The sequence below is a fragment of the Ceratotherium simum genome, chromosome 20 (genome assembly GCF_057802395.1).
Source record: "Ceratotherium simum simum isolate JZ-2026a chromosome 20, ASM5780239v1, whole genome shotgun sequence".
NCBI lineage: Eukaryota > Metazoa > Chordata > Mammalia > Perissodactyla > Rhinocerotidae > Ceratotherium > Ceratotherium simum.
This window is the reverse complement of record NC_141919.1, coordinates 17,825,554-17,969,732: the sequence shown is the minus strand read 5'-3', so window position 1 is coordinate 17,969,732 and position 144,179 is coordinate 17,825,554. Positions and strand designations below refer to the sequence as shown.

Below are 144,179 nucleotides of genomic sequence, written 5' to 3'. Positions count from 1 at the left end.
TTAGCTCCACAATGGGAAACGCAAACTACTTTTATTTTGTTTAATGCTTAATTCATTAAACTTAAAACCTTTTTGTTACTAACACTCACTTGAACATTGAACAATTACAATCTCTCTAATATTTTTATACTACTTGCAAGGCTAATCCATCAAAACTTATAGAGTAAAGTTAAACTATCTCAAATATTTAAACAATTATGTACTTATTTAATTTTACTCTTCTAAATATTGAATTAAAACCAAAACATAAAATATGAAATTCTCTTAAATGCTTTAAACAACTTAAGGAGCAGATAAAACACACACAAAATATCACACTCATTACAAATATTATAATCAACTTCAAATAATTGTAAAGCTAATGCTGAAAACATTTAACTACATTAATTCATGATTTCATTTTGTATTTATATTCTTATTTTTGCTCTTATGCTTTTACCGTCCCAGCATTGCAGTAATTTTATTAGATGCTGATTTTTATACCTTTTTCAAGGTAGAAATAATCTTTCCAAACCCCAAAGTAAAAGAATATCCTTTCAGACTTTCCAAGGTCCAGGGTTTGTGTGTTTGATCAGTTGATTCTCAGTTGAGTTGCAGGGCACAAGCAGTGTGAAGTGATGCAAAACTGTGCCACTTACTGAGGATGAGTCCTTTCTTATAATGAATCTTCTTCATTAGGTCATGAGACCTTAAGTCCATGTATTTTAAGACTTTGAAACTTGATACTTTTCCAGGAATAATATACATTTTAAAATGGACAATAGTACTAATTCATTGTCCTGTCATTTTGAGATATTTTTTAGCATCATTGGAAATTTGTTTTTATAAGTGTTTCATTATTACTGGTAGAGTCGTCAGGAGTGTCAAGTTCTAGAATGAAATGAATGAAGCAGTGTGAAAGGAACAAAGCTTTAAGTTTAGAAATTGTGAGAAGCAATTTTAAAAATTCAAATTCATTGTAAGGAGTAGGTTTTGGGCAAAAACAATATAATCCAGATCCACGTAGACTTTTGTCTTTCTTCTCTATGGCTTGGAATGAGCTACCCTCCAAAGCACCCTGTGCCCCTTCAGTTCACAATAGTGTTACAGACCAAAAATACATGCTGGATACATCTGAGTGGTGGGGGTAAGAAAACAGATTAACTTAATCTTCTTGGTTAAGTCAATTCCTAAGTATTTATTCTTTTTGATGCTTGTAAATGGAATTCTTAAAATTTTCTTTTTGGATTGCTCATTGTTAGTGTATAGAAATTCAACTCATTTCTGCATGTTGATTTTGTATCCTGCAACTTTGCTGAATTCACTTATTAGTTCTACCAATTATTTTTGTGTGGAATGTTTAGAGGTTTCTACACATAAGGTCAAATTGTCTGTGAACAGAGATAATTTCACTCCTTCCTTTCCAATTTGGATGCTTTTTTTCCCTTTGTTTGCCTAATTGCTTTGGCTAGATCTTCTAGTACTATTTTGAAGAGAAATGGTGAAAGTGGGCATCTTTGCCTTTTGCTTTATCTTAGAAGAAATTTTTCAGTCTTTCAGCATTCAGTGTGATGTTAGTTGTGGATTTTCATATATGACCTTTATTATGTTGAGGTAGTTTTCTTCTATCTCCAGTTTGTTGAGTGTTTTTTATCATGAAAGAGTGTTGAATTTTGTCAAATACTTTTTCTGAATCAATTGAGACCATGTAGTTTTTGTCTTTATTCTGTTAATGTGGTGTATTACATTGATTTATTTTAGTATATAGAACCATCCTTGCATTCCAGGAATAAATCCCTCTTGATTGTGGTATATAATACATCTAACATGCTGTTGAATTTGGTCTGCTAGTATTTCCTTGAGGATTTTTCTATCAGTATTCATCAAGGATACTGGTGCATAGTTTTCTTTTCTTGTAATGTCTTTATCTGGTCTTGGTAATAGGGTAATGCTGGCATCATAGCAGGAGTTTGAAAGTGTTCCCTCCTCTTCAATTTTTTGGAAGAGTTTTAGAAAGATTGGTATTAGTTTTTCTTTATGTGTTTGGTAGAGCTCATCAGTGAAGCCACCTGGTCCTGGGCTTTTATTTGTTGGGAAGTTTTTGGTTACCAATTCGATCTCCTTACTAGCTATAGGTCTATTTTAATTTTCTATTTCTTTATGATTCAGTGTTGGTAGGTAGTGTGTTACTAGAAATTTGTCCATTTCATCTAGGCTATCGAATTTGTTGCATACAATTGTTCATAGTACTCTTATAATCCTTTTTATTTCTATAAATTAGTAGTAATGTCCCCTCTTTCATTTCTGATTTCAGTTGAGTCTTGTCTCAGTTTTCTTCATCAATCTAGCTCAAGGTTTGTCATTTTTCTTAATCTTTTCAGAGAAATTAACCCTTGGTTTCATTGATTTTCTCTATTCTTTTTCTATTCTCTATTTTGTTTGTCTAGCGTGTTGTTTTTAAAAGTGCTATAATTGGGTAACCACAAGATTGTCAGGAAAGGCTCCCTTGAATACTATTTTAAGCTGCATCCAGGAGAGGAAGAGTTAGCAGATACCTACTACTGTTTTAATATGCGTTACTTTGATTAATTCTGAAGTTAACTGCTTTTTAAATCTCTTTGTTGACCAGTAGTTTAAAGAGGGGAGTGATAACATTTAATTTGTTTTTTAGAAATATAACCCTGACCTCAACGTGCAGAATAGTTTGGAAAGAAAAGAGACTCGAGGTAGAGAGAAGAGTTTGGAGGATCTTGCCATAGTGCAGTTGATGAATGTTTGAACTAAGGCAATGACTACAAGTATTTTTCCAGTCTGAGATTTCCTTTCTCATTTGTGTGGGGTTTTTTTAGTTGAAAATTTTAAAAGATTTACATGTCTATGTAGGCAAACACATCAGTCTTTTCCTGTAATTTATTATGTCGCTTTTAAACCTAGAAAAAAATATATATCACATAGTTTCTTCTGTTTCCTTCTATGCTTTTCTAAAAAATATTTAATTCTTTAAGTTACCAGGTCATTTTCCTTCATTTTCTGAAATTGATCTGAATCAGAATATTTAGGCCTTGAGACAGAATTGGGTCAGAAACCCTGCTGGGTTTTCCAAACAGATGAATCTAATACAGGAAATTAGCTGTACTCAAGCCACCCTATGTTAGGTAGCTGCTGGGAACAGAAACAATTCCTCTGGCTGGAGGAATAAATGGAGGCAACGGAATCACGAGTCCAGGATCATGGAGGAAGGGCAGCCTGGGCCAGTCTTGAAACCACAAATGAAGCACCATCTAACAGGTGCTAGGACCCTGAGGGAGCTCTATTCAGCAGATGATGGAACCTTTTGCTGTGGGTGCGGAAGTGCTAAAAGATAATGATGGAGTGCCTGTTATCCCTTGCTGCTGGCAAATGCCAACAGAATCTGGAACAAGAAGCAAATCTCTTCTCCCCACTCCTGCCTTCCAAACTCCTGCCCATACTTCCCATTGGTAGAAACTAACCAGAAGCCTGCTGGCAAGTAATAGTGAAAATAGAATATGCAGGTCCCTGGACTCTTAAAACGCATGACAGAATGAGAGCCAAGAGTCATAGGCAAATGACCCTTCCAACCTATTTCTTTTCAGGGCCTCTAAGTGGGTAAAACACATCCCAGAAGGTCATCTATTTGACTTTTTGGGTATGTGTCTTTTCCTTTTGAGAAGTGAAATAGGTCTGGCGCCTTTTTATCCTCATTGGATTGGTTTATTTCCACAGGTTTTTATATCTCCACCAGGTGGAGTCAGAGGCCAGTTTACTAAAGGGTTAAACTTAGGAAGTTAAATTTGTTTGAGGGTTTCACTTTCAGACTGGATGAAGCAAAGATAAACAACACCGATGGGACTGCTTCTTTCCTCTGTTTCCTGCTAGAATGTTGCCTTGTTATTATCATATTTGCTTTGACTGTTATGTCAATGTGCCCCATTCTCTGACTATGACTTAGGACACTTTTGCTGCAAGGAACAGAGACTCATTCCAGCTGGCTCAAGAAAAAAGAATTTTATTATAAATATACAAGAAGAAATATCACAGACAATTTTGGAAGAGAAACAAAATACAGCCAGGGCTTACCAGGAACAGGGGCTGCTCTTCGCCCCCCTTAGGGAACACATAATCACTCCTTTCTGCTTCTCACTTATTCATTATTCGTCCGTGAAATATGCACCGAGTCTCTACTATGGTGCTGGGGCCTTGAGATGCTGGGTAAATAAGCCATTAAATGGGAAGACAGGCATTAAACAAATAAATACACACATAAAATTATAAATTGCCATAAATGCTATGTATTCACATCTTACATATAAATAAAATGTACAGCTTTTAAGAGAGAATGTAACGTGGGATCTTAATCACAATTAGGTGGGTAGGGAAAAATTTTTTAAGTGGCATTTAAGTATCAGTCTAAAAAGACAACCAGGAGACAGCCAGACTAGAGTGGAGCAGGAAGTTTGCTAAGTTATAAAGGGTTTGAAGGAGGAAGAATTCAACCATTTCCTATGTATACACGAGCACTAGGCTGATTATTTAAATAGCTGATTCTTTTAATATGGGCTAAACATTTGTGGTGAATGGGGTAATCCTATCCGAATTAGTGAAAATCCTTAATTGTGGAAATCTGTGCAATATATATAGTTCTCTTCCATTTAGATTGGTTCTTTATTTTATATTTATGTAATATTTATGTAGTAATTGAACGTAGAAACTGTAAATTTGGTATCAGCACAATGTTTCCCAACACTTGTTCTTAATGTAATTTAAAAGTGCGTGAAAATAACTTGCCTTGCGGTTTAAGTTGGCCAATCTCCCTGCTTCTTGGGGGATGTTTATTACATTAAGGAGCAGATCGAGTTCTCTTTCTCTCCACTGAAATGGCACAAAGGCAAACTTAAGCCAGGCATATAAACAATATCCCACCTACAGATGATTTCTCTTTTAAATCAAATCTTTGAAAGTCCCAACACACCATAGGATGTGTATCTGGTGTTGCCGTGTCCACGGTACAGACTGGACTATCAGAGGTCTGACATACAGTCCCTGTTCTCCCTGCCCCACCGTGTGCAGTAGGCTCATTATGAGTCAGTGAGTCGGCCACCCGGATCCAGAATGTTGCTGGTGGCTTTCTTCCCCCAGTTCCTGATTTCACAGACAACAATCCATAATTAAATCCATTGATTTAATAAAGCTTCAGTGACAATTCTGATTCCTATGTTGATGTTCCTGTACTTACTGGATTTGGGGTAATGTACTCATAAGACCATAGATATTAAAAAAAATTAAATAACAAGGAGCAGATCTTCATAGTGTACTGGAGTAAAAGATGATTGTAAAATTACCACTATTCTCTCCTGGCTACATAAACCTAGCAAATGGACTATTTAAAACCCCTGTCTATAAAGGGAATATTCCACTTAGAATTTTCTTAAAAATAACTAGAAAATGTAACTAATGTAAATTTACTTGCATTGCTTGAATGATAGAACTGGCAATTTAAATGAAAACTTTCTAGTAACGCTGAGGATCCCTTGCAGACATTTATTTAAGGAGGAGGAGGCTTCCAGGCCTGCTTTTTTGCCTGTTGTTGAATCACTCCAATAGAAATAACAGGATGCACTTAGTCCCAGCCAACAGCATGTTATTATCTTTAGGGATTTTTTTGGCCTCCACATTTAGCAGTTGGAATGCCAAAAGATAAACCAAGATATAAAACTTATTCTATTCTTCAGAATTAAAAATTATAGTCTCTGGATATATGGGCAAGACTCCCATAACTGAATCATCCAACATAAGCTAGATTAATTAGGTCCAGGATGGATGAGTTAGAATACCCACAAAGGGATTACACTGCATATAAAGTTATAAATATTCCTTCTCTTATGTTGATAGTTTTATATTTAGTCTGAGGACGTGTAAAGAAAATGAGTGGGCCTAGCAAGACTTTAAAAATGCTTTTGGTACCTCAGTGCCTTGAGTAAGATGACAGACCAGGACTCAAATCTCAGCTCTCCCAGTCACTACTGTACAGCTTTGGGTCAATTATTAAGCTCTTGGGGCCTGAGTCCTAGCCTATAAAATGGGCATCATCACTATTTGTACACATCATAAAGCTGTTATGAGAATGGAGTAAGACCAGGTTTCTAAAGCACTTGGCACACAATAAACCCTTATTTAAAAATCAGACAGCATTATTAACAGCCTGCAATTTTTTAGTTTCGTTGCTTATCTCCGCCATGGTGCACCTCGAGGGCAATGAATCTCAGTGGAGGGCTACCTTGCCTCCCACCGCCGGGGGATATTTGACAATGTCTGGAGACATTTTTGGTTGTCACAGTTGGGGAAGGAGAGGGCTACTGGCATGTAGTGAGTGGAATTCAGAGATGCTGCTAAAGATCCCAGTAACACGTGTGTAAGTGTGTGACTTTGTGTTTTGTTCTCTGATTTACTTTCTGCCCTTCCCCCACCTCCCCAACTCTTCTAGACTGGGAGCCCCTTAGGGGCAAGTTCTGGGTCATCTCTATCACGGCCATGCCTGCAGTGTCCAGCCCTGACCCAGAGGAGGCCTCAGTAAATGTTTGTTGAAGGATGTTTTAAAAATGCTTTTCAGAAACTCTGTAGCAAAAAGATAAATCTCTCATTGTGGCCTGTGCATAAGCTTGGGACACTGGTTGTAACAAGGGATGAGAATGTTTACGGTGCAGTAGTCAGAGCATGCGTTTTGGAGTTAGAAAGACCTGGATTTGAATTCTGCCCTGAATTTACCACTTAGCCTGTGACTTTGACAAGTTACAAAAAATTACAAAAATGTTGGTAGTCATGCCTTCATTCTAGGGATGTGCAGATTTCTCAAGATAGTCAGTGTGAAGCTCCTGGTTCAGGACAGTGGTTCCTAACAACTAGGACACTGCTATGGATTTGGGCAGATTCCCGTCCCTACCTCCCCAGCCACAGTCTTCATCCGTAAAGCAAACATAATAACTTCCTTGCACGATGTTGCAAGAAATAAATGAAATAATGATGTGCTTAGCAGAATTTAATAAATAGTAACTATTATTGTTATAATATTTTTATTTCAGGGGCAAAAAACTCAAGAAAAGAAATGGTTCTCTGTCTTGTCTTTTTCACATATGCCATCTCCTTCATTCATACTTCCTGAAAGCAGCAGGAAGAAAACAAAACAAAACAAAACAAGGAAACCAAAGAGAGGCATTTAAAAATATTTGTTACATATTCCAAAATAGGGAGATGCATTTTAAGCTTTCTTCAAAGGAAGAATTGGACACCCTTGTTCTTGTAGCTACATCGACTGGAAAAGCACTGAGGCCTTTTACTTGTGCTTCTGGGCCATTCTTCAAAGTATTGAATTATCCCAAAATGATTTGTTTCTTTTCTTGGACATGTGACAAGAAAAAATATATTGTGATGGTTATCGTCACCTCCTGCCCCTGTCCCTTTTTTCATGTGTAGATGAAGCTGCCTAAACATTGAAAAGTGGCATATATCACACATGTGGCTGTGTAGGGCAGAGGAAATAGTATGGGAGCTTTGGAGCCTATATTTCCATTTTTTAATATGGGACTATTTCCTATTTGGTTGTGAGTGTGTGGGGTGGGGGGTGTTGAGAGGTGGGGAGGACAGAGAAAGGGAGAGGGAGAATAAGAATTAGTTAGATTTTTTTGATTGCAAGGGTCAGAGATACAACTTAGAGGAAACTTTATTGGCTCACTGAACCGTGCCTTGGGATGGATGCTATTTGGGCTGCATTGAGTTTTATGTCCAACCCTGCAGAAATCTGGGGAAGAAGGATGGAATATTGTGTTTTTCCCAGCAGTAGCCTGGATGGAGTTCACCACGGTGCCCGGAGGGTCAGATACTGTGATGACAGGCCCCGCTGGAAGAGTTTCCCCAAATCATTTTCCTTAACCTTTCTTTTCTGCCCCCCCCTTTTTTTTTCCTAATTTTGGTGGTGGTATGAGACCCAGTTTTTTATCTCTCTCCTGGGACCTATCCTTCTTTGTGAGAAAAGGGAAATTTAAAAACATCATAATCTGTTGGTGGATGTGAGAAACACCTGCTTAGTGTTCTGCTTCCTAAATGATGCCACCGAGTTGCTTGTAGTGACCCCGAAGGTTTTTCAGAGTCTAATATGGGGAGCACGCCTCAGGAACCCTGGGATGCCCAGGCCGGCATGAAAGCCATAACGCCTCCTGGAAGATAATTTTTAAGAGACCGTGGGGCTTAGAGTCCCTGGAAACCAGCATTAAGACATTCCCATAAAAGAGGGCAGATCTATATCACTCAGTTTTGTTTGGAGAGGATGTCCTGTCATGCTCAGATTCACCTGCACAGAATGTCTTCTTAATAATAATCTGTTGAATGAAGGAAGATGGAGGGAAGCCAAAGTCACGGCTCCCCTCTGAGACATGGGCTTGCTATGCAAAGGATCCTGTGGAGCCCTGCGTCACACCACCCTGAGACTTTCAGGCCTGTTTAAGGTGGGGTGGGGGCGGCCAGGCCAGAAGGATTCAACCTTTTCTGTAACCCTTTTTCAACTACAAACCTGTCATTGATGCACACTGTGTAAACAGAAGCAGAAGGGAGATATTCTGGTTGGAGCTGGAGGGAGCGGGAGAGGCTCTCCTCACTGGTCCATTCATAGCTTGCCTTGTCTCACAAACAACCCCTGCCCTGCTCCATCAGACACGAACCAGAACGGATGCACTTAAAACGGAGATTGTCACTTTAAAACAGGCCTCTCTCCTGTTAAACCAAAGAACGATAATCTCTTAGAAGCCAGCTCATCAAAGTAGAGCTACAGGGGCCGGCCCCGTGGCTTAGTGGTTAAGCACGCGCACTCCGCTGCTGGCGGCCCGGGTTCGGATCCCGGGCGCGCACTGACGCACCGCTCCTCAGGCCATGCTGAGGCCGTGTCCCACATACAGCAACTAGAAGGATGTGCAGCTATGACATACAACTATCTACTGGGGCTTTGGGGGGGAAAAATAAATAAAAAAAAAAAAAGTAGAGCTACAAGAGCCATTATACTGAAAGAGCAAGGCTGGTTCCTCATGGAGTAAGCCGTCATCTTCAACGGAATCCAAATTATCAGGTTATTGGTGCGGGGACCACAGTAACAGGGAAGGGGGTGGGGAGCCAGGCACATGCAGTAAGCAATTGTATGGGCACAGGGCTCCCTCATTAAGGTCATGGAGAAATAACAGCAAGGCACACAGTGTGGGGAGGTGTTAGTGGCTCCTGGGACCTTAGGACTTGCTAAAGGGACCTTGAAGCCTGAACAGAAGGGTGCCGCAGATAGAAGTAGAAAGTGAGAGAGAAGATCCGGAGGTGTTTTCTTTGTATGGGAAACCTCACAAGGAGAAACCACTCAGGGTGGAATGGGCATAAGGAACCAGTGGAGACTGCTGCCAAATACCCTTTGATCCTGGACACTGATGTTTTAAGGGCTTCTTGCCTTACCAGCAAGAGTAGGTCACTTTAGGGCAGCAATCCAAATTGGCTTTTGTGACCCAGTGATGACAAACCTGGAAATGATAGAAGTTGTTACCTTCTCCATTGGCCTACCAGGCTGGTTCTGCAAACATCCTAGCTCAGGTCTATTACCACATGTAAGACTTCTGACTTCTCGGAATGGGAATAAGGCACATGACCATGAAGTCCTCAAGGCTTCAAGCCACTTCCCTCTTGAAAGTGTTCTGGGTTCTGCAGGCTGACAAGTTTGTGTGAAAGAGCAAGTTTGGTTAGCAATTCGTTAAACAAAACTTCCTGGTCAGGTATATTCAGGGAGTTTGGTAGATTTTCTTCATACAGGAAAAAAGAGAGCAAAGAAGAGTTGATACGAACTTTGACTTTGTTTTATGATAGAGATCGTGAATTTCTCTCCTCTTTTCCACAACGGGACCATCAGTTTGGGGGTCTACCTGGGGAGACCTGTTTCGAGCAACACTCGCAGGGAGCAGGTGTATCAGCAATCACTCTGTGTCCCTCACCCCACGTCCCCTCAAGGGTGACCCAGTCATTCTACAGCCGCCCTCAGACATTTATCCTGCTTTATGTTTCTTCTAAGCACTTATAACCAGCCAAAATAATGTAGATTTATTTGTCTATTTCTTTATTATCTTGCCTCTCTCATTAGAGCATATGCTGAGTAAGACCATGGAATTTCTCAGTGTTCTTTGCTGTGTCCCCACCACCTAGAACGGTGACTGGAATGTGCCTTGCCATGTGTCCTAAGTGTTTTACGTGATCCTGTTTAACCTTCTCAACCTGTGGCTTGGGTACCATCTTCATCCCCACATTACAAGTGACAACTTGAAACTTAACCTGACCAAGGTCACGCGATGAGAACGGGTAGAACCAGGATTTGAACTCAAGGCTGCCTGGCTTTCAGGCTTCGGGCTTTCAATCCTACTTTCTCATCTGCAAAGTTTCGATTGAATTAAAACCACTCTTTTGATGAGGAGATTCTTTTCAAGTGTTGTATTGCCAGTTTATTTTGTGCCTCTGTCTTGTCATGAAACTAGTAGTGATCACAGTAGCTGGGGAGCTGGGTGTGGGTCTGGAGTCTTTACTCAGAGGGCAGGGCAGGAAGATTCTCTTGAGCTCAGGAGTCTCTGGGTGTGGAGGTTTGACTAAGGAGGAATTAAACAGAAGAACATTCAGAAATAGGGCAAACTATGAGAGAGAAAAAATAGTTAACAAATGAGCAAGTAAACAAGCCCGTGAATGAAGAAATGAACGGATTAGTTGGGTAGATAAAGCATGCAGGGTCAAATGGAGACATCATTTCATCCTTATTAACCTGGTCAGGTTCTTATTCAGGACTCTGATGAGGGGAGAGAAAAGCCTCAAGCCTCCTGTCCCCTAATTCTTTTTCTTCCAGCTTTATTGAGGTATAGTTGACAAATAAAAATTGTATATCTCTGAGGTGTACAATGCGATAGTTTGATATCTGCATACACTGTGCAATGATTACCACAGTCAAGTTATTTACCCTTTCTTTTTTTTCTTTTTTTTGGTGTGGTGAAAACACTAATGATCTACTCTCTTATCAACTTTCAAGTATACAATGCAGTATTAATAACTATAATCACCATGCAGTGCATTAGATCTCCAGAACTTATTGATCTTATAACTGAAAGTTTGTACTTTTTAACCCACATCCCCCCATTTTCCTCTTCCCCCAGCCCCTGGCAACCACTATTCTCCTCTCTGCTTCTATGAGTTCTCTCCATTCTCTTTCTCATTTCTACCACACGTTGGCTGGTCCAGATGGAGCAGAGTCAGACATGTCTATTTGTATTACTTTAAGAAGGTTTGGAGAAAGCCTTGTGCCCCCTTTTTTAGTCTGGTGAGGGGGACTCCCTTTGAAGTCATCCCAGTCAGGATCTGAATGACAGTTTTACAACTTACTAAGCTTGTGACCTTCAAGAAACAACTTACCCTCTTTGTCCTTCAATATCTTTCACTATATAATGAAAATTCTTCATTCCCTAGTGATATTACCAGGATGAGGATAAGTTGTATAGCATACACACACACACAAACACACACACACACACACACCGCCCGGTGCCATGCCTACTGCTCAATAAATATGGCTGTCATTTATTTAGGTTGAGAAGGCAAAACAAAAACAACAAAGGAGGAAGGTGACATATATTGTGGTAGAATTGTCGTGATTGATATGTGCAGACAGTTTTCAGAGTAGCAACTTCTCTTCCTCTTGCACTTATATTCTAGTAAGGCAATTCCCCAGCATCCTGTGTTTTCTTACTGAAGGATAGAGCCTTTTGACAGCTTCTATATTTCTTTTATCTTTGGGCTTCTTACAGTGTCTTGCTTTGATTAATGTCCAGTTAGATAGTTATAGATTCTTCCCTTTTTCCTAAATCGCTTTGGAGGATTTACAGAATCTTGTTATTCTGATGTATAGATGCTGGACATTGCAGTGGAGTTCAGAGGTTTAGATGTTATATTTGGCAGCGAGGTGGCAGAAAGAAGCACACAAATGTCTCTGGGTTAATTGCAGATTGCATTCATCACAGGAAACCGCACACCCACAAAAAGAAGAAACGGACACCTGATGGACTCGAAATTAGATTCACTAAAACATTTCCTCTTCTAGCCCTTTTGATAATAATCCTATCTGTATGTTGTGGGGTGTGCATTGCTATGGGTGATGGGAGGATTGGGAAATATTATACAGAAAAAATGTCTGAGCATATTTAATATTTAGGAAAATGTAGTCCTTCAAACTGGCTTTGAAATATAATGCATTTTCCTGCAATGGTGGCAAGAATTATAAAGCTAATAAAATTTCTTGAGGTTCTGTAAGCCAGATTATATCTGTAATGTATCACTTCTGGACTGAGACAGTTAAAAGCTAGTGTGCCTCTTCCATCTCTCTCTTCCCTTAAATTGACTACCTTGAAGGTTGTGTGTTCCAGACAGCATAGCTAAAAGATGTGGGAAGGCCACAGTACCCATAGAAGACTTTGTGTGAGAGTAATAAGCCTTCCCTGTGCAAAGCCACTGAGATTTGGAGGTTTATCAGTTATTGCAGCACAGTAAGGCCTATCCTGACTAATGCAGGGGGATTAGGGAACTGCTCTTGAGACAAAGCCAGAGGAGAAGAATAGCAGGTGTAAAAAGAAAGTCAGAGTAAGGTCATCATTCAGAGATCAACCTGAGTTTGAGTCCAGGCTCAGCCACAGCCCGTGACTTTACAGAACACCACTAAACCTATTTTCTCATCTGTAAAGTGGGAAAATAAATATAGTATGTACTTCAGAAAGTTGGGGTACGAACAAATGCAAAATCAAAATGTTTTACATAGTTCCTGGCACATGATAAGCACATAATAAAATGTTTGATGATATCTTAGATTTAAAAATATAAAATAATACAAAAACTCATCTTATGCAGGATGTCAGTTAATATTAAGAACGTCAGTTCAGGCCAAACCACAAAAGAGAGGGTTTTTAGTTATAAGACTCACAGAAGGATTTCAGAGGGTGAGTAAACCTCAAGAAATTGTATGGAAAATTATGTGTACAGTCGTCCCCCTTGTCTGTGGGGGAATACGTTCCAAGACCCCCCACGGAGGCCTGAAACTGCAGATAGTACCAAACTGTATATGCTATACTTTTTCCTGTGCATACATACCTATGATAAAGTTTAATTTATAAATTAGGCACAGTAAGAGATTAACAACAATAACAAATAATAAAATAGAACAGTTGTAACAATATACTGTAATTAAAGTTACTGTACATCTTAGCAACCTCATCATATAATTATTTTTCTTTCCTTATTATGTTGAGAAATTTCGCCTTTTCACTTAAAGGAAGCACTTTGTGGCTTCTCTTTGGCATATCCAAATTGCCAGCATCACTACTCTTGTGCTTTGGAGCCACTATAAAATAAAATAAGTGTTCCTTGAACACAAGCACTGTGATACCAAGACAGCCCATCTGATAACCGAGATGGCTACAAGTGACTAATGGGCGGCGAGCGTACACAGTGTGGATACTCTGGACAAAGAGATGATTCACATCCCAGGTGGGATGGAGCAGGATGGTGGGAGATTTCATCATGCTACTCAGAACAGCACATAATTTAAATCTTATGAATTGCTTATTTCTGGAATTCTTCATTTAATATTTTCGGCCTGTCATTGACCGCGGGTAACTGAAACCTTGGAAAGCGAAACTGTGGATAATGGGGAACTACTGTATAATAAATGTACTTTATCTAAATACAGTGAATCCTAAGAGAAAGTTTTACTGAGAGCCTCACTTGTCATAATAGACCGTAGGAATGGAGAGTGAAGTTTAGATATACAAGATATTGTAGTGAGAGTATTAACAGGAAATGACAGCTGATTAGATTATGCTGAAGTGCAAGGATTCAAAAACCTTAATCATCTGGGAGTCTGCAATCATCAAAGCTCAAAGCCTCTTGGCTCTGGTCGTTTGCTCTCCTTCAGTCTGCTCCAGTCTCCTTTCCTCACTCCTTAGTCACACTTCCACACCCAGAGACTACTGAGCTCTAAGGAACACTCTGCCCAGCCCTCTGAGTAATGAGGACTCGGCTCACACCACCACACCCAGCTCCCCAACTCTGTGGCCACTACTGCCAGTTTTATGACAGGATAATGGGACTGAACCAACCAACAATACAGCACTTGAAAATAAGCTCCTTACCAAGAGATTTGTTTTATTTCAATTGAAACTTTAGAAATGAGGAAGCAAGAAATGAGAATGCTGACTCAAGTTAGCTCATTTAACTGAAATGTCCCAAGGTAAAACCTGTTCAGGTATGGCTGAATTCAAGAGTGCAAATGATAATATCAGGACTCTATCTTTTCCTATCTACTAGTTTTACTTTTCTTTGTGAGTTGATTTTATTGTTACCTGGGCTTTTGCCATGGAGGACATAATTTTATATCTAGGTAAATAAAAGTTTCAGCTGAATCATCAAAGTTCAATATCTATTGCATTACAAAGGAGATGCTAAACCATAGGTGGAATTTGCAAAGAGTTAACAAAAATACATTACACAATGATGGAAATCTCTCACCTTTATCTAAAGGGTTGGCTTGTGTGATATTAAGGAGGAGTTAGGAGAAAACTGTGAGAAGGTATGTGTGGGGGAGCTTTAAAGGAATCACCCTAAGAGCTTGAGATGTGTCCCCTACAATCAGTTTCTGCTGCGAGTGACCACTCTCTGACTCTCTCCTGAGAAATCTAGATGATGAGAAAAAAGTTGGCTAGCTTTTCTACAAGTAGAATGAAAGAGAATTGCTGCTATGTTAGGCTTGCACTTCCAAAGTTTGACAGCAAGGTTGATTCATAGCTGTTTCCCCCAGATCATGCTAGGGCTACCATAACAAAATACCATAGACTGGATTGCTTTAACAACAGAAATTCATTTTCTCCTGGTTCTGGAGGCTGGAAATCCATGATCAAGGTGTCAACAGGTTTGATTTCTTTTGAGGCCTCTCTTGTTGGCTTGCAGATGGTGGCCTTCTCGCTGTGTCCTCAGAAGGTCTTTCCTCTGTGTGTATCTGTGTCCTAATTGCCTCTTTTTATAAGGACACCAGTCATATTGGCCCACCCTGATGACCTCATTTTAGCTTAATTACCTCCTTAAAGGCCCTTTCTCCAAAGACAGTCACATTCTGAAGTACTGGGGGTTAGGACTTTGATATGAATTTGAGGGGGACACAGTTCAGCCCGCAACAGGCCATTTGTGGGCAACACATATGAGACAGCTGTCAGGGTAGCTCTCTTAGATCCTGTCAAAAAGAAATATTGAATTGCAGACATTTTATGGCTATGGTAAGAATAAGTTTTCAGGAACAATGAAGAAATAGTCAGCTGGTTGAGGGATGGATGATGTGAGAACCCACCTGAAGGTCTCCAAGGAACCCATGAAAATACCCACAGGAGAGAGTCAGAAGCAGAGCGCACAAAGCGGGAAGACAACAGTGCCAGGCAAGCAAGAACATTCCTGCCACCAAACTTCCTCCTCTCCTTTCACCCTAACCTACCTCCATCTCAGATTTGACCCTAAAGGCTAAGAAATCTGCTTAGCAAGTTGGGGAAGGAGGAGCTAACGATGTATGTTGGGAAAAGAGAGAAATAAGAAAAAAAGCCTGCTCTCGCTCTTTTCCAGTCTGTAAGTTTTTATCTGCCACAAGCTCGAGTTATGGGAGGACAAGCAGTTGGACCTTTGAGGAAAGGTGGGTCTTTGACTAACAAACGGGCTTTGACATTCTAAATGCTGAATTACATCTTAAAAATATAGAGAACTTTTTATTCCTTGAGAGTGAAAGAAATTCATTAGTGTATTAGAGTTCTCATGCAGGCTCAGAAGAACTTCTCCCACTAAAGGGAAGAGTGGGAGATAAAAATAAAACTGTATGCCAATGAGATTCCTTGAGTCTCGTTTATTCTATATGCCAGATGTATTAGTAATTATTTTCTGTAGTTCTAGCAGTAGTCCTGGATAGTGTTCTGATTGGCTTAGCTGGGATCATGTGCCTAACTCAACACCAATCCCCAAGCGCAGGAAGATAAAAACTCTGATTGACCAGGCTCAGATTGATGCCCATCCCTGAAGTTAGAGGAAGTCCATGGGTTCCAACTTTCCCAAACTGTATGGAGTGAGAATGGAGAAAAGCTCTTTCCCCAAATACATGCTAAGCCGGCAAAATGAAACAACGACCAGCAACATGTGGACCAGAAACTCTGAAGTCATTTCCAACCTGAAGATGCAAAATACTTTATGTTTAGAAAAGTGGCAGGTAGGATGATGCTGGGAAATGTCCCAATCTACAAATCAGCAATCCTGGATGCTAGTCGTGAGGCTGTCACTAACTAGCTGTGTGATAGCTGCCATCTCACTTAACCTCTTGGAACCTCAATCTCTTCATCTATGTGACAATAGGCCTGGACTAAAATGTACCCTAGATCCTTTCTCACTTATAACCCCCTGGCAGGTTTAAGAAGACTTTGTCTGTTTCTAGAAGGAGTTTGGCTTTGCAGTCATTTTATTCTGACTTCCTCCTCAAATCTACAGCAAATTATCTGTCACAACCAAAAAAGTCCCAGAAAGTTCATTGATGTGTGGATAACTTACAGAAATGTAATTTCAGGGCTTCTCTTGTACGTGCTGGGTATAATCATGTCATAGCTGCCTACATTTCTTTGCTTCTAAAAACGCTTATAAACCAGAAGATCAGATGGGACTTTCATAAGCCCAGTAAAACTACTCTCTTTCTTTAAATTGCACCATCTGCCTTCTGGGAAAATCCTACCTAGCTTTTCCCCTCCAGAATGTGACTCTAAATGATTGGAGGAAAAAAATGATAATGCAACAATGGAGAGAATATCCTGCAATCGTTTAATATCCTCTGCACAGTCATTTTTCTACCTATTCTTGCACTTTGAGATCACAGGATTCTTGACAACGTAATAGCACTTCATGCCAATAAAGTTGAGATGTTTGATGCCTTTTTGTTTGATGTTGCTCAGAGCATGCAGTTATCCCAAGAGCAGGTTGTAGCCAAACATTTTCATCTACCCTAGCCCTTTCTGCCCAGAGAGAGGATGTGACAGACCTCTCAGTTTCAGTTATCTGCAAAGGTCCAGATTTGCGAGGTTTGGGGCTCTTACCTTTCAGAATGCTTGATGCTGTAAATCCTGTTTGGGGGAGATTTTTGGCTCTTTAATAATGACCATTTTGCTTCCAATATTTGTTTGGGTGAAAGATCTAGAAATTTCTGTAGAGCCCCACCTCCACTATTCAGACCTTCTTTTGAAGGTCTGAATTTTAACGATATGAAGGGAATTGCGATCAGATTCTCAGGCTCCAAATAGAGAGCACTCTGTGGGGGAGGTAGAGATGACATTCTCCAATCTGCTCCTGACATTCTAACTCTGTCCCCACCCACCCTGCTCTAAGCTCTGCTTACTATTAGAAATATATGTGAGTGATGCTATGGGGTCATCCTTCCAGTGGCATTGAGCCCTGCATCCCTTCCCAACAGAGCTTTCCTTGGAAATCTATGGGCAGTGTGACAGAGAAATGTCACCTGCCTCGGTGCATAAGCACCACCTTCCTTCCTCTTTGCCTGCAGCCTCCCTGCCCCCAACAGTGACTTCTTTCTTTGCCATAGCTCCTCCTCTGGGAAGCTCTGACTTTAAAAGTACAGTGAGAGAAAGAATGATTACTGATGTGAGAGTACTGTCTAGGAGCCTGGAGTAATAAAATCAGAACATTTTAGCATAAGCTTTGTACCATCGTGTCCTTCCTATGTAAACTTGAACAAGTCAGTAAATCTCCTAGAAGTTAAGATTTTTTATGTATCCAGTTGGATAACATTACCTTCCCAGCTCACCTCCTGAGATGTTACAGGAATCAAATGCAATAACATGTGTGAAAGTGCCCTATAAAGGCAGCAAAAATGTTAGCTGTCATGAATGATTGAGCAGCTAACGATTTCATGCCTAACTTGTATGAATCATGAACTGTGGGCTGAAGACCATGCTAATTTACATGGGTTAATTCTCACAATCCTCTGAAGTTTTCACTGCTATATCCCCATTTCACTGACTAGATGAAGAAAATAAAACCTAGAATGGTTATTCCACCCAAAATAGCACAATTATTCACATAAGAGGTAGGAGCTGGCTCTTTGAAGCAAGTCTGTGTGATGCTAAAGTCGGCTCCCTCTTGTGCAAAATCTCTATAGTATCTCTTGTAAGGAGCAACATGCCTCCCTATGTTAAGAAGGGTGCGTTTCTGATCCTTGCTTTGGTTATTGCTCTCCATCCGCAGTCTGTGAAATGGAGTGGCTCTGGCTCTCTCTTAGCCTCCATTTTCTGATTACTGGTATCCATGCCCTTTCCACCATCCCCAGATTTAGAGGACTGGGAAGAGCAAATGGGAAAAACGAGAGTCACGGCAAATCCAACATTTTTGTTTTACGTATAAAACATATTTTTTGGAAGTGTAACCAGAGCTTGCAAAAGACCAGTGTGTCAGAGTGCAAATTCATTCTATAAGTTTTATTTGAACTCCTAATACGTGCTGGGCACTGTACTGGATCTAGGAATGTAAAACAAAAGCATAGAATCAAATCTCAGGTTGGCATTTCTCAGTCTAACGTGTGGAGCAAGCAGAGAGCTACAGTTGAGAACAATAACTTCTAGGTGAGAGATTAACTGGGTGTGCTATGGGGCGTATGGGAGGGCCAACTCACTGGAAGAGTGGTAGAGAGGAGGGTGCGGGAGGGAGGCTCCTGGATTAAGGGACCGCTGATTTAGGTCTTAAAGAAGCATCACCAAAGTTAACACTACGGTAAAATACAGCTCTTCCTCCCCCTTCAGAATCTGTGCCCACAATCTCCCTGTGTTCTCATTCTTTATTTCTCCAAATCTGACCTTGGTTTTTCCCTTAGCCATCATGTAACTATTAAAACATTCTTAAATCCAAATACTTCCTCCTCCACCTTTTTCCTTAAGACTTCATTTGCCTAAAAACTGGCACTCCCTTTGCTGGAGGAGATGAGCCCTAATAAAATTCTTTATCTTTGAAAATCAGCTGAGAGTAGCTTAAAAGTCTTGAAACGTTCTAAAAGGACAAAGATCACTTCACTTGGCTTAATAAGACATTTCAACTCCATTCAGAAGTTATAAAGATAAAAAAGAAACTTCTCTCTAAAGATATCTGACTTAGGACTTGTCAAGATAATTCTCATTACAATCATTTTACATGTATTGTGATTCGATGCATGTAACAACTTGTTGGATGAATCTCCAGAGAGATTCATTTATGCTAAGTGAAAAAAAAGCCAATCCCGAAAGATTGCATACTGTAATATTCTTGAAATGACAAAATTATAGAAATGGAGGACAGATTGTCAGGGGTTAAGGAAGAGGTGAAGGTGGGAGGGACATGGTGTGACAATTGAAGAGCAACACGAGGAGTCCATGTGATGATGGAATATTCTGTATCTTAGCTGTAGGACATCATTATTCCAATTGTGATATTGTACTAGAGTTTTGCAAGTTGTTACCATTGGGGGAAACTGGGTAAAGGGTACATGGGGTCTATTTCTTTTGTTTTTTACAACTACATATGAATTTAGAATCATTTAAAAATTAAAGTTAATTGAAAAAATTCAATCTCAATGAATTTACTGTTCATTTTAAGGTTCCTCTGCCTGTTTTTAAGGCTTAACTTGAGATTCCATGATCTCACCCCCAACTGCCTGTCCACCTTTGTCACCCAACCAAGCAGGACCTTCACTGTTTACTATATAAACCTGGGGCTGTTCCACTTTTACTCCTGATTTCCAGGCCAGGACATCATTCCTGCTTCATTTACACATGTTCAGCTCCTACTCTATGTCAGGCTGGGCCACGTGCTGCCTGCTCCATGGAAGCCACTCCAGGGAGAAACCATTTTCCTCCCTGCAAACAACTGCAGATTTTGTTGCTATCAATCTTACCATATTTTGTACGTTCTATCTTTTACTCCATGATTTTGTGTATATTTCTCATCTCCTCTATTAGATTTAAGCATTGAGAAAGCAGGATCCTTCATTTTTATATAAAGCAAATAACCTCTGTAAGGCACCAAGAACTGTGTGTACACAGAACAAGGACTTAATACTCATGATTTCTTTTGCAGTCCACAGTATTTTGTACATAGTAGACTTCTGATAAATATTAAGTAAATAAATATAATGGATTTTTGTTTTTGTAACTAAATCAAGGCACTTTGCAAGTGATTGAAATTAATTTACATTTGAAGGCTTATAAAAAATTATTATTGAGAGTTTTTCATTTTTTAGACAAAAGGCATAAATTCCAATAAATAAAATACAGACAAACAAAATGTAACAATAGGTATTACATAACTACTTCTTTTTTAGACAAATAAATAAAATAACACAATGGATGTTAATATATTTAATCAAGTATCAATTAAACATCTATGATGCCACATGGGACACAGGCAGAGCACAGAACCAGAAGTTAGAATAGAGAGGTATTAGCCACCTCTGCCAGTGGTAATTTGGTGACCTTTCATGTGTCGCTTGATTTCTCCATGCCTCTGTGAAATGAAGTTACTGGGCTAGAAGAACACTAGGTTCTTTTCTAGCTCTGACATTTTGTGGTTACATGAATGTGGGATGACTGAACATCGAACACAAATGCTAAGCCATGTGCTTTTAAGTCTCCTAATCCTTCTCATTGAATTCATGTGGGCTGAGTCTCTGACTCAATCACCGGCTGACCAACTTCATTGTGGGCTCCTGTGCTGCCTTGGAAGCCAGTCTCTTCTGTTTGTCATTCACTTAGTCCCACTGTCGCTGATTATTAGCTTAAAGATTAATCACTATGACTGGCAACTCAGGGGGGAAAGGCAGTTGAGTTCATTTAATTAGAACTAACCTAACTTTGGAATTAAATGTATTTAAATTTCCAACCTCAACTCTAAGCCAAGATTTTGCTCACATTCTTCTCCACCCTGTTCCTTCTTTGATGGTAAATTTTAATCTTTATCTGAAGGGAATGATTTTTTGTTTTTTTAATGAGAGAAGGAGTGAGCAAATCACAATTACAGGGTCCTAACTGAGATTAGCCTAACAGCTAGGACACCAGCTGCAGGACTGAGAAATAGAACATGTGGAAGTTACCAAGTCAAGGTCAAGAGAAAGATACTTTCTTTGGTGTCTAAAGAAACTTTATTATTTTTGTTGATATTGTTATTATTAATGCTAAGACATTCATCAGTAGATCAGTAATGTATTGGGCACTTGATATAGCCCAGGAACCCCATTAAACATTTTACAAACATTATTTCATTTAATGGAATAATACAATTAGATAAGTACCATTATTAATTCCTTCTTACAGATAAAGCAACTAGAACTTAGAGAAGTTAGGTATCTGATCCCAAATCCCAAGGCCAGTGAGTGCACAACAGGGATTTGAAACCAGATTCCTGGGCTCCAAGGACCCATGTGATTACATGGAACATTATATTGCTTCTCAAACGTCAATAGCCAACGTTATCTGCTGAATGATCGCTAAATGAGAAAGGTTTAATAATTGACTAAGATAGTACCACCAGTGAGGGGTAGAACCAGAATTTTCCATCTCTTTGACTCCGAAGGTCAAGATCTTTCTACAAGTGTACTTTGAAAGGAACATCATTTAAAATGTTACTATGTGGCTAAGAAATTTGTAACTAATTAAAAGTAAAGTGCCTCCCCAGATGTCACCAGAATGTAGGCAACCTGTTAGTGAGGAAAAATATTCAAATGAATAAGCTAAGAAGTGAAATGAAAAAGGGCAATATTGCAGTAATACACACAACAGGCACTAATACCCTCAACGGAACATATAGCTTTGTCCAGAATTGTCCAAGGGAGAAGGCATATTTTTCAGCCTATATAAATATTCTTATCAATTTATCATGAAGGATGGTAATTAATAATCCAATCTTGAAATGAAGTATTTATTCTTTAAAACCATTCAACCTCCTTTTCCCTGATTCTTGTTAACTCAGTAACTCTGTGAGTTTTGTGTGTCCTCTAGGTTTCTCTCCAGGCCAAGACAGTACTAACCAACCTGGCTGAATATTAGGTGTGCTCACAAGTTATATTGCCATTATGAAGGAGTAGTAAGACAAAAGGAAACCATGGTAAGTAAATGTAGTGCATGATCCTGGATTAAGTTTTTGATCAGGGGGAAAATGCCATAAAGAACATTAGTGGGACAACTAGAGAAAATTGTATGTGGATTGTGTATTAGATGCTAGGATTTTGTCAATGATAAATTTTCTGAATTAGGTAATGTGGAAATTAATAAAAGAAACCTTAACGAAATAGGAGTCTGAAAGGCTTGTAGGGGGAGCTGTCATGCCCTATCACGCATCATCAATTACCCCAAACAGGAAGAGACTGATGCTTGCAACTTAGATAGGAAGTAAAACTACTTTACTACTGAAGGGAGACTTCTTTCCCCACCAAGCGACAGCCCAGCCAATGAGAAACACCATAGCTCAGCGATGAGAAGCCATTGCCACCCTAAACTGCTACTTTCTCCCAATGGACTTCTGTTTAGCACAGTCCCTCCCTTCTCCCCCTTTTTCTCTATAAAGGCAGCTCCCTTTCTTTCTTTTCCAGATTTGTCTGTGGTTTACCATAGCATGCACATACCGAATTGTAATTCTTTTGACTATTCCTGGATAAACTCATTTTGAAATAAAATAACAGGCAAATTTGCTTTTTAAGTTGACAGTAATTACACTGTGGTTTTGTGAAAGAATTATGTTGTTCCTAGAAAAAGATACTGAAGTATTTGGGGGTAAAGAGACATGATGTCCAAGAGTGATTCTTAAAAGTTTGTCTCAAGAAAAAAATGAATCTATATTGAGAATGGGATTGAAAAAAATCAATGTGGGAAAATATCAAAAATTAGTGAATAAAAGATACATGACAGTTTTTGTGCTGCTAGAACAGGTCATCCAAAAGTTTGAAATTATTTTAAAATAAAAAGTAAAAAAGAAGGAAATCAGTTGGCAAAGTAAAAAAGAAGGAAATCAGTTGGCAACCTAATCAGTTTTGCATTTTCATATTTAGTATATTTTTCTAGGCCTGATGAATCTTTAAATAAGGTAATTGACAAAAAGTAAAAACTCTAAAATCCTAAAACTCTGGTGAAAAGATATCAGGATTGTACCACGTCAGCCTCCAGTGAACATTTTTATAAAACTCAGAGATGTCCATTTGAAAAAAAAAACAAACAAACTGAATGCATGTGAAACTAAACAGCACATGATACAATAGTAAATGTGTGAAAAGCGTTGATATACCTTTGGCATAGATACTTCATTAGGCAACGAAGTTGTCTTTCTAGGAATTTTTGAATTGTCCTAAATATTTATGAATGTTTATGGATGTGACTATTTTTCTTTGGGCTGAAACCACCTCCCAGAATCTAGGGACCAATTTAGAGACATGATAATCTCAAGCTTCTACCAAGAATTCTGTGGCCTTCCTTTCAGAGAAAGAGATACCATCTCTACTCTTCCACAGAATGTCAAAGTGATAATTGAGCTATTTCTCTCTCATTTGTGTCTTGACTCAGGATGATATCTTCTAGAATACCACAGTCTCAGCACGTTTCGAGAGTAAGCTTTTACTGGCGGTCACTGAATTTTGGTAGCCAGGGAATTTAGCTGTCATTGCCAGTTCTCCTTCCTATATATTCTTTCACCATTGAAATGGGATGGATCAAACGCATCTCCAGAGAACATAAAAAAAATCCCAAGATAAATCAGTGTGGACAACAATAACAAAATGGAGTAATATATGTCCAGGCTTCTAAAATGGAGCTGGGAGGCCATTAAGGAAATAGGGCTTATGCACACACACCATGTCTCTACCCAGATAGAATGTAACTTTTGAACTTCACTATTGTCATCCTGACCTTCTTTCAAAAAATGTGCTTACTCCCATAGATAGGAACTTTTTGCCTTAGAGATGGCTTTAGCAACCAATCACGTATAGCCAATAAGTTACGGTTGTTGCCAGCACCGACCACAAATTTTGCAAAACAACCTGTGTAATTTCTCTCATTTTGCCTTTATAAACCCTTGCCTTCTTTGTCTTCCTTGGATGTACTTTTGGTTTGCTGCCAAGGTCTATGTTTCCCTGGTTTGCAAACTGTATAAGCAATCAAGCTTTCCTAACTGAATTCTTGTATTCCAGAGATTTTTGTTGACATCAGCAAATGAAATTCTAATTGTGAACTTGTGTTTCATGTGAAAATGTAACCTGGTTATTTGATATATTCTGAAAAAGTTACCAAAAGATAAGAGTTTAGTTGATGGTACATGTGCACTTCTAAAGGTCCAAGTGAAATTAGATGCCAAAAAATTACATGCATTGCCTGAGGAAAAGGGTCTTTTGGGTTCATCACTCCCTCCCAAATTATGTGAAGATATGGCTAAAATTCCCTACTTTTGAGTTACCTCTATTTTCAGTTGGCCACAAGAATTAGAAAAAAAAAATCCCCATTTCTTCTTGGCTATTTCAAAACAAATCCGGAAGCATGTGTCCTGAAAAATAAATAATAATAATAAAAAAGGACACTAGACATTTGAGAATCCATATCTGACCCCTGACGTTACCTCTGCCTCAAAAGTTACTTCCAGTCTCTGTGACTTAGTTTGATTTTCCTGGAGATGAAAATACTTTCTACCATGTGGATATTGAGGACAATGAGATGATATTGATGATTGTAGAACTGAATTCTTCATGATAAGATTTCATATTGTATTTCATATAGCACATGGGTTAATAAGATACCCTTTAACTTTTCAAGGTTTTAAGAATTATTGCCAGTATGGTTTTATAAATCCGAGGAAAAGGAATACAAATACTGTCTAGAGAGTCAAGATGAGCCAATATTAAACAGATATTTTCTGTTTAATCCTGTAATGTCTTATTTATGCAATGAAGATTTAATTTTCAAATATTTAAACTTGCTTCTGGCTTTTGTCTTGTTCTGTGTTCACCCCTCTTTGTTATACATTTAAAAATGTTCTGGTGAGATGCCATTACAATATTAACTTGTCTACCTATTAATTTATCTACGCATGGTTTTAAACAGATCTTTTTATAGTGTAGACACTGTCTGGTTTTTGGAAAACACAACCCTCCTCTGTATTTGGATATTTTCCCTTCTCAATGTCCAAACATCTTTCAGTTCTCCCTAAGACTTCAATTACTCCAGTTTTCAAAATGGTAGAATTATGTCCCAGATCTCATAAGATAGTCCAGATTGCAAATGTTACATAGGCCCATACAAGTTTGGGAAACTCTTGCAATTGGAGTTGAAATTATTTCAGGTTAAGAAGCTAGAATTTCATTCATGCACACATTGTTGCACTCAACTGTGGCAGCTATTATAATGTCCTAATAACAGTGTCGCTGAGGTATCCGTTAATGTAAAATGATAAACTTATTTATATAAAATCTGAATCTGAAAAAAATGTTATCCTAAAGATTATTAGGCTTAAATTTTAAGCTGCTGAACTAATATTTTAGAATAGGTACAGTAATACACACAAAAATATTCACTTATTTTACTTGAGCTTAATCACTTCCCACATGGGAGCACAAGAAGTGGAAGGTCTTTGTAGAAGGGCATAAATATGTAAGTATGGTCCAGTTAGTTTTACAGAGGACATTTTCCCAGCTGCTTCCCCTTGATCCCAAGATCTCTCCTCAGAACCTTCAGTGCTATCTTGTTGCATAGAATGGTATCTTCCAATGTGGGTTTCTTAATGTCGATTTGTATTAAATGAGAGTGAAAGGAAGGCAAGGTCTCCAGTCAAATAAATTTAGAAAAAAAAAAAACTGTACTAAACAAAACTAAGCAGGTTGTAGGGCTTCTCAGAATCTAGAATATGTCAATGTGCAATTTGAAACTTAGAGAGGGGAAAATATTATATAAAATTTTTTCAAAATTTTTTTCAATAGAACATGTCCTGAGAGACTATGTTGTGGAACTTCTTTTCTCTTTATTCACTGCAAATCTGCCCATCATTAAGGTTCATATCCAGTCAAATTGCCGTCATGAGGCCATTCCCAATTCCCTCAGTTATAGGTCACCACTACCCCTTTGGCACTTAGTGCACTCTTCCGGGTCTTAGAATTTTCATTTCTGTTATATGCTCCATCCTTTTTTGTTTTTTAGATAGCGTCTTTTTTCTCCACTAAATTAAAGCACCTTGAGATAACGAACCATCCACTATCCACCTGTTTTCTACAACACCTAACATGGTGCCCAGAACTTTGTAGGAACTCAATAAAGGCTTGCCGAAGGCCTGAAGCCATCTATCTCAAGTGTTTGCTATTGATTTCAAGAATTCCTCTGGAAAATAAAATACGTTTCTTTATCCATTTGAGAATGAGTAGATTTGACTTTTAGTTTTAAATGCATCTTTATGCTCGATTTAACCCTGTTTTTGAGTGACAGGGAGAGTAAATCACCATAACCAAAACTTCTACTTAAAAAATTCAAAGATAACAAGAATCATGCAAGGTTGTTTTTATCAAGCTTTATGTTTAGATTACAGCTAAATATTTCAGGCATTACTTCATTTGACAAGCAGACATGGCATTCTAGGCAACATTTCAACAAACTCCAAGGACTTCACAACTACTGGGAACAGAGCACATCTACTCTGCAGTTAACTCTGCAGGTATGGTAAGTATTTCAAGGGGTTGTTAAGAGAAAGAAGCTAAATGATAACTGGTCCTCTTCTATAAAATGATCATCCTGGACAAGTAGCTACAAAGAAAAGCACATGACTATTACACAGCTAGAGAGCTTGCATCCAAATCTGTTCATTTTATTAGACAAGACTTGGGGGTCATATATCAGAATGTAAATGATTCTTTCAGAATAAGCTACATGTCAAGTTTTCTATGTGTAGTATTAATGCTAATATGATCTGCTTATGTTGAAAGAAATCAAGAAAAGAACAATTCTATATTTAAAATCCACTCTAGTATATTAGCGACTGGAGGAGATGCTCAGCCATTGAGAATTCTTCTCTCCACTCTTGTAGTTTCCTTATGAGATCTTCTGAGAAATTTTCACCGTGACTGTCTTGACCTCTGTGTATTCATGGAAACCATATTCTCCCCTAGAGAGAGGGGGGAAAAACCCACAGAATTTAGCACAGCAGTACAAGTGTGCTATCTTCCATGATTTGGTGCAAGTTTGTTCTTGCTTATCTGGCTGGGGACAATGGAAAATATTTTCTGTGTACAGAAGCATTTCAAATAGTAGCCAGCCAACCATAACATATCTGGTCTTACACAAATCCCCTTGTGGGGAAAATTTTTAAACATTTTTTTTGCATTTTAAATGATCATGTACACACAGTTGATTTTCACAGAAACTGTCCACTTTGGACGCTGTTCTATTTGACTATACAAAAGCTCATCACACACACACACACATACAAAATCAAAAACCAAAAACAACAATTCATCCCATCAAGAATTTTATCATTTCTAGTTTAAGTTCAAATAAATAAGACGGATATAGTACAAAAGGAGTAGTAATATATAATCACTCAAGTAGCATAGAAAAACTGTGAATTCAAGTATAGTTTAGCTTAGCATATTTACCACGTGTGATTGGCTCAGAAGTGATGAGGGGGCTAAAAACGACCATGCTTCCATTTTCCTTCTAACATGCCCCTAATCTGGCTTGAAACAAAATATTTTCTAGCTGTAGTTTTAACAATATCTTTTGCTACTTGATTCTTAGCAAAAAAAACCCAAAAAACAAAAAAATACAATTAAACAAAACCTGATCTTTTATTGTTAGAGTTTTTTTCCTTTCTTTTTTATTTGTTCGTTTGTTTTGTTTTTAAGACTGGGAGAGCATTCACTGGCCTGAATTCAGGCATTTGGGCTTTTTGTGGTTGTTGGGTTTTTCTATTAACACAACTTCTGTCATTTGCTTATATAACTGTTAAATCCAACTCAAATGACCAGGAATTAACCTGAGTCAATCAATAGGACACTAGAATCTTGTTATTAGGTTTATGGAGACCTCCTACCAGTTTTGGAAACTGACTATGATTTCCCTTTTGTTAAAGAGACAACTAAAAAGATTAGGCTAAGTTATACTCTGTATTGTTTTGATGAGAGGATTAAATTGCATGTATATAAGAGTACTCTTAAAATCATCACACTCATGCACATGCAGGCTTACAGAGGAAAAAGATCTTGATCCTTTTCTACTCCTCCCTTGTGGTGATGTAGACAGATATGTAGAAGACATCTTTTTCTCCTGGGTAACCTAATCCTCTTACACTGATTATTTTCTTTGGCCATTAAGCTTCTGAAAATACCTTCTAAAAGCTTCAATGAGCATTTTCTTCAAAGTAATTAAAGGGTTTAGCCTCAGTTGTCTGAAACCCATTAAAGGATAATATTTTAGTAAGTATTTTATCTCACAAAGTCAGATAAATTAACCCATGATTTTTGCCAATAGGCTTTCCATTGTATTTTGGGTTACATGGACACTTGAAACTCTCAGGAGAGTACTTAGTGTGATTATTGTTATACTCAGGCTGAAATAAGTCCTGCTCCTCAGTATTCTGATGCATAGACATCCCTATGTCTATGATACAACACAAAAACATCTGTGTACATTTCTCTTCATCTTACTGGTCTGTGAGTTACCAGCTCTGTGCTTCTAATATCTTCAGGCACAAGTGGACCAATCACCTGGGACCTGATTCAAATGCTAATTCTGTTTCAGTAGGTCCAGGGAGAGACCTGAGACTCTGCATTTCCAACAAACTTCCGGGTGACACCCATGCTTCTCAGCCACAGTCCACACTGTAGTAACAAGGTACTAGTAACAAGTTACATCTGTTTTTCACTCTGTATCCAGAAATGAGCCTGGCACTAATTAAGTAGGCACAGAGGAATGTTTACTGCGCTGACTTGGCAAATAAAATCGAGCAAAAAATATTGACATCAGTTCTTTCTCTAAGCCCAGTAGTTTACAACACTTTAACTCTCCCGTTTTCTGAAAGGGACAGGAGGAAAGAACTATCTTGTGTGGTGCTGAGAGCCAATTAAGTTTGAAATGGCATACTAGTAAGGTCTCAAGGGACCTATGTTAACCTAAGTAAAAACTAGTGCAATTACACCAAGGGAGGGATTTCTGCCATGTAACTTATGCCAGGGTCAGCATCATGATCTGAGTTGCAAATTCAGGTCTGGGCACTCAGCATCACCACCATGCTGGAGTCTGCATACCACTATTTTTGGCTCTTTGAGGCCTCTGTTCCCAACTGATCAATTCTGCCTTTCTATCTTTGAGGATAAATTGTAATTGAACTCTTGGGAGTCATTTGAGGTTATCGCTTCAATAATTCTCTTTAAATTCTCTTGCAGCAAATGACTTGATTAAATTTGCCAAATTTGGTTTCAGATAGACATGAACACTAGCACCTTCAGTTGGAATTTTTGAAGTAAAAAATTACAGTGTAACGTTTTCCTTTGTATTTTAGAGAAGGGAATTATCTATACCAACATTCCAGATTTTTAGGAAATTATTGATGATTGATTCCTGTTTTCCATCCTTCTCTTATTTGATTTCCTTTGCCTCAAACTTAAAGTTTGACCAAATCATCTTCAACAAAACTGACATATTTGGTCTACTTTAGTTATTCCGTTCTCTTTTCATTATTTCATCTTCAGCATTCCTAGGGAAATGTGTTAGATAGCTGGGCCAGCAATGAACTAACTGTCCTTCAGAATAATCTAACCTTTGCTATAGCTTTTTATACAAAGTAATTAGTTCTGCCAAGGGACTCTCCAATACTGGATATTATAAAGAAACGGAATTTCTGAAAGGCAGAAACCATTTGTTGAGTCCTTACTTTGTGACCGTTACAATGCTAAGGAATGAACATGCAGTATGTCATTTCTCTCTCATACCCATTTTAAATAGGAGGCTATATAGGCTCAAAACTTATACAACTCGAGTGAGTCTGCATGGCTAGCAAGCAGTGGAGTCAGGATTCAAATGCAGGCTGGTTAGTCTCCAATTACGTTTTCTCTACAATGCCTTGCAGTTTTTATGGGTTTATCTTTTGCCATTCTCCACCTTCCCAACAACATTCTAAAGATATCCAGGGCTTTTCACTGCTTCACTAATAAAATGTAAGCCAATTTTCTTAAATTCAAGACTTCTTAATCTGTGTCCTATTTAACTCTGAAATCATACTTCCCATCCCCATAAATCTCCAGCAACCAACCAAATTCACTGGGCTCTCAATGTGCCACATGTAACATTCTGTTCAAGAATGCCCTCTTCTCTACTTACTGCCATCCTACACCGGTTTCATGCCCTAGATCAAGTCTTATCTTTTCTGTGAGGTCTTTTTGCATTCTATCAAGTGCCAGTAAGTTTTTATCCACTGAATTCCCACTGTGGTTACAATCATAGAATCTAAACCATGGAAAGGAGCTCATAGACCTTCTACTTCCTTCTCCACTCCTATCCCCACCCACAAATATCTGACAGATGAGAGTTAGAGAGACGCCATAAATGTTATACTCTGGTGGTACCCAGATTTTCTGTCCTCCAATACTGTGCTCCATCCTTTAACTGCTTCTCTACCTCTGTGAGGTATGGACGCCCAGTCTATTACTATTTATTTCATGGTATGTGTAGGTTATTTTGCACTATATATCTTTTTACATATTCCTTCTGCCACCACAATTATACAAAAGATGGGACATGTTATTAAGTTTCTGGAGCTCCTAGGATCTGATATACATTGCAAGTATTTAATGAATGTATATTGAGAAGGAGGATGGATCATTTATCATTCCACGTTTTCATTGGCTCTCCAAAGATAGCTGTTTTCGTTGTAATTTTGCTTATTCATTTAAATGACAAAGTACGTGGCTATTTAATGTATTCATGACCTTTAGAAACAGACTTGTTTTAACTTGCTATTTACAAAGTGGGCAGTTTTACTATGTTTGATTCCATAAGATTTGAATATGATGTGTCTTTTTTCTTCATGACTTTTTAAATTTATTGATAAATATAAGAAAATTTTAAGAAATAAAATGCTTAAAATTGCTTGAACAAAATTAAGCAAAGATATTGCCACTACTTTCTGTGTGTATATATGTATGTGCACATTAAAAAAAGAGTCTAGATAGCTTGGTTTCAAAAGCAACTGAAGGCTCATAAATGCATTTTTATATATATTCTCAATTTAGTCATGACTATTAAACATGTTTTCCTCCTTCAAATTTCCCTTTCAGTTTAGATTTTAGTGCCAAAAATAACTCATTCAGGTAGTTTAAAATTTTGGAACCTACATCAATAATATTTCAACAAATTAGAATCATTCCTCTTACACTGAAAAATTTTTTGAGATAAAGTCACCTAATTTACTTATTTGAGAGGTAGATTCAAATAACTAGAGTGTTCTTATATTTGCACACCTCTTAAAGTCACCAATTTGTAGTTTCTACTTCCTTTCTGGAAATGTTTCTCAAATAGATTACCATCATATATACAGCAAGCAAGGCTAAAAGTAGGCAACATTTCAATAACCAATGTAAAGTGCTTAGTATGGTTCCTTATGAATAGTTGGAGCTGAATAAGTTATATTTCCCTTCTGCCATCACCTCTTCGGACTTATGGGGTAAATCCAGCATTTAAAAAGCTATTTGGCAGTATGAATCTCCAGGAAAGGACAGAAGCAAGTTTTAATTCAGATAGTGACTATGAATTAATTCCTTGAGAGTGACAACCACTTTAATCAAGATGAGAATTAATCTTAATAGAAAGTGATTCTTACAGTTCTCGCCCATTTCCAGACATCTTGAATCCACCAAAGGGGCACTGGGGAGACACCATGCTATAGCAATTCACCCTGAAAAGAAAAGAAGTACATTATAGATCATACTTAACTTATAAAATAACTCCTAAATTTGGAATTTTAGAAAGTCAGAGAGCTCTTTAAGAACTCCATTAATTTCAATATAACATACTCATTATGATAAAAAAGTAACACTGTAAATTAGATTGCAGAAGTATAAGTGTATGTATATATACTGCCTAGAAACAAATAGAATGGTACAGCTCTGTGTGTGAATAGCCATTTTGGAAGTACATCACGTCCCTCAGAAATTGTAGTTTGAATTATGAAAGATAGAATAGCTAATTGCCATAGGAGGAAGGATATGGTTTGCTAGAGACTGGAGTGTGTTAGCTGGGTGTTCTTTACTGCCTATATTCAACAAGCTTTGTAATTTTCTTGAGGGTTGTGCACTTAACAGGCTAGAATCCCTTTTCTTTCACAATTGTAATATGTGTCATATTACTCAGTTCACTTTTTTTCATTAATTTTTCAATAAATTGCTTAAACTGAAGCTTTGGCAGGAGTTGGATTTCATGATTAATTTGTTCATTCCTTGCCATATTTCTGAACAAATATAATTACAAAAACATGAATAATTAGAGTTAAAGAAAAAATTATGATAAAAGATCAAGACGAGGGAAAAGTTAGAATGCAGTTACGCAGGACATGAACAATTTGCGTAGTTTTAAATTTCCTGGTGGACAAAGTGAACAGCAAGCGCTAACTACATACATGATTCTCATTATACATAAGAGGAAGAAAAATTATTTAAAGGAGAAACAACGTCCTTTAAAAATATTTTTCCCTTCCTTTTCATGCTATTATAATAGGTGAACAATATTATGACTTACAAATAAATTGTATTATGCTTGGAAGAGTTTGGTTATTAATTTGATACTGAGATAATATTCAGACATCTTCTCAGTTGCAGTATTTACTACCCCAGTTCCCAGAGTTCTGTATTCTCGTTGGACCACAGAGTTCTTATCTAGTCTCTCCCCCAGAGGATAGTTTCTTAGATAGATTTACACCTTCAGAAGACAACTTGTCTCCACTTTGTTTAACTGCCGTTTAAACTACGGAATCAGATCCCTACTCTGAAATTATGGGTAAAATCCCAGCAACTCTGGAATTGAAAAGTTATCCTGAAAACACCAAGTGGCGACCGTGTCTGCGACAACGATAGAACATTATTATGTTCTAGAACATATAGCAATAAGAATATGGTCGCCTCTGTTTTAATAGCATAGAAATTCCTGACTGGGGATTCCCACACCACTGGGTGGAATGATGTCATAACAAGCGTCTTAATCACGCAGGCATAGAACATTCTGTTCCTTCAAAGTTAAAACGCTGAAACTTGTATTTGTTAAAAAGTGCAGAAAATGAGTTTGCTCTTTTGACTTTACACTGGAAATGAAACTATTTTAGGATAAGTAAACAGAGAACTGAGAAATATTCAGTTAGAGAAAATCATAAGTTCAAAATGATCAGCCTTGCCAATTAATTCTCCTTCCATGATCCTTTCTAGATGTAAAGAAGGGAGATTGCTATGCCCACAAATCCTGGCTCTGCCGCTTAGTACCTGGTGATATCGGGAAAGTTATCTAGTCTCTCTAAGCATGTTTCCTCCTCTGTAAAATGGGAGTGTTAATATTTAACGGGGTTGTTTCAAGGCATAAGTAAGATAATGTATAGAATGTGCTTCTTATAGTGCATGGTACATAATAAGTCTTTAGTAAATGGAGAAAATATACATACATGCAATAGTAATGCAGAATTTTATTAATTTTACCATTGGAAAATTGTACAGTAATAACTAGCCATACTGATTATTTAAGAACTCACTCACTTTTATTTAAGAATCTCTGAAAGAAAACGTCCCGTTATAGAAAGAACCAGGTTTTTGAGCAGTGGTCTTCAGTCTTGGTTGCACACTAGAATCACGTGGGAGGTTTGAAAAATACTCTTTAAATAAAAGACCCACGCCCAGACTCAGTCACAGAGATTGGTATAATTGGTGGGTTTGATGTATACCCTCTCCCACCTCAAGTCAGTTTAGATAAGTTGAAAGCTCCTCAGACGACTCTAATGTACAGCCAGGGCTGAGAATCACTGCTTTAGAGTCTGAAACGGGTCTGAATCTCAGCTGTCATTTATTGTGTGACCTTGATCAATTACTTAACCTTGCTAAGCTTCCTTTGTTTTTTTTGTGAGAAAGATTGGCCATGAGCTAACATCTGTGCCTGTCTTCCTCTATTTTGTATATGGGACACTGCCACAGCATGGCCTGATGAGTGGTGCATAGGTCCACGCCTGGGATCTGAACCTGTGATCCCCGGGGCGCCGAAGCAGAGTGTGTGAACTTAACCACTGTGCTATTGGGCAGGCCCCTAAGCTTCCATTTTTTTCATTGGTAAATTTGATGTAACAATTAAGCAGTTGTTGTAAAGTAAAATAAGATAACATAAAGAATGCAGTGCAGTGACCAGCCCAGTGGAGTAGTGGTTAAGTTTAGACATCCCACTTCAGTGGCCCAGGGTTCTCAGGTTCGGACCCCGGGCACAGACCTATGCACCACTTATCAAGCCATGCTGTGGCAGGCATCCCGCGTATAAGGTAGAGGAAGATGGGCACGAATGTTAGCCCAAGACCAATCTTCCTCAGCAAAAAAAAAAAAAAAAGAGAGAGAGAGAGAGAGAAGGATTGGCAAAAGATGTTAGCTCAGAGCTAATCTTCCTCACAAAAAGAAAAAAAAGAATTCAGTGCAGTGCCTAGCATAGAGTACACAGTAACTAAATGATGACTTTTCCTTTTGTTAGGAAAAACAATTCTAGCGCTATCAAGAAGGGCAAGGGTTGCCTGGCTGTCTCTTAAGCATAAATACCTTTCAATGTCTAACAGATTTTTAATTGGGGTAGGTGTGACATTACCCAGAAGGAAAATAATCTTGGAGTGTTGCCAAGACTGAGGGGACCAAGTGAGATTTGACAGGACCAAAATTACCCACAAAACAGTCCAGGGACTGAGGGCTGGGCAGAGAATACAACAGCTTGAGGGACGTTATATCCTCTAAAGTATAAAAATCAGAAACATAAACCAGGTCAAAAATGAGAGGGACACGCTCCTCAAAATTCAATGCGTTCTTCCAGATTAAGACCGTTAGACATCTTGAATAATCCAGGAGTAAGAAGCTGAAGTAAGAATTAAATGTTTGCATACATCAGGGCACCAAATAAATATTGTCTTCTTATCTAATTAACTTGATTAAAACAGAATTTTTATCTCCTTTGTGTATAGCATATTACCAAGTGCCTAGAAACTAATTAGTAACACATATATATTTTTTAATAGTTTTTTTTTTTGAGGAAGATTGGCCCTGTGCTAACATCTGTTGCCAATCTTCCTCTTCTTTCTTTTTTCTCCCCAAAGCCCCAGTACCTAGTTGTGTATCATAGTTGTAGAGTTGTAGCTCTTCTTTGTGGGATGCCGCCTCAGCATGGCTTGATGAGCCATGCATAGGTCCGCACCCAGGATCCGAACTGGCGCCCAACTGGTGAACCCCAGGCTGCCAAAGTGGAATGAGCGAACTTAACCGCTACGCCACTGGGCTGGCCCCAGTAACACTTATATTGTATTACCCAAACATCAATAAAATATTTTGGGCAAGCAATTTCAGGAAGCCAGATAGAGTTAAAAAAAGATACCCTTCTAAAGTTCTTCAAATATAGCAAGTTTTTTTTGGTTTGTTTTGTTTTTTTAAGGCAGCAACTGCTTTTCCAGCAGGCCATGTGATTCCAAATGAAAAACTGAAGTCTGAAAAGGTTCAAATTAACCTATTGATGTGGTTAACATTGAAAAGGCGATAGTCATAGGTTTGACTTACCACACTGTCCCGGACTGCAGAGCGGAGGAGACTGTGATGGCTTTATCAAGGTCTTTGGTAAAGACTCCTGCTGATAAGCCATAGAGAGTATTGTTGGCTCTCTTGATCACGTCATCTATAGATTTAAACTTCATGATTTGCTGCACTGGTCCAAATATCTACACCAGAAGAAATGAATGAAATTAATCAAAGTAATAGGTTAAAACTAAATATTTTAAACGATACTGTAGTTTTTTCCCCTACAAACTAACCTAAATTGATTAAGATTTCGCTTCTCATCTCAAACCTTTGTGTAAGAATCAAACTGGCAACTGCAGGAATGGTAGGCTAAGACAGGTAGTGGTCATGTGTAAATTCTCTTTGGAACCAGATAAGAGACAAATAAATAAGGTGATATTCACTTTCTGGAACTGGAATTAGGCTTCCAAGAACGTAAAGATTGTGCATGAAATCATTAACCTCAGAGTTTCTTTTCCATTTAGGAACATTTTAAATTCTCTTCCTAGTTTTCCTCATCTTCCAAGTCTCTACATAAACAGCAAACTCAAGAATGCAAAGCCTGATCTACTGGATAAATGAGTAGGCAATGACTGATAATAACAATTATGTTTTAAATATCAGTGTACCATCCATTAAAATATTAACTATTCTACTGGACTTAGATCTTTTCATAATCAGCCAAGGTAGGTGGAACTACACGAATTTTTGTTCAGATTCTACTCTTCAGCCAAATCTTATGCACTTCACATATACCAAAGATTCACTACTGCAAGAGCTTAAATCTTCAACCACCCTGCATTAACCAAAGCATGACTTCACTGGCAATGACGATAATCACAGGACAGAAATCAAAAATCACAATGTGCTCGATTCCAGCCTAAACCACTCCTTTGCTTTTGCCAGACTCACTCGTTAGTGCAGCCCAGACTCAACTCACCCTGTATCTCATTCCCAGATGGGAGAAAAACAACTGGATTTTCTCTTAAAAACCAAGCTGCTACACTATTTTTCCATAAAACACATATTAAAATTAAATGAAAGAGGGGCTCCTCTGATTGTTATCAGAATTCTCTGGGAAATGTAAATGAGGGGAGGCAAAAATTAGAAAAGATGAATAGTTTTCTGGTGTTCATCACTGATCTAAGCGTTGGAGGGGGACGGCTACCATTCAATAGAGGCTGAGTGTAAACCCTAAGGTTGTAAATCTAATCTTGATATCATAATTCGGGAACCGGATATACAACCGCTTTCATAACGAATGTGTTAAAGTCTTACATAATTTTAATTGAACACAGCACATGGCTTCAGGCTCCTACTTTGAAGAAGCACACAAGCTGTTCTACTATGTATATTCTAGGAACACAATGAATGTTTCCTTGATTGAAGATTGTTTTCCCTAGTCCTTTCTATCTGATATTGACCAAGATACACAAGAACAACAGCTCTAATAGACAAGTATTTGTTAATAAATGCAAAAGTTACAATTCAGTTGAGGGCTGAATCAATGTGGAGAAACTATGTTTGATCATTCATATGCATTTGATTTTTTGTATTTCCATTTATTTCATGTTTGCAAATCTGATTCTGCACTTTTCCCCTGGTTTGATGATGTTTTTGAGGTAAAGAAAATAACCCTCCCAGATTCTCTATCACATCATAGACATGAAATACAAGCTTATTGAATGAAAGGATTATGCTACAATACATCTGAGTTATCAGTGCCATCTTATTGTCGTATTATGTAACACCTTCATAGCCCATAGCCAATGAACCTGTCTCTGTATTTATTAAAAGACTTCAGTGCCCATAGGGTAGATTATTTGCAATTCCTAAATGCAGATTAGCCTGTCCTAGTTACATGTCATATGTCTGGATAACATTCTTCTTGATGTTAATTAGTTTGTGCTCACCAAATATTTAACTGCAATATATTTGTCTAGAAAGATTAGGAAGTGCAATAGCTAAAAAATATAGAACCAAGAGCATATGGAGGGTGAAGAGTAATGTAGGGGATGAATGTAATTTTCAAATATACGTATGGCTTTTAGGTGGAAAAAAGCCACAGGGCAGATATGGGACCAGCACCTAGAACATAAGAGCAGGGACTCCTAGGCAATCGAAGGTAGAACTTTCTAATGCTTAACATTGTCCAAACATGAAAATGCCTAAGAAATAGTGAGTTACCTATTGCTGATGTTATTTAAAAAGACACTGGCTGGCCATTGGTCAGGAGCAAACTGATGGACGTAATGGAGATCAGAGAGGCTGTCTTAAGTGATTCTTCTAGATTTATGAAACTGCCTGTAATTTTCTAACAGCAGCAAGTCACCTAAGCCCTTTGGATCTCAATGATCTCATCTATAAACTTGACTTTTGGTTTGAGTTATCCAAAATGTTCTTTTTAGCACTAACACTCTTATCATCTCTTAACAGAATGGTTCCCACATGTTCCATGGGATTCTACAATGTTAGGTTATGGTGGGATTGAATGAAGAATGAAGTTAATATGAACAACACTTGGTCAAGAAGAGAGAGTGGGGAATGGTAGTCATGAGAATTAGGCTGTCCTCTCAAGCTGCCTTTCACTAGCCATGTGACCTAATCTTTTAATTCTTTGGGCCATAGGTTTCTCATCTACTATTTAGGATGATAACAAGAATATTTCTAAATCATAGTCGGCTCTGTGACTCAAAGGAGAACTCAAGTTACAGAGAAGTTCAAAAAAGCTTTACTTATATTCACAAGGGTAATAAAACACATATAACATGTAGGAGATCAGAACAACTACCATGTCTTTATTTAGGAAAATTCTTGGATCAGAATATTATGCTTAATTTTATTCAGTTGCCAAACTTTAAAATGCAACATAGAAATTATATGTCTGAAAATCTCAGACTTTATTCTGAGATTTTCATTAGAAAAATAATACCACCCCAACTATGTAAAAATAATAAAAGAGAGTATTTGATTGTCTCTGGGAAGAAAAGACTAGAGGCTTTCTTCTAATATTGGAGAGATTTCACAAAAAGAAAAGAATATAATACTACTACTCTTGTGGGGCTGTTGTGAGAATTAAATGAGAATATTTAATATTTATATTAAATATTTTATATTTATTTATATATGTTATATAGTATAAAGATATATATTTATATATGATATGCAATAAACTTTATATAAATGAATACAAATTTTATAAATATAAATGTGTATTAAATATATAAATAAAATATATATCTTTATTATATTTCATGTAAATATGTTTATATTTTATATTGACTATTTATAAAGCACTTAGCACTCTATCTGGCACATAGTGAGCAAGGCCTAAATGGTTTTTACTATCAATAAGAACAATCAAACAAAACTACAAACCAATATCCCTCAAGCCACAGACTAATATCAACTATGGCAAACATCCCTAAGAAATATTAGCAAATGGTATTCAGCAACACCTACAAAGAATTATACACCATCACCAAGTGAGGTTCATTCTAGCGATGCAAGCCTGGTTTATTAGTAAAAAATCAATCAGTGTGATACATTACATTAATAGAAGGAAGGAAAAATACCACAAAATCACCTCAATTGATGCAGAAAAAGCATTTGACAAAATCCAACTCCCTTTCCCCCTCAACAAATTAGGAATAGAAAGGCACTTCCTAAACCCAATTAAGGGCATTTATGAAAATCTCACAGCTAATATCATATTCAATGGTAAAGACTGAATGCTCTCCCCCTAAGACAGGAAACAAAGCAAAGATGTCCACTCTTACTACTCTTATTCAACACGGTGCTGGAATTCTAGCAAGTGAAAAAGGCAAGTAAAAGAAATAAAAGGCGTACGAATTAGAAAGGAGGAAATAAAACTGCTCCTATTAGTAGATGATGATTGTCTACGTAGAAATTCTCACGGAAACTCCAAAAACCTACTAGAATGAGTGAGTTCAGTGAAATGACAGGATACAAGTAAATATACAAAAATCAATTGTATTTGTACATAGTAGCAATGAACATGTGCACACTGAAATTAGAAATGCTATTTATAATTACTCCAAAAAAATACTTAGGTATAAATTTAATAAAATATATTAGAAAAACTACAAATTTGTAGTTTCATATACAAACTACATTTGTATATGAAAACTACAAAATGCTATGAAAGAGATTAAAGACATAAATAAATGAAGAAACCTACTGTGTTCAATGACTGGAAGATTCAATATAATTAATATGTTAATTCTCCCCAAATTTATATACATATTTAACACAATTCCTCTCAAAATTACAGCAAGTTTTATATATATATATGTATGGACAAGGTTATTCTAAACTGGACGTGAAAAAGCAAAGGTCCTAGGATAGCTAAAATAATTTTGAAAAAGAAGAATAAAGTGGGAGGACTCAGTCTTCCCAATTTCAAGATTTATTATATAGCTATCATAATCAAGAGAGTATTGCCAGAGAAATAGACATATAGATCAACGGAACAGAACAGGGAACTCAGAAATTGACACACATGAACATGCACAACTGAATTTTGACAAAGTTGCGAAAGTAAAGGAATGGAAGAAAAATCACCTTTTCAGCAAATGATGCTGGAACAATTGGACATCCATAGGCCAAAAAAACAAAAACAAAACAACAACCTTGACTTAAGTTTCACACCTTATATAAAAATTAACCTGAAATGGATCACATACTTAAATGTAAAACATACACTATAAAACTTTTAGAAAAAATAAAAAACACACAGGAAAAAGTCTTTTGGATCTAGGAGTAGACAAAGAGTTCACAGAGTTGACAACAAAAATACTATCCATCAAAGGAAAAGTGAATAAATTGGACTTCCTAAAAATTAATAACTTTTGTTCTGAGAAAGACCCTTTTAAGATGATGAAATGACAAGCTATAGACTGGGAGAAAATATTTGCAAACCACATATCCAACAAAAGACTAACATCTAGAATATAAAAAGAACTCTCAAAACTCAATAGTGAAAAGCAAATAATCCAATTAGAACGTGGGCAAAAGACACCAGAAGACATTTCATCAAGGAAGATATCAGATGGCAAATAAGCAAACAAGGAAAAGATGTTCAACGTCATTAGCCGTTAAGGAAATGCAAATTTCAACCACAATGAACTATCACTACACATCTATCAGAATGGCTAAAATAAAAACTAGTCACAACACCAAACATTAGCAAGGATGCAAAGCAACTGGATCACTCATACGTTGTTAATGGGAATGTGAAATTTTTCAGCCACTCTGGAAAAAGGTTTGGCAGTTTCTTAAAAAAGTCATCTATCATATGACCCAGCAATTGTACTCCTGGGCATTCATCCCAGAGAAATGAAGACTTACGTTCACAAAAAAACCTGTATACCAATATTTTTAGCAGCATTATTCATAGCAGCCCCAAACTGGGGAAAATCCAGAAGTTCTTCAATGTGTAAATGATTTAAAAAACTGTGCTACCTCCATACTATGGAACACTACTCAGCAATAAAACGGAACAAACTATCCTTACATGTGACAACCTAGATAAATCTATGGAGAATTATGCGGAGTGAAAAAAAGCCAATCCCAAAAGGTTACATGAATTATGATTTCACTTATTTAACATTCTTGAAATGATAAAATTGTAGAAATGGGGAACAGATTAGTGGTTAAGGGCAAGCCAAGGCAGGAGGGACATGGACTTGGCTTTCAAAGGGAAACATTAGGGATTCACGTGGTGATGAAATGTTCTGTGTCTTGACTGCATCAATGTCAACATTCTTGCTGTGATGTTATACTATAGTTTTGCAAGATGTTACCATTGAAAGAAACTAGGTAAAAAGTACGTGGAATTTTTCTGTATTACTTCTCACAACAGCAATTATCTCAAAATAAGTTTAACAACAACAACAAAAAAAAACCTTGCATATCACTTTATCTTTTTCCAATTTTTTTCAAATATATTATTTCCAGAGGAGAAAAAGTAACAATGAAAATGGAATTTTCCTTTCCATTACCTTAAATCTATGAAGGAAGCACCTAGAGATTGTTAAGCATCTTGACCTGTGTTTGGCTGAATATTCTCAGCCTGCCCAATGAATTCCTTGCTGTTTTTGATCTTGATCACAAATAACTTAAACCTTTATCAATAACAGAAATGAAGAGTAACATTTACTGAGAAAGATGTTCAAAGAACTGAGAATTTCAAAGAGACACTTTGTATACACACATGCGGACAAAAGATGGCAACAAAGGGAAGAGAACAGAATGAAACCATTTACCTCCTCTTTGGCAATGCGCATCTCATCTGTCACATTAGAGAAAACAGTGGGCTGGACAAAGTAGCCTTTATTTCCCCACGGACCTCCGCCACACTCCAATTTGGCTCCTTCCTTCTTCCCACTCTCAATGAGGTCAAGCACCTTTTCATATTGTTCCTTATCAATCTATTTGAAAAATACCACACGAAAAGGGAAAAAAAATTAGCAACTTGTAAAGATAATACATTGCCCAGCCTGTTAAGAGGGCTTCAAAACGCTAGGATATTGTTATTAAGTCAAGTATTCAATCAAAACAGCCAAGAGAGGCTCAGATTATTTCTTTGGGTATATTTTCTTCTCATGACTTTTCTGGAAAGAAACCTTGAAGATAGATATTTGTATTTGGTATTTGTTTTACAGTCATGTCAGGAAAGCATATGGGCACTGCAAACACATGTCAACCTTTTCACACAGCTGTCATTTATTTACACTGGAAGAAATGCCTGTTAATAATCAAACACACTTACCTGGAAACTATAGTTCTAAACGAAATTTTAAAAAGTGAAAGGAGAACTTCGATACTGGGTTTGATTAAATATGACAACAGGAAAGCAGAAGCTTTGGGACTTGAGGAAGACTCCTAGACCTCTGTTTGGTTCTCCTCACTCCTGACCGTCCCCTCTGGCCAGATCTACACTGACCACAGCTTGGTCATCCCCCCCATTTCAGGTCCCTCTGGGGCAGTCCAGTAGGTCTGGTTCCAATTTCTGGCCTATCTCAATATTTATCATCCTGTTTCACTAAATGGCCCATGTCTAAACATACAACAAGAATTACAGAACTTGCATGGTTTGTTAAACAATACTTGTATAAGGAAAAAAAAAATAAGTCCAGAGTTCTGGCTGGGAACACCAGGACCACACACCTCTCCTCCATGCACTGGAATCAGGGCTACCTATCGCTTCAGTACCTGTTTTGGGAGGTTGCAAGATTGGGTGACTCTCGGATTCCAACTCACTGGTGAAGACTTCTTGTCTCTCTCAGGTGTGGCTGAGGTTAAGTTTTAAAGGGAAGACATCAGAGATCCAGGAGTTAAGGTGGGGGCCTCTGGCCAGTTCAACCTGTCTCTTCTCACCACTTAAAAATTGTTGTTTTTTATCTTCTTTGACTCTGCAATCTCCCCCACATTCCAAGGCCCAGAAAAAAGTCATAAACTTCTTACCGCTCACAGCCCAGTTCCCATATCCAATTAGACTAAGTGCTATTTGAAACCAGAAACCATTTTCTAAAATTTGGCACAATATTTGCTACAGTATTGCTCAATGCTCCTCAGCGCACAATGTTTAATTGATATTCCAAAAAGAAAATGTTCCTTTATTTCCAGCAGATTAAGAAAGTTATAGTGTTGGTTTAATAAGAAGACATATTTAAATGACTGCATAATATTTAACAGAACCAGACTAAGGGGTGGTGGTAGGGAGCTGTACCTGGTTAAGATATTCCAGTTTGTCAGTAAATAGGCAAGGATCTATGCATTTCCACACGTAGCTTCTCTGGCCTATTCCAAGATATCAATCTGCCTATGCCCTCAAAAGTGATGATTTTCTTTTTAGTTTTAATTTCAAGATGTGTTTCCCAAGTCATAACTTTTCCCTGCCCGTAACCAGAGTGGATACTTGGTGATAATCCGATCCCTGCTGATGCACTGGGAGACAGAGGCTGAAAGGATTTGTTTGTTGGAAAACTTAGATGATCACTAACTTCTAAAAATTCAGGACTTTGTATTTTAATGTCTTGCTACTGACAATGTGGTCCTACAACCAGCAGCTCCAGCATTACCTAGTGGAAAATGCTCTTCTCAGGCCCCATTCCAGAACTACTGCGTCAGAATTTGCATTTTTAACAAGATCCTCGTGTGATTCAAATGCACAGGAAAGATTGTGAACATTGCGTCTAGGGTTTAGGATTAATGACAGAAATTTTCAGTTGTGCTTAAGGACCTATTCAGTTTGGTCTGGCTAATTTTGATTCACCATAAATGCAAACTTTCTTTAGAAGGTTTCAGATTGACCATATCTGAACTCGGTCTTCCTTTCGGCCCTGAGGAACTTCTCTCTAATGCTAAGACGTAGCAGGGGCTCTTTACTGCATGATGGGCCATTAGCTCATGGGCTAGTCTATGAAATGTAATAGGGCGTAATGTATACTCTCCAAGTATACATTTTTGATGTGTTTGAATATGCAAAATCTTTGATTCCTTAGGGTTGATCGGTTGAAAAAGAAGATAAATTGACAAATGACACTGACATCTTTCAAATTATTTGGAAATCATAGATCATCAAGAGCAGATATATGAAGTTATTGATCTGTGACGATAATTGTCACCATAGGTATAAATGGAAGCATGCCATTTTTGTTTATTTAACAGGAATTTGAGCACCTACTGTGAAGCAGGCACTCAGATAGAAGCTTTATGTAGATTATCCCATTTCACTGCAAAATGACCCTTCAAAATTGATATTACTACCCCCCATTTTACAGATGACAAAACATAGCCTCAGGGAGCTTAGATTTTAAATCCAGTCTCTAACACAAAAGCCCATCTCTCTGCACTAGGACAAGATGCAACTCTGCTGATAATGCTAGTACATTTTATGTGGATGTCATCACTTCTTTTTCAAATGAAAATATCTGATTTTTCCAAGTTTTTAAGGAAAATGCGCATCTTGTTCTATGAAATCAAATTGGAACAGCACTTTACCAATGAAGAATTCATTTATATATATTATATATTTTTGTATATATATATACATATAAAAGCTTAGTGAATGACTGCCTCTTTCCATAGGCTCTTTTATAACACATGGGTATTTTTAAAGGTAAAGAAGCCTCAAGGGCTTTTCAGTCTTTTACTTCTCAAAGTCTCAAGATATTTACTTATTGTACTTATTCAGTGCAATTTCTGTGATAAAAGTCTGTTCATTTACAGAGATTAAAGTCTTACAGTAAGCGGTTAGATCACTGGATTATTTACTTAAGACTCCCATGAATAGGAATTTTCTTAAAGTCTATTTTAACTTTCTTCTCTTAGAAATAATGGATATTCTAGTTCAATTTTTGAGGCTGTGATTGAATTGTGCATATCCTCTAATGAGAGAAAGTATTGTCCAACAATGTTTAATATGAAGTATCTGAGATACTGTCTTCTCTTCCCTTCTCTTCCCCTCTCTTCTTCAGATATATATTTATATCTATCTATCTATCTATCTATCTCTCTCTCTAATAGGAAAAGTGTTTTACTTTCATATTGATAGATAGATATTTAGCGAGAGAAATAATCACAACTGAAAACTTTGAATCCCATGCTCTTTTAGAACGGGAGACCAAGTCAAAACTGAATTTAATGTATGTCTTGGCATCCATTTGAAAAGTTACCAGATATGATCAAAATTAGCAACTACTTCTACGTACTCATTAAACTCAAAGATAAATACAAAATATAATGGGATTAGGCTAAAATAACTTATTAATTCATCTGCCAGTTAAGTTATTTTAGAGCTTTTATGTTTCAATATTTGGCATTGCCTAAGTCCTAAGATTTTCCTATTTGGATATCTTGGCGTGAGCAGGATAATCTAAGACAGCCTTTTAACTTATCTAGACTGTAAACTCCATGAGGTCAGACAGCATATCCTCCTCGTTCATTTTGGCATTGCCAGGTACCTATCCCAGGGGTTAGCTGTTTATAATGTTCAATAAATTTTGGTTAATCAAATTTAATTTTGGCTTAGGGAATAAGTCAAGAATAGTGTTTGTTTCAAATCAACAAGATGGAACAGTGTATAATTTTTAGTGTGAAAGAATAAAGCCTCTAAGCTTTGTGTCTAGACTCTAGAGCGGGATTTCTCAACAGCAGCCCTATTGGCCTTTTGAGCCAGATAATTCTTTGCTGTGGGGCTCTCCTGTGCATTCTAAGATGTTTAGCAGCATCCCTGGCCTCTACCCACTAGACAGCAGTAGCACGACCCCCTCCCCCACTCACGGCAACCAAAGATGTCTTGGACATTGCCACATGTCCTCTTTTGGATGGGGTGCAACATTGTCCCCAGTTGATAACCACTGCTCTAGATCAAGATCTGAAAGGAGAGGAGTAAATTTAGAACGAAAGTCCAGGAGCTTGAATAACAGACAATGAACAGAGAAGTTTTTGCATAAGGGAGAGAGGCACTCTTATTGATAGTAGTTCTAAGCAGACAGAAGAAAACGGGAACCCTAGGGAATAATTGGGTTTTAAAAACTAAAATGAGAAGTTTGCCCCAAATTCAGGAACTTGGGACCTTTTAGGACAGTCATATTACTGTTAGGTCAGAGCAACTGAAGACTTTGGAGAGAATTTAGAGGCAGGCTAGCTGGCTATTCCTGTGAGATGGAAGATGAGACAAAGGATTGATTCTGAGGAATAAATGATGGGATTGCATAAGAACTTCCAAGTGGATAGCGAACTGTATACAGAAATCAAGAGGTGTACAGATTGAGGAAAACAAATTTACAGCACTTGTTATTTTTCCTCACATCTGTAATTCCCAAGTTTCCAGCCATGAAAGCTGGGCAACACAATAACAGGATGCTTTCTTTACCATTGAGAGTTAGATTCCTTGTTTTTTTAATCACCAAACTGATACAGTATTGTCACCTAGGAAGATCCATGGATGGGAAATAATCTTATTTAATAAGAACCAGGCCCAAAGAGGATACTTTATTCTTGTGCCCTGTGAATGCTATTCTGTCTATTGTGTACTCACCTGAGGGCCTTGATTGACTCCTGGGGTCAGAGGATTTCCAAGAACATACTTTTTAGCCCTCTCAACACTCCTTCGAACAAACTCATTGTAAATTGATTCTTCCACAAAAAGCCGGGATGCAGCTACACAACATTGGCCTTGATGGTAGAATAACCCTACGTGCGCAAATTCGACGGCATTGTCCACTGCAAAGAAGACGTTCCCATTAAAGAAGAGATATTTTATAAAGATTGCATACTTTTATACATATTTCTCAGAGGCAATATGGTGGTATAGAAAAATCATGAGTTGTGTAGTCAGACCTAGTTTCAATATATCCCACTTCCTGTCAGCCAGTGACAAATTAATCTTTCTGATCCTTTATTTGCTATGGAAATAAATAATACTTTAATGTGGGCCTTACCAAGAATGTGGAAAGTGTTGTAAGGTCAAATCTCATTGAAAAGGATTTTTACAAAGATCTCCACTTATAATTAGTTGGATGACTATGAATATTTCTTTCTGGCCTCAGATTTTAAATAAATAACAAAGAAAATATGAAATATCTATTATATTAAATAAAAATTTCAAAACATGCTTAGAGACCCTGATTAATAGGAAAAGTAATATTTCTGAAAACAAAAAACAAAACAAAAAAAACCCCTAATATTCAGAATTTCTCACTCACCTTACAACCCTATTCTAGGAAGGACATTTTCCAAATCTATCTAAAGTGTGCTGTATTATTTTATGTATGCCTATAAACTCTCTTTCTCTTTATCTGTTTATTTGAGACGGTAGAATGGGCCTTAAAAAGAAGAAATAGGTTGCTTCATTAGTAGATCCAAACAACTATAAGAAAGTTTTCTTTGTATTTTAATTTTCTAAATGCTGAGGATTTAATTCCACATTATAGTGATTGGATATTGTTATCTTTACTTGGTGAGTTAATCACATCTGCTGAGGTTGTAGTGGAGGCAGTTTACAGAAAGATTTGCTAAAATTAGGAATCTTGTCATGTTTGTGGAATATATAATAAGATAGTATGCTCTAAAACACTTCAATTGAGATCATAATATCCACAGAGGCCAATTCCACGAGCCATTTGTTTTTATAGCCTTGTACTGATAACGCAGCTGTTAAAGAAAGAGTTAGATGAACGTTTGACCATCTATTTCTGCTAATTGACTCCAATTTTGGAAATAATTATGAAATTCTACTTGATAATACAATCACAATGAATAGGATATTGTGTAGTGGAGTCACATCATAACTATAGATTTAATATATATAAATTCAACTGCACTTGTTAGGGGCGTTAAAACCTAAACAGTAGGTTTCATTTTCTTCTGGCCATTTCGTTTAATGAGTGTATGACCCAGAGTGAAGGGAAACAGCAAATGTGAAACTGCTCTCTCTCCAGTGGGTCTCAGTCCAACATGTCTGAGAGTATCTCAGCATGCTTAATATGATGCTAATATTTAAAGATATGGAGTTGAAAAAATATATATTATGGCCCCTAAATGCAGTACCAAACCAGGAAGAAATAGTACCTATGTTAGATTTATCTAGGTGTTATAACTTTAGGATGGTTAAAGAGACTTTCAAGAGTAATTTTGGACTCTGGTTAATGCCTGACACTTTGACATTAGAAGACAAACTCTTTGGTAAACTTCAAGTTCACTGCAAGGCATGATCAGATGCCAAAAAAGAAGGGTGAAGAGTTAACAAGTTGGCTTATACTCACAGTCGGCGTCAGCGAACACAATGCAAGGGCTCTTTCCACCCAGCTCCAGGGTCACCCTCTTCAGATTGCTTTTCCCAGCAGCTTCTTTGATAATTTTGCCAACCTGAAACGGAGCATTACAAAGAAGGCTTCATCTGTTCTCACGAAGCCAGGTTTATTTCGCACGTTAAATTTATATGACGTTTGTGCCACAGACCAGTTTCATTAGGGAGAAACATTCACTAGCGTCTTTCAAGACTTGGCACCTTCAGATCAAAGGCTCCTCCGTCCAAGCATCAACATGTGATGGATCAGGAAAACACTCATGAGAACAGAGATATAGAACACGATATCTGATCTGGATATACACGGCTAGACTGGAGGTTATTTTTCATTTCAATCAGAGCTTCATCTTTCTCCTGATTGATCTGACATATCATGATCCAACTATAACATTTATTTGACTTTTCATCCCTCTTCTGAGATCCAGCAAACTCTGTCCAGACAAACTGGCATATTCACCACCCCCTGAATTTCATCCCTCTCTCTTCCTCATTGTATGCCCACTGACCTGGGCTGCCTCCAATCCTACCCTTCCTAGGGGTCCCGCTCACGTCTTAGCTCCTCTTTGAAGCAAGCCTTCTCTGATGACTCTAGGGGGAGATGACCATTGCTTCCTCTGACCTCCCATAGAACCTTCATGAGGACTTGTTCAGCGTCCTCCTTGGATTGTATTATTTGTATACATATCAATGTTCCAAACAGATGTCACCTCCTTGGTAGCAGTGACAATGTCCTACCACTGCATGCCTCTTCTCAGCACTGTCTATCACAGTGGGCTCACTTAACAGTTGATTGACTGACAGATCTCTCTCTCTCTCTCTCCCCCTCTCTTTATCTCTCTCTTTCTCCCTCTTACTCCCTCTCTCTCTTTCTCTCCCTCCACACCTTTGAACAGTGGAGTCAGAAGAAAGAAATTGGATCTGTGCTCTGAGCTGCTACTTCATTTAGCTGGAATCCTATTGTTCTAGTTTCTTCTTTAATGCTGGTTGCCTCTCTTCAGAGAAAGACATTGTTTTCCTCTTTTTTTTCCTTTGTGGAACACTTCCCATCAAGATTATTTTCTGTAGCTGTTTTTGTTTTTCCATCTCTAAAACCTGGACTGTTGATTTCTTTTTTATTATTTTTATTGAAGTCTTAACGACTAAAGGGATCTTTGCTTTCCTTTTTAAAAGATGATTCGTTTTATCTTGCTTCTTTTATTCTCTGCATTTCTTTTTCTACTTGACACATTAGATTTTAATAAAAAGTTTCTGTCTCAACTTAACAAAAGATAAGTAGATGCTTCCTGAGTGTATGTTTAAGTTTTATGTGGGTACTGAATTGACTGCTACTGTGCATTACAGGGTAGAGTATTAATTATTCTGCTAATGTTTTCATCTTATTTAAAGATTTCATGCCCTAAATCAAACTCTTAATTGTAGGTTAATAAAAGTAAACTAAAAGTGGACTTGTAGTGGGGAAAGGCTGTCTGAAATTTCTCTTATATCCCATTTTCCTTCCACAACATACTTCTATGACTGCTGTCAAAAACTGAGTTTTCATTTAAGATGATTAAAGAATTTTCTGTTTCCTAGATAATATTGTTTGCCTTTCCCCCACTGAATTCTCTAAATTCTCTTTGCATTTTTTTTAAATTTTATTTTCTGTTCCTTTTTCTAACTTAGAAATATTTACTAGAAAAATTTTATTCAAGTTGATAATTTTTGTCTTGGGGAAGGGAGTAAGATCAGAGGCATTTTTCTACAAGCTACGGATATCAAAAGAACTAGCCTGAGGAACGGTCAGAATATGAGTGAGGGAGAAAGATTACACTTCTGCTTAGAGCAAGTTCAGATGGCAAATAAAAGATTGCCTTGAGTTTTCCCAAAAGTCTAGCTAAAGCCAAAACAAGGAAACATCAATTTTTGTGCTATGATTTTGTTCCCTTACTTGGAAAAAAGTAAAAGTTCATCATTTTTCCCAAAAAGATTTGCAATGAAGAAAAAATAACTGTTAAGACTATGGTAAACAGTATGTTCCCTGATATCGTGGCATTGCCACGTGGGGCAGAGCAGCAAATGCTCATGAAATGTTTTAACATTATATCCTGCACAATGTGGGTAGGATTCTGTTTTAAATGAACCTACTGGGACATTAAAATTCTTAGAATGAGGGTCATTGCTACAACAACCACAAAACATGTAACCCATTGTTTGCTTCTTTCATGGCACTTGGCAAGTTCTCTACTATCTGCCAACCAACAAACCTGAAGCTAAAAGACAGCCAAGAAAGACTGATTTTTCTGTGTAGCTTTTAAAATCATCTTAGTCACACTTAATTCTGTAATACTTATTCAGAAGTACTTACTGTACTGGTTTTGGGAGACAACAATGAATAAGACGGTCTTTGAGGATAGTCAACAAGGGAGAGAGACACATGACAAAGCAATGGTCATGCACTACCAGAATTATATATCATGGATAATGGAAACACAGATGGGGAGTTTTTAAGTTCAGGGTGATCCTGAGACTGTGGAGAAAGGCAGAGAGGTAGCATATGGTGGGAGCCATGCTGTAGTAGGTGTGGCCACACATGAGCAAAAGCCCAAAGGAAGGAAAGATACGTGGAATAATCAGGAAGTGATGAGGAAGAGATGAAGAAATATTATATGGAGAGGGGACCTCTTCTCTTACACCTTTTGAATTAGTGTGAGAAATCAAAGAATTGGGGAAGGAATGGGAAAATGGAAATGAGTACAGAGCACACATAACCATCATACCATTTATTGTATACTCAGTAGGGTGCTAAATGTTTTACTACTCGTTAGCTCATTCAATTTTATTGTGTACAACTCAACAAAGTAGATATTATTATTCCTTTTTACGAATGAAGAAACTCAAATTTAGCAAGGATACTTAACTTTTGGAAGACATACTGCTAGGAGGGATAGAGTCAGAATTTGAACCCAGATTTTTCCTAGACTTCTAATCTGAAAGTTTTTTTTGGGGGGGCAAAGGTACAGTGCCCTCAAAATGCTATAGGGGGTCAGGGATGAGCCAAGACCAACAGGCAGTGCTGCTGGAGATGGGATCAGGCAGCAGTAGCCCCTGGGCCAGACAAACTGGAGAAGCGAGTAGGAGTGGGATTTAGAGCAACAGCTGGAGTCCCTATTGCTGAAGGTCTAGAATGCCAATTTGAGGAATTTGTATCTTCCTGCCTCTGCCTCCTCTGCTATGATTTCAACCTGTGAGTTCAGCATTTTTTAATTTATTGCCTTGTCTTGAACATTCCCAGTCATTTTGTCAACAGATTCCCGAATGGGAGATTGGCTTTCCCCTACCTCAGTTAGGGGTCTGCAGAATGCAAACTTTTCCTGTTCCATGTATGTAAAAAACATGAAAAACTATATATTTATTTATCTAATTTAAAAAAGATCAAGAAAAATAAAGTTTAATTTTCTACCGTTTTAGTTCTCTATGTGAATATTTCTTTACGTGGAGTGGCTAATTAGGAGTATAAAATAATCAAATTAGCCTTTCCTCGCTATCTAGAACATTCTTCTTGCTTCTCAATCTCTCAGGAGTTAAAAAAGTAACCATTCGGGGCTGGCCCGGTGGTGCAGCGGTTAAGTGCATGCACTCCGCTTCGGTGGCCCAGGGTTCGCAGGTTCGGATCCCAGGTGCACACAGACGCACCGCTTGTCAAGCCATAATGTGGCGGCGTCCCATATAAAGTAGAGGCAGATGGGCATGGATGTTAGCCCAGGGCCAATCTTCCTCAGCAAAAAAAAAAGAGGAGGATTGGAACTGGATGTTGGCTCATGGCTGATCTTCCTCACAAAAAAAAAAAAAAAAGTAACCATTCATCCAAATCCAGAACAGGTTCTAGCACCCATGTAGATATTATTATTCCCTCCTGTGGACGCCCTTACAGTACTTCTTACACATCTTAGTATCTTATCACAACCTGCCTCGTTTCTTATTTGTGTCAGCAGCTTCATAAAAAGGGTTTGTTCTCACTCTTCTTCCTCTATACTGTAAACCAGTAAGAGCATTATAGGCATTATATTTTGCACTGAACATCTAACAACGTCATATAATCTAATAGAATGACTCAAGAATTTTTTTGCTTGGTATGGTATGATTTCACCACATTCTTTTGCTTGAAATAGAAAATCATCTCAATAGATGGGAATCCATTCTCCCAAACTCTACCCTGCAGACTGCTCTCTCTCTCCTGCCTCTCCTCACAGTGCCCATGGCTGGGGCCCTGTTCTTTAGTCTTCTGGAAAGCCAAGCTGGAGCCAGAGAGGCAGAAAAGGTAGGCTGGGCCAGCAGTAATATCCAGGGACGCTGAGCTGCTGGCTCCCTTTCAGAATGTCCGGGGAAGAGAGAGCCCCAAGTAAGGAGCTAAGGGTGAGGCTCTGCTATTGATTTTCATAATCTACAGGACAAAATTACATTCATTCACACAAATCACGTAGCCTAATTTATATTTTCTATCATAAATCTTACTAATCACATGACAAGTTCTAATCGGCCACATTTCTCATCCCGGAAAGTATAGTGAACACACTAAAAAACTGTTTACTCCAGCTCTTCTGAGGTTGTAACAGGTTTTCATTTCATCGCAGCTACATCTGCTTATGTTCTATAAACATGTTTGAGGCTAGAATAAAGAACAAATCATTAAAAAGAACTTTTGTTTTAAAGAAATGTCAGCTTAAACACAGTTAACATAAAACATACATCTGACAGCTGGAGATGCAGACATTCTTAACTACTGGCTTGAATAAATGATGTTACCTCTGTGGATCCTGTGAAGGCCACTTTGTCTACATCCATGTGAGAAGAAATGGCTGCCCCTGCAGTAGGCCCATAACCAGGGACAATATTCACAACTCCAGGAGGAAACCCTGCCTAAAAGATAAAAAGTAAAAAAGTTATGATAGACTTGAGAATTTAATTCTATGAAAAAAGAGAAGAGTATGGGATCAAAGCTGCCTCTTTTTGCTAACCTTATGGGTTTCTCTACCAAGAAAAATTCACTTAAGTGGTTTTATTATTTCTTTTCTTAGCCCACTTAAAATAACCTCAAGGGTTGCATTATTGAGGGCCATTTCTCCTCAGGCTAAGTCCATGTTTGACTTTTATGGATCATTGCTCCAATGATGGCCATCTCAAATTTCATAATAGTAACTCAGAAAGATAGTAGGTATAAAAGTGTTTGGTAAAGTACTCACAGAGAAGGAAAGCAGTGTGTTTATTATCCCATCAGCAAAAATAAGAAGCTAAAAAGATCTCACACTTTTAGTTTCTAGCTGTTGATTGCTCAGGGCATACCATGTGGGTTGCAAATTTCCATTGGCATTACTTAATCGGTAAAATGTTAGGTAAGCACAGTCATCCCATTTATTGCTAACCTTCACAGAACGGATTTCATTCCTAGGTAAAGAATTACCGGGTAGAAAACAGTGTAGCAACTGAGATGGGCACATTAAAATTTCATGTTATTTGCACCAAAATGCCTCATTTGGACATCTCTTTTGCCTTTTTTAAATTTGAAGTCAAGCATATTTTAAGATATGTGTTCAGATTTCCTAAATTTAAGTTTCTAGTGACTAAAGCTTGTTTTTTAAGCTTTGGTAAGCTATGAAAGACAAAGGACAATAAATTGTTTGCAAGAAAAAAGATGTTACAATCTGGATTGATGAAAATAAATTTCATATGCTCTTTTGCCAGTTTTTGAGCAAGAAGGTAAATGCAGAGGAAACCATAATAGAAAAGAGAATATAAACATATCCCTTCACTTGTAGGTGTGTTTAAAAATATTGCTCAATATTACCAGCAAGTATATGGGTGCAGAGGCCTCCAACCTTCAGATGGACTAGTTTAAACAAATTTGCAGAACTTCCAGGCCATTAGTGGCAGATATAAACCAAATTACATTTCAACATTTGAAAGAAAGCTATATCAATGTCAACATGAATTTGCATTCATGAAAGTTTGGCAAAAGAAACAAAAAAGTGATCATAAGCTGACTGTTTGACATGAAGCCTTTGAGTCTGGCTTCCTGACTCCATTTTGGCGGCAGTTCATTGGGTTGACTGCCAGAAATTCCAGCCGGCAGCCACACTAAATGCGTCCGCACCACTGGACAGGAGCTACTGAGAGATAATGCAGTTTATAGTAGCACCAAATGAGGTCTTCCTATTGTAAAATGGGACTCCTGAGTTCTTGTGCATACTTTGATTTAGGAAACTTACCTCTTTTATTAAAGATGCCACATGAAGGGCAGTGAGAGGAGTCTGCTCTGCCGGTTTGACAACCACTGTGTTTCCGCAGCTAAGAGCAGGCCCTATCTTCCAAATGAGCATGACCAACGGGAAATTCCACTAGAAAGCAATATAACAATAGAGTCTTTGTACTGCTGAAAGTCACATTCGCTAACTCAGCTTCTACATTGTATACTCCCCGTAGATGTTAAATTATAATTGTAGTTTTGTTTAATCATCTGGTGTATTTTAATCAAGTTCATTGCCAAAAGCAACTCAGAAATGCTAAAAAGCTCCAAATAAACTAGATACGGGAAGGGAGCAAGAGACAGCCATAAAATTTTATCAGGTGCTGTTATTTTGAGGTCTTTTTCTACCAAGAAAAAGAAATCACTGCATGGTTTAGGAACCAAGACTTACTATTAAACATATTGTAAGTTATCTGTAAGTGTTTAAAAAGTGTGATTATCTCTCCCTCCCTATAGATCATTTATTGTAACTGCTTACCCAATAATAATATTTAGTAATGTTTATTTCTAAGACAGATATCTTGCTAACGACAAAGAAGTCTAGGCTCTGGAGGCTGAGAGCTTGGTTCACATCTTAGCTCAACCACTGACGAGCCATGTGAACTCAGACAAGTTCCATGATCTCTGTGCATGATTTCGTCACCTATGGGGGCCAATAAAAGTCCTTTCTACTTTAGAAGGTTGTCCTGAGGATTCATCGAGAAAGTAGGCCAAATGCTTAGCAGAGTGACTGGTTCATCATAGGCATGCAGTAAATATTAGCTATTATTAGTATTCAGGACTGTATAGTTTTTGCAAATTTTATTGGTATTTTTGAACTAATGAGCAATTTCATTCAAAATGTTGCTGTGTATACATTTCAATCTCATTGAAGCAGGAGAGAAGTCATTGCCACTTCCTCATCGAAGAACTTCAGGACACTACCATCTTTTTATTTGGCCTTTTTGAATGTTAGTTAATGTGAAATCATTTAGATAGTCTTGTATTTGTTGGGCTTAAAAGAAAATCTCCATGATTCTGCTTAAAAATACTACCTTTCCTAAGAGGAATTTGAAGTATCAAAGCCTCTTATCTAAAGGTAGGATATATTCATTACAGCGCTCCAATAGTTTCTTCCATTTTAATTAAAATGTTTCATTGGGGATTTGAACACTCTGGTTGCTACAATTCTCCATGATAAGAAATCCCAATGAGGAGATAGAAAGTGCTGGAGAGTGGTAGGTCATACAACATTTCACTAAAATGGTGTCCTCAGCAGATGTGCCAGCGATGATCATTGTGCTTTATACATGTAAAGCATGGGTCTTAAAAAGAGTATATAACACAACTTTTTAAAAACAAACCATAGAGTAAAAAGTAAAGATTTGTTAGTGCTATAATACTGAAACACACTCGAGAGAGGCCAGGATATACATAGGTTTCTGGACTTACAATTCATATCCAAGGAGTTCAGTCACAGGGAGACCCAAGTTCAATAGTTACCATATTTGCTCCATATTGAGCAAATCCCCAAGCATCCATTTGTTCTGGAGAAACTTCATTATCAAATAAAATAGAATTAGAACTCTTTTTTTTTGTTTTTAAGATTGAAAATTGTATAGAAGACCAACTTACAGGAATGATTTGGCCACACACACCAACAGGCTCATGTCTTGTATAAGTAAAATAGTCTCCATCTGCAAAATAAAACATACAATTATTTATAGACAAATGTGCCTGATTTTCATGGAATGGTGGTTTAGGGTTGATGTGAGAGGAAGACGTAGACAATAATTAAAAAAAAGAACATATCTCTAAATATTTACAGAATGAAAAATTGAGCCCTCAAATAGTAATTTGAAATGAGAAGAACCATAAACTGAGTTAGGTCAAAGCAAGGATGCAAAATTGGAAAAGATCTGAAAGATATTTATTTCTGTCTTTAATCATATAAGAGGAGTGTTACCTAAATCATCATCATTCTCAAAGTTTCATCTTTGTTCTTAAAGTTTCCTTTCTCTCATGATAAAGGAAGTAACAGGTGTGCAACTAAGAAAAGAACTGTTAGATTTCTGTTCTGGCAGGTCTGAGCTCTACCAGTAATAGTAGAATTTTTTTAAGTAATGTAATTTAAAAAATAGTAAAATTCAAAAAATAATAGAATTAAAAAATATCTCCCTATGAGCAGTAAGCCTTTCCTACTGGCTTGTTCTAAAATGTTCTTTTTTGCCTACCAAATAATAAAAGCAAACTCTCTTAGTTCATGAAAAATAATGCAAGAAGTGAAAGACATTTCTTTTCAATCTGAATTTGATTGATTCATATGCCTCAAAGTTTGATGTGGTCATCCTGAGGTTACATTGTGCTTTGTATTCTGTTCTGTTCCAGTTCCCACAAAAGATTCCTGGCTATCATAGCAAGAAGGCTCCTTATCTATTTGTACTTTAAACGACTTCTCCATTTTGTCAAAGCGTAAAGTAAGAGTTTCTAAAATAGCCACATTTCTTGGTATTACCATGGTCTCAATCTCCTCTTTTAACTTCCTGGCTATCACTCCTAACCTGCTGGATGCTCCAATTAGATTGCAAACGTCCATCAGGGCCAGGCCTGGAGGGTGTTGAATTTCTATAGTCAATAAGTTTATATGAATTAAATTCTACCCCTAATGTTTTCCAAATTGATGCTTTTTTATATTCTTATCCCATTCTGCGCATATTCTACTAAAATACTAAAACACGTACGTACACATTCACTCACACAAATTCTTAATCGGGCTATAAACACAGTCCCATTTTGCTTTGAGGCTATTGAAACAAATCAATGTGTATTGGTTTGTTTAATTAATCTGCTGTAACTATACTGAGTTAGACCAGGCACAGATGACCATAACGGATTTATACTGGAACATGCAAGGAGGTTTAAATAATTACATTACAGAAAGGGTATAACTGTCACTATTGGAATAAAACCCAAATAAATAATTTCAGAGGCCACCTTTGAAAAATTTGGGTCCATACAGAGACAGTTGCTTTAAATAAGTAATTGTGGGCATAAGAATGTTCTTACTTCAATATTTTCTAAAATACTTATAGTATTGTCTTCTGTCTTCTGCATGATTATGCTGAAACAATTTTAAAAGCTATTTGATGAATCTTAGCAGAACTTCCAGGTTCAGAACTGCATTATCTCAAAGTAAAGGAATAAATAATTTTGCCTTGTTTGGTTGACCTCTTTATAAGGGAGAGTTTGGAATGATTCAGCACTACAGTAATCTCATCACTGCTACCCCCAGCCCTGGTGGTTCCCAAAGCTGCTTACCAACTGGTATCGTGCGTCCCTGGATCTTGTCAGCCCAGCCTGCACAGTAGCGTAATGTTTTTATGCAGCCTCCTAAGTCCATCAGATATGCATTAGAAAATAGTTTTCCACCATTCATGGACTCCATTGTCTGAAAAGAGATCAAATTCCAAATATAAACTTCCAAGAAAAATTTTCGGTTAAAAACATGTATAGTTATGGGGCCAGCCAGGTGGTGTAGCGGTTAAGTTCACGCGCTCTGCTTCTGTGGCCCGGGGTTTGCAGGTTCGGATGCCGGGCATGGACTGACACACCGCTTATCAAGCCATGCTGTGGCGGCGTCCCATATAAAGTAGAGGAAGATGGGCACGGATGTTAGCCCAGGCCCAATCTTCCTCAGCAAAAAGAGGAGGATTGGCATCGGATGTTAGCTCAGGGCTAATCTTCCTCACACACACACAAAAAAATGCATAGTTAATATTTTGAATAATCATATGCTAGAGAATTTTGGATAAAGAAGAAATCCTATAAGTCTTCTTGTCTAACCTCCTCTTTTTATAAAGGAGACTAAAAAAAGAGTTAAAAAGACCCACTTACGGTCTCATAGCAAGATTTTGGTAGAAAGGATACTGAGATTCTGGTTTTTAAACCCTAGTGCTCCTTCCGCATTCTAAATGTCCTCCAGCTAACTAACTTTCTAGGAACTGGTCACAATTTGATATACACAACTGGTGAGAGTGGCACCTAGTTTCCTTAGTCAGATCAAAATTTCAGCAAGATTTCACTTATTGTATCATATAACCGTGGGTGACAATTTAGTGTCGGTGACTATTAATAAAGCCCCAATAATCAATTTTAATTTTTGCATTCCATCTAGATATAACCAATCACGTCACACAAACTTAAGTGACATCTGGACCTTTCATCCATAAATTTTCTTCCACAGAATTTTTAATTGTGAAACTCCCAGTTTTGCCACTATTATCATAATTATTGTGTGAATGGTCAGGCTGTAAAGTTCAACATTTTCTAGTTTAGTGATCCAACTATCATACGACGGCCTATTTCCTCTTTTCTTCCTTTTCTTAAGCAGAACTTAATACAGCTCTTTGGAACCTAAAGATTTTATTTATTTTATTTTTCCCAAAGCCCCAGTGGATAGTTGTGTGTCGTAGCTGCACATACTTCTAGTTGTTGTATATGGGACTCGGCCTCAGGATGAACGGAGAAGTGGTGCCTCGATGCGCACCCGGGATCCGAACCCGGGCCACCAGCATCGCAGCACGCGCACTTAACCACCAAGCCACAGGGCCGGCCCATCTCTTTGGAACCTAATGGTCTGCTGGGGCAGGAATGTACCAGTGATAAACTCCTAAAGCTGTTTCTCGTCAATTATATAATCTTGTGTCTCTACATGATACTGCGTGCCAACTCAAAATTTAATCAAACATGATTTTTGTATATCTGCTTCTTTCTTCCCCTTAGGTTCTTATGCTTACGGAGGGAGTCAACACTCCATAATCCACAGATCAGATGAATAAGAGAAGCCAAGTTCTACCAAAGTCTGCTTTCTTCCTTTCTTCCTACAGGACATTTGGTTAATATAGTTTTGTTGTATATAGTTTCCAATTACATGTTTTTGTATACTTTGGATTATGCTGAATCTTTGATTAAAAAATGGTCCTTTGATTAACCGTAATTGCTAATGTTGATTTTTTTTAAATGTAGGCCTCTTTGTTACAGCCAATTTAAGATTCTAAAGGTAATAAAAATAAAAATTTACTCTGAAACCTGATCTTGGCATTGGTTTGTGTTAAACTGGCTTCACTGTAATGCCCAATTGAGAAGAAAACAAGGAAATAGCTCCCCCACTCATTTTATGTGCTGACTCATCCAACTGCTAAAAAAAAAAAAAGCCCAGTATATATAAAAACATAATTTTTATAAACACAGGAATGATTGGATTTTTTTCTTTATTCTTCACTGCTTCCACCTGTAAATAGAACATAATTTAATCAAGAGCATTGTGAACAAATACACTTCAGGAAGGGAAAAAATGGCCATTTATTAAGTGTCTTGGCAGGCTAGATCAAGGTGAAATAAGACTTATTTTAGAGAAATACTCTGGGGATCTTTAACAAACTATGAGATTTTCCACTAAAAGAATTCAGTGGTCAAACAAATTCGATAAACAGTGTATTATTCTAGGATATTCACATATTTGTGATGTTGTTAAAGACTCTGAGAAATTTTAGAATAAAGGAAAGAAGTTTGTTTAATTTGATTTAACTCAGTTTGTCAAAGTTTAGGCTGTAGAATCTATTCTGCGAGCAGAAATTAACATCATCCAGAACTAGAGTGCAGATTACTATGTAAGCATAAGCTCAAATGGTAACGATCCTACGAGGGAGAGCTGGTAGATGAAATCTCTTCGTTTTGTTTGTAGAGAGCTTGTAGTGATTACCAAAACCAAAACAATCTGCTGTTCCAAACAATGAATGTTTTCTAGAGATCTTGCTACCTGCCTAGTTTGGTTAATACTCACTGCCAGGAGCAGCCGATCTCTCTCAATTAAATCAGCCAACTTGTATAGTAGACGTCCCCTCTCGGAAGCATCCATGGTACGCCATGGAGAGCCAATCTGAAAAGCCTGTCTTGCAGCCGCCACTGCTTTGTTAACATCCTCCTGCAAGTCAAAAGGAATTCAATTTGGTAGGCTAAACATATGCACAAATCCAATGGCAATAACCCTATAGAACAAACTAAAGCTACTCATCAGCAAGTACTGTGTCTTCATTATCTCAAAATCTAGCACATTGTTCAAACTCCACCACCGTATATTGCAATTACAACTGCTACCTAATCTTTAGAATGATGAGTTCCACACACATAGCACATACTTGATTTCCTAGAACAGAAATATTATGTTTTAATCGTTGCTATCATTTGAGTGCTTACCATATGTCAAGTAATGTTCTAATTACTTTACACATATTAACTTGTTTAATTCTCAATAATTTTATGAGACAAATATATTCCCCATTTTTACAGATGAAGAAACTGAAGCAAAGAGAGAGAGATGGGCCCAGGGTCAATAGATGAAAGTGGCCAAACTGAGTTTTAAATGGATCCCATCTGCCTGTAGAGCCTTTGCTCTTCACCACTAAATTAAAATCCATTGGTGATTAGGTTACCAGGAGTTCTAGGCAAAGCTCAAGATCTAAAATAGTGAATATCTTGTTTGATCACTGGTGACTCTACAGCCTGTGCACTCTCACGAAGACCTTACTGAACTTTGTTTCACTGTTGAAGAGTAAATGTTATAACCGTGCTCATTCCTTTTGTGCAGAGGAAAAAAGGTATAGAGGGAGTGGAACTGGGATAGAGAAGGGTCTGTATGTGACAACTTCTCATTTCCCAACTGGGTACAAAGAGATCCTTTTCAATCCCTAACTAGGTAAAGAAATCAGTTTCTTATTATTAAGGAAATGCTTGAAATTACATTAATTCAAGCAAAAGTCAAATCAAGTAATTTCACACTCAGTCTAGCCTCCCTGTGTTCATTCACGTTGCCTTCACTCACATTCTTTTTTCTGAATCAGATCTGTTCCTCCTGTTCTTTCGTAGTCCACCTCAATTACATAGTTTTCCCTTGCCACTCCATTCCCAAAGATCCCTATTCAGATCTCTTCTGAGCTCCTACAGAATATAACTACCAGAAAAATCACCACCTCTTCCTTACTCCTGCATATCTATTTTGTTTTCCATCAAATCACTTGCAAACGCCTTAAAGGCATAGATTGTTTCAATGTTCTTTTGTATACAGGACTGGCCGCTACCTGGAGCTACATAAATTTCACAAATCATGGCTACTGTTTTAGGCCAGTAGGTTGTCTTTTTTGCAGGAGATGTAATTTCCTGTGAGAGTGAGAGGAAAATTACCCTAAAATTTTTTAAGTTGCTCACAGGCAATTCAGAAGTCCCAGACTTACAAGTCTGCAAATTAAAATACAAACAATTTTTACAGTATTTAACACCACACTAAGATGATCCGGGGCAAGAGGCATATTTTAGAAGTGTAATCTGGTCTGATTAAGTGATAATATTTGCAGACTATAAGCGAGCATTCTTGCACTATAATACATCATCCACGTGTGTATCTCACTGTCTAACTTTTGAGAGAATGATGAGTATATACAATAAAATATATGCATTATTACTTGCCCTTCCTGAGAAATATATATAGTGTCATATTTTTGGCATTCAGTTAATCACATTGATTGCTTATATTTGGAGATGGTTTTTTACCACAGGTTCTAAACTTTTCCAAGTTATATTTGGAGAGCACTGTTTGAAAAAAGAAAAGCAAGCCGCGAGAACCTGAAATTGCCATCATGATCTGTGGATACCACAGCTTACAAAATATATGCTGCTCTGTGTTGAAACAGATCTGAGTGACACAGCTTTCACGTGGATCCTTCTGCTCAGTGTCCCGCCATCAACCTCAGCCAAATGCAGTTTATCACAGGCATCCTGGCCTCGCAAAAGGATATGGAGAGACTGGCTCCATGACAAGTAAATGCTGTATGGAAAATACACTCCCAGAGAATGCTGCTAGAAATAAAGATGTTTTTGTGGTTACATCCTTTGGATCACGCTCCTCCTTTTCTCATATTTTATCTTTTATCTTGCAGGGACAGAAATAGAATAATGGTAGTTAATGTAAGGCTTTGGAACAAATAATCTAGGTTTGAATTCTGGTTCCTCACCTAGCAGCTCTGTGAGTTTTGAGGCATCCATCCAACCATCCATCCACCCATCCATCCATTCATCTAGAGATCTGCTAAATACTCTATTCTGTAGCATTTTTATCATCAGGCTGCTAATGAAAAAATAGTGAAGCAAGGAGATCACCCTTTTGAAAATTCCAATTGGATGGGAGAAATACACAACCAAATAATCATACCAATATATTATTATAAACTGTGAAAAACATTCTGAAGTGAAATATATTGTGATGTGAATTCTCTAAGCTTCAGTTTTCTTATCTTTAAAATAGGGATAAGTTATTGAAGATTAAATAAGGTAACACTTGAAACACATTTTCTATGTGACAGACATTATGTTAAGTGTGCATTAAATGATAGCAATTGCTATTGTAGTTGTAGCAGTTAAAACAACCTTAAAATAACTCTTAGCAGTTCTAGTATATTTTAAGCTTTCCTTTCAGTTTTCACTGCTCTGTATTATTACAGGCTGTCACTATCTCATATTGTTGCTAGTCTTCCCAAGGCCATTCTCCTCTCCTCAAACTATCTTGCCTATTGCAACTAGGCTAATTTTCCTTGAATAATTTTATCTTATCACTTTCCCTTTCAAGTATTTGCAAGGTCTCCCCTGTGCCTTCAGTCCTAAGGCCAAACTCTTCTCTCTGATTTCCAAGGCCTAATATCTCCGGGCCCCGCCTTACCTACCCAAACTTGTGTTCAATTTTTTCTACTCTGTCTGGTCCAACTTCTTCTCACCCTTGCTCCTGTAGTTCTCCTTGCCTAGAATGTTCTACCAGCATACCCCTTTACTTTCAAAATCCTACATATTCTTTAAGACCCAGCTCAAATATCACAACCTACCTAAACCCTTGCCAAACTAGTCCAACTTGATAGTAGCTACTAGTTAAGAGCCTACTAAGCCCCAGGCACTATGTTAAATCCTGTATAACTCCATAATTACTACTATGGTTAAGCATCACGGACCTTGTTTAATAGGACATGAAACTCAGCAGATAGTAGAAGCAAAATTTGATCCCACATCTGCCTCCAAAATCCGGTTTCATAGCTCTGCAAGACTATCCTGATAATGATCTCCTTTGCAATGAACATTGACTGCTTTCTGTATTATAAGCTGTAATATTTCTTACCGTTCTGGGCCTACAATAGGCAATTAATAAACATTTAATAATTTTGTTACCTATCTTTTACTCATCATGTTACATTGACTATATATAAGGCTGCTCCTTATAGAAATAATTTGCTTATATTGATATTTACATAATAAATCATATTTTAATTGATTCTATTATATAATGAACTGTTACATTAATTAAAACTATTAGGCGTAAGAGTTTGTTTTATTTTTTTTTTAATTCCAGAACTAATATTTCTTGAGTTTTTATTACAGGACTAGTATTTCCAAGAACAAAATTTTTTAATTAACCAGAAAAGAATTTGGTGCACTAACTCAAATTTGCTACCATCAGTAACACTTTCTCTTTGTAATGTTTTCAATGTTCCTTTTTTGAAGGGGCCACAAGCTGAATGTAGGAAGACAGTTGAATGGTTATGAAATATTGAATGCCTCTTAAGAATAGGTGAGGAGGACTGAACCCTTCTCTCACTCTTAGACTGTGCATTTCCATATTAAATTCATTCAGATTCGGAGAAAATAGTTATCAGACCAGTTTTACTTTTACACCTGTCATAGGCACTTACTTTAATGGACATTTACTTTTATCCCCACCAATTATTTGTTAGGTCATGCTCTAGTATTAAAAGCCATTTTCAGGATTAGTCAGTATAGCCTAAAAGAGCCACTGAAGTGAAAAGAAAACAGTTCCCACCCACATCTGTGCTTTGCTTTGTAACCTCCATTTGTGCTTGCTCCTCCTCCTTTCTTTATAATACCCTTGAAAGGCGGTATAAAGCCCATTGTTAGCTCCATTCTACTTATAAATTAAATCCTTAAAACCTCTTGGCTCATTATCTAAAGAGTCAGTTCCAGAATATTAGGTTTACAGTGACTATGTAATTTACTCGATTTGTACCTTGCACTAAGCAATGTTAGAGGTTACTATACATCTGTAGTCAAAATTGTAAGAAGAGCAATCATTATTTAAAAACAAAAGCTAGTGGATCCTTCCAAAAAAGAATATGATGACAACAGCACTGGATGTTAAGCAAACAGTTGCTTACTGTGACCAGTTTTTACCATAAACAATTTAACTTGAGTGATCAAGGATCTAGCCAACTTGATTAGCATGGTGACCTGATTTGAAGCTTTGCTGGATGTCCATGAGTGTCCTTGATGTACATTTGCATAGACAGTTCTGCTCTTCTACGAGCAGGAGAAATTGTCAATAAGCACAGAGCAAATAAATGACAAATATTTCTAAAGCTGCCAGTATGATGATCAGCTCTCACTCACTACACTTTAGAAAGAAGGTAAATCTGACCGACAATACCAAGAAAAGTCCTCAGACTGCCTGAAAGATTTCAATTGTAACTCCTGGCACAGATTTGTTTTACTGATGAAACTAATCCCAGAAGCCACTGGCAAAGCGAGATGTCCAAGGCCCCAGAGCTAAAATATCAAGAAGACTTTTTCTTTTGTTAATTGCAAACTGCAAACAGCTCTGCAGTCTCCCTACTGAGTGGCATTTGTACCTCTGGAGAGAAAGAGTAGGCAGCTGTCAGGGGGTGACCTGTGTCCTCACCTTGCTCTTGATTGCTATTCCTACCTCCCCACAGTTGCTGGAGCCACTCAAGCAACTAAAAGGACATTTGAGGTACCGTAGTGTAGTGTTGTAGATCTCTAGAAGTCTCTGATAAAAACTATTCCTCTTTGTTGAATGTGAAAACAAATTTTTCTCTTATTTCTGGGAATGGATCATAGGACACAGGCTTTTGGGTCTCCTAGAACATGTTGCTGGAAATACTATTTCTCTGCCCAAGTCTGATCTTGTACCATTTCATAGAGGTGCAGAGTGAAGATCACAGCATTGTTTCCAGTCATCAACTTTCCTACTTGTTGAAGTCCATGCTCACTATTAAATGCTAACATCTGAGAGGAGATACAACTTATGATTTAATACCTTAGTTCAGCGGTTCTCAAAGTGTATTCCCCCCATCCCACTCCAACCGACAACATCAGCATCAGCTGAGATTTTGTCAGAAATGCAAATTCTCAGGTTCTGCTCTAGAGTTATTGAAACAAACTCTAGGGGTGGGTGGGGCCCAACAATCTGTGTTTGAACAAGCCTTTCAGCAAGTTCTGATACACACAAAATTTCAAGAATCATTGCCTTAGTCAACAAGTCAGTTTAGTACCAGATTCCTAAGGTGAAGTATGTGGGGTATATGGGAACTAAAAGCTGGATGGAGAAGAGTGTTTCATTTATCTATTAGCTATAGTGTGTTAGATACTGAGGGTATAAAGGTGTAGCGTTGATCTATACAAGAAGCAAGTTATCTCAGACAAATTAACCAATAGCTATATAACACAAGGGTTATAACATAGGCAAATCGAATATTCTATGACACAGAAGAGAGCAATTCTACCTGGGGAGGTTAGAGAAAGCTTTAAAGAAGTGCATAACCCTGTAACAACTGAGGCTTCATTACGTGCCTCTAATGCACTACTAAAACACTTCACATATTTTTTTATTTAATCTCCCCCAAGATTTTCCAATCTCTCCATTTTACACAAAAAGGAAGAGAAGCTCAAAGAGGGTAAAGACAAAGTGGACCCTCTGTGCTCTGACTATAGATGATGATTCGAACCAGGTCCCGAGGACTGCATCAAGGCCATGGCATGGAGGCAGTGACCAGCATACAGTGTTTGGGGCATGATCCTGGGCATGATGATGTTCGTTGGGACTCTTACATTGATGGGGTAGCCTGGGACCAAGGCCAGAAACAAGAATTTTTTTTCCCAGAGGCGGTAAGAAGCCCTTGAAGAATTTATGCACGGATGAAGGCTAGTATATACAGAAAGTGAAATCTGAAAGCAGGTGACATGTGTCTCCATTCTATTCTGCTTCTACTTCTTAAGCTGTTGACCTCTCTGGCTAAACTCTGTGCCCTTGCCCCTTGAGGCATGAGTCTTATTTCTTAAGATAATACTGCAACCCGAATCCAGGGCCTTTCCTAAACCCCAAAGAGCCCCTCAGGTCTATTGCTATTTTGGAATAGGTCTGAAGGCATAACACCTTGCGATTAGTGGTCTCATTGATTGGGGAGAGAGTAAGGAAAGAATGGAGACTGGACAGGGATATGGGATTGCTGCAATGAACTGAAACATATGAATGGTATGTTGGGTATTATCCAAACAAATGGCATTATCCTTGGGTTTTGCTGACTTCATCTCCCAGTACTCTTTTCACACAGCCGAAAAATTTACCTCTTAATATCTTATATGATAGAGATTTAAAGCTTGATAACATCTGGCCAACTAAAGACCAGAAAAATCATTTCACATTAGGTTGAGAAACACATACAGTTTTCAAGGTATGTGTTCAGATAAAAATTCTGAAGGTTTTTACTCTCCTCACTTCCTGGACTATTTAATATTACCCTGTCTTACTTATGTAACAATGGCAAGGCGAGACAGCAGCCCTGCTAGTCACAGGCTCTGGGGTCAGAGGACAGCATTTGAATGCTGATTTCATTACTTATTTGCAATGTCACCTTGAGTAAATTACTCAACCTTTCTATTCTGCTATTTCATCATCATTTGTAAAAGTGGCTAAAAATAATACCTTCCCCATAGGATTGCTTTGAGTATTAAATTAAAACAACATTTAGAATTTTTAAAAAATGATCACTAAATAAAAGTTTTTGTTTTGTTGTTAGTATTACTAGCTAGAGAGAAACAACACTTTTAATTTGTGATTCAAGTCATTTTAAAATTCAATTTTTAAAGGTACCGCTTAATATTAATTCAATGGTTTTTAATGAAATAACTTGGCACCATATTGTTCTAAAAGGCTTATATTAAGTTTTCTATTAGTTTCATTTTGCAGCTTAGAAAGAATAATTTAATAGGAATAATGGATTTCTCTGCTTTTTAAATCTAGGACCAATCACTTCATATGTGGTCTGTTTGTACAATAAATCTAGACACTATTTCAATTGAAAAACAAGCAAGGAAAAATAGTATGAAAAAAGTTACCACAACACCCAGAAGCATAGGCTCATCATCATTATATGACTACTGAGTGCTCTTTATGTACCAAGAAAATATCCCCAAACGGCCCTAGAAACCATATGTTCATGACATGTCTATTTGAATTTGGAATGTGGTTTGGGAGCTCAGAATGGTGAGAAAAAAAGAAACTGGCATAAAATAGCACTAGTGTTAGAAAACTCACCTTATCACCTTCTTCTACCTCACAGATTACCTCCTCAGTTGCAGGATTCAAGACAGGAAATTTCTTGCCACTCACCGACTTATGCCATTCATTGTTTATGAAGATCTATAGAGATGGAGAGAAAGTAGATAAAAAGGCATTTAAATATAAAGCAAATTTTGGAATTTTTTTTTTTTTTTGGTGAAGAAGATAAGCCCTGAGCTATCATCTATTGCCAATCCTCCTCTTTTTGCTGAGGAAGATTGGCCCTGGGCTAACATCTGTGCCCATCTTCCTCTACTTTATATGTGGGACAGCTGCCACAGCATGGCTTGATAAGCGGTGCGTAGGTCCACACCTGGGATCCGAACCTGTGAACCCCAGGCCACTGAAGCGGAGTGCACGAATTTAACCATTACGCCACCAGGCTGGCCCCGCAAACTTTGGAAATTTTTTATAAACTTACACTAAAGCACTACCGAATGCCTAAGTGAGGTCAATCCTCCCTCATATACATCCCCTCCCCAAGATTTTTTGGCTGTTTGAGACATTTTACACAGACGTACACACACGCGTGCAGGCAAACACTAAAATAAAGTAATACTTTTAAATTTCACTAAGGTATGAGGTCATCTAAACACCAGAAAATACGGACTGGAGGAAACAATCTAGGAAAAGATACTTTTATCTGAAATAACCAGAAATTTGAGGCAAGAGTGGAGAGTTTGGTGGGCTTGATCTTTATGAATCATTATCCCTATTTTCCACTTTAGATTCTGAACATACTCATTTTGGGCTCCTGGAGATTTGGTATCATAAGTAACTATTTTCTGATCCTTTATTTTACTTTTTTAAAGGTAGCTTGAGGGAGAATTTTAAAAGAAGTTTGCTTAGAAAAAATTGGCTAGTGATATTTTTTCATTAACTTTTTAAAGGCATAAGAGTTTCATTCTTCTTTGTAAAAGATTACTTAATTTATTTGTCCACAGATGGAATCGAGTACTGGATTTCCTAGTGAGAAGAGACATGCATCTAAAGAAACTGAGGGGTCTAGAAAATATGGAATTTTGCTCTGTGTACACAATAGAAGAAGAGAAATGTTAAAGAGTGTTAGTAAGTCATTAAAAAGTCTGAGTTTCAACTCTTGCAGTCCTGAATTTGCATTTCATTATGGAGCTGAATAGATCTTTGCTATTTCATTCACCTTTCACTAGAGTAAAAATATTTGATGAAGCCAAATTAAGAAGTGTTCCTTTTGTGATGAATAAAGTTATGTTTTGTGTCTGTGAAAAGCTAGAATTTCTTCTCTCTCCTCATTCCATTATTTCCTGTTAATTCTTCTTTTTCTTATTATTGAAATACAAAAATAGTCATAAGTATAGTATTAAATGTTACATATTGCAACTTTCTGTTAGATTTAGTATTACAACATGAACTAGTTTACTAAATTTTGATTCACAGGTAGTTGACACATGTAGTTTTCAATGAAGGATGACATATGCACTAGATTTATAACATATACTACATGTTATACATATTTAATTCAGACACCTCCCCTTACTTGATATTTACAGATAAGTTATTAATAGTGAAACCTTGAGGGCAAACGTATTGGAGCACTATCCCCAAGGTTTAAATCTATTGCTATACTAAATACAAATTACCTAGCTATTAAAAATTCCCTTAGTGAGGGTGACAGCTATCAAGATTATACACTGCTAGTTTAATTACTTTTATTGTGTATATTTGAAATAAAAGCAGTCTTTTAAATTAACCTATGAGTTTTCACTAACTTAGCTATTCTTTGGGCAGTGTCCACAATACAGCTTAAAATTCTATCAAATTAATAGAATGTATACTACCATGTATCTCTAAATGCTCAAGTATAATTAATTCTACATTCTGTGATTTATAAGATTATTTAGACACATGGCTTGTTTTCAAAAATAGTCTCCTGGTCTCCTATATCTCTATTGTAAAATTTGTCGCTTTTTAAAAAAGTCGTTTTTAAACATCTGCCTTCCCTCCTAAGGGATAAAGTCAAGGACCGTGTTTGTCTGGTTTCCTGGTTTATCCTCAGCGTTCAACACAATCCCAGTCCTCGAGTGATTTTAACCTCAGTAAAGAATTCTTGAAAAACTTAAAATTGAATCAAAGAACGTATAATCCAGTAGCTACACATGGGTAAGACTATAACGTTCTGCACATGGGTACACTATGATATTTGTGATTTGCTAAAAAACAAAGGGAAGGATAAGCCTCCTCATTTGCCTGTTCAAGCCAATACAATTAATTGTTCACGTGACAAAATAGCATCAACCTATGTACTCAGGGGAGTTCAGAACTGTAGCGCTAGCCTGGAACTGACAAGAAAAAGATGTGAGCACGAAGTTAAGGGGGCAGGATGCAAAGCAGTTCAGATGAAGAGACTAGTCGTCCGAAGACACATATATGGGGGTAGGAGACAGACGTTTCAAGAAAATCCTTGTTTCTCTGATAGGGTAATAGAACACAGATGAAGACCATAAAATTCTATTACCCTTCATGAAAAAAACGTTGGCATCTTAGTTCAACTCGAAGAAGATAAATTCAGATTAAAATACTAACTTGCCCAACATCTCTTACAGTTAATCAGCAATGTGGCTGTCAGAAACACATTTTATACAGTCCTGTAATTACTCTTACAGAGTACTTCCTTTCATGCGGCTCTGGCCCTTACCTCTCGGTATTTTTCTTCCCAAGGGATGGCTGGGAAACACCTTAATCAACGTGTTCCAAATGCAGCTCACTGGCATCTCTAGCTGTATGCTGCTCTTACCTCAAACTAAAGTTCTAAGGCTTGCTCCTGCAGTGCTCTCTCCCTTTCTCTCTCCCTTTCTCTCTCCCTTTCTCTCTCCCTTTCTCTCTCCCTTTCTCTCTCTCTCTCTCCCTTTCTCTCTCCCTTTCTCTCTCTCTCTCTCCCTTTCTCTCTCCCTTTCTCTCTCTCTCTCCCTTTCTCTCTCCTTTCTCTCTCTCTCTCCCTTTCTCTCTCCCTTTCTCTCTCCCTTTCTCTCTCTCTCTCTCCCTTTCTCTCTCCCTTTCTCTCTCTCTCTCCCTTTCTCTCTCTCCCTTTCTCTCTCTCTCTCCCTTTCTCTCTCCCTTTCTCTCTCTCTCTCCCTTTCTCTCTCTCCCTTTCTCTCTCTCTCTCCCTTTCTCTCTCCCTTTCTCTCTCTCTCTCCCTTTCTCTCTCTCCCTTTCTCTCTCTCTCTCCTTTCTCTCTCCTTTCTCTCTCTCTCTCCTTTCTCTCTCCCTTTCTCTCTCTCCCTTTCTCTCTCTCTCTCTCTCTCTCTCTCTCTCCTTTCTCTCTCTCCTTTCTCTCTCTCTCTCTCCCTTTCTCTCTCCCTTTCTCTCTCTCTCTCCCTTTCTCTCTCCCTTTCTCTCTCTCTCCCTTTCTCTCTCTCTCTCCTTTCTCTCTCTCTCTCCCTTTCTCTCTCCCTTTCTCTCTCTCTCTCCTCTCTCTCTCCCTTTCTCTCTCTCTCTCTCTCTCTCTCTCCCTTTCTCTCTCCCTTTCTCTCTCTCTCTCTCCTTTTCTCTCTCCCTTTTCTCTCTCTCTCCCTTTCTCTCTCCCTTTCTCTCTCTCTCTCTCCCTTTCTCTCTCCCTTTCTCTCTCTCTCTCTCCCTTTCTCTCTCCCTTTCTCTCTCTCTCCCTTTCTCTTTCTCTCTCTCTCTCACAAACACATACACACACACACGCACACACACTCTCCCTCTCCTATTAATGACACACACAATCCCGACTCATCCTTTTGAATCACTTTGTTCTACACTACCATAAAAACCCTCACCCTGTTCCTCCTGCCTCCCACTTCCGCCTAATCGAAATTCAATTTTCACCCTTTTATCATAATCTTCCTAAGTCAACCCACTTCAGATTTTGTCCCTTCCTCAGAACGCTTAGGTGGTTCTCCATTGTCAAACTCCTTAGCATGTCATTAAAGCGGCTTAAGATCCGGCCCCAATATGTGTTTCCAACTTTTTATTCTATTATTCCCTCAGATTACCCTTTGTTTCAGCCCCTTTCTACTGTCTCAAGCACCATGCCCTTCTTTGCTCCACACTTATATTCATGCTGTTCGCTTCAGACTGGAGTTTCACTGTTTTCTTCTACTCATACTTCAAACTTTCACTTAAAATCTCATCTGCTGGGGCCAGCCAGGTGGCACAGCGGTTAGGTGCATGCGTTCCGCCACTGCGGCGGCCTGTGGTTCGCAGGTTCGGATCCCGGGTGCACACTGAGGCACCGCTTGTCAAGCCATGCTGTGGCTGTGTCTCATATAAAGTGGAGGAAGATGGGCACGGATGTTAGCCCAGGGCCAATCTTCCTCAGCAAAAAGAGGAGGATTGGCATTGGATGTTAGTTCAGGGCTGATCCTCCTCACAAAAAAAAAAGTCATCGGCTCATGAAGATTTCACTTGTTGGTCTAATTGGATTTAACCCCCTTTTTTCTCTTTTCTAAGATAGCATTTTACTACTATTAAATTACTTATGTTCTGCTTTGTATTAAAGTTAGAAATCAACGTATCAGCTCACCGAATTCCAAACAGAAAACTGAAGACATCACAGCCCTTAGCCCTAGATTCGTTAGCCAGCCTTGCAAAACAAGCCTCAGATTCACTTACAAATTTCTAATTCTCCCTTTTCTCTGCCTTAAAGATAGTATTACCTCCTCAGACTTTATATCTCTAAACTAGGAGAGCACTCTGCCAGAGATATACCCAGAATTCCACCCTTCCACTGTAAAATTTCAACCCAAATCTAATAAAAAAAGCAAGATATAGTACGTATTACATTTTGTTAGGCCTATGGTGAAACTTCCCAACTCCGACCTAAGTCCTCTTACCTTTAGGTCTGTGATAATTTGTGGTTTCAACTTCTCAATAATATACTCTCAATATATTATAGCTTATTTTAGTCTCCTTATATAATCTGTTTTGGTGAAAGAACCATTACAATACGTATGTACCATCTGGTTTCATTATCAGACTCTTGCATCTAAGCTGCACATAAAACTCCCCCTTCAGATTAAAGTCAGTGAATATTTTGTAAAGGAGCATTAACCTAAAGTAGGAACACAAGTTTATCTCGCAGCCTTCAGGCAACCGAAGAGATCAGTTGTAGATGGTCCTAAACCACCAGCAATGGCCCTGCATTGTTCACGTTTAACCTATAATATAGGAGAACACTGTGAACCCAACTTTTGTTTGAATTTGTGCTTACATTCTCATAATCCAAAATGGTTATGTTTCTTTTATCAGAAAACGTGTCCATCAAATAACGAGTAAATATACCTGAGACATCTGGAAGGTTCTGTGGGAAAATATGAGATGAGTGAGTCACGACCCCTGCTCTCAAGTTGCTTATCATCTAAGAAGAGAGTGTATTTATAGCAATATCAGCCAGTAAAGAACTGAAGCTTGTATTGCAAAATGACCAAAGCAGTGCTTTAGTCAATAAATGGCAGAACAGAACTCATGGAAGAGAGGAACGTGGGCTGGAAGAATGCTTCCTCGAAGGATAGGATTGGATTGGGGGGAAAAAGAAAAACAACACGCAAAACAACTGTTGGGATATTTGTAACACAGTAAAGAGGTCAGCCCCAAAATAGAGTTCCAGTGGAAACAAGATTCTTTCCGATAATGAAAATGAAGCGCATTTGTGGTGCATCTTGATCCCCAGAGTGAGAAGTTTGGGCTGTATTCTGAATATAACAAGGGAGTGAGAGGATCAAATGGATATTTTTAGGAATATTGATTTTAATGTACCCAAAATGGACTTAAAAAGCGGAGCATCCAAAGTCCGGGGGATTAGCCTGGAGACTATTTTAATATCCCAGGCATGAGGTCATAAGGCCTTGGAGTAGAGTGACGTAGCAGTACAGTCTGAAAATCATGAATTAATACATTCTCCCTTAAACAGAGCCCTTCCAGCATAAAAACAGAACTCAGGACAGATGATGAGATGATCGAGGTTGCTGTAAAGGCCAAGATCGCACCATGTTTTTCTTCTCCTTAGCTATGAGGAGTTTATTGGTAGGAACTACCTTAATGATCTTTTCTTCTGTTTTAATTTCATTGGCTTTACATTTGACATGGCCTTTAGCTAATTGTGTGGCCAAAGGTTTTTGAACAATCATCCTTTCTGTAGTTATACAAAATGGTTATACAGAGAAGTATAGGCTAGTGAATGTTTACTATAGTAATTATAAAACTTATTTTAGGCCTGTTGAAATGATGTATCATGGTGACAACCTCATTAAACTTTAGCAAGTTTAGGGGAAAAGAGATTATGTCCTAAAAGTAAAAAAAAAAAAAAATTCTTGGCTTCTATTTAACTATTATATTGAGTATATTCTAATTATGAATTTTGGACTCAGGACACTTTTGAATAATATATTTGTACTGTAGACCTCAACTTAAAGTTCACAATATTGATTGAAAATTATAGATGCCTATGCATATTCTTGGACTTCAAGTGCTTCTTATATGGGGAAACAATCAATGGAAATGTTGAGGCAACTTAAAAATCGATTTTTACTCTTTAAGTTTTAGATAACGTTGGATTTTAAGGGATGCATCATATGACCTTTGATAAAAGAAAAAAAAGTGGCCATTTCCTGAATGTGGTTTAGTGTCCAAGAATAAGTCACAATTTGGTGTGTGGGGGTGAAGCCTTTCCAGAGCAAAAGTCTAATGTGCTTGTTATAAAGCCACAATTCTAAATAAATAAACACTTTCCTCAAAATATGTCTGGCTTGGATCAAGCTGGATTTGACTAATAGGTAAAATAAAACCTATTAGCCTAATCAGTTGATAGATCTTGGAACCTGTTGGCCTCCAGGGGAGAGCTCTTGACTCCCTCCAACAGACACTCAGGGTGCCCTAAATTCACACTGTCTCCGCAGAGCTGCAACAAGGCCGGTGGCTCTAGGTCCTGTAAGGGAAGCCAGTGCTTTCTCGGTGGCAGAGAGATTTTAACAGATCGCATTTTCAATGCACAAAGGATTTCTTTTAAGATGTGCCAAGGGTGAGGAAGGGTGATGAAAGTCTCCATTTTATGTCACCGTGTGAATTTCCAAACCCAAACCCGAGAGCCTGGGTGAGAGCATGTGGAGTGATGCGAGTTGTTCTTAATGTCTAGGAAGTGATAGGCGTTGTAAAGGTGTAAACCTTTTCTCAGCTTAGGAACGTGAAAAGTACTGAAGACCATGGAGGCGGAGGTGGGGGGAAAGAATGAGACGGGGGATGAATAATCAAAGACTGAACCAAAGTCAGGTGGGAGTGTTAAACATTGAAAAGAATCAAAGCTGGATCTCTGGCAACTACTTTCAACCCAAACTCTGAGGCAGCAAAGCGAAACATTGAGACTCAGAGTAAAAAAAGTCTAAAAGGAAATTAGGGAGGAAATAACAGATGGGAGGGAAATATTTAACTGCAGTCAAAAGAATGAAAACAAAATGAGAGACCGACCAAAACAAACGTAGAAGAAATAAAATTTTCCTTTCGTTTCTGTTGTGTATTATAGTCTGACTTCAGGAACATGAGCGAATATTCTTTTTTCTTGGTTTTTGAAAATCCCCTTCAGCCTTTTCAGCTCGGTCAGGAAAAAAAGAGAAGATGCTAAAGCATTTCTGTTTTGAGCCACACCTTCACTGTGTCCCACAGGTGACAAAAATACCTGTCAACAAGTTCTGTGCATCACATATACCCTGTCTCTAAGGTACCTTACCCTTACTCAGAGGTAAGATGTGGAAGCACTGCAAATTTCTGTACATATGTGATACTGAACAATATCAAGACCCAACAATACAATTGCTTGCATGTAAGCCCTCTGCCTTCTAAAGAAAGTGCCAAATGTAGAGCATAATTCAATTGTTTGTTATTTGTATTCTTTTGATGTCTAAAAAAGTATTGGGCGAACAGCGAAAAGAGTGAGATAAGGGACCTAGGGAGGGGGAGGTGGCTGTTTAGGAAGTTTTAAGATTTGTGATATTTATGCAGATTCCCAGCAAACAAATTTCCATTAACAATTCCTACATTCCAATAAAGGCATCAGGTAGAGACATTATAATATTAGAAAACCAAATATTTAGCAATACTTTACATGCCTTGTGATCAATGCCTCTGTTTGTGGGAGCTTTTGATACACACACACACACACACACACACTCAAATATATCAGTGTGATGAAACCCAGGTTTCTGCAAATATTTATTTCTCTAATTTGTTTATTAGTAGTGGATTTTAAATAAATGTTTAATTATGAAGCAATTATTGCTTACATTCTTTTGAACTTGGCTCTGTCTATGATGCCACTGACATCTGGTAAATGTGTAATGTATCCGGCCACAATTATAATAGCATCCTGAAAACGCAACCCACTCCCAGTCAGATCATTGCTATTTGGAGACAAGTGTATCACCATTTTATCAATGCCTGTATTTCCATCAGATTTCTTTTATGCTGCTCTGTATTGTATCATCCCATAGATTACCCATGCCACTTCAGAGGCATTTCCTTAACGTTGTGTTGCTCTTCAAATAAGTTGTTTCTCATACTCTTTAAGAGTTTTTCTCATGTAGCCCCCTCACTCTGGCAAGTAGTTAACGATAAATTCATTAGGTGAAGTCCAGTTTAAAGAAATCATGTGAACACTTGTAGTACTGAGTCCTTATGAAGAGGGGGTATAACCCTCTCTAAGGGTATGTGCTATTTACTTTAGGATTTTTCTGATTAGATGTCTTGAATCAGGCAGGTGTCAGAGAACAAAACAATTTGCCAAGACAGCAGTCCTTAGAGATGAGCTAAAATATTACATTCGTAATGAATGGTTATCTCCCAGGAGCAAAATTAATGGTTGGTTGCATCACTGGTCTGTGGCCATGATCTGGTTCCCGTTGGACTTAGGCACTTTCTGGAAAGGAAGGTAAGTGGTACTGACCTGGCTGAGTGTGAATGAGTTTCTGGGAGGAAAAGGAAGTCAGGTTCCTAAGTAACTAGATGGTGGTTCCTATAGATAGTTGTAAGGTTGACCCGAAACTTTTAGACCATTGCTACTGGTGAACAGACCATGCTTTGAGTAGTATCAGCAGAGACTGGAAGTCCTTTGAAATGCAGAATCTCATACCTCACCTCAGACCTACAGAATCAGATTCTGCATTTCAGCAAGATACCTAAGTGATTCACTTGTACATTCAAATTCTAGAAGTCCTACTCTAGAATATCTTCTCTCTATTGGTCCACCTGCTCGGGATCTAGTGCCCAAATCATCCCTCTTCTTTCATCATCCACGTTTCCATTCTCTCAGTCAGAGTAAGGAAGGAAGGATACAAATTAATAGGCGTGAAAGCACTTGTTAGAGACAACCCAGTGAGATTTGAGTACTACTGTTTTTAGTGTTTAGGGGAAAAAAAAAGAACTGCGGAAAAGTATCAGATCTGACACGAGAAGATTCAGAATCCAGTTAGTTCTGTCTTTGCCTTTTAAGAGCTGTGTGACCTTGAGCAAATCCCTTAAGCTCTCTGAGCTCAGATTCCTCAATTTTAAAATGGGACGCTGGTAGCATCTTCCCTAGCTCCTTCCCAGTGGTTAATTATGAACCTCGAATGAGATTAATAGACAAAAGCAGTTTTGAACTATGGTAAGCAATGCAAATATTCGTCTCTCTTATATTGGAAACTGAATAATTTTAGAATTTAGGAGTCATCTTGGGAAGGAGAGGGTTAAAGAGAGCCTAGCTCAAGTAGCTAATAAGTGTTGGGCACTTTCCACAAATTACCTCCCTTAGTTCTCACAGCCACTATCTAAGGTAGTCATTATTATTCCCAATTTACACACAGGGGAACTGAAACTCAGAAGCTTGGCCAAAGTCATGTCATTAAAGAAGCAGAAGAGCTGAAAATCGAAGCTGGGTTTTATCTTGTTAAGCCACTGCACCTTGCAGCCATCCAGCTATTTGTTCGATTGCTTCCAAGCCAAAAGCAAACAAAATATCACTTCAGTCCAAAGGGAGTTACAAAGGTTTCCCCAATGTAAGCAGTGCCACAGCACAATCAGCTTTGTCTTGAACATAAGTCCTGTCCTGTTTTAAACACCCCTCAGTGGTTCCCCTCCAATAAAATCCACCAGGCAATCTGGCCGCAGCCTCTGTCTCCAGGCTCATCTCATCCATTCTCTCCCTCCCTCACGTTACTTCGGCCATGTTAGCCTTTTGATAGTTCTTTGAACATACCAAGATCTTGTCTGCAGACCTCTTTGCACGTGCTGTTACCTCTGGATCTTTGTTCTTTTCCCATTCTCCATGGCCACCTTATGCTCTGCATCCCTCAGGGTCACCTGAAATGTCCCTTCCTTAAAGGGACATTCCCTAACACCTTATCAAAAGTAAACTCTTCCCCTCACACTCTCCCAGCTTTCAGTCATCTTTATTTCAGCATTTATCATAATTTGTGGTTAATGTATTCACTTGCTTATTTTCTTCCCCACCTCACCTCGCACATTCTCCAGGAAGATAAGTCCATGAGGCAAGAATCATTTAGCCTTCTTACATCATACGACCTAGCACAGAGTAGTCGTTTAATGACTTGTTAAATAAAGGGAAGGAAGCATCGGAGAAATGAGTGATGAGGATGGGGTATTTGGAAATGCATGTGGCCTGAATTTGTTTCTTGTGAGAATTTACAAGGAGATGATGGTTCCTAGCACATAGTATTCAATGATTCATAACTCTTCTCTATCAAAAATATATCTTTAACCCAGATGGGTTAAGCAATAATACCAGAAACTTAGGAAAGTAATCTACTCCAACCAAAATTTATTCCATAGGAACTGAAGAAATGTAGTTCATATAGAAATTGCACCCTTATGTCAAAGTCCTCTGCATCACAGCCTCTCCCAGCCCAAACCCCAACATTTCAATCAAAGCAGGAAGTCTGTTTGCTTCCCACCTTCCTCATGGTTCTCCTCTTTTTCTAAGTTGGCGACCAACTTCCTCCTGTTGGCCTGGGAACAGCTGAGCAGGAGCTGGAAAGTATCATGGTCATGTCCCCTCCAGTAATCAGGAATGGACAAATGAAAGTCAGAATAAAGGACAAGAACAGGATTCCAGCAACTCGGTGTCCCGAAGCAGTGATATTGATCTTAGACAAGTCCCTTGTTGGTGTGAGGGCTCAGACTTTCAGCATTCGAAGTTGACTAGCTGTGTAACTGAAGGCAAGTAACTTAGCCCCTCTGTCCCTCAGACTCTTCATCTATGAAGCAGGAATAGTAGCCTCGTCATAGGGCTACTGTGAGGTGTAAATCAAATCACCATAAAGAACTTACACAGTCATTGGCACAGAGTAAACACAATGAACTTTAGCTATAAGTATTTCCCGTGTGTGTGTGCCTGTTGTACGTGTGCGTGTGAAATGTCATTAGCTGATGAAGATCTTTTCCAGCATGAACATTATTGTTCAATGAGTTAAGTTTAGGAGTTAAGTTAAACATGGGGGTTTGAATCCTGTCCGAGAAAGCTTGTCTTCTTGAATTTCCTATTTCTTCTCTTTTTTTGTAAGGTTAAAAATAATGTTGTGAAGGGACAATGGAAAACAAAGTTACCAAATCCCATAAGAGAAAGTTCTTGAACCCTGAACCCATGGATAAACTCTTGGAGCTTCGTTCCAATGCAATCCTCATCAGGTGGGGCATGACTGTGCAAGAAAGAGTGACAGAAAAACTAGGAGAAAAGAATGAGATGAGAGGAACACTTGTGGGAACCAGGTTTAGGAAAGGTTGAATAGAAGAAGATTCTGGAAAATTGGAAAGAATTCAGAAAAATAAATAGGACTGGGATAGCTAATATTAATCAATCACTTCCTTGTGCCAGGCACTATTTCAAGTGCTTTATGTGCAATAAGCTCATTTGACGCTCTCATCTCCCTTGGGAAATTGGTACCTTTATTCTTCCCATTTCACACATAAGAAAACCGAGGGAGAGAGAGGTAATGTAGTTTGCCCAATGATCACATAACTTTCCAAGCGCTTCATGTGAAGGCTCAATAAAACAGATAAATTGGCAGATGTAGGATTCATTTAGAATTGGAAAGGGGAAAAACGAGGATAGAGATGGAATCCGAGTTGATGTGGCTTTATAACGGTGCTATTGAGGTTTTAAATTCTAAAAACTTTTGTATAATTTTAGAAAGTATTTCTTAAACTCTGATCTCTGTTTTATCCATCCCAACAAAAAAATCATCAGCCTGTACCAGAGAATAAGTCATAAAAGATATGCATCAATGACTTCTTTTGTTTGAGTGAGAAGCAATCACAAGCTTGAGAGTATGTAGTTCTTCCATAGTTGCAATAATTTTTGCTACTCAACCTTGCTTGTCTCTTTCTGTCACCTTGCCCCAACAACCAATCTACTTCTAGTGATAATAAAGAAAAACATTAAAATAGTAAGAGAAAAAGAATACAGGAGTTTAGGGCCTGACCACAGAAGGTAATTCCTCAGACACTGTAAAATCCTCGCTTACTTGGTTTGCAACCAGGAAACTTAGTTCATCACCATCATTTTTCCAACTCCTCTTGCAAGTGCAAATCCAATACAATTCTTCAGTGGGGCACAGTAAAAAAAAAAAAAAAAAAAATGCAAAGCCCTTTGACAAAGCTCACCCATTTAGATTTAATTACATACATAACTGGTGTCCTCCCAAGTGTGAAAATGCTGTAACCACTAAATCAGACAATAAAATGCTATCTAAGCAAAACAGATTTATAGAGATGAGTGAGCCATCAAAATTCACTGACTTGTGTTGGGTATTTTTACCCAGAGAAGTTCTTAAATGCAAGAGCAAATGTCTGCTTTTTGAACATTGCCTTCTTTTGAACAGTTCAGACAGTGATTTTCGTTAGAGAGGTATTCTTGTGCAACGACTTTGAAGTGAACAGGAGATTTCAATCTCAAAAACATCTCTCTGTGTTAAAGGACCACTAGATCTGTGTTTGTATGTTAGATTGTAAGGACCATCTCATTTGTCCAGTACTGTTTCTTACATGCTGAATTAATAACTACTAAATGAAACAATTCAGCAGAAAGAATATTTTACATTAGAGCTTCCTTGAGATACACATACAAGGGAAACTGCAAACTTCTGTAAAGCTGCATTTTTTTAGAAAGTAACATTCAGACTACCAATACCTTCCTAGGTAGTATCATAGAAAAAAAGACTTTTTGTAATAATAGTAATGTGATCATTCAATCATCGCCAGCAATTTTAATCTTTGTGAAATGCATTTTTAAGTGTGCCTGCTTTGGGTTGAAATTTCTTGTGAATGACACACTGGAATAAGAAAGTTGGGAAGACTGGCGTCTGAACTGGCGTCTGAAGTCAGCTGAACAACTTCCTCATTTGTTGTGCTTATGAAAATAAAAATATAACAGAATTTAGGATTTCAAAACCATCCATGGATACATGTAAGGAAACAGATAATAGTGAGGCTTTTGCTTTACCATTCACTCATAATGCTCTTGGTTTTTCATTGGTTAATTCAGAAAGTAAAATGGTTCTCCCCAAGTCGGAATAGCTCCTTTTTTACCTTACTGTCTGCATCGCACCATAAAGCTAACCTTAAGTGATTTGGGTTAGACTGGTTTTGTTTGTTTCATTTGTTTGTTTGACAGGAAAGCAGGCATGTAACTGAGAAACAGGTGAAGTTCAGAGACGCTCTTGAATGACTCAAGCAGGATCCATTGCCTCATTCTTAGCTGTGGATTTTTAAGTCTGGATCTGGCTCCTGTTCATGTTTCTCTAAATATTTATCAGCTAACAATTATCATGCAATGGCAACAAACTTGGCTGAAGCAATAATTAAGAATGCTGGCTTTCCCCAAATAGGATAAATAATGCAAGTCCATTCGAAGTTTTTGAAACAGGAGCTTTCATCCAATTATCAGATGTTTGTCCTTCCATTTTGACACTCATTGAACATATAGAAAAATCATGTTACTTCAGCATGCTCTGTTTCTCCCTTTTTTTTAATATATATATTTTAAATCATTTCCCAGTTGTTTGACTTTTCCAGTAAGTTTCTCTGGTTAGTATTTGTCTCTTTTATTATAGAGCTGGGCTAGGCTGAAATTACTAGAACTACTTAGTACCAGTCCCCTGAATCCTGGGCAAGAGCCGTTCACACAGAGGAGAATTTCTTTCCCTTAGAAACATTTGAAGATAGAATTTTATGAAAAGTTACCTGATATGATTAAGAATTCATTATTTGATCAAGACACTAAACCCAGACCTGCATTTTTCAAGCTTTTTATTTTTGTATTTGCAAAGGGCTCTTTACACAAGTTTCCTTAAATTGACCTTTTATACTTTAAACAAATGTAGTTTTTATAAACCTGAGGCAAAGCAGCAAATATAAATTGTACTGACCTTCGTATACTGAAACTTCACATTGGTGAGTGGGACAGGTAAGTCTGGCGTGCCTGACGACATTTCTGATTCGGATCCCAGAACACAGGTGACAGGCTCGACGATTTGGTTCTGATAGAGCACTTGGCTTTATTTTTCCTTTTTATCTGCACGGGCTAGGGTTTATTTGCATACCGGGATATGATTGGATGAACAAACTCAGAGCAAAAAGAAAACGACACTACTTATTTGTAACACCTAGGGCAGGAAGCCCTTGACTTTAAACTTAAATCCCTAAGAAACCAGTGCTTCAGCATTGAAGCTGCATCTGGAGACGAGGCACTATTTGCAGACGAATTAATTTACAAAGCCGAAACCTGCGATAAGGCGCCGCAGCACAGCTGCTCTGGCCACTAAAGACAGTTATTATATTTTTGGCTTTTCATGCTTTTTATGCTACTGTGAAACTTTCCATTCTCTGACAGACTTGGAATCAGAGACTTTGAAGATTGCAAAAGAGTCTCAAAGAGCACTTGATCTCAGTAGAAGCTGCTGAGGGGAGGACCTTGACCAGGTGTCTCCAAGATAATGCTTTCAGCGAATTAGTCCATGTCCCAGAAAAGCACAGTGCTGTTTGCAGAAGAAAACCCTTCTATTTAGACCCGGCTCTAAGTTAGCTTTAAAAAGTCATATTAATCAAGTGTATTTCTCAGTGCTGCGTAAGTAGACCTACTGTGATTTCAGAAGCTCTAGCATCTTTATTTCATATATGGGGACAGAAAAGTCAGCAGGATTTTTAGGGAACTCAGAGTGCACTGTCACACACAGTCACCACAATAGCAACATGGCAATGTCATCTGTTAAAACATTTAAAATAAAAGTAACTGCTGGTTTTGGAAGTTGGCGTTGTTTATCAATCATTGATACAGGCAACTGTGTGAAGAGTGAATTTAAACAGGACTCCTAAGTCATTCAAGTTCTTAAAATTAATGTTTCAAGCTGGGAACATTCAAAAAGGACAATTTTAAGTACAATACTTTATTGTATTGAAGCTTTAGCAAAAGTTACGGTAGGGACAAGACAGAAAACCTTGGATGCTCTTAATTCTGATTATTAAGACTTAAGAACAACAATTTTTTTTTCCAGTGAAAATTACTAGCTCCCCCAAATTTGGCATGTAGGTAGTAGGGAAACTAAGGCTTATTGAAGAGTTCATCCAAATGGGATTCAGCAGCCTTACTTTCTCTTTCCATCCTCCTTCAGTTCCCCATTTTACAGAGAGAAAGAAGCTTGCTTATGATCACAGATCTATTAAGTGCAAGACCAGAATTTCATTTCAGGCCAGTCTGACTCCAAAACACTGGCTCTTAATTCTATTTATTCTCCCTGCCCTCCTCTGCATAAGAGAATTCCCACATGGGTTCAAGAATCGGCTGTTTTGGTTCTCTAAATGAACAGTCACCCTCACAGGCACTTAATTCTTTTATTCATCTAAGCCTTTTATTCATCTAAGACAGAAGTTGGCAAACTTTTTCTGTAAAGAAACAGATAATATTTTCCACTTTCTAGGCCAGATGGTTTCTGTTGTAACTTACTCGACTCTGCATGAAAGAAAGTACAGACAATAGATATATTAACGGGTGTGGCTTTCCAATACAATTTTATTTACAAAAATAGGAGGCAGGACAGATCTGGCTCATGGGCCAGCCCCCTAGATTCTAATACAACGATGATCCTGAAGCTCCATGCCTCCCCGGGGCCGTAGGCTTGAAGACCAGATTGAAACTTCTGTTTTATTTCAACACTTTTCTGTCTCCCTCTCTTTCGCTCTCAATTTCTTTCTTTGGGGAAAATCTAATTGTTTTCTCTTTTAAAAATGTGTTTTGAGTTAAATGCGCAATTACACAACAGCTGTTATATAACCTGCAGAGTGGTGCCCCGGCGGTGCCCAGACAGCTGTGTTTTGCTCCTTTCTTCTGCTCTCAGCGTCACAGTTGTTTGTGGATTCAAACACTGGTTTATTTGATGTGCAGGCAGTGAAAGCTCAACACTTCATAACACACTTGGCGTGTGATCTCACCACTTGTACTCTCATCCTTGATCATATTTTATTGAACAATTACATAAGAACAGGTCCTTTAGACCAGGCATAATTGAATGTAGGTACAAGGAGCTGCTTTGAAAACAGGTTACCACACCTGCCCGTTTAATTTCAACAAATATTTACCAAGTATCTTTTATGGGGAATGTATTGTGAATAGAGTATTAGGAACTCTCCGACCTTAATCTTACTTGAAGGGCAGATCTTTACTGTCCAGAATCCACAGGGCCTGAGATGTCTGTTTTTAAGGTAAGCATCTTCCTGCCTCGAGAGCTTGTCCAGTAGAATAGTGTATTCCTGGGAATAGCTGCATGGGTAAAAGGCTTTATTAGACCCGTTCCCTCCCTTCCAGAGGGAAAATGGCTTTGGTGAGGGCACAAGGGCCAAGGAGGCACACTTCAAAACTGGACCAAGGGTTGTGTATTTTTATTGCATGCCAGGATGTTGCAGCAGAGGAGGAGCTGGAACTTTAACTTGGGAGTAATAGATAAAGGATGTTTAATCTTCCTTTCCTTCTTAGGGACAAGCTAAATTACACACACACACAAACACACACACGCACACACATACATGCACAAACAGGGCTGGGGACAGGGAGCATAGTTTATTCTTCTCTTGAATCTGACCTCTTCTAGCCTTTTGTGAAAGCTGTCATTTTATACCAAAGAACATATAGATCATGACTTCAACTATTGCAGAAACTACTGTCTCATTTTACAATGAATCTCTTCAGAACTCCACTCAAGTCTCAGTTGCTGAAGAGATGAGCCTAACCTTCTTGCACCCACATGAGTAATTGAAATAAAAACCATACAAATTTGTTGACAAATTTAATAGGATGGTGAAATAAAAATAGCTTCTTTTCATATTTTCTGATTTCAAAATCCAGGATCAATTTGTTGGAGCTACACTTCTTTTGCTCAGTGACATCCCTCCTCCCCAGCTCTTCAATGTTGCCTTACACATGGCTGGTGAGTCTGCCGGTTGGTTAACCCAGAAATGGATATGTATCCCTTTATGTTTGATCAGTGCAATTTTAGCAGATACCACTTTGCTCTTATGCCTACTTGAGTTTTAATAATTTGGGAAAAGTGGATCTTGTATGGGGCGAGACAATCTGTGCTTGTTGGCAATTTAGTCTTAAAAATGGAGGTGGAAGGTGGCATTTCAGTGTGTGTTTGTGGACTAATTTCTGTTCATCTGTCATTCTTCTCCAATTAGCAAAATTTCTTCACTTCTGATTTCTCCTGCTCCTCACATATCTTATCATTTTTCTCTTTGTCTTGTGTTACTAAGATATGGCAGATGCCCCCTTTTCCTGATAAAATCAGGACAATAACTGATCAGTAAGGTGACTAAAAGAAACAGTAGATTAAAGCCTCTACAAGATAATTATTTTAAATAGGTTTTTGCTAAATTTTATGGGCCAAAGCCATTTCTTGGAACTGGATCTGCTGCTTGGAGTTTGAAATAATCTTGCATAAACAGTGTTCACAGTGTGTTGTCTATAGTTTCCAGTTTGCTTCCTCAAAGTAGGGAAAGAAATTAAAGACACTAAAGACATCTTCGAGGCAATCTGAACGTAGACTACTTTGAGATTTTTATGATTTCTCCATATTTTTTTTACAATTGTCTTCTGCACAGATTATTTCACAATGTGTTTAACAACTTGATGAGACTGAGTATTTGCAAAGCATTCATTTCAGTTTTCATAGAAGTAACTGTCCTTTTCCTACTAGTAAATCAACAATTTAAACAACGTTTAATTCAGTGATGTAACTGAAATACCAGGTTCACGTGAATGATCAGTTTTTGGAGCGAAGAGATTTGACTATTGTTAAGCGGAGGAAATTGTGCCCTAAGCTGAGTATATGTACACATATAAAATTTAAAAAACAATTTTATTTTTAAAAAACTTTTTTTTTTTTTTTGGTGAGGAAGATTGTCGCTGAGCTAACATCTGTGCCCATCTTCCTCTATTTTGTATGTGGGAGGCTGCCATAGTACGGCTGATGAGTGGTGTAGGTCCATATCCGGGATCCGAACCTGCAAACCCCAGGCTGCTGAAGCGGAGTGCGCAAACTTAACCACTATGCCACTGGGTGGCCCCTTAAGAAACTTTTTAAAGTTACATATATCATATATAGAAAACTACAAAAATCATAAGTGTACATCTCAATAAATAGTCATAAAATGAACAAAATAAAATAACCACCACTCGGGTCAAGGAATAGAACATCAGCACCCCATAGCCCACGTGGTACATCCTCACCATCACTGTCCCCTTCTTCCTCATCCTAAATTACCAATATCCTAACTCCTAATGCCACACTTTCTTTTTTCCCTAATTTTGAACTTGATGTAAGCGAATTATACAGTCAGAATATTTTTACAAAAAAAATTCAGAGGCGCAAGTTAATCTGGCAAGTAAGTTGAATGGTAGTTGTAGGTAAAGAAAATTTCTCAGAGAGTATGCCCCACCCCGTATACCCCAATAAACGTAAATGATAAGTGCAAAATACGCAGTAACAGGTTAGCATTTTTATAAGCAGAGGGGCACTTTTTCATCCCAATCACAGTACATGTGAGAATGCAGAGAGATGGACCTTTTGCTATAGTGTGGGTCAGAGCTTAACAGCACTTGGTGAATTGTGAAATATCAAAAATGTTCAAATCCTCGATCCAGGTCTTCTACTTCTAGAAATTTATTTTAAGGAAACAGTCAAGTATGTGTAAGTTATGAACAAGTATCTTTATAAAATATAAAAATACCAAATGGTGAGATAAATCATGGTTTAGCAAAAAAGTAAACAAATATATAAGGAAGGACCTGATAAACTTTCGTGATATATTGTAAATTAATAAAAAAGCAGGTTATAAACCTGTGTGCTGTGTGTAGGGATGCTAAGAAATGGTGCTTCAAACTCTTAGTATTTGGCACAAATTTGCAATTTGCCCTTGACTTCCACCTCAGCATCAGAAAGCTAAATAGCTGAATTTCAACTTTAGTGTCATTTTTGGCATCCTAAATTTATAAATGATCAAAAATTATGTGATTCCTGGGGCCAGCCCAGTGGCGTAGTGGTTAAGTTCACATGCCCCGCTTTGGTGGCCCAGGGTTCTCAGGCCTGGATCCCGAGCGCAGACCTACACACCGCTTATCAAGCCATGCTGTGGCATGCGTCCCACATATAAGGTAGAGGAGGATGGGCACGGATATTAGCCCAGGACCAATCTTCCTCAGCAAAAAGAGAAGGATTGACAACAGATGTTAGCTCAGGGCTAATCCTCCTCACACACACACACAAAAATCATGTGATTCCCTTGGGTATGTTTTATATAATTTTCCCAGGTTGAATAATGGTGCCAGAGATATCCTTGGAACCTGTGAACGTTACCTTATACGGCAAAGGGATGTTTGCAGATGTGATTAAATTAAGGATTTTGAGATGAGAGTTTATCCTGGATTATCAGGGTGGGCACTAAATGCAATCACAAGCGTCCTTATAAGAGGGAGGCAAAGGAGATTTGACTGCAGAAGCTGAAGGCGATATGACCACTGAAGCTGCTGGCTTTGACAACTGAGGAGGACAGAAGCCAAGGAATGCAGCTCTAGAAGCTGGGAAATACAAGGAAATGGATTCTTCCCTAGAGCCTCTGCAGGGCTCATGCTCTGCCCACCCCTTTGATATCTGCCAGGGACACTGATTTCAGCCCTTGGACCTCTAAAGTTGTAAGAAAATAAATGTGTGTTGTTTAAAACCACCAAGTTTGTGGTAATTTGTTACAGCAGCCAAGGGCACCGAATACACTAATCATTAAGAGCATAAGTTCAGGGCTGTCGAAAAGTACATACTGTCACTGATCATGCACTCTGTATGCTGTTCCGGTTTATCGTTAATATCTGAATATTTGTGTTCAAATAAAGGAAAACATCCCGTCTGTACCTTGGAATAAAAACTCCTCAGGTGTTTGACATCTTGAAAATCTGCCAGTTTCAGTTGTAGTATAAACGGATATTTATTCAATTGCAAAAGTAAAATGTAATACATAGCTTTGTTTGTGAATTATTATTATTTTTGATAATCATATTTTAATAATTGATATTTTAATTAATTTGGACAATATCAAGCTTGGTTTGAATTTGCTTCCTTGGATTTGTTCCCCCAATTTAAAGCTCCATATACGTACCAGATCTATAACCACAATCTAAACTTATCTTCCAGGCCCTGGTTTTTCATTTCAGCTGCTTGGGGACCTGAGCTACATGTCACATCTAGTCCTGTAGCTGGGCTTGCAAACCTGAGAGCTTGTATATTTGTGTGATGTGGACCACACAGTGTTATAAAAATTACAAACATTTACATAAAAACCCAGATTTTAACTTCTTAAATTAAAGAGGACCGGAAGAGTGGTTTTAGCTTGCCTGCCCATTGGAATCACCTAGGGGATTAAAAACAAAACAAAAGAGATTTCGATTCAGTAGGAGTGTTTGAGCCTAGGTATTGGTATGCATTTAAAGCTCCTCAGGTAATCCTAATGTGTGGTCAGCTGTGAGGAGCTCTGGCTCCATTTCCTCCTGGTGCTCAAAGTTGGAGCCAGCAGCATCCACATCACCTGGAAAACTTTTAGAAATGTGACTTATGAGGCCCCATCTCAGACCTACTGAATCACAATCTTTGGAGATAGGGCTCAGCAATTTGTGTTTTAATGAGCCCTCCAGGTGATTCTGAGTCAAGTTCAAGTTTGAGAACCACTGTACTACAACATAGACCCAATCTATCTCTGTAATTTAGTCCGGCCTGTTTTCACTCAATTAAATTAACTACCTAGTCCCTTGGTTCGTGTTTTCAGACCCCTAATTGAACTCATTATCATTTCCCAAAATTTAATCGTTTTCTTGAATTTCCTGTTTCTGATTATGATGAAGCAACACCAACCAAACTTCAGGCATCTGTGATTTCTTGTCTTTTTCTTATAAAACTATTAATTTTATTTATTGAAACAATTATTACTTTCAACTTTCCCGTGTCCTGACATTTTAGGTCTGGGTTTGAAAAAGCACATAGCTGGAATATTTTTTAATCCAATCTAAGAATCTCTGCCTTTAACATGTATGTTTAGTCCATTTAGATCTATTTCTATCTATCATGGTTACTGATGTACTTTGTGCTTATGTTGGTTAGGGTTAGGTTTGGTTGCCCATCATGGAAAACCCCAAATAAATACTCAAGATGGAAAATGGATTTCTCTTTCAAGTAAACAGACATTGTAAATTGGTAGTCCGGGGCAGGCATGGTGGCAGCGTTGAAAGACACAGAGGCTCCTTTCAGTTCACTGTTTCAGCATCCCCAAAATATGACTCTTGGCCTCCTGATAAGAAAAGTCTGCTGGAATGCCAACCATTACATTCATATTCCAGGATTCAGACTGGAGAAAGGGAAGAAAAGTGACAAAGGACTGGGGCTCACTGCATTTTGAGGAGGTTTCCCTGAGGCTTAGAGCTCAGTGACCACAGCTTAGTCACATGTCCATACTTAGCTGTAAGGAAAGATAGATTGTAAACTTTTTCTGGGTAGCCAGGCTCATAGTTCAAAATCAGTAACTGTATTATTAAGGAAGGTGGTCTATTGCAGAGGTAACTGCATATTCCTTTCCTTCTTACTTATCTTCTCTTGTATTGATTACAATTTTTTTATTCCTCCATTTTCGCTTCTTTTCTTGTTTGGAAGTAATACTTTCTGTTTTTATTGGTTAACCTAAAAATTTCAACACACTTATAAACATGTGTAAATTTAGTCACTATCTCTCTTATAAAAAATTCAAGGACTTTGAATCCTTTATCTCCAATTCTCTGTTCCTGTTCTGCCTATTAAATGTCTATAGAAATTTAATAGGCAGAACAGGAACAGAGACTCTAAACCCCCACACTAGTCATAATTATATAATTATTATCTTATTCATTCAATTCCTATTTTACTTTACATATTCATTTAAAAATTTCTTCGCCCGTTATTCACTCTTTTACTTCAGTCTTTTCTTCTGGGTTTAATTTCCTTCTTTGAGTGTCTGTTAGAGGTCCACATTCTTGACCAGTCTCCTCAGGAGGTTGTCAATTTTGTTAGTATTTCAAGGCTTTGTTGATCCTTTCTACTGTATATCTGTTTGTTTTTTCATTAATTTCTGTTCATATTCTCCTTGTTTCTTTCATTCTATTTTTTCCGGGTTTGTTTTGCTGTTTCTTTTCTACCTTCTTGATACTTGGATAATTTGATTTTCAGCCTTCTTTCATGTAAAGATCTAAATTTCCCTCTAAGCATGTCTTTAGCAGCATCTACAAATTTGGATAGAGTATTTTCATTTTCACTCAGTTAAAAATACTTTCTAATTTCCGTTGTGAATTCTTTCTTGACTTATGGTTTATTTTGATGTGTATTTCTTAATTTGTCTATTGGTTGGCAATAAAGAACCCCCAAATCATTACAGCTTACATTAGTAAGGCTATATATATATATTTTTAATTTTATTTATTTATTTTTCCCCCAAAGCCCCAGTAGATAGTTGTATGTCATAGCTGCACATCCTTCTAGTTGCTGTATGTGGGACGCGGCCTCAGCATGGCCGGAGAAGCGGTGCGTCGGTGCGCGCCCGGGATCCAAACCCGGGCAGCCAGCAGCGTAGCGCGAGCACTTAACCCGCTAAGCCACGGGGCCAGCCCAGTAAAGCTATATTTTTATGTGCTTAAAAATGTAGCATTGCTATATTTTCCTAGTGAATTGTACTTTTTATTGCTGCAAGCTGTCCCTGTTCACCTCTATGCCTTTTGCCTTAAAGTTTCCTTTGTCTGATAAATTATACCTACAATAGTTTTTCTTTGGGTTGGGATTTGCATAATATATCTTCTTCCGTCTTCTTACTTACAATCTCTGTATCTGTATGTATTGCATATGTCTCTTTAAAATGGCCTATATTTAGGTTTTATTTATTTATGCAGTCTTACAAACTTTCTCTTTTAATTGGCTCATTTACTTCATTGACATATAATATAAGGCATGGATGAATTTACATTTAAAAATTCTACCATCTCACTAAATACTTTTATTTTTCTTACCTGCTCTATTTTTTTTCTCTCCTTTCTTACCCTATTTTCTTATTGATTTTAAATTAAGATTAATTTTAAAATTAAACTAAACTAAATCTTAATTTTACACTTAGTATACATTCATTTTAATTAATTTGAAAATTAATTCTTTATTCTCTCTATTAGCTTGGGGATTATATATTGCCTTCACTATTATTTTAATAGTTATTTAAGACATTACATGTATTTTTTCACTTATCAAAATTTAAAATTAATTGATACTTTTACTCTTTTTCTTGGCTAATCTAAATACTTAGAACACTTTAAACTTATTTACATCCCTCCCAATATGCATGTCATTGTTGGTGGATGTTTATTTAAATATCTGTGTGCATGTTAATATTATTGGATATTCTGTTTTCCACCCCAGGTCCATTTCATCTCTTTGCCTTATGACCTGGTTCTCTTGTTCCCTGGCTTCTGGTTTGGTTCAACCAATAGGAAAGGGAGGGAGGCACTCATAGGAGAATGGAGTGTAGGAGGAAAGAAAGGCCAGGAGGCTTCCTCCCTTGCTTCTTTCATGTCTGAGTGGCATTCTGGCAGGGTTCTAGCTGTGTTGTGTCTTCCTTCTATGACTGCAGGCCCTGTTAATTGTCCCCCACAGTAGAGTGTTGACTTCTACAACTCCGGTATTCACTGTGCTCTGATGACACCTTTTCCACCTCTTGTCTCTTCAGGCTCTCAGGAGTGGTAATTGCTTCTCACTTATGCAAGCTCTGGGTTTTTCAGTACGTACCCCTTACGGATTGCCCACACTTTTGTAAAATGTTCCTTCATTAAATCATCAAAACTCCAGCCAGGTGTGCCTTTGCTACAACCCTGATATTATTTCTTCAGAATTTCAGATGTATATTTTTTTTTGGTTTGCTATAATTAGTTATGTATAATAACATAATAAGCACTAGTAAACCACTACACAAAATGAAATACTTTGAAAATAACCTACATGTGTATTTGTGGTCCTTTATTCCTTTTTCTCCTCCTTCCCACCCAAATGAGGGAATTATGAAACCTGTGTTCATTATTCTCTTGATTGACCTCCGTTTTATCTCTATATGTTCCAAAAATGGTATGCACATGTGTGCATGTATATAAATTTTAGTTATTTCCAACTTAAAAAAATGGACCTACTTTTTTTCTTTATTAAATATTATTTTGATAGGATTCATCCATATTGTTGCATGTAACTGTGGTGCCTTTATTTTGACTGCTGTGTAATATACCTTTCTGATAATGATTTACTCATCCAGTCTTTTGATAATGGGTTTTGGGGGCTTTGCTATTGTGGATAGTGCTTCTATGAACATTTTTGTTTATATTTCTCTTGGCTACATACTTAGAATCAAATTTGATAGTTCTTAAGGAATGGGAACATTAAACATTGGAATATAATGTCAAAGTGGTTGTATCAATTTATACTTTCACCTTCAATGGAAAAATGATCCTGTGGATCCATATTCTCCAGCATTTGATAGTGTCAGGCTTTTTAATTTTTACTAATCAAAGAGATGCAAAATGACATCTCATTGCAATCTTGATTTGTTGTTCTTTGATCACTAATTATCTTAAATTCTCATTATGTGTTTATTGGTCTGTTTTGTTTGTATAAAATACCTAATCATCTGGTTTGCACAGGTTTATTGGGTTGTCTGTGTATTTTTAATTGTTTTGTGCTATTTTTAAATATAGTCTTGTTTCTAAGATACAGTATCTTTTTAATGAGCAAAATATTCTTAATTTTAATACAATTACATTTATCCATCTTTTATTTTTACAATCAATATTTTTTGTGTCTTTTTTAAGAAAACTATCACAATGTCAAAGACCAAAGATATTCTGTCTTTTGATATCTTTTCCTACTAAAAGCTTTAAAATTTTATTTTTCCCTTTGAAGCTTATTTGAAAATAGTTTTGATATATGGTATGAAGTACAGTTAACCGTCTGCTACAGCTGGCTCATACTAGCTCAGGAAACCTGATTGTAAGTTTTTCAGGAAGTTGAGAGCCAGATGACTATATGTTGGTTACTTGAACTTGACCATGGGTGGAGTATTTGCATCACGAGAATTGTCAAATGCTACAAACCAGGGCTAACCAGGGATCTTCTGTTTGTTTGCTTTTTAGAGAGTTAGTTTACCAGCACACCACTGAGTAGCAGTACTGATTAATCTCTATATGGATAGCCGTTTTTGCAAGTTCCACTTATTGAATCACCGTGCTTCTCTCCAAGAATTTGACATGCTACCTTTGTCTTAGAACAACATTTCATACAAATATGCTTGTTTGGTTTCTTTATTTTATTCCTTTGGTCATTTTGCCCATCCAACTACCCATATTGCATTGTCCTAATTACTAAATATAGCTTTGTAATTAGCCCTAAATTTAGTAGAAAAACATCATCCTCTGTTCTTTTTCTTTAAGAGCACTTGCTATTCTTGGCTTTATATTCTTCCATATACATTTTAGAATCATTTTCACTTTAAGTTTTATGAAAAGCTGTGTTGAGATATTGATTGGAATTTGGAAAGAATTGACATCTTCGTTGTATAAACATTTCTATCCATGAAATGGTATATTTCCCTGATGTATTTTAAAAAATCTTTAATATCTCCTAATAAAGTTAAAAAACTCCCTGTTGAGATTTATACAGATTTTGTTAGGTTTATTCTTGAGTACATGATTTTCAAATTTGTATGACTGTAATTAATATTTCTTGTCTTATTACACTGGCTAAGCCATCCAACACCTTGTGGAATTTAAGTGATGATAGTGGACATCCTCCTCTACATGCTGATTTTAAAGGGAGTATTTCTAATGTTTTCCCATTTAGATTTATTTTTGCAGTGAGTTTTATTTGTTTATATTTAGAAACTCTTTTAGTTTAGGGGACAGCCCAGTGGTGTAGCGGTTAAGTACACGCGTTCCGCTCCAGTGGCCTGGGATTCACCGATTTGGATCGTGGGCATGGACCTACTCACTGCTCATCAAGCCATGCTGAGGCAGCGTCCCATATGGAAGAGCTATAGTTCTACAACTATGATACACAACTATGTGCTGGGGCTTTGAGGAGAAAAAAGAAAAAAAAGAGGAAGATTGGCAACAGATGTTAGCCCAGGGCCAAACTTCCTCAAGAAAAAAAAGAAACTCACTGGTTTAAAGAAGGTTCTTTTTATTTCTACCTGACTTAGAGGTTTGTTTTATTATGAATGTGTTAATTTCATAAAATTCTTTTCTTTTGAATCACCTTAGCTTTCTTATATTTTTTTTCTTTTTAACTCTGTATGTTGATGGTTACATTTATGGATTATTGTAATATTAAAAAATCCTGGCATACTGGAGCTAAATTGGACTTGTATTTGATGACCTACATTGGGAATGGAAATATAAATATATATAAATGTATAATAATTCGTTATAATATCTTAAAATCTGTGAGCCTTAGCAAAAACATTACTTCAGAGGAAATTTTCATTCTTGAAAACTTATATTGAAAAAATTCTTCAAATCTAATGAACTAATTGTTTATTTTAAGGAGTTAGGAAATCCATGACAGTATATATCTAAAGAAAGTAGAAAGAAGGAGATAATAAAAGTAAGGACAGGCATCAATTAAATTAAAAAAAAAGAGGACAAAGTAAAGAAATTTAACAAAGCCAAAAGTTGACTCCTTGAACAAATAGTAAGACGGAGAATCCTTCGCAAGACTCAGCAAGAGAAGAAAGAAAATATTTTGATTAAAATGAGACATGCTTGCAGATAATGCAATGATTAAAAAGAAAATAAGAAAACACTATCAACAACTATATAGCAACCTATTCAATTGTTCTAGCACTATTTGTTGAAAAGACTATTCTTTTTCTACTAAGTTGTCTTTGTGCCTCCGTAGAAAATCAATTGTCTATATATGTGTAGGTTTATTATTTCTGGACTCTATTCCTTTCATTAATCTCTTTATCTATCTTTATACCAATACCACACTGTTATAATAACTGTCACTTTATAGTGAGTCTTAAAATCAAGTAGTGTTAGTCCTTCAATTTTCAAAGTCATTTTGACTATTCTAGATCCTCTCCATTTCCGTGTGAATTTTAGAATCAGTTTGTCAATTTCCACAAAAAGCGTGCTGGGATTTTAATTTGGATTGCATGGAATCTTCTTTCTTCTCCTTCTGGGATTCCAGAAGCAGTGTTATTAGGTCATGTCACTATATCCTTTAATCATTTACCCTGTCTTATCTATCTTTCATTACTTTATATATTTAGGCTTCATTATGGAAATTTTCTTCTATCCTAACCAATTCACTAATTCTTCCTTCAACTGTGTCCAATTCCCATAAAATAATAAGCACAGTTAGCTTTTGATAATGGCCATTTTTAGTTCAAGAATTATTTCTTTATTATTCTTTTTTAGTTTTGAGGTCTCTTCTGAAATTTTCTGTTTTTGTCTTTTATACATAAATATTTTAAAATCTGTGTCTGATAATTGCAATATCCTAGCCTCTGTGTTGAGATAACACTGTCGTTCTTTCAGGCTTTTGTCCATGTTGTCTTTTCTTCTGACTCTACTAGACATTATGTGCTAGGCATCCAATTTAAAAATTTATTTGTAGAAATAGTTGAAGAACTATGATGAACTTCTTCCAGAGAATGTGTATATTTGCTACTGCCTTTATTTCTATTAGACATATATTGGACTTTCTCTTTCTAAGCTCTGTGTTCTTGAATATCTGTTTCATAATTCTTATATCTTGATCTCTCTGTGCTGCATCTTAGATAGTCTCCTCAAATCTATACTCTGGTTTACTTATTCTCAATTCAGCTATTTTTATTTACTTAGAAAATATATTTTTGAAGTATTCAGTGTTTTTTATAATTTAAGTATAGTCGACATGCAACATTACATTAGTTTCAGGTGCACAACATAGTGATTTGATATTTACATACATTACAAAATGATCACCATGATAAGTCTAGTAACCCGCTGTCACCATACAAAGTTATTAAAATATTATTGACTATATTCCCTATGCTGTTTATTATATCCTTGTGACATTTAATTTTATAACTTGCAGTTTGTAGTTCTTTTTTTTGGGGGGGGGGGGAAAGACCAGCCCTGAGCTAACATCCATGACAATCCTCTTCTTTTTTGCTGAGGAAGATTGGCCCTGGGCTAACATCTGTTCCCATCTTCCTCCACTTTATATGGGACGCCGCCACAGCGTGGCCTGACAAGCTGTGCGTCTGTGCACACCCGGGATCCGAACCCTGGGCCACCAGCAGCGGAGCGCGCACGCTTAACTGCTATGCCACAGTGTCGGCCCCAGAAATTTTGTAGTTCTTAATCCTCTTCACTTATTTCACCCAATCCTCCTCCTCCTCCCCTCTGGCAACCACCAGTTCGTTCTCTGTATCTATGAGTCTGTTTCTGTTTTGTTTTGTTTGTTCATTTGTTTTGTTTTTTAGACTCCACATGTGAGTGAAATCATACAGTATTTGTCTTTGTCTGATGTATTTCATTTAGCATAATACCTTCTAGGTCCATCCTTGTTGTCACAAATGGTAGATTTCATTCTTTTTTATGGCTGAGTAATACTCTCACAATTTTTTTATTCATTCATCTATGGATGGACATTTAGGTTTCTTCCATATCTCGGCTATTGTAAACAGTGCTGCAGTGAACACAGGGATGCATACATCTCTTCAATTAGTGTTTTTGTTTTCTTCAGCTGTCTATTCAGCTATTTTTAATCTACTGTTTAGAGCATCCACTGAGTTTTTAATTTCAATGACTATATTTTTTCTTTCTAGAGTTTGATTTGGTTCTATTTTAAATTATCATGTTCTTTTTGTTATTAGTGATTCATTTAAATAAGATGAATAGTCTCAAATCATCATTTAACTAAAGAATTCAACAGAATCACAGACGTATTATGTCTTTATGCATAAATGGTAAAGAAAGTTTATAGTTCTTTTGAACTAACAATGAAACCTAAAATAATTTGTCAATTCAAGTAGTATTACTTGGACCAAACACAGAAGTTCATTGAGGTTACATTTCACAAAGCACAGCAAGAATTTCCAAAGTCTGAATGTCTTAAAAGGCTCACTTGTATAAGTAACACTTCCAAGAATGTGTTTGCAATATTATTCATTTTTATACAAATCTCCTTACTTGAAAAGAGTGTCATATTGAGATTTTTTGTGAATGTTCTCAATTTACCTCTTTATCAGAACTAAATTTAAGACATGAAATTATATCTGCTCCTCTGTACTGTAAGGGAATGAAGGGATATTTTATTATTATCTTTCTGATATTCCTTTCATTAGCATTTGGGAGGGACTGCAGTTTCAAGTCTGAGTGATATAACACAGACAAAGTCTGTGTTTATGAAATCTCAAGGAAGGAAGAATTTTTTTACACCCACATCCTAGGCCAAGGAGCTACGACCATGCTCTTACATCCCCATCCAGCGACTCAGAGGACATATTTTACTACTACATTCTTCAGTGAGTTTAAGCCATTCCAAGATGTGGAGGCTCATTCCCATCTCCTCCTCATGAAACCTTGACTGCTCTCCTTACTTGGCTATTAAACATTTTACCTATCAAGGCAGAAAATTCTCAAGGGCAGGAACAGTTTATTTACTTCTCAATTTTTAGTTTCCTCTCTGTTCTTTTGGCTTCTGGGAAATGCTCTTGCTTTCTTATTGTGCCAAGTGTGCATTGATAGTTATTTATTATATTTTTATCTTGCATTTTTCGTTGTGTTTTAGAAGGAGGATTTCCACGTGATCTAGCTTGCCCTAAGGAGTGAAATGGAAATTATTTTTCCAAAAAGAGGTTTTTTTAAAAAAAGCCTAGTTGGTTCATAAGACTGGTAGATTTTTATGGCTTGTTCATTTTGAGTTTGTACATATTTTTGAGAAGCTTTTTCTTATAAATGGCAATCAATATTGGAAAATATTCTTACTCTCTTATATTATAGGGGTTTTTTGCTTAATTTTTACTTACATGCATAAAGGTGTATTTGTATAGAAACCTCTTCCCTGATTTGTGGCTGTTCTCTTTCAGTTTTTCCCTTTTATAGAAACTGCTAGTGAATTTTTGTTCAAGTTACAAAATCATACCAGTTTGTTATCGCTCCAATACTAAGTTTTATACTTGTACTCAGAGTTCCAGGGTGAGCCTAAACTCAAGCTAAAATCCACTAGTGTTCAGGTATTTTTGGGTGTGTCTGGAGAACTGGTCATTGGCCCATCAGGAGTACTTTTAAAGGAGGAGCTAAGATCTTCCTGAAATAACCCTCTTTAAGTGAAGATAGCACCAGACAAGGGAACCTGCATCTATAGTAATGCTTTTGTTGTCAGAGATGAGGGTTGAATCTGATCACAACTTGCCATTTGCTATTGAGATTGCCCCTGACTCAGCACCCCCTCTCCCAAACATGGGCTTTCATCATATTGATAGGAAAAGAGTGGGTTGAAATTAATTAATGAAAAACTCCTAATTAATGAAAAGTCTTTCTCCCACATACCTGGAGAAATTCCAGGGGTACTTGATTTATCTCTGTTACTCACGTGATAAAGAGAAATGCAAGAGTGAAGAGACAGATATATTCTCCCAACTGTGGCTTAGGGGCATTCGTGAACCCAGAAAATACATTATCACCGGCATTTTTGAAGTCTCCACTATATCAACCATGGCAGCAGAGGTTTAGAGCCCATAGCAATGCCCAGGAGATAGGGTAGCCAGGGAGATAGGACAGCATTCAGGGAGCAGAAGGTTGGTATTAGCAGCTTAGTGACCCCCAAAAGAGAGATTGTGCCCTTGGCTCTAGGATCAGCTTTCCTCAGCTATAAATGGTGGCAGTGAGGTGCTCTAAGATGACTTTATGAACAGCAAAAGCCTGGTAAGAACCCTCCCTAAAAGAAATGGATCACGAAACGGGAAGTAGAGGAGACATAATACAGATTGGTGGTTGCCAGGGCCTGAGGAGAAACTGATGAATGGGTAAAGAGTTTGGAGTGATGGAAAGGTTTTGGAACTAGATAAGGGGGTGGCTGCACCATCTTGTGAATGGACTAAATGCCACTGAATTGTTCACTTTAAAATGGTTAATTTTATGTTACAAAAATTTCACCTCAAGAAATTATTTTAAAAATATAAAGGGGAAGCAGATAGAAGCTTATTCCTGACCATATGTGACAACCCAAGGACTACTCCAGATAAGGGATGATTCTTTGATGGGGCTGTAGAACGTGCAACACCATGGATACTAAAAGCCTGAGAAACAGTTTTTATTACTTTCAAACTGATTCAGGAATGGTTGCCCTGGGGAAATATAAATTTCATGCCATTTAAAATATTTTGCTCCCATGTGCTATTGTTTCAGTCTCAACTCTTAGATATTGTGACAACATAAATAATGATTAATATGTATTGGATATCACTTCAAAAATGTTCTAAAAGGGTAACTTTTGTATATTTCTCTTGTTGTTTCTGATCATTTCCTGAAGGATAAAGGATGATTTCTCTCATGTTCCCCCTCCATCAAAGACAAAAACAAAAGTAGCTATTAATCCAAAATCTTTTGTAAGTCATCCTGATTAGTTTTAGAAAGGGTTTGTACAATGTTCTGAGAATCAGGAATTCATTTTTCTCTGACTTCAGAGAAACTTCAGCTTTAAAGCATGGAGCAGCAATTTAGAATGTAGAGTTTAAACATTTTGAAAACCAATGGTGTGTGAACATAGGAAATGGTTTCCCTCAGGCAATAGTCTCATGATTTGTCCTGGATCCAGATTTCAAAGCCTCCCTCTAAACCATTGGGAGGTGGTTCTCCCAGGATATAACTTTCCTAGACAAAAAAGCAATGGCACGTTTCTCTTCCTCATGTTCCTGTATGAAGACTGATTTCTTAAATAAGTGGGTCATGAACTCCATAAACACATATAATCTCTTAACTTTATCTGTAGGCAATCTAAACTGTTTCTCCAAGAAAATGGACTTCAGTTCAAAGTCCTAGAATAGCTCTGGGAAGTTCATTGTGCATTAAATAGCTGATTTTCCATGAGAATTTTTTTTTTCAAATATGAAATTAGGTTTGCAATTCAATCCCCAAACTGCAAAATTTCAAGAAGCACACAGCTAACGTCAAAAATTGTTTCTGTGGATTTTAAGAAGCACCTGTGTGCAGAGATTCCACTTTGTTCCATAGAATTGTGTGTTATTCATTCCTTACCGGTTGACCCACGTATACCATTCCAGGGTGTTGGAATTGACGTTATGTAACTGTAACTATGCTTCTTTCAACTACCATTGGAGTAAGGACTGACCCTGTAGAAATGTTTTTTATGTGCCTCCGTATCTGGGCTGTCATTGTATGTGCATGGACAGATTCTTTTACCCAAGTCAACACATAGAAAGAGGCTGGTAGAATTCTCCCTCAAAAGGGAAAAACAGGAAATTTATAAAATTGAGTAAATAAAATCATTCTTTATAAATATAGAACCAAGAGCAGAAAAACCTGGGTTCTTCAGAGTCCTTTTAGGCATCTGGCTTAGAAAGGCATTTCACTTAGTAAATCCATATTAAATCTTGTTGCATTCTGGCTTCATACCAATGAAGTGTCCAGTAGTTGATGATTCCATTCCATCTGCCTGGAATTCTACACTCCAGCATTTTCAACTATTGGAATCTGTTCATTATTTAAAATTAAATTTTCAAAGAATTACGTTAACCAAAACAAAAACAGCATCAATAACAACTAATAGTTATTTATGGTTACTATTATGAACCTGATTCCACTCTAAGTGCTTTAAAAATCTTGATTGAAAGTACAACTATTTCACCCATTGTACAGATGAGAAAACTAAGGTTTGATGAGGTGAATAATATCTTCAGAGTCCTACTGTCTTTCTAACCCTTCCTAACCCACCATTTCAAATCAGTTTAATCCTTACCTCCTTTAACTTGCCACCCTCTAGAGAAATGTAACAATTTTGTTTTAATATATCCCTTAATCTAGCTCTCATACATTTCCTTGCTCATTCTTCCAGCAGCTTATAAATTGAGGGAATGGCCTATCTCAGTCAGCTTTGTACCAAATGCAGTGCAGAGGGAAGTGCCTTGCATACACTAGAATCTTCCATAATTATTTTTAAGTTTTGTAAAGTATTGACATTAATGTTAGAGAAGTACCTAGGTTTGGGTATAGACCACCCAGTATCCGTCCTCTGAACAGCTAAAGATTTATTGCTTCCCGATTTCCTGAGCGATGGGTCAACTTGAGTTACCATAGATAAAGTATTCATATTATAGTTAAGAACCAGGATCCCCAACCAGCATACCTGGTCTACGGAGTTTTCAGAAAGTCATTAGCATCACAGTTTTCCATTCATGAAACTGTGGTTAACCTGGTTAATAAAACAAGAGACTTGGTATTCCTCCTTGGTTAATGTATAAGAGTACTACTCACAAAACTTTATGTTTATTTGCCTTGAGAGGCAGAGACCATGACTATGTCACCTGGCCAGTATTCTTAACTCACGGCAGCTTCGCATTGCCAGCTTTTGTTATCTTAGGTTGAGATTACTTTGTTCTGCGACTACATTGTCATTCTGCCAGCTTTGTTCCCATATTCCAAATAACAAATATATAGAAATTTCAGTGACTGGAAAAATGTTACATTTCCTCCTCTTGTCCCCAAGTGAATGAGAGAGATCTCTGCATATCTCTCATAATTCAGTTTAAAAGTAGAAAACCTTGAAGAATTTTTATGGACTTTCCTTTCAAGTAAATATCATTAATAGGTTACCTTATCATCGCCACATTTGGAATCATATTCTTTATATCTCTGTCTAGCATGGCACTCTTCTGCTAGATGGAAAACTATTGCTCCTTGTGAGAGAGAGACTGCCGCTTGTCCACCAAAATCCATTATCCTCATCTTCCATAATACAGTTATGTGCTGCATACCAACATTTCGGTCAACGACGGACCACGTATGTGATGATGATCCCCTAAGATTAGTGCCATAAAGTCTAGGTGTGTAGTAGGCTATGACATCTAGGTTTGTGTGAGTACACTCTGTGATGTTCACACAATGACAAAATTGTCTAACGATGCATTTCTCAGAACGTATCCCCGTCATTGAGCGATGCATGACCAATGGAATTGAGGCTGGCACATTTCCAGAATTTATGTGTGCCGCATTTTTGGTCTAGGACTTCAGACATCAACTATACCTCTTCCATCTTCTCTTTCTGTTTTCCACCAGCGGGGAGCTAGATGAGGAGGGAATTCTGTTCTGACTATACAAATAGTGACTGTGCCTAACAGGTAACATGACGATGACTTCAAAGGAATTTGGTCTGTGAATCACCTTAAGGAGCAGGGCTTGCTTCAAATCTAGAGTGAACTCATAGGAAACTTTATGGGAAGGAATTTGCACTTCAGTAAGAAACATGGACTGTTTTTACCTGTAGTCCATTGGATTTTTGGAAATCATTTAGAATAGCTTAGTCTTACCCTGACAAATCCATCTGTGAGTGGATACCTCTGTTGAAGACTATTGTCATAACTGCAGAGTCATAAAAGGCAATTGAATACTCAGAGAATCTTGTAGCAAAACTCAACTTCTCACCATTTATTTTTTGATCTTTTTAATTGGGTCAACTACATCTATATCCACATGATGTAGGACATTGTCCTTTCATAGGAAATATTTGGCTTTCTGTTCCAGATTTTCCACTATGCTTATTAGATATCAAAAAGTCTGCTATATTTAGACACAACTTGACAGCAGTTTGACAACCCGCTGGCATTCACCCAATCTGGACTTTGTTATCTTCCAGTTTAGCTCCAACTTAGCATACGTGAATTCTGTAATTCCTCTTCATAAGAGTGATCAAGAATTTTTTCATTGATTCATTAAAATATATTTTTTTAATTTCACCAAGAATTCTAATTTTTTAACTTTCCCTAATGTTTTGACTCAAGGGTCAGCAAACTGTTTCTGTAAGGATAAGATAGTAAATATTTAGGCTTAGCAGGCCATAGGTCTCTGTCACAACTATTCATCTTCACTGTTCTAGAGCAAAAGCAGCCATGGATTACACATAAATGAATGAATCTGACTGTGTTCCAATAAAACTTTATTTACAAAAACAGGTAGTGCGCTGGATTTGGTCCACAGGTTGTATTTGGCTGGCTCATGTCTTAGTCTATATACTAACATGGATACTGTGGATAATTATTTCAAGTTCACTTCTACCAGTGCCCTCCTAAACTTTAATCCCATCCATCCTGACAGTTGTTTTTATCCTGTCTTGATGTGTTTTCCTCACTTTTGTTGCCGAGCTTCTAAGTACATTTGGAAAAATTTATGCTAATTGGTGCCATTTCACATTTTTTATTTTGAATGTCTGCTCATTTCTGTGTTCATGGCTAGTCAACACTCTTTCCCATTACCCTTCTAAACCTGCCATTAGTCATCCCAGGTAATGACAAACAGTTCTCTAAAGTGGTTGAAGCAATTTGCGCTTCAGTAAGTAGGGACTGACGTTCTCATTGTTTCAGATCCTTGCCCATATGGCAGTCTTTTGAATTTCTGCCAGCTTGGTGGCTGTGAAACAGGGCCAGTGCATTCCATAGCCTCAAGGAGGTGACAGTCATATTCCAGTGCATAAGAACGGTGCTAACTGGAGTTGAACTGTGTACAATCTAGGCAGCTATACAGAGCAACCCTGGTATGAAACATATCTCAGTGTGGTTTTAATTTAAAATTGCTTGATTATTAATGAGCTTAAGAATCTTTTCACTTGTTTAATGGCTACTTATATTTCTTCATTTGTGAAATCTATATTCGTAACTTTTACCCAATTTTCAATTCTTGCTATAATCTGCATACTAGTCCTATGTTAGTTATATGTGTTACAAATATCTCCTCTCAATTCATGGCTTGTATTTTCACTCATTTTAGGGTGACTTTGGATGAACAGAAGTTTCTTATTTTCGTGAGATCCATTGTATGACTTTTCTTTTATGGTAAATGCTTTTAATGCATGGTTTAAGGAGTTATTTCTTGTCATGAAGCCAGAAAATTTTTTTCCAGTTTATCTTCTAAAACTTTGACAGTTTTATCTTTCACATTAAAGTTTTTTATCTACCTGGAATTGATTTTGTCTAGTGTCAACTAGCACTATTTATTGAGCAGTTCATCTTTTGTCCTTCTTTTAATCTCAGTCATAAATGAAGTTTCAATATGTGCATTACTTTGTTTCTGTTTTCTTTATTTGAGTCAACTTAGTCTTTGTCCAAACACATACTTTTCATTCACATAGTACTCATACAATTTTGTATACTGTTTCTTTATTTCAAAAGTTATCTTATTTTCTGTATTTCCATCCTGTTTTGTAGCTATAATATTTGTGCCTATATACATTTTTTGCAGCATTTTTGTTTATCCATTCCCTATTATTGGTTAGTTAAACATTTCCCAATATATTTGATATTGTAGAGAATGCTATGAGGGATATTTTATGCACATACCTTTTTCTTCTGCTGGATAGTATCCTCAGGATATAATCCTACGAATAAGAATATTGAGTAAGTGTAATGATATTTTATGGTTTTAAATTCCATAAATTAAATATTGCTATACTCAATTCCAAAATGATGATTTCACATTAACATTTTAATTTCCTACCTCCAAGTCATTAGTAATGAAATGATACTTAGGCTTAGTTTTAATAAACATTTATTTGATTGCTCATGAGGCTAAACAAGTTCTCTTGAGTCTGTTGTGCATGTCTATGAGTGGGCCTCCTCTTTATTTGCTTTATATTGAAGTTTTGGTGCTTAGCATGAAAATTTGAATGGGCTCTTCAGTGGTTACAGATTTATACTAGATACTATATAATTTGACTCTTTTTTTTTTTTAAGAACTAACATCTATTTTAAGCCCCTGCTTAGTCTGTTTTTTTTCATTCCATCATATCGGACAAATGACACAGATTAATCTTGAGCTCCTGAATAGAAGCAATGGAGTCCTTTTCCAGCTGCATTTTGGCACGGATGTGGCATCCTCTCTCTGAAACCACTATCACTTCTACCTCTGGGAACTGGAGATTGAATTACTGCTCTGCTTGGCCTTACCCACGAAGACCGACTTCAAAGATGAGGGTTTAAGTTTCGATCCCATTCAAAGCAGTGGCAAGCATGGAAGGAGAGCGCAGTGAGTCATCCTCATCCTTTTGTGGGCACTCAGCTTAGCTGGCACGTCACATGTGACGGTGCCCAGCTTTTAGATGAAGGAACATCAAATGCTGTGTTAGCTAATTACATCAAGCTTGGAACCCGACTCCCGGAGTACCAGGGAGGAGATGCACACACAGCCTCTCTTTTTTCACATTGGCTATTCACCAGGGTGCAATAAGCCATACAGATTTCCTTATGCTGAACCACAAGGAGAACTAAAGTATATCTTGCTTCTTCATTCATTCATTTTAGTTAAGAATGCAACTTTTTACTTGTCTAAATGTTATAGTGGAGAATGTTTTGTAGTTAACATCTGTCATTCTTCATTCTCCCTTTCCCCTTCCTTCCTTGCACATTTAATAAGTCACTGACCCTTGTACATTCAGGATTTATACATTTGGATATTTCCTCTCTTCTTTAGCTCCATTGTCTTAGGTCAGGCCCTTCTCATGACTCATCTAGGTCACTTTAATCCCTCTTAGTACATCTCTGCTTCCATTCTTATCTGCTTTTTATTCTCTATATTATTCTCTATATTAGTGAGAACATTTTCAACTACAAATACAGAAACCAAACTCAAACTATGTTTATGAAATAAACAAAAAAAGAGTTTATTGAATCAAAGAATTGAAGAAGAGATTTCGCTTCAAACACAGCTAGATACAGGGCTTCAAGTGATGCTATCAGAATTCTCTCTCTCTCTCTATCCCTTAACTCTGCTTTCTTCACCATTGGCCTCCTTGGGGCAGGTTCTGTCCACATGGTGACAAAGATGGCTAAGGAACCTTAGCCACAGGCTTATGTGAACCTTGTACCTAGAAATTCCGGAGAAAAATGCCCCTGTCATCTACCCATCCCACCCCCAAATGCCCCGATTAAGCTTTCTTGGGTCCAGGTCCACTCCTGGAACTGTCTGATTAGCAAGCTTGGGCCATGTGCCCAACCCCAGAGTAGAGAGGTAGGGTGTCTTGTTTGCCAGCCCCACTAGAACCACAGGGAGCAAGGAAAGGTCAGTTTTCAGAACAAAGAGTGGTGTAGCCAACTGAAAATTAATAGATGTTCACTAAATATAGCTACTAGAATCGTCTTCTTAATATAAAGTTATAAGCATGTCTCTAGTTTTCTGCTCAAAAAGCTTTCAAAGGCTTCCAGTTTCTCATGGGATGAAGTTCAACCCTTTTGCCTGGCACATAGACACAGGTTTCATCCTACCTTCCCTGTCATCTCCCATATACTACCTAACATATTTCAGCTTGTAAATATCATTGCCATATACATTGTTATTGCCTTAGTCTTCTTAACATACTTTAATCTTTTAAGGTTCTATAATTTATAATGTTGCACCCTCTACCATGAAAGCCTTAATCCCTCTTCTCTCCAACAGTTTAAATGTTACCTTCAATTCCCAGCTTCAATTTTATCTCTTCAAGTCTTTCTAGGCTCCATCGGTCAGTTGCTAACCTGTCTATTATTATAGCACTTTGCACTGATCTTGCTTCTAACCTTAACTACATTGTTTTATAATAGTGATTATGTGTCTGTTTCCTATCCTAGACTTTGAGCAGTTCAAGGAAAGGAGCCATTTCTTAATTGTCTTTACTGTCTTCACTACACCCCATCCTGTAGCTTCTAGCAAAAGCTTGAACAAACACATGTTGATTGACCAACTGCGTGCATGAAATAAGATCCCAGATTTTTGTGTTAAAAGGCTATTGAATGTCTGATGTTTCCAACCAAATGAATCTAGTTCCTCAAAAAATAATTTGTGCTAGGGGAACTCATCTAATATTGTGGCTCAACAGGGTGGCAGAAGTATGTTGGCACAGTAACTTATTTGCAATGCTGAAGATATTCTGTGGTTTGGAAGCTTTTCCAAATAGTGGAGTGAAACGTTATATAACAATCCAAGAGATTATAGGCTTGAATAATGCAATACGTTAAAAGTATTTCCTTCTGAAACTTTGATCCCCTGGCTATCATCCAATACTCTATATTTCTACCTACTGATAGGTGAATGGTTGCTTTAAGACTCACACATTTTAGATAAACCAGAGTATTACATGTTCATGAAATAATATGTTTGAAATAACATTCTAATCTCTTTCATGATGTTTCCTTCTCATGAATATCCACAAAATGATTATTAGAGAACAGAAGACAATCATTTTAGCAAGACTTGAGCTATTATGTTCAAGCACATCCAGAAATTTTTTGCTGTGTGGCTTCTTTCGCAGAGCAAGTCTCCCACTGGTGCCCTCAAGTCCTTATCAGAGAGGAGATTATCTCCACTAAGACCAGAGCACAGAAGTCACAGAATGCTAGGCAGCACTATTCACATATAAAACAACGTAGTCACATGGAATTCAATTGTGTTGACTAGGTTCTAGTGTAAGTCAAGCTTGAATTAAAGTTTTGATGCAAATAGTGACACCTACGACAAAAATGCTCTTGTGGGTACCACCACAGCAACTAAATATAAACAAGACCTCAGGTGTATGCACAGGTATGTAGGCTGTTGCCAAAGACCATAGATAAGGGCCTTCTGGGTGGTAAGGAGGTGCCGGGTTATGAGAATGCCATGAGAAAAGATAAAGCTGTAAATTTTATTTTTGTTGGTTATATAACAGCAAGTGTGGAAATTAGTTTCTATTCTTTACCAGCACCAAATAATGCTGACTCACTGTGCAAGAAATTAAAGGTCAAACTCTAACGTGTAGATTAAATGCAAGGAAAACTACCTTTTCCTCAGATTAAAGACATGGTCTTTGTCAACAGATGTTATATGAAGTCAAATGCCCATTTGGGGTTTTTATTTAACACATTAAATTATCCATCAAGATGTCAGTAGCATTCAGAGCTCCACGAGACCCACCTCCTGGTGCCATCTATCAGAAATGTCACAGTTCAGGTGTGTTCTCCACTGACAAAATCTTTCTTTTTATGATATATACATTCTAACCAAGTGGGTGTATCTTTCCAAAAGATTTTAATATATGAAGTCTCAAAGCTGGAAAGTGCCTTGGAGATCGTTTTGTTTTACTGTTTTATTTTGCAAGTTAGAGGAGTCGTAAGGAAATATTCATTAGGTATTATAAACTATCTGTGAACACAGTGAATACCAATTATTTGGGCCAGGTGGGAACCCAAGAATAGTTTGCCATTAAACCCAGTTCCCTTGCAGTGATAATTATCAGGATTATTGAATAGTTTTCAGAACCCCCTTGTTTTCAGTAAATACTTTAGATTTTCTATAGTGGTTTTATAATTTTTAGGAATGTGGGATAAATAATCAGCAATTTAGTGAGGGATGAATCAGTCTACAAATATAGTCTATCTAAAATATATACAATATTTGAGTGCCCCATATTTTAGGGGTCAGCTTTGAATTATAGATTACTGCATTCTTTTCTTTTACTTTTTTCTTCCTCACTTCACTGTAAAGACATTTTGCCCATTTTCTTCTGCTTCATATCCTGAGTTAATCTGAAAGAAGATTCTGATCTACACTTCGGGCTCTTTAACGACTAGATTTCTTGATATAGTCTCAAGTGTTAGTTCTTTGATCTTCCACCCAAGCCTGCTACTCACAGAGGGAGTTATTGTGTGTGCTGGAGTTTGGGGGAAAGTGTGCTTTGAATAGCCCTACTTCTATTCTATGTTACTGCTCAGATCTTTATCTTATGTCCTTTAGTATTTTGTAAACCTGTTTCAGCTGTTGTCAGCATTACTCGCTGATATCTTAAATACATTTAGAGAGATGTGTTTATGAATAATGCAGAGTGTCTTTCATTCGTCTTTTGGTTCTTCATGATAAACAACCAATTTTCTTAATAGTTAACCTAACATGTTTTAAAAAGATAGGTACTAAGATTTTACTGTAGGATTTTCTTAATAGTTAACCTGTTTTAAAAAGATAAGTACCAAGATTTTACTGTAGAATACTAACTCTCTAAACAAAATCCAGAACCTCAAAAGATTTTTTTAATGAAAACAAAGTCTCCATGGAGAGGTCTATTTTGAATCGAGTGGCTCCATATTTGTTCTCTCAAGTTTCCTTTTTCCCCTGGTGCTGGTTTTTCCTGATTCTAGAAGTTTCTCTCAGCATGACAAAGCCAGGCTAGATTTTCAGACTTTTACTAAGTACATAGGAAGAGCAAAAGGGAAATGAATACACAGATCATAAGACGTGGTTTCTTTCAGGAAAAGATGTGTGTCTCTTTAAGGGCCAAGAGTTAGCCTTATTTCTCTAAATCCCTGACACAGCACAGTCTTGACACAGTAATTATTATATACATCTTTAATGAATGAATCTGTGAGTGACCAAAATACTTAAGTAATTTGGGTGACAAAGTACACATGGCTAATGTGCAAGTAAGCTCTATATTTTGAAGTTTCTAAACTCCAGCTCCAAAAGACTAGACAAATTTCATAACCTCCTTGCTTTACTTCCTTGTTTCCTAGGTCTGACCTCTGCTCACATGGAAATCACCATCTTACAACCCTGGCCTTCCAATTGCCTCCTGGATATCCGGGCCAAGACATGATAAGGAGAGGCAGATCTCCCTCTGCTGCTCACTGAGGCTCCAGGCTCTCGTATAGATGGTTGACACCTAGGATGTCTCCATTCCCTCCAAGCCATGCTCCATTGCGCAGGCAAAATACCTTACTCTTAAAATACCAAAAGGAGAAACAGAAACAGAATGGTGGTTACCAGGGGCTGGGAGTGGGAAAAAAGGGGAGATATTGGTCAAACTTCCAGTTATAAGAAGAAAAAGTTCTGGGGATCTAATGTACAGCATGGGGATTATGGTTAATAATATTGTATTATATACTTGAAAGTTGCTAAAAGAGTAGATATTAAATGTTTTCACCGCAAAAAAGAAATGGTAATTATGTGATGTGATGGAGGTGTTAGTTAACACTATGGTGACAGTCATTTTGTAATATATATGTGTATCAAATCAAGACATGGTACAACTGAAACTTACACAATATTATATGTTGATTATATTTCAAGAAAGCCGGAAAAAAGGGGGGAAGTGTTTCTGATCATGGGTAGTTTGAGGTCGCTGCTTTTGCAAGGGAAAATACTTAAATAAGATTTAACAATAATTTCCATTAGACTATTTACTGTTGAGAAAATTAATTAAAATATCATCTGTTTATTGTTTATTATCTTTAATTAAAATGTTAATTGAAAACAAATAAAATAAAAGACCAAATAGATCACTCCATTTCTTTGCTTAAAATTCTTCAACAGCTTCTTGTTACTTGTAGAGTAAAGCCCAAAATCCTTAACAAGGCTTACAAATTTTTTTAAACATGGTTTTAAAAAAATATTTTTAATATGGCTTAAGACCAGCATTTTTCAAAGGACAAATCAAATAATCAGTCAAATTAATTGCCAAACTAAAGTGTAATGATATCAACTTAGTAAGTTGAGACCAGCATTTTTTAAAAATAAAATGCAGTAGAAAATAATATATTAGAGTGTACTACATGTAGTATTATTTCATGAATTTTTTCAATTATGCTTATATATGAGATATGAGATTACATTATATACTATATTAAATTTTACATGTGAAAAATATCATATCACATCATATATTAGCTTAATAAGTATTTGCTGGAAAAAAGGAAAGTTGCTGAAAGTAATTATCCCTAAGAAGTAACTGTCATGAGACATAGCCTACTAGTAGATTCTTGAAAGAGAAGTAGTATGACTCAAAGAACAAACTTCTAAGGAGGAACGTCAGGGCTCTGTTATCAGCAGCTGTTTGGCCCTGGTATCTTTTTCAAATCCGGCTGTCATAGCCATGGTTGGATAACGATCCATTGGATCCATTATTCTCATGGTGAAAGCACTTAATGAAGAAAATTCTCATCAAAATTGTGATTTCGTAGGACCAGTCCCAGGTTCAGAATCACAAGCCCATTTCAATTCTTTACTCCTATGCACTTTATAGTGAAGGAGCAGAGGATCCACCTGTATATATCTTTTCCCCAGGCTCCTGTATTTTAGAAGATCCATTGGAGTCTCTTTTGTTCTGTATTTTAGGAACCATTATATTGCCTGAGCCTGTTCTGAACCAAGTCAGCCTATTAGAAGAGAAAGCTTTTGAGAGAAAACATAATTCATCCCTAATTTAGATATCTTCTCTGGATCAAGAAGCGACTCACTGGCAACTGGGATTAGTCTATTACAGGTGTTACCAACTAATCAAACAATCTTTGAAAGCAAGTCAATGATTACTTTGAGTCATCTTCAAAACCTTTCCAAAAAAAGATTAATTTGAATGTATATCCTACCGGGGAACACAAAATTACATATAAAATTTGCATGCATTTGTGAAAATTTAGCTACTTACTTGCAGTGGGAAGCAAAAAGCAGGCTAATAAACTAAAATATCCTCATAGACGTCAATGACTATAATAGGTGATCAAAATAGAAAGATATTCCTTGCAAATGATTTTTTTTCTTCAGTAGTTCGCAGTCTATTAATGGCTCCAATTTGGAAAATCTTAACATAAAATTGAGATGCTCGATTGAGTGAAGAGAGCCCTGACTTAGAGTTAGAAGTCCAGGGTTCCAGTTCCAGCCCCCCCTCCCAAATCAACACTATGAGCCTGGACAGGTGGAAGCACTTGGGCTCATGTCTTCTGTGTCCCCAACTAGGAAACAGTGCTTAGGACTAGATGGGCCAGTCTTTCAGTCTTTGCCACGCATGATGCTGTGTGTACTATATACTCCCAAGTTGCTCATTAAGGTACTTATTTGCCATGGGTGATAATAGCTTGATTCAAATGACATATCTAAAGAGAGCAAATTAAACATTAACATGAGTTTTTCCTACTTAAAAAATGATATTATTTCACATGCAAATGTTTAAGGAATAACTGACTAAAGTTTTCTCTATTAAATATAATGCGAATAGACACATAGATCCCCATCCCCACACCAGCTTGCAGATAGAGTCGTTAGTCATCTGCTTGTATTGCTAAATGCAATTGAGATTAAGCAGCTTTCAACTTTCCCTGAAGCAATTTTGGTTTCAAAGCCAAAGCCTCTTGATTTTTCCGTGTTTGCTATGTGGGCAGTAAGTCTGTAGATAAATATTTTTGCAACTAGGCATCACAGTAATGACACTGCATTTTGAAGCAAGTAGAGAGGAAGATTGATTTCGTAAATATAGTAATAAATGATAACAAGGAATGATTGCTTAGTGGTGAAACATTTTCTACTATATGACATTGGGAAAGGTCATGTCCAAAGTGCTTTGTCATTATATAATGATTGTGATTAAATTAGTTTGATGCTAAATTTCATAGTTAAGATAAAAGTTATTCTTTAAAAGATTCCCTCCCGCACTTGAAGATAAGATATTCTTAATATGACTGAGTTTCCTAAGGAAAGCTTTTTAGACTGAAGAAAAAGCTAAAGATGTGTGCAGAAATTTGCTAGAAATAGGGTTCTAATATTTTTCTATACTCATAGTAGACTATATGATACAAGAGGAGATTATTTTAAATAACGCTTCATCAGATATTTATTGTACATCTACAATGTTCTAGACACTAGGCTGTGGGGTTGTTTATAAGGGCAAGAACATGCTGGGATAGATCACTCAGAGATTGCAACATACTCGAGAAATAATGTCTAAGTAACTGTTCTTGACTTGAGAGGACATCGGTTTGTTTTGAAGGCAGAGATTAGACCTAATGACCTTAGCGATTTGTTGCCATATTTGTTGCCATATGAGAGATAGTTCTCTAAGTTGTGTTTCCACTGATAATTATTTGAAGAAAAGTCCCCATCGCAGTTGAAAATGGCTGAAGGAGCACTCAGAGCATTTCACTATTAGTAAGGAGAAAAAATGCAGACAGATAGAGCTGCCTCAAAGTTGGTTACTCTGAAGTATCTAGCCTGTCTTGGCCTTTCTAATCCTTTCTCCACAGAGCCAGACAAATCCTTCGGAAACACAAATCAGGTCATCACCTCACTGCTAAAACCTGGTGCCTGCATCCCCATTGTGCTCTAGATGCTGAAATTCAAGCTCCTTCGCATGGAGTGTTAACCTTGCTTCGTGGTGTGGGCCTTGCTTACCTCCCAGCCTCGCCTCTCACTTCTCTGTCCAGAAAGGCCAAGCTTCATCGTATCACTTTATTCCCCTGAGCAGGTCTCCCTCTCTTGCTTCTGTGAATTAGGATATACTATTTTCTCTCTCTGGAAAGTTTTCCATTTCTTTTCTTTTTGTTTTTGCCCATCTTCCCTCTCTCTCTTCACTTGGTTAATTGCTACTTCAGGTCTTAGCAATTACTAGGACTTTAATCTAGAAAACCTTCCTAGACTCCTTAAGACTGTTTGGGCTTTTACAGCACTTAATGCCTTCCAACTATGAAATTTACCACACTACGGTGTCTATGAATCTGTCACAACCACTTGGCTATTACAGGACTATGTCTTGCTAGCATTATATCCCCAGAAATTAGTATAGCACATGGCTTAAAGTAGGTGTATTCAATAAATAATTATGAATTACATGGATAAACATTGATCATGATCCTAGGGGATAACTCAAGAAACCATGTGTACTAGACACATAACAGGTTTTTAAAAAATTTGTTATGAAGATGGAGCACAGTCAATTCAGAAGCCTAAAGTTTGTTCCAAGAGAGCTGTGGGCAGCAAACTACGGAACGGTTTAGAATCTCTCACAGTAGCACTGGAATGTGAGGAAACTGTTTAACATAACTATGAAGAATCAGTTGAGGAACATGACTATAAAAAGTAACTGCTTCCATTTTTAGACACCTCACTTCAGTCCAGCGTGCTGCCCGGTACATGCTGTCTCTTGCTTTGCAGCCTGGAATAGAGTTACACCCTCTGCATTGCATTTCATTCTCTCGATTATTTACATAATCCTTCTGGTTGTGCCTATCAATTTACAGACCAAAAGGAATCCCATCATAAGCACACTAAGTCATATACTTGGCTGCATCATACAAATGTGTTTTACCTGGATTATGTCTGGCAGTGCAAGCCCCCAAGTGATGATAATTTCATTGTACTTAACATAGAGTCTCCCTAGAGACAGTGGGGAAATACTTGAGGTGGAGGGAAATCAGACCTGTTAAGCGTAATCACCCTTGATAACTTGTCTTCTTTGCACAGCTTGTGACTTTAGAAATGTATTACCATACACGGTATTTAAAACTGTATTGCAATAAAATGATTCCAGTGCCAGCCCCCTTTGAAAACTTCATACTCGTGCCAAACTATCAAACTGCGATCATTGTGAAATACTACCTTTGAGAGAGGAAAGTTGGTTCATTTTTTCCTCCTAAATTATGGAGTTTGTTAGATCCCTAAATATGTTGAAGGGTAAGATAGGCCACCGTATTAATATTTTAAAATATGTAAAATGAAAATACATAGATATTACCAGAAGTAAGTCGAGAAAGAAGCTATTTTATGAGTAGAGGAACACAGAGAAAAATCTTGGCTTCAAACAATGAAACAATTATGAAGGTGCCCAGAGTTCGTTTATGTTCACAAGTTTATAGGCTAATAAAATGACACGGTACAGAAGCACTAGAACATCTGAAAGTGCCAGGAGAACTGAATACCGTTTCACTGGTGTGCTTTAGATGAATTTTCTGATACCAAGACGAAGAAAAAGAAGAATGGTATTTGAATACATCAATGTGGTTTAATACATCAGTTGTCGTACAAGAGACTTTTTACTTCTCAAACAGAAGTACTGAAGCAGACTTAACGAAGATTTTGTTGAGCACTTTTAAACATTCAGATTTCCCATTTGTAGGAGATGTTCCTAGAAACAGTAACAATTGAGTCTAATCAGAGAGCCATTATCTCCAATATGATCTTCAAAGTCAAGAAATACTTAATAAAAAGTATTCATTACTCATTATATTCTCATTTATTTTTTGTATTATCAAAATATGAAAATCCATGCTGCTATGAATTTCTTCAATTTAAATAAAGTCCTGGGGGAGTTTCATTTCAAGAAATATCCAAATAAGCCTTGAATATAGATGCAAGATGTTCACCCATATGTAGAGTCTCAGGCAAGTGGATCAGAGCGGGGAGTCAGGGTACGTGGTTCTACCTCTGACTATCTGACTTTGAGCAATTCTATCTTGCCTTCCACTACACCAATGGTTCTCAAACTCAGTCACCTGAAGGACCTATTAAAACACAAATTGCTGTTCCCTACTCCCAGAGTTTCTAATTTAGTAGGCTGGAGTAGGGTATAAGAATTTGCCTTTTCTGTCAGGTTCCTTGATATTACTAATGCTTCTGGTATGGGACAGGCTTTGAGAACCACTGCAGTACATACATCTCTCAAACTGCTCCTCTTTACTTAGGAGGGGTGCAGAGGGGTTACAGTGGAATGCAGCATGGCAGAATGCATCAGGGCCTTTAGATGGCACTGTGGAAGTAGTGCACTTTTATGGGAAGTGAAGGCAAGAAAGGAGAGAGGAAGAAGCACACATTTGGACCCAGTTCCCAACATTCACAGTTTCTTTACTTCATTAACAAGGAGATGAGCCTAGTATCTGCAGGCAAAGAACGTCCAGTAGTTTAGGGAAGGGTGAAGAATGTGCCAGAAAATTCCAAGTATGTTCTCTAACTCTCCATCTTTGCCCTTGCCCATACTGTATCCTGAGGCTCAAAAATCCAAAATTATACGTAAATGTAAAGGGGCAAAGCTGACCTGCAGTTATTCTGCTGCTAGGAATATGAAGATTTTTCCTTACATACAAAGTGACAACTCTCAACAGCTTTGCGCTCAGAAAAGAATAGCAAGGTTGGATGTATTTTTAAATTAGATTATGAAGAATTATTATGCCTTAATTAGAATATTTTTAAATTTAAATATGAGTAGACAAGTTTTTATGATACATATGAATATTCACTTTTATATGGCTAAATGTGGCATTATACATCAATGAAGAATATTTTCCAGTAGGAACCTCAAAATATGAAAAAGATTTTGTTAGCTTATAAACTTGCAAAGAATATCAAGATGGAGCTTCCTTTTATATTCTGGAATTCAAATCCATTGAAATTATTGCCATTAAAATAAAAATATGTGAAACAGATTGGTTTTCTATACCCTAACTGATGTATTACTTATTACAAGCAGCATTACACACAATGAAATGCCCGTATAAAAATTGTCAGGTGTATTAACAAATTTTCTGCAATGGGATTTGTCTTTTAAAAGCTATTTTCTTTTACAGAGATGAGACTGCGTGCTTTTCTTACTTGCACATCATTCTCTGCACAGAACACTTCTTTGTCGCTGCAATTCATTGCCTCTGCATGGAGTTACTAGACAGTTCAGCATATTTACAGTGGCATGAATTACATTGCTGGAATAAACATTACAAAGCTACACTATTCAGTGGACATCATGAACAGGAACATAACAAGACATCTGCTTTCTCTAATTTCTGAAGGAAATTATGTGAGTAGTCTGTGTAATTTTCAATGGGAGGCAGAAGAGTTTGTGAATCTAGAACCAGTCTGTATTATTTACCCATATGTCATTCAAATTCACACCAAATCAAGTCCAGACACAAAGTTGTCCCTATAGCTGAATAGATTTTGCAAATTGAAAAGATTCAGTAAAGGAAGACTTGAAATTTTAATGATTAATTGGCTCTCAGTATTTCAGACACTTTCTCACTGATGGGTCTTGGGTAGCAAAATTCATAGAAAACATCCAGACAATGAAGGCTTGTAGTGTGATTTTTTTCAGTATATAATTTTAATAAAACAACATACCAATTTTTAAGAAAAATAACTTTCTTGACTTTCTATTATAAAATTTCAGTCTTTTTCATCTCATCCAAGTGTCAAACACGAGGAAGTTACTTCAAGATGTGTTTAGAAAAACTGAGATAAGAATATCTTCAATGAATAAAATCATAAAAATGAAAATATTCTGAAATATTTATTAGGTGCACATATATTTTTATGTATAGAATTAATGCAAACTTCCAAGGCAATTAAACAAAAACACATCAGGAATCTGAACGATATTTATCCATTTACTTAGAGAAGGGAAGGTTACTACATTCAATTTTGCTTTCCTATAGAGAACATATATTCAAGATTTTCATCTTGTTACTTAAGGGTGACTAAGGTAGTATAAAATAATAGAATAGAACAAATCTTCAAGGATTTTTTCCCTATCAAAATAATAAAGCTTATCTCTAAAATGTGAACATTTGGGGCCGGCCTGGTGGCGCAAGTGGTTAAGTGCGCACGCTCCGCTGCGGCGGCCCGGGGTTCGCAGGTTCGCATCCCAGGCGTGCACGGATGCACTGCTTGTCAAGCCATGCTGTGGCGACGTCCCATATAAAGTAGAGGAAGATGGGCATGAATGTTAGCCCAGGGCCAGTCTTCCTCAGCAAAAAGAGGAGGATTGGCAGATGTTAGCTCAGGGCCAATCTTCCTCACGAAAAAAATAAATAAATAATAATAAAAAAAAAGTCAACATTTTCCAGAACATATGAGAAAGATATAAAAGTAGAAAATATAGTGCAATAAAACTTGCAGTAAACGTTGATTTTTTTTTTTTAAGGTTTGGTAAATCTTTGCAATTCCTGCATCATTCCAGAGACTAAAAAAGTGAGTAGTTGAGTGTGAATACTCAGAATTTTGTTCATAATTTCATTTTCCAAGTTGCAATTTAAAAAAAAAGGTAATATAAAGCATCCAACTTATCTTCTCCAAATCCTTCTTCTGTGTTGAAATGTCATTCTTATTAACAAAGAAAAGAACTGAATTTTCCCCTTCCTTCTTTGAAAGTAAAAATTACAAGTTCAATCAAGTTAGAAGATGTGGAGGGGGAGATACTTTTTTTTTTTACTGAGGCAACATTTGAGTTACTAATTTTTTAAACAGAAAATTATGAATGTGGCTATTACAGATGTGAGTCATTTTATGAAAAAGATAATCAACAGAGTAAGTTAATAAGTGTAGAAAATTAATATTTCAACAAAGTAGACATTCATTATCCTACAAAATATTTTATATAAACTTATGTATTTTGTTAAAATACTACTTTTTTGAATTTGATTAACCATTTACTTTTTAATTTAAATATCATTTTTAAAAAATTTGTTATATTTTCAGTTACCTTACCTTAAGAATATCCAAAAGCACATCTGATGATAACAAACACATACTTAAAAATTTTTATAGTAGCTATATAATCTAACTGTGCTGTCCAATACAGTAGGCACAGGCCACATGTGGCTTGAAATATGGCTGGTGTGATGAAGAACTGATCTTTTAATTTTACTTTTAAAAAATGTTCAATATGCTTAGGGCAACTTTATCAACTATAAATTTTATGAAATCTAAATACAGATGAAGTATTTCTTTTGGAAATTAAAACCTCAGAATTGAGATTTGCTTTAAGTATAAGTTATACACTGGATTTCAAAGACAGTGTGAAAAACAAAGAAAAAAGCCAAAAAAAGTGATAATTTTTTCTATTGTTTACATGTTGGATTAATAATATTTTGGATATAGTGGATTAAATAAAATGCTAAAATTTTTAAAATTTACCTGCTTTAATTTTTTTTTTTTTTCTGATGAGGAAGATTAACCCTGAGCTAACATTCGTTGCCAACCCTCCTCTTTTTGCTGAGGAAGATTGGCCCTGGGTTAACACCCATGCCCATCTTCCTCTACTTTATATGTGGGATGCCTGCCACAGCATGGTTTGATAAGCAGTGTGTAGGTCTGTGCCCAAGATCTGGGTCTGCAAACCCCAGGCCGCCGAAGCAGAGCGTGCAAACTTAACCACTACGCCACTGGGCCGGTCCCTACCTGTTTTAATATTTTTTAATGTGGCTACTAGAAAATTTTAAATGACAAACATGGCTCTCATTATATTTTCAATGGAACAGCACTGATCTACATTGCAAATAGCAGTTAAAATTTAACAATCTTGGCAATTTATGAAATCTGTGTCCAATTATTACTATATGTATTTTTGAGCATATCCAATAAATTGTTGGCCAATTATTACTACATGTAGTTTTTAGTATATCCATTTCATATAGCCTCAACCAATCTAACTACACAGGGCATAAGTTTCTCCTTCCTTGTGAGACCATTTCAGTTGTTAGGAAGTGTTCAGGGCCCATTAGGTTAATTTTTTTTTAGTGAAAACCTGAGCTTTTAAATTAAAGCATTTTTGCTGAGTCACAACATACAATTTATAAAGGTTGTTCACAACACAAGGGTTTCTAACTAAAAGACCTAACAGGTCCTTCACTCACCAAGCCATGGCCCTGGGAAAGGCCTGCATTTGTCTGGAGGATGGGGCTCCTCTCCATCTGGCACAAAGACAGGCATATAGGGTAGCTAACTCTGCATGTTTCCATCAAGATGCAATATTGCAACATGCAATGTTATAAAATACATTCTCAGAAAATTGTTTTCTCCTCAAATCATCCAGGTAGAATGCATTGATCTCTCTAAGCGATATGCAGTAAGAATTCTAGTATCATCTTACAGGTTTTATTATTCTCCCAACTTTCACATATATTTTATCAGTGTTCTCAAAGTATTATCAGAAGATAAGTAAAGCAAGTATTGTCCTTGTTTTACAGCCAAGAAAATGGAATTGAATTTCCTCTTTGGATTGGTATAGAGCACAGAGTTACTAGATTTTTCCTTTGCCAATAAAATTATGACTCATATAAATAGTGAGGCAGCCCCATAGACATAAACACTGCAACTAAAAATGAATGTAACATTTATAGGCTAAGAATAGATTATAATAAAAGGAAACAATTCAATCATATTTTTGGTTGCTAAAATTTAACCAGAATGTTGGTTTCTAATAAAAAATATTTAATCATATTTTGTTATTTAATTTATATGTTTTAAAAGAGCCAAAAAATAAATAGCAATGATTACTTCCCCCCAAATCTATTTATTTATTATCATTTTAGTTCTGTACAGTTAATCTAAGTGAGCCTATGAAAACAAGTTCTCCCTTGAAAATATTCCCAACAATAACAGTCATCTTCGAGAAAGAGTTTTTATGTTATAGTCAATTAAAATCTATTTTTAGTTAATAATAAACACTTTTCATGCTATGTATTTTATTTAAAGATAAGGAAAAAACACCTTAGATCATACTTTTATGAATCTAGAGGGCTCCGAGGAGAATATCTTTAAGATAATTCCTTAATATCCCGTTTCGAAGAGTATTAGTAGTCTCTTATTCAATGTAGATTTCTTAAGTAGCTGACATTTATTTTGTTTCCTACCACCTGATCTTGGTACCTTAAAATCTGTTTTTCATTTGTTTTACATTTATTCATGTTCTAATGGCTCCCAGTGATTTTCAACTAGAATTTTCCTAAGGAGTAAGTTTTAGCTCTTTCTACATATACAATGAATATTGTTGATACCTATGTGTTTAAAAAACCCTCTGTTTGTTCAACATTAATGACTCATTCATATTGATTTTATTCTTAACAGTTAACTAATTTCTAATCATTGAATTGGAGGCTTATAGTTCCCTTGAATACAGTAAATGGTGTGTATATTTAATTATACTAAATATTATGCCTCTCTTTTGATATTTTTATAAATAACATATTTGTTCATTGAAATTCAGACCAGATCTAAACCACATAGATTTTGAAGAATACAATGTCTTACCTTTATAACTCAAATTGGCCTCACAACCTATGCACAAAATCAGTTTTCTTTTGGGGTGTCAAACCACATCACAACTACTAGATTATTAAGGAATTGGAGGTAATAGATCCACAATCTTTTATAATTTATTTCATTCTTATGTTTATCAAACCATTGTGGTCATCAAAATACATTATTCAGGCACATACTTCATCCATATTGACTTGAAGGGGGATGTCAATAAAACTCGACAAAAAAGGAATTTATTTTAAAAGTAAAACCATGAATTCACCCAATACTATCACACCTACTACTCATTCTGTAAATCATGTAATGGACATTGTCATTTTGACATGTAGAACATTTCTCTTCTTCAACACCTTTGAATTAATTGGATTGTAAGGGGCAGGATAAGGGAAAGAGGGATGGAATTTGGAATGTGCAATGGCTCCCGTTGCTATTTGTATCATTGGAACATTTTGAAGTCAGGTAGATATTAACCTAATAAGGGAAGCCCCACTGACTTTCTGTCTCCTCCAGACAATAAAACGACATACTTGTGTCTGTGCCTCTCTTTTCAATTGTTCTCCTATAACACTGATTGAGAACTGACCACAGATTGTAATTAACTCAAATCAGACTAATGAGAGAGATGATAAGTGCTACAACATGAAGATTAAGAAATTAATCCTAATTTTAAACCTCAAAGATGTTGGGTACAAAGGAAATAAATGTTACAGGGACAAATTGGACCACTAACTACTTCACAGATGTTGGTAGTTAGAGCTAACCAGTCAATGGCTTTAACCCATTTGAATGCAAGTTCCTGATTTTCTACAAGGAAAGATTTCAGCATCTAAAGGAGAATAGCCCAAGTTTCAAAGTGGTATTATGCCTTTTTGCACTTCCCATACTTGATTCTGCATTTATCATTAGCTTGGGGATGGGAAGAGTGGAAGTAGTGGGACTAGGAAAATACTTCATTGATTTAAAAATAATTTATTGATTTAAAAACTTGCTTAGCAAGTTTTTTTTAAAGTATAGAAAATTTAGAAAGACTGAGTATTACAACATATTATTAAAAACATTTGTAAAAGATGTATAATGAGAACTATGATTCTAATTTAATTGTTTGAGGAAACCATTTATTATAGATGTGCATTAATGAAATTCCTTATTAAAAATGTGCACATTTTCTATTTTTCTATAATTTACAACTCATGAAAAATGTAACTTTTATACTGTTGTTTCCAATTGTACTAATTTCTCTGAATTCTCAATTGTTTACTATGAAAATAAGCTTGTGGAGAAAAGGTCATCCTTTTTAGTGCTGTAAGATTCTCCTACAGCAGTCATGTTGTTTGAAATCCATACTATATGATAAATTTATTTGTAAGTATATGTTTGTAATGCTAATCCTTATTACACAAAAGATTAAGAAAGAAAAATAAAATAAAAATCCATTATAACAAAATATAGAGCAATTTGATTAAAATTGAAAAAATCAAAACCACATAAAGGAAAAAAACTAAAATGAAGGCTGTTGGGATCAGCCCAGAGGACATATAATCAAATAGCACACTCTGAGTTTACTGCAAAGGAAAAAGGGAGATAAAGTAGGTTGCATGACTCTCATTATTAAAAAAGATGGAATCACATTAGTTCCTCAGAGGGAGCGATGTTTTCAAGAAATAAATTCTTTGAAGTCTTCCGAATAGGAACTCACATTGTGGCTCACCAAGTAATAATCTCCTCAACAAGTCTGTAGTTCATAGTAGATGTTTGGTACATTTATAAGAAAAAATTGAATGATATTCCAAATAATACTAAAAGGAGAGTTTTGGTGAAGTGACTTAAGCCAATTCGTCCATTTGAAATTATTAGCGTCTTTTTGGTTGGTTTCTGGTCCTCGCCCTTCTCTCCCCCTCTCCCTGCATTAGAGGCAGTGGTGGCTGTAGGTTCCCTCTCTAACATACCAAGTGGTATGTTACAATGAAAGCAAGTCGCAGATACAAGCCAAAATAAATAGATTTATTACCAAGCAAGTATAAAGACATTCAAATAACCTATTCTTTAAACTAGGTGACATGCCATCTCTCTGTCCTTTAGTCAGTGACCAGCACCTTGCATGACAGGTTCTCTGGAGGCCCTTGTGACAGCAGTCTTGAGGATCAGCAGTCATCTAGTTGAAATTAGATGAGTCTTCTATTTTGTCCGTGGGCCATGGGAAAGAACAGGAGTCCTAGGACTAGGGCATTGCTTTGAAGGACATGAAGAGGCTGGCTCACCAGGTTCTCATATCATCTTTACAATGGGAAAAGATATTTCAAACATCTCTTCTGTTCTTTTGCAGGTGGAGATGGCAATATTAGAAGCCCGTGTTATTGGAAGTCATACAACACTGATTAGGATCTTTCAAGTGCTATCTAAGTGTCCTAATTAGAATACTTCAAATGCTAATAATCCATTCTAGCATTCTAGTAAATTATAGATAGTATATCACACTATCTATGCTGAAGTATTTAAAGTAAATTGTAGGCAACGTAACAGGAGTTGTTATATTTTACCCATGAGAAGACTCAGGGTTTTCCTTAGATGTCTCTATCAATTCTTTCCCTTGTATATCTGCTAATACAAACATTCTTCTTTATTAATACACAGAAAATGTTTAATTTGTGGTAATAAATACAAACATTCTTCTTTTTAGTACCTTGTGCATAGTGTTTAATGCTTCAAATTACTTCCCATGTATCATTTAAATTATCCACTGAAAACTTGTAAATTGAAACGCTATAGTTGTCACCCAAGGAAGTCCCTAAAACATTTTCCATGTCTGATCCTTTGTTTTTAAGTTGTACTTGCTTATAGGAACCAAGGCAGAACGTTGCCAGGTGGCCAAATCACAGAACTGGTCTAAACCAGAAACGTCCAAGATGGCAATGGAGTGCCATGCCAAAAAGGAAACACGCAAAACGTGCTGCGTCCAAGAAGGGAATATCTGCGCATGCCCCGAATGTCTCCACTCACCACACCCCTTCCTCCCCCAGGGATGATGCTGAGACTCCTCCCCATTCACGTCCCATAAGAAGCCTGCTCACCTCCCCTTCAGGGAGAAGGTGTATTAGAGCCTTAGCTCTGCCTACTCCATTTGTTGATCAACGAATAAAGTTTCTGTTCTGCTATTCCAAACCCAGTCTCATTCTATTGGCGCAAGTGGCTCTGGGCCAAAGGACCCACTGGTGGGTCACCAGCCCCTTAGGGTTCACTAACATAGTGACCATTATCTCCATTATACAACAGAAAGCAGAAGGACTCACCTTGGTAAAGTGAAGCTTCCAGAGCCACACAGCAAATCTTGGCAGAGCTGGCATTTCTAGTCTCGTGGTTTTTCATTGTGTAATTTTTCTTGATGATCTTTTGTAATGTTCCTCTTGCTCTTTTTTCCAGGGAAGTCTACAAGAGGACTGCATTTATGTTCTTCACCTGTTTCACTTCCTCTAATTATTCAATGAAATGATGTTAAAACATTCTCTTTGGCTGCGTGGGAGTATGCTTTTAAGTTCTCTGATGATTCCTAAAACAACTCCAACTGCTTCAATACGGAATTTAACTGTAAATTGAACTCTATTCTTACTTAGCAAAGTTTGAATGGTAGCCTGTGCTTTACAAAAATGACAAAATATTTACCACATAATAAGCCTAATTTAAAATATAAATGGAAATTTTTGTCCACTTATTTTGTATGGGGGAGTTAAAAAAATCAGAGTATTCCAGAAGTTCTTAAACTTATTTTTGTTCTCTGCTTGTAATTAGATTAGAGTTATCTCTATTTGTAATTTACTTCTTCTCCACTATCAATGTTTTCTTCAAAATGGAAATAGCTCCTCCTCAGGAAATAATACTGCTTCATGAAAAGAGCACTCAATATGAGTCAGACAAAATGAGTTTGCTTTGTCCCATTTCTGCCATCTGTTTGCTAATTGACTTTGCCTAGTTCCTATAACTACATTAAACCCAGCTTTAAACATCTGAAGAGAGGCAATAACATGAATGAGGACCTCATAGGATTTTATGGAAGAATAAAATAGTGGCAACATATGTCAGGGTTTTTTGTTTTCCTGGCAAGCTCTTACTTGTCCTTCATGTTTCAACTTAGGCATCAGCTCCTTTGGCCATCCAGCCCTTGCACGTAGCCTCTTATGTCACCATATTGGATATACTCTCCTTTGCTCTTCTTTGCTTATCTCTGTCATTGTATTTATTATATGCAGTATCTGCCTAATTCTATGCCTCTAGAAGGCATAGAGAGTAGTAGTCCATGGAGGGTAGTCCATGGAGAGTAGGAACAATATCTTAGTCTTTGTAGCTCTACTCCATGAGCTGTGCTAGATACAGAGTAGATTCCCAAAAAGTTTGTTAAATGAATGAATGGATGAATAAATGAATGGAGTGGAAGAAATATTTACCCACATATCTTGCAAGGTTGTTGTGAAGATCAAAACTGATAATGTGTGATAAGTTAAACTTTTTAAACTTAAGTGCCATGTACAGTTTCCCTCAGCTTGCATAGCCTAAATAAACGATCGGGGAGTTGAATTAAACTAAACTAAAACTTTAAAATATTTATCATGAATTTGTGTCTAACCATATGCAGTTGGTAAATGCTGACCTTGTGCAGATTAAATCAAAAGCCCTGTGTGAAGTCATCTACCCCACAGTTCGCCCTCCTTGGCATGGGCTTTGCTGAGGTTGAGAGCTGTGGATGTCTCAGACTGCCAAAACATAAGGAGATATGACAAGTAACCAAACGGGAAACCGCTGGCTGCCTTGGGCTCACTGAGATTTATGTCTAACAAGGCAGACTTGTCACTGGGCCCTTTGGAGGGGAAATGAAGCGATGAACTAATGCTGGGCATAGGAGGCGCCAGGTCCTGACAGGCTAAGGTGTGACCTGCTGAATCCTAACCAACCCAGACATCTTTAGAAGAACAAGGGAGCGGGGAGATGGCCAGGGGCAGGCAAGGCTGCAGGGGAAAGGAGGAGTATACAGAGCCCACAGAGAGTAGGAAAAGAAAGGGCAAGTGAGATTACTGGTCATCTGGTGTCTTAGATCCACGCAAAGCAAACTTCGAGCACAACAGCAAACACAACCTTTGAGCATTACTGTCTCCAAAGAGTATTTACCAAGTGCTGTCTGGCTTGATCTCCCAGACTTGGTTAAATATGCATTTCGTTAATGTTGTGTTTCTGACTTTCTTTTCTTTCCCTTTGTGTTATTGTTGTTATTATTTCTATTTTTTTTTTTAATTTCTTTTAACACCTCACTTGCTTTAACACTATGATTCTGACACTGAGGAAAGGAAGAAATAAAAGCAGAGTGAGGAAAGAGGAGAAAATTCCACAGAGCATTTTGAAAAAGCTTTTCCAATAGAAAAAAATATAATTTGACATTTATAATTATATTCTTAAATGTAATATATTATGAAATATAATATTCTTTGATCATATTATTAAATATAATATCTACACATGATTCTACATGTTATTCTCCATTTTAAAACACTAATATTTAGAAATAAGCAGGCAATTCATTCAACTCATGCCATTTTTATAAGCTACCTTTCCTTAAAATGAAAAATAGGATCAATAGCAACATTAAAATAAATTTTATTTGGTGGCTGAAGCCATACAAACATGTCGAAGCAGTTACTTATATCCTTGTACTTTATTATATTAAGGAGAAACGGGAAGTTGTAAATGAAGTGAAAGTTTTTATATGCCTTTATTGTGACCATTTTATCACATTTTATTACAGTTCTCTATTTATATGACCAATGCTCCAACTGAATCCAAGAGCTAGGGAAATGGGGGTGATATTTTGTTTATCCTCAAATTTTCAGCACCTACAAAAATGCTTGGGGCATAATAGTTTCTTAATTAAAGATATTTAATAAATAAAGAAATGAATAGAATTAAAACCTCACACATATCACACTATTTGTTTTAAGGATATAGTTTTAGAATGGTAGTAATAAATTTTTTGTAACACAGAACACACCTCATTTTTCACACATTAAAACTAGTCACAGAAGTATAAAATATACGAAAAGGTAGATTTTCTAATGGTTTCATCACTGGCAATGAATATTTAATTGATCACATTTTCAGCACTATGAGAATTAGAAAGTAACAAAAGAAGGTACTTATATGAATATTCTACAATAAGTTCAAGAGTAGAAAGCACTCTATCTGAAAAACAGAATAAACTTTTATCTTTATACGGTATTTGGAATATATGGAACAGTAAAAGAGAACACATTTTTCCTTTTTGAGACACACAATCTGCTAGATTCTTTAGATATTTAATAAAAGTGGTTTAATTTGACTTATAATAAGTTTCAGAATGTCATTTAGGGCCGGCCCTGTGGCTTAGCGGTGAAGTGCGCATGCTCCGCTGCTGGCGGCCGGGGTTCAGATCCCGGCGCGCACTGACACACCGCTTCTCCGGCCATGCTGAGGCCGCGTCCCACATACAGCAACTAGAAGGATGTGCAGCTATGACATACAACTATCTAATGGGGCTTTGGGGGAAAAAATAAATAAATAAATTAAATTAAAAAAAAAAAGAATGTCATTTATGTAACAAAATAGAAATTTTCACTCCTTTTGTTTTATACATTGGAAAATATCGTTAATAGTTGGGGGCAGATCAACGAATATAGCACATACCCAGAAAACCCAATTCATTACTTCTCAAGGACAGACACAGTTTTCACCACTAAAATAAGGAAACGACAGCTAGTAAGGGTTTCTCTTGTATCCAGGTGGTACCTGCTAAGTCTCAACAACCTCAGGGGCACATAGCACTGAAAGAAAAACCATCTCTCTGCCCTTCCCCAGACCTTGAGAAACCGCTGCCAAGAGGAGTGCATATCAGGAGCTTCAGTCATGAGCATCAGTCACTGAAGCGTCAACAGATCATTGGCGATAACTTGTTTTCCACAGTCAGAGGGTGTGGCAGCAACAGAAAAAAAAGGCAGTGAAAATTTAAAACAATTGTGGCTAGATGTTCTCAAACCTTCCAGACAGGAGGGATAAAGGAGAGATTGTTAAAAATAAAGACTTCTAAGCTCCAGCTCTAGAAATTCTGATTCATTGTGTTTGGTGTGGACCTCACCCCAGGCGAGTCTGTTGACCATGAGGTTGGATGAGGTTGGACTAGATCTAATCTAGTCCAGGCTGCTTTACGGATCAGAAACTCCATGGCCAGGAAAGGAAAGGAGCTGAAACCACATAAAACATTAGCGTTAGAGCAAAGAACATATACTGGATTTCAACAGTTCCATTTTCACGATGCCACACCTTTGACTTGGGGGTGCTTAGAGATTTTGAAAACTATTGTCCATTATGTAAGTTAGACACAGCCCTTCCTCAAGTGGGATTTACACTATTCATTAGCTGAAGACTTTTATTTCTAGGCTCGAAAAGGTAATCTTCAATCCCAGTCACTCTTCCAAGTATTATAATTTCTGAAGCTACAAATTAAAAACATATTCCAAGTTCAATGCCTTTAAAAATAGCAATAACAAAATATTGCTTATGTTATCTATTTCTCTCATTGAAAACGGTCTTATCATTTTTTCTGATTATATAAATAATGCATAATCTTTGTAAAACTTTAAAGAATACATCAAATTATAGGGAAGGATGAAAAAATCCTTTGAAATCCGGTTACCCTCGTATATCCATTTGTAGCATTTTTGTTAAATTCATTATGCATCTTTATGCAATCATGAACACTGATATATAAAACAGCATAAATAGGATAATATCTTACATGCTTGGTTGGTTGTTTTTGTGAATTGACATCTCCTCTCCCTTTACTCCACACTCCCCACCTCACCTCATCCCCTACTCCCCAGTGATGTAGCCAACAATTACCTCCCTGGTCTATGTCTTTCTATACCTTTTTCCATGCATATAGAATCGTATACACTTACATACAAATACACAGGACACATATAAAACACATTTGCCACTTTGTTTTATATAAATGGAATGTTGTATATATTTCTCTGCATCTTGCTTTTGTCCCTTAGCTGTATATCATGAACATATTTCCAAGGAAATATATAGAGATCTGGTTCATTCTTCTTAACGACTAAGTAATATTATATGAAACTATCACAGTATATTAAATTATTCCCCAATTGGTAGACATTCACTTTGTTTCTGAAGCTGCCATATGTTTATCACTATATCCTTATGCACTGATACTTTTATTTCTATGGGCTACAATACAAGGAGTGAGATTACTGAATAAAAGGATACGTGGATTATTAATTTTAGTATATAGTGCTAGAATGCTTTCCTAAAATGCTGTAACTATTTATGCCTCCACCACTAACATGGGAGAGTTCTCTTCCACTCTTGTTATCACTCCAATGTTTGTCAGTCTGAGGGTGTGAGGTGACAGCCTGTTGTTAAATTCATTTACGATCTCCTAGTGAAGTTGAGCGCCTTTTTTTATATTATTAGCCATTCACACTTTATCTTCTGTGAAATGCCCTACTGTTCTCTTTTTTAGTCCAGGATCACTAATACTTTGCAAGATTACAGAGATCAGCATAGCAACCTCATGGAAGATAACAGGGTGCTCTGCATGAAAGCCTTTCAGGAAAAATACACGCACACATACACAGAACAGTGGTTTGCTCACAAAATGCAGAAAATCATTCTCTGAACTTATGCTATGCTGATTAACAAAGATAAACTAACTATTTTCCTGAAGTAAAAACCAATAAAGCTATTCATTTCCATGTTTCATTATTTGGTTTCAATTACAATTTTTGGAACAGTTTTCTTGAGATAAAATTTATATACCTTAGAATCCATCTTTTCCAAGTGTATGATTCAGTGGTTTTTGGTATATTCACAAAGTTGTGCCACTGTCACTACTATCTCATATTAGAAGATTTTCATCAATCCAAAAGGAAACCCCATACTCATTAGCAGTCACACCCCATTCCCTCTCCCCCCAACTCCTGGCAACCACTAATCTATTTTCTATCTCTATGGATTTACCTGTTGTGGACATTTCATATAAATGGAATCATACAATACATTGCCTTTTTTTATCTAGCTCCTTTCACATAATGATTTCAAGTTTCATCTGTGTTGTAGCACGTGTAAATACTTTCTTCCTTTTTATTGCTGAATAATATTCCATTGTCTGGGTATACCACATTTTGTTTATCCATTCATCAGTTGATGGACAATTAGGTCAGTCTGATCTGGGTTCAAATCCAGGTTTTGACAGTCTTTTCCTTTGTGACCATGGGTGAGTTAAGAGAAATAAAGCTCAAATTCAGTTTCCTTAGCCCCAGAACACTGGATTCTAGTATATTCTTGACAGGGCTATTGGGCGGACTAAGTAAAGCAACGTATCTAAAATACAGTACCTGATGAGTACTCGCATTAGCAGAGTCCAGTCAGGAAATCAGAAACCACACTAATTATTTTAACAGAGAGAATTGAATATGGGGAATGACTCAAGTGGTAAAAAAGGAACATTGAGGGAACCAAGAAATTAACTGCAAGAAGTAGCTACACTTGTAGGGCTGGGAAGAAAATAGGAAGGTGGGTTATTAGAGTCCTGGGAAGAGGGTCTACAGAGCTGGGCTCCAGCCTGCTGAGGAGAGGATTCAGCTCGTCTTGCCCTTCTCTCTTATGGGGCTGTTTCTGCTGCTGCCAGGGAAAGGGGCTGGTACTAGGGAGATGCTGAAGAAACAGAAAGGAAACAGCATGGAGTTTCTTCTTGTCCCTTCCCCTGACTTCCCTTCTCCCCCAGTACTTCCTACTGGCAGAATCTAGAATGTAGTCTCTACACAATCTAGCAAACAGGAAATGTAGATTGCCAAGTCTCAGTTGAGTACAGGATGAAGAGTTTGGAGTTGAGAAGAAATAGCTTAATAAACTATCATAGTCTACCCTTTGACAGTCACTCTGCTATCTATACCCAACACATTACCCATTTTTGAACTCCCATAAAGCAAAATCTATGCCTAGAAAGATGATCCTTCGCTCTCCTCTCTCTCTGGAAAAAGAGAGACACAAAGTCCCAACAGTGCTATCCATCTCTAGAAAGGGTCGTGGTGTCCATCTCTGGGTGATGTTAATTACTCCTCAAATTTTGTTACAGTCTCACTTAGAGATTTGTAACCTGCAGTCTAAATTGTAATAGAGCCACTATCCAATAAATCTTATATAAAATAATAAGAAAAACAGAAAAGATACAAATAAATGAAAGAATATCTAATAATACAAGTATACATATACATAAAGTATGCAGAGCTGCTGTAGTCCTCATTTCTGATACTGATCATGAGGTCATCGTTAACATTTGTAATTTTCCTCTTTTGGCACCCATTCCATGTTTTATTTGTCCTCAGCTGACTAGATTTCTTTACTAGTGGGCTTATCTAAATTCTTGTTTCTGAAAGGATCTGAATCCTGAGTAACCTCCTTTTTTATGTTTGCTGTAGTTTTCTATTGACTTTTATCATTGAACATGAAAGTATTAACAGGTGCTTAAAGAATCCAGTGAGTGTGCTCCCTGCCTGCCCTCCCCGTTTAGAAGCTATGCAAGTCCCCCTTGATAATCAACATCAATTTCCCCAGCCTGTGCAGCAATCTTCTTCTTTAAGCGTTGGTTCAATGCCATAAGGAGCCCAAAGTGGCCAGGCGATACTTTTAACTTCCAGTTTAATGGAACTTTTGGTGTCCATGAATGCATTTCTTCCTTGGGACCTAATCCTCTGTAAACTAAGCTCAAGTTTTTCTTCCTGAGTCATAAGGAACTCCCTTGGATTGAGGGAGAGGAGACAATGAAGCAGGATTAAGTGTCAAAGAAGGACGCTGAAGGACAAAAATGAAGGCATTGAGCCACTTTCTCATGTGCATTTCTTAAAAGCATATCCACTTGATGATTAATTACTTACCCAAACTTCTGACTTGGTTGGCCATATAACACCCAGTTCATGAGGGGCAGTTCAGGTTGCATGGTCATTTTGATGTTCCACGGTCAGGAGTTCAGTCTCTACAGGGATCAAAAACACTGCAGGAACTGTTTCTCAAAAGGATATGTCAAAGAGAATATAGATTTGCTCCCAAACCCTAGAGGTCTGCACTATAGTCCTCTTACTGGGGCTTCCCAGAGACTCCACGCGGTGCTCCTGTTACCACAGACACTTAGGATCTGCAGCTGTGGGTCTGCAAGTGGAGGAACAGCTTGCCCTGAAGTGTGGACTGGCTGCAGAGCCTTCTCTTGCTCTGGTTTCCATTCCAACTTGACTCAGTAAATGGGAGTGTAGCCAGGAGAGGACACTGCCTGCTTTCTGCTGGTGCTACCAATGGGGTGTGTGTGATGAGGCTTGCTCTGGGAGTGCTAAAAGAAGCTGGTGAGTGAAATAAATGGCTGCTGGGGATGTGACAGGCCATTGCTGAGATGACATCCTTAGAAACAAACAAATAGAAAAAGCATGTCCCTTCCACTTGCTTTTGCCTTTCAGTCTCTTCTAGTGCCCCTATTGGTAGAATCTCACAGGAAACCAGCTGGAAAGGACAAAGATTATTTGCAGAATTGCAACCTCAGAATCGCAGAGTGTAGGAGGATGGGTTTGGAGATGATATACAGTAGGTTAATAACTAGCACAGTATGAAATTGATAATCAACTTAGTCTACTGCACAATGTGTATAAAAGCAACTTGAATTGGCTTATTTTTCTTATTATAAGAGTAGTATGTATTTATTGAAGAAAATTTAGAAAAATAATAATAAATAAATAATAAATATAAAAATCACCCATAATCCCACCATTTAAAAAAAAATATGCACCTCTACTGTCCTTATTACACACACACGTACACCCATTTATATTTGCAAAAAAATGAGGTAACATTCTACACACAATTTTTGAAACCTACTTTTATACTTAAAATCTAGTATACTATCAGCATCTTTACTTGTCATTAAATAATCCACATCATCAATGTTATTGTCCACACAGGATATTAATGTATCTCTCTATGGAATATACTAATATATTATAAATCATTCCTTCATTTTTGGATGTTTTAAATAATTTGTATTAATAAGCTATACTGTGATGAATATCTTTCTTTTAAATTCTTTACAAACATCTGTTGATATACTAAGTTTTGGAGAAATGTTCACTCTATTCTTATTACATTGTGTTTGAATCTTAACGATATTTACTCTGCATACAAATTCTTTTGAAAGCAGTGTTTGTCACATATAGTAAAGCAATTTCTTGAACGGCAGTTCAGATGCAAACTTCCTCCCTTCATTCCTTCCTTCCAATTTTCCTTCCTTCCTTCCTTTCTTCCTTCCTTCCGTCCTTCCTTCCTGCCTTCTTTCCTTCCTTCCTTCCCTCCTTCCTTCCTTATTTTCTCTCTTTCTTTCTCTCTTGTTTTGCCAATCATGTTATGGTCTTAGGCTGAGGCATTACCTGCATTACTGCATATTCCTTTCTAGAACAGAAGTTATGACTACAAATGCACAGGGAGAGAGTTTTTGAGTGTAGGTAGTGATGAGAACAGCTGGGATGGAGACTGAGGGAAATTGCAAAGACATTTCACACAAATATAAATGGAATTACTTAGCACAAAAACTTAGAATTTCTTGTGCTTGGACAATAAATTGGAATCAAATATTTTTTTCCTTACAAATATTAAATGCTAAGTCTTAAAACCATCTGTGCTCTTTCTGAAAGTTTAAAATTTGAATGTAAGTAAGTCAAAGTGAAAAAAACCTAGGGGGGCTGCTGTGTGGCCAAGCAACTTTGCTAATCTAAGATCTCACCATCAAGTGCCATAAAAATTTGGCCACAATAAGTGTGTCTCCAAAGCAAGTGAGTCAGCATCAGCTATTTCAGGAGGAGTTTGTAGGGAGCCCAAAAGAGACCCCAATGAGGATGAATTTGTCTTCAGGCTATTTTGTCTTTCTTTTGCAATGAAAACTTATACCTCAACTCACTGGTTCCTAAATCAGATATAGTCAAGGAGTTAAAATGTGTCTTGTGTCATCCTATGAAGGTACTCACAATGAAATGAGAGGACCACCTCAATATGCAGAGGCTAGGAGCCCATGCCCTTATTCAGAGGACAGAAGCCCATGGCTAGAGTCAATTAACAGAGGGAGTCCTATCTGGATCTCCATATCAGACTGAGGAGCAAGAAGAGGGTGAGAAAGCGCGCCTGTGTTCTTGTTCCTGCAAATGTTCCATTTAAATTCAGACACCTCTTTTCCTGCCCACCCAAACATCATTTTCACCTGTAGTTTTGTTTGTTTGAGTATTTCTCCCCCAAAACTGCTTTGAAATGGAGTTTGTTGAAGATAAGGATTTGTCACATTCCATTTAATGAGTCTGGCCAAGTGGAACTTCTGGGAATTTTAAGGAAATGATTCAAAATTGCTAGCTGGGGTTCTTCTCCACCGATGAAGACCTATGTTTATTTAAAAACCAAAGAAATTTAAGCCTTGACTTCCTGCGGGATTAAGAAGGAGGATTGATGGAGATAAATGACCCAGAAGAAAGTCCTCTTCTCTGACCTAAGACTCTGGCAAGAACGAGAAGCCTGCCATGGGTAATAATATTCATATCTGCACATTGATTTATAACCTTTTTTTTTTTTTTTGAAATGCATGTTCCTTTTCTAGCTGTTCTTGAATGAAGATGACAGAACCTGTTAATTGTTGGCCTGGAAATTTGTAATTGGATTTAGACCCAGTAGGGAAGTTCAGTTACCTTCCAAAAAATTTTAGTTAAGTTTAGTTAAAGTGAAAAATACTTTCAGGTTTTAGTCTTTGAGAAAGTAGATCCCTCTAATTCTAATTATTCTTCTCTTGTTAGAATGTCTGTAATTGTTTATGTGGATAAGCTATGTTGTTTGGGATAGTTATGGCAAATATGGGTTTGTAAATTGCTTATATAGGTTAGGTGAATTTTGATAACCTGCCACTATTAGTTGTTATTGTTAGGTCAAATTATAGACATGGTACCATACTCTGATGATTCTTTAGTGTGCCATTGAAGACATAATTTAATATATTTTTTCAAATTTTATAAGAAACGTTTCAATAGAGGCACTATGAATTCATTATTTATGTTACTGAGGTGCTGAACTTACTACTGCATTTAATTCTAAACTGACTACTAACCTTGCAATTACAAGGGTTATGGTTTTCAGGTCATATAGGAGATATGTTGAATATTTTAAATTGTTAATCCTCTCAAATAAATAATTATTGCCCTTATTTTTTTGTAGCAGAATTTTGTAACACTTTTTAATGATTTAAAAGTAATATCAACTGATTCTAGAAAATGTGAAAACAGAAGAAACACTTAGGAAGAGGAAAAAATCCTTCTGCATTCTTAACATTCACTGATTAATTTCCTTCCAGTTTTGAAGTCTTTCTAACCATTTTTATCATGATAAAATGTTCTTCTCTGTCTCTAGTGACAATTTTTGATATTCCCTCTCTTTTATACTCTGATTACCGTATATTTCTATGCAGGAAATATATACATAATACTCTCTATAAAATACTATATATATTTAATTCTTTGGATTAAAAACTAGCCTTTTTTTTAATTTAAGGAAGTAGTGATTCATGTCTTCATGTGATTCCCATGCCCTATTTTTGTTTGTGATGATTCAGTAAATCTTGAACAATGAAGTATGTATTCCGGTGGCTATTACGTATTTTTGTCTCACTGTGAATGGACTCATCTTAAAAAGGAATCTAAAGATAGCTCTTAGTGCTGCATGCACATATTTGGTTCAACAGTAGTTTGTAATTGTAGTTATTGTTTTTAAACACTTGTTTCTTTATATTTGGAAAACATTACTTTTGTTTCATGATATAGCTGTAGTCAAGAATATGGGCAAAATTCCAAGTTTTGTCTTGAAATTTACACTTAATCATCTCTTGTTTTCTTTTCTTTTGAAATATGGAATTAATACTCTGTAAGAAATAAAAAAAATTATATATGTTTAAAAAGAAATGTCTGAGAAGAAATCATCATCTTTTTTGATAAAATAGTCATTTCTGGTTTGGGAAGTTTATTTTGGCAAGTATGTAAATACAAGCTATTATTTTTGTTACTATTAGTGTAGCATGCTATCATGCACTATGGGGACTTTAAAAATGCCTGCGTTCAAAAAAGCTTAAAATGCAATAAAGAAGCTAAGAATTACACATAAGACATAATAGTGAAAAAATAAAATATTAAGTTAGTACTAATCTTCTACTTTTAGAATGACATTATCTTACACATTTTTCCTATCTTAATTATAGTTATAGCCTTCATAATTTCTACTTTAACATCAATAAGTCTTTACTATGTGACTTTGGGAAAGTTACTTAACCACTCTGTGACTCAGTTTTCTATCTGTAAAGTGGGAAAATATCAATGGTACCTATCTTAGGAATATTGTAAGGATTAAATGAGTTAAGTGTGTAGGGCTTAGAACAGTGTCTGCCATACAGTAAATGTTCCATGAGTATTAGCTATCATCATCACCATCATCATCATCATCATCATCATCTGTATTTTACATTTTATATAAGGTTAGAGTCCTCACAGTTTCAATTCAGTAGTAGTAAACTTACTGAGTGCTTAAAATGAGTGAGACACTGATAAGAAGGGTACAAGTTAAAATGAAAAAAAAATACCACTTTAAATAACACTCAGGCATAATATTAATTAAGTACCTTGTATACTTAATATTACTCAGTGTATACTGTTATGGGCTCTGATCATATCATGGCAAAGGAGAGAAAGAGAGAGAATGAGAATGAGAGAGAGAGAGATCCGGTTAAAAGGAGCTTATGTTCTAGTGAAAAAGAACCAATAAATTGTTAAACTAATAAACCAATAAGGTAACTTCAAGTACTGATCATAATATGAAGAAACCTAAAAAGGAGTAAAAGATTCAGAGTCATGGCATAGAAGGTCTCAGCAAGGTTAGACAAGTGCTTTCTGAGAAGGTGACATTTGAATTAAGTGAAGACTGGAAAATATAAATTGTCCAAAATATCTGAAGAATTGTCAAAAGCAAGCAAAGGAAACAGATCATATGTATGTATACAGTCAACATAATATAAAATGGTAGAACTCAGACAAAATATATCAATTATAATAATATGTCAAAGAAGCCCAAATATTTAGATGGATTCTCAAAACAAAAACTCAACTCCACATTGTATATATGAGATACATCTTTTTAAAAGTGATTCAGGAAGTTTAAAATAAAAGAGTGGACAATAATTACCAGGAAAATATACAAAAAGTAATATTGTTAATATCCAAGGTGAAATTCAGTCCAAAAAGCGTTTAACAAGATTAAAAAGGAAACATGTAATGCTAAAGGCTATAAATTACAGTGAAGATGAAATTCAGTTCTTCAGTAATAATGACTACATCTGATTTTCGTGTTTATGTAAACATTCCCCAAAATGGTCTTCTATCAGGTCACATAAAGACCTCATTACATTCTAAAAAGTAGACATAATGCAAACAACAATTCCTGAATACAATTCAACAAGCTAAAAATGACCCAAAAGCTTTCTACCTGGAAATAATAAGAATTTCTGTTAAATAATTATTGAGTCAAAGAACAAGTATAAAAAAATTGCAGTATTGTTAAAAATAATGATAATTAAGACATTGTTTATCAGAATCCATGAGAAACAGCTAAGACAGTGGTTAGATGAAAATTTCACTAACTTTAAAGGTAAGATAATACCAATGGTATTTAAACTGTTTCAGAGCATGGAAAAAGAACAAAAATTTTCAAGTTGGTTTTGTGAAACAAGAATAACAATGGTTTTCAAAATTAATGATTGAGCAAAAAAGAAAACTACAGAGTAATATCACACATGAATATTGATGTAAAAATCTTAAAATTTTAGCAAAGTCATACAATGTCTATTAAAAGAATAATACATCACCATCAGATGAGATTTATTCTTGGAATGCAAGGCTGCTTCGATGTTAGGATTAATATAAATAAATCTAAGGACAGCAGTCATATAGTCATCTCTAAAGGCATTTGCCAGAATTAACCACCTATTCTGACAAAACAGAGACCCTCAATAATATACATATGAATATGTATATATTTCATACCAAAACACCACATAATATCACCTAGTTTCATTTATAGTACCAAAATGATTAACTTAAGATTCATAAAGCTTTTAGCTCTAGCTTCTCATTTATAAGAAATACAGAGATTCGGGGCCGGCCCCATGGTGCAGTGGTTAAGTTCACGCGCTCCACTGCTGGCGGCCCAGGTTCGGATCCCAGGCGCGCAGCCATGCACCGCTTGTCAGGTCATGCTGTGGCGGTGTCCCGTATAAAATGGAGGAAGATGGGCACAGATGTTAGCTCAGGGCCAGTCTTCCTCAGCAAAAAGAGGAGGATTGGCAGATGTTAGCTCAGGGCCGATCTTCCTCACAAAAAAAAAAAGAAATACAGAGATTAGAGTAAAAAGTTAAACAGAATCACAGGAATTGATAGACCAACCCAGAATATGGGGTATTTTATAGGACAGGTCTCCTGGTTCCTTCAATAGGCAATTGCCACACAAAGAGACTAGTACACGTAAAAAGAAAAGCAATGGGGTGCCCGCCTGGTGGAGTAGCGGTTAAGTGCGCGCACTCCACTGCAGCAGCCCGAGGTTGGCAGGTTCAGATCCCGGGCGCGCACCCATGCACCACTTGTCAAGCCATGCTGTGGTGGCGTCCCATATAACATAGAGGAAGACAGGCATGGATGTCAGCCCAGGGCCAGTCTTCCTCAGAAAAAAGAGGAGGATTGGCAGCAGATGTTAGCTCAGGGCTAATCTTCCTCACAAAAAAAAAAAGACAAGAAAAGCAATGTGTGGTCCTCACTAAGATCACAGTTTGAACAACAAAGCTATAAAGGCCATTTTTGAGACAATTGAGGTAATTTGAGTATGAATTGGGTGTTAGATATTATTAAGGATATGTTATTAATTTTGCTGGATGTGAAAAAAATTTTTTATGTTTGGGATGTCGTGTTATCTAATATATTTTAAATAGTCAAGCTTATAGGACTCAGGAAAGAAAAAATAATCATAAAAAGACAGATTCCAGAACCTGTAGCAGGCCTTTGAACTACTGAACTATCTGACAATATATTATATTGGGGGAAAATATTCATGAAGCTGGACCAGTTGGTTCCCTCCCACTATAGCTCTCTCCCCTCCCAATTTGGCTCCTTTTGAGCATGTTCTATGAATGAACACACTCATTAGTGAGTTTTGGACTCTGGTGCTGCAAAGGGAAATTATGTGCCCTATAACCATGGACTCCAGGAATGCTAAAGAATTTCCTCACATAAGCTGACCTGAGATAGGCCAACAGAAGGTCATAAGCCCTCTCTCACCCCTATTTCCCCCCTTCCCCCTCCACACACAAAACAAGCCAACAAAAATGGAGTTCCATTTCCAGTAAAGGGAAGCAAACTTTAACAACCCAAACTTCCTACACATAACAGCTATAAACTCTGGACAAAATACAAAAAACGACTCCCAGAGGGCTTTAGCGAATGAACAAAACTAGGCAGGCTCTGGAGAGGAGTTGAGATGTGAAGGATGAAATTGATAGGGGTGAGTTCCCCATTTTTTATGCAGCCTCTTTTGGATCAGTGGGGGCATAGGCCGGCTAAAACTCTAATAGAAAGCATGCTGTTCTCCCTCCTAGAGGGGCAAGGGGAGGGAGACCAGAGCAACCAGGGTTGCCAGTGAGTGAGAAGGGAATGCTAGAAAAACAGCCAGAGAAAAGAACCCAGAATTCTGTGTATCAACTCCGTCCAAGTCTCTGGCTGATCCCTGACCTGTGCGTGTATGGAGCAGACCGAAAGGCTAATGAAGCGAGATCTGAGCCACTGCCTAACACAGGCGAGATTGAGTTCTCAGTTTGAGTCTAATCAAGGTAGATTCCTGATACACCAAAAGCAGCAATGTTCTTCAGGGGGATAGGATAGGATAGGATAGGATAGGATAGGATAGGATAGGATAGGATAGGATAGGATAGGATAGGATAGCGTAGGGTAGGATAGGAGAACAGAATAGAATAGAATAGAATAGAATAGAACAGAACAGAACAGAACAGAACAGAATAGAATAGAATAGAATAGAATAGAATAGAATAGAATAGAACAGAATAGAATAGAATAGAATAGAATAGAATAGAATAGAATAGAATAGAAGAGACAAGACAAAACAATACAAATCTGCAATGCTCTTTTCTTTTCAACTATTGAGCCCAGGTCTTCATTTTTCAGGTCTTGTATACACTTTCAAGAGGGAAATCCAATATTAGGGTGTCTGATTAATTTACACTTTACTATCCAAAATGTTTTGTAAGAGACATTTGATGTTTAAGGAAATCTTGTGATCCTTTCTTTAAGAATAAGCTTTTGTCAACATTATTTCTCCGAGGTAGAAAGTTATGTTTTGCCAAGAAAAACCAGAACTCACATGCCGGCTTCATTCACGTGGTTTATGAAGCTGCCACGCGGTGTTCTTCTGTCTTTAGAGTTCTTCTTCTTCCAAGGAAATCTGCGTTTAAGTCTATGTTGTTGTGACGTCATTTATGTCTGGTAAAGTCTTCATTAGCAAAGCAATTCTCCATTGTTAACTACACAGATCAGTAGAAAAGGCAACACTAAGTTAAAGTTACCTTTTTTGCCTAAGCTCAGAGAATCTTTTGATTTCTGAAGTAAACAAAATGAAAATAAGAAGTTAAATATTCACTAACGTTCCCTATCTTGTAGATCTAGATAACAGTAGATGTTTGGAATCCAGCTGTCTATCGAGGCCCTGATGGAGCAAGTTTTGGCCGCTTAGAGAGAAACACAAAACGACCAAGACCCTTTCATTTGCTTCTAGCACATCTGCACAGCCTTTCGGCTCCCCAGTATTCATTCACCCATTCCACAAATGTTTATGGCTCACCGGTGAGGTTTAAGATGTTGCTTTAGCTTCTGGGCAAGTAAGTGGTGATGTTTTCTGCTCTCAGTCCAGTGGGACTTGGAGCCAGGAGTAGGGAAAGGATGGGAGAAAAACAGATAATATTGGACTATGGGTCATCTCCTGCCACTATTCCCCAAATCAATAAATTTTCACTTATTGCTTCATTTTAATTGTTTAAATTGTGTTGAACTTTTTACCATGACTTATGTCTCTTCTTTTTGTCCTCACTCTTCAAACTTTCATTCCCTTTAAAACTACTAAGAACTCTGGTCCATGTAATTGTGTATGAATGCACCAATGTGATTTTTTTCACATTGGAAATCTTTTCTTTATCATTGTCATCCATCTCAAACATCAAAGCACCAATAAATTTTGTAACTTGGCCATTAGATGTGCCATCTCAAAATTTCAAATTTGATCTAATGGATAGTTTTTCAATTTCAGAGTTTTTTTTTTAACGTGCTGTTTTCATGGAATTTTACTTCCTCTTTAATTCTCCCATTCTTCTCTTAGGTAATGAACCATTTATTCATTTCAAATGTTGCATATTAGACTTCGTTTTAAAATTGGTAGTTTATAATTCTTTGAAGTAAGAAGTATCAGATGACATATTTTGGTTTTAAAGAAAAAAAATGCAGCCAAAGTCCATATGACTAATTCTTGGAGTCTTTAGTGCAGTTCTAGGGACTCTCTACCAAAAGAAAATGGAAAAGTCCAGAGAAGAACTGCTAAAATATTCAAAATATTTAAGATTTTCAAATTGGAAATAGGTGACTATAATTAGTAAATCCATATTGGGCAAAAGTACAGCTTGGGAAGGGCTATAATAGAGATCCATCTGGGGCCAGACCCGTGGCTGAGTGGTTAGGCTTCCACACACTCCTCTTTAGCAGCCTAGGTTTGTGGGTTTGGACCCCAGGTGCAGACCTACTCCACTCATCAGCCATGTTGCGGGGGCATCCCACATACAAAGTGGAGGAAGATTGGCACAGATGTTAGCTCAGGATCAATTTTCCTCACTAAAAAAAAAAAAAAAAGAAAATAGAGATCTTCATTAATAAGATTCTAGAGAGTCAACATAAATGAGTTTACCAGGTTTCAGATTTGGGGAATACTAAGTATTCTTTCTAGAACTAAAAGGAAAGACCTAGTCACACATCAGTGGTAAGCATATACAACTTGTTACTCTGGAACATTAACTAGAAAGAAAACATGAATAGCTTTGGAATTGAATTTATAATGGGTACAGGCTACTAATAACATCAAACTAAGATTCAATTGTAATCTTTTCAAAAAGATCTTACAACACTTCTAAGAGAATAAATATACTGAGCTTTCCAAAAGTTTGATATTACCAAGCTTTCCCTTGTCCTATTATGTAAGACATGATGCGTACAGGAAGCAGGATGATATAAGTGAGTCTGAGAGGGAAGCTGTGACTGCCCAACCAATGGAGTGTGGCAGAAGTGATGCTATGTGACATTGAGGGCTAGGTCATAAAAAGCTTCCACTTGGCTCTCTCTCTCAGGATGCTTCCCTTTGGATCCCAGCCACCACACTGTGAAGAAGTCCAGATCACATGGAGAAGCTACGTGTAAGTGTTCCAGGCAAGAGCCCGAGCTAAGGTCTCAGCTTACAGCCATCAGCAACGTCCAGACATGTGCGTTAACAAGACTTCAGATGATTCCAGCCCCCAGCTGTGGAGTATTCCAGACATTGTGGAGCAGAGACAAGCTGACCCTATTGTGCCCTCATCAACTTCCTGACAGACAGAAACCAGGAGAGGTAATAAATTATTGTCGTTTTAAGCCACTGAGTTTTGGAGTAATTTGCTATGCAACTTGTAACGCAGGCTTGGACTGGGATCGTAACAAGTCAGTGATCTGGGTGAAATAAGTTTTCTAGGTAGAATTGGAAGAGATGAAAAATTCCAGTGGGTTGATGAGTAAATGAGCATTTAGGTGGGAGAAACAGTGAGTTTAGGTAACTCTTTCAAGAAATTTGTTAGGGAGA

The 144,179-nt window shown here is 37.1% G+C and overlaps 1 protein-coding gene across 1 annotated transcript; it reads right to left on the bottom strand.

The window, feature by feature from the left end:
- Positions 1 to 26,663: 26,663 nt before the first annotated feature.
- ALDH1A1 (aldehyde dehydrogenase 1 family member A1) lies at positions 26,664 to 82,984 on the bottom strand. Its single transcript, XM_004439639.3, has 13 exons — positions 82,891 to 82,984; positions 68,459 to 68,563; positions 60,860 to 61,000; positions 58,336 to 58,465; positions 56,653 to 56,714; positions 55,001 to 55,129; positions 53,541 to 53,654; positions 48,715 to 48,817; positions 46,989 to 47,173; positions 42,208 to 42,372; positions 35,924 to 36,081; positions 31,975 to 32,049; positions 26,664 to 27,264 (listed from the first exon to the last, which is right to left on the bottom strand). The coding sequence occupies exons 1-13, from the start codon at positions 82,951 to 82,953 to the stop codon at positions 27,192 to 27,194; spliced, it is 1,503 nt and encodes a 500-aa protein (XP_004439696.2). The 5' UTR covers positions 82,954 to 82,984; the 3' UTR covers positions 26,664 to 27,191.
- Between the last annotated feature and the right edge of the window lie 61,195 nt (positions 82,985 to 144,179).

Bases quoted from the DNA above. Each gene is read 5' to 3' on its own strand.
- ALDH1A1 (XM_004439639.3), bottom strand. From the start codon at position 82,953: ATGTCGTCAGGCACGCCAGACTTACCTGTCCCACTCACCAATGTGAAG. The intron at 55,130-56,652 runs GTAAGTTGGTCT...ATTGCTTTCTAG, and splicing joins TGTGTGGCCAAATCATTCCT to TGGAATTTCCCGTTGGTCAT. The intron at 27,265-31,974 runs GTAAGAATCACT...CCCTCTCTCTAG, and splicing joins TCTGGAAATGGGCGAGAACT to GGGAGAATATGGTTTCCATG.